Here is a 144,179-nt window from a genome sequence, read left to right as displayed (position 1 = left end):
AACCTGGGAGAGTGCCCTCATGAGCAGATTGGAGGAGGAAAAGGAGCAATGGTCAGAGGGGTACAGTACCCTGGAGGATGTGGCAAGGAGGCGCTTCTAGGAGGGTGGGGCCAGGAGTGTTCAATGCCATGGAGTCACTGCAGTGGACAAAGTTACATGGAAGTGCCTAGACTCGGGAAGTTTTAGAGTAGTTGTAACCAGCAGAGTGGTAGCGGTTGAGGACAGCCCACAGAGGATTAAAGCTGAGTGAACAGAGCATGGGTGGATGCAGAGGTGTGGTGAACAATGGACAGAGAGGACAGGGGCGGAATTTCTGGTTGAAGAAAACAAATTCGGGGAGGAGGATACTAAGTGATTCTGAGTGATTGATGGGAAGGAGGTAGCAGAACAGAAACGAGACTGAAGGTTAAAGCAAGTCAGTGAGTAGGGGTGGTGCCCAGGGGAGCTGAGAGGAGAGCAGGGCTGGGAGCAGAGTTGGAGAGCCTGGCTTTGGGCAGGAGGAAGCGTGTGGTGCAATGGACACAACACAGGTTTCAGAGTATCACAGACTCAGTTCTTGGTTCTACTCTTTACTAACTTATGACCCTGTTCAAGCCACTTAATGTCTGTCAGCTGCAGTCCCCATACCTGGCAAGTGGGGGTAATGTTCATACCTATTTCTTGGAGTTGTTGTGGGAATTCAATGAGATAGTGGACAGAAAGCACCCAGTGTAGGGTGCGGCACCCAGTAGGTGTTCAATAAAGGGATGAAAAAGGAAAATGAAGAGATATTGGGGGAATGAAATTAACACATATGAACTGGGCTCATAATTCAAAAGATTGTCAAAGGAATATAGTTCCTTGCCTCACTTGGGTCCAGTAGTGTACCATGGTGGAAAGTGTTAGTGCTGCTCAACAATGTTGCTGGTATTTTTCCTGATGAGCACAGAGTATGACTACACTTCTTTCTTCTCTTTAAGTTGGATGTGGCCAAGTGACTTGTTTAGGCAAGTGAAATATGAAAATTGCTTCTAGGTGGAGGCATTTAATTGTTGGTCCTCAAATCTCCAGTGCTCTGTTCCTTTGCCTTGTCAAATGGGGAAACACTCATTGATAATGGAGGTGCAATGCTGAGCCATCAAATAGGGGACAGCTGTCTTAGACAGTCACCCAGACTTGCAGTAGACTATGTGGGAAAGGAAGAAACCCATGCTGATTTTACCCACTGAGATCTTGAAATTGTTTGGTATTGCAGTATAACCTGGCTGATCTTGATTTATATGCCCCCAAAGGTGACAGCAGAGTGTCCCTTAATTTAATACTTAGTGGTGTCTTTGAAAGCACAGTATGAAAAGCGAGCATAAAGTTAATGTGACTTATTTTTAACAACTTGCCAGAATTTATAATCCCTCAAATTAATGTTCTTGTCTTCAAAGTAGTCACTGTGGAATTATATAATAATTTAAGTGATATACAAAACGCTTATGAAATTTCTTTTACAACCCAGCCTCAAAATTGATTAATTTAGTCATTTGCTATGTGCCAGGCACTGGGGATACAGAGATGAAAAGCCATGTTCTCTCCCCTTCAGGATCTCACAGTATTGTAGTAGGAAATGTGTAAGCTATTTAAAGTGTCCCAATGTATGGCACAGCCATCAACGTAGTGTTGGGAAGGAGTCAGTTCTACCACAAAGATTCAGTAAAGGCCTATAGAGAAGAGGTGACTAGGTGTTCACTAGACAGATAGATTGTGGTGGAAGCGAGGCTATTTCCAGGCAGAGGGGCCAACAGGAGCAAAGGCATGGAGGGTTGAAGTAGCCTGGCACATTTGGATAAGTGCAAATGCTTCTGTATGTCCACAGCCTGGTGTGAGACATGAAACTGGAAAGGCAGGGAGGGGCAGATCATGGAAGGCCTGCTATGCCACACTGAGAAGTTTATACTTTATTCTGTAAGAGAGGGAGAACCAATGATGGATTTTAAGCAGGCGGGCCACGTGATTTTTTATTTTGGACAGCAACAGGAAAGTACAATTAATATTGTGACAGGAAACATTGTTAGGTATGATCTCACTACCTTCTAAGAACTGTTAATTCCAATCATCCAAGAGTCCTGGATGTAGTGAGTGTGGTTGATGAAAATTTGGAGCTGTCTGAAGAGAATCAAGTGCTCTGCATAAAAGTGAGAAAGAAATTACTTCGTGGGTGAGGAAAGGAAAGAAGCAAAGAAAAGGGAGAGGGATGATTGAGAACTCAAGACAAAAAACGTCTAATGGGATTTCATGTTAAAGCATTTGCTGTTTTCTGTGCTGTATAAACCCTCTTTTCTCTACGGAATTGCCAGCAAAATCAGCATTGCTCACTTGTACTTTGTGGAGGGAATTCAGTATTTAGAGACGCAGAGAAGTGCTGATTGTTACTTCAAGGTCGGCATGGGGCAAAAAACAGGGACTGCACCTAGAGGCAACCAACCTCTAGGCTATATATTTTAGACTCTGGCTTACTGTCGTGACTTGTTTTAGCCAATGAGACAATAGCAAACTTTATGCCAGCAGAGGCCTGGGAGAGCACTTGCTTACACCTGTCCACTTTCCCTCTTGTTTCCTTGCCTTCGCTGTGAGAATATGCTTAGGCTAGACTTTTGAATAATAAGAAACATGTGGCCCAGTCACTTTGGTTGCCTCAGCTGACAGCCAGCCAACTGGTAGGTATGTGATGTGAGCTCAGCTGAGACCAGAACTGTTCATCCAGGCCCAGCCAAGATCAGAACTGTCCAGTTGACGTGGAGACTCATAATAACAAATGAATAGTTATTGTTTTTTTTTTTTTTTTTTACCACTGCGTTTGGGGATGATTTGACATACAGAATTGTTGTGTGCAGTTGATACATGTCATAAACATAACCTACCTAAAGGGCTGCTGCCTCTGTCACGATCAGAATAGTGGGGAATCAGGAAGCTGCCATTTCAACCATTGGCTCCAGGTTCCAGTTTCTAGATTCATAGGTATTGAAGCAGAACACCGGCCATACATCATGTTCACAAGGATTGTACCATAGGTCCTGGGCCGGTGATTCAAAATCCTTTTCTATGGCCAGGCGCGGTGGCTCACGCCTGTAATCCTAGCACTCTGGGAGGCCGAGGCGGGTGGATCGCTCGAGGTCAGGAGTTCGAGACCAGCCTGAGCAAGAGTGAGACCCCGTCTCTATTAAAAATAGAAAGAAATTATATGGACAACTAAAATATATATATACAAAAAATTAGCCGGGCATGGTGGCGCATGCCTGTAGTCCCAGCTACTCGGGAGGCTGAGGCAGTAGGATCGCTTAAGCCCAGGAGTTTGAGGTTGCTGTGAGCTAGACTGACGCCACGGCACTCACTCTAGCCCGGGCAACAGAGTGAGACTCTGTCTCAAAAAAAAAAAAAAAAAAAAAAATCCTTTTCTACAGAAGAAAAATAGATAGTGGCACCTTTGTTTGTTTAGCTGGATAGTAACAATGGCTTTCAAGTACATTAAAGTTTCCTACTTTTCTGAAAAATGTTAGCTCGTTCTTTGTCTCCTGTGGTTTCTGATAAGTATGAATCTTTCTGCTTTCTTAATGGCTTTTGTTCTGGTTTCATGTTTTTGTTCTATTTTTGCATTATGTTTAAGCTTAAAACTCATTTCACATTACTTGGGAAATAGATATGAATCCCAAATCAGAATGTCACAGAAACATTGAACTGTAGAGCTGGAAGAGACTTTGCATATCACTAAGGACATGAGTAGAGCCCACTCTTACAGGTAAGACTTGGTCCTTGGGTCTTCCCGAATATTCTCTCAAGCTTAACTTTCCTATGCTTTATGTGTATGAGGGGATGAGGTGAGGACAGGCTTAAAAAGCCACTTAAAATGTCATGTTGTCATGTCAGACTCGGATTCTAGGAATCCAGTTCTCAACTACAGTGTGTGGACGAATGCTGAAATTCAATTTCAGTTCAGTCCTTCTAGTTTTGCCTAGATGCTTGTTTTCCTCCCTTTTGTATTTTACAGAATTTATTCAGAGTCCCTTTCTTGTACTATACTTAAATATGGACAAAATGTTCTTGAAATTTCAGGCAGAATAGTAATTTCCATGAAAGTGTCCTTATTCTTAGGAAATGCACACTAAAGAATTTAGGGGTAAACTGTCATGCTTCCTGCAACTCACTTTTAACTGGTTCAGCAAAAATAAAATATGTACATCTACTATTTATCTATGTAAAGCAAATATGGCAAAATGTTAGCAATTGTTGGATATAGGTAGAAAGTATATGGGTGTGCATTATATGATTCGTTAAACATTTTTGTTTGAAAAATTAAAAAAAAAATTGTTTTACAAAGAAACTTCTGACCTAGATGGCTCCACTGAAGTTTTACCACATAGTCAAAGAACCTAAGTGTATATGTATAATAGAAGTAAATAATTTTTCATGTAACTTTGAACATGGTACTCTCATTGTAAATACTTAATGAGGTAAATTCTAAGGACAAAGAACCACAAAGACATAACTTTCCTCATTATATTTATTGCTAATAGTATTTTAATTTTGAAACAATTTTATGTATATCATGGGATAAAGCAAATAAGTGCATTAGTGTTATTAGGAACTGAGATTTTACTATAAGAGAAAAGAGTCAGGAAATGTTATGTTGATGGAAGATACTCAGAGGTTCCTGAGACTCAGTGGTTTCCAGGTGAGCACTTATGAATCACCTGTTTACGTACTACAGGCTGAGAACTCTGGCAGCAGCTTCTTTGACCTTTGCTTCCCAAGCTCTTCCAAGAGACATGTAGGTCTCTGTTTCTTTGTATTAAACCCTTTATACTTGGAATACATAGAGTGCCTTCTGTTTTCCTGACCAAACTCTGGCTAATAGAAGGAGCCCGTTTTAGTTGTGGTTCATCCACATCCTTAGAACCCTTCAGAGTCTCGGCTTCATGTGGGTTGAGTTTCTGGTAAGACTCCTTACCTTAAGTGGGACCTGAGCCTTGACTTCTCTGCATTTTTCCCCTTGAGGCTGTGGAACTGATGCTCAAAGTATGCAATACCAGCATATAAGTCATGCCTCAGTCAATTTGGGCTGCTATAACAAAGAACCACAGACTGAGTTCCTTCAATAACAGAAATTTATTTTTCACAGTTGTGGAGCCTGGAAGTCTGAGATCAAGGTGACCGCATGGTTGGGTTCTGGTGAGGGCCCTCTTTTGATTTATAAACTACTGTCTTCTTGTATCCTCATCTGGAGATGAGCAGAGAGAGCTCTTTAGGGTCCCTTTTATAAGGGGACTAATCTCATTCATGAGGACTTAGCCCTTATAACCTAATCACTTCCCAAAGCCTCACCTTCTAATACCATCACATTTGGGGCTAGGATTTCAACATATGAATTTGGGGGAGGAGATACACAAATATACGGTAAATATCAAGCAGCTTTGGTATACTGATATTCGGCTTATTTTTCTGGGATCAGGCTTTCTATGGAAAATTTAACAAGGCAATTCCCACGTTATCTTTTAATCATGTTTTTAAGGGAATGTTTTTGTATTTTATCTAGCATTTTTTTGTTATTTTGGGAAGGAGGGTTCATCTGAATAACCTAGCCTGTCACTAAAGGAAATGGAAGTCTCTGGAAGCTTTTGAACCTAATCAAAGGAGGCCTTACAGGGCTATGATAATGGAAAGAATTTTGTGCACCCTGGTAAACCAGTGAAGGGGATCTATTTAAGGAAAGAGGCCTTTTCAGAGTCTCTCTATTTAAACCATTTATGCAGCTCTCTCATCCATGATGTGGCCCTCCTCCTTATAATGGCTTTAAAAATTCAGTACAGTAAGGTTTCAGTTCTTTGCCCTTATAAATTATACTCATGATAGATGTAAAGCTGCATCTCTTAAATCAGTGCATGATTTTGGGTCATGGTGTCCTTTGGAAATCTGATGAAAGCACATTCATATCAAACTTAGCATACAATTTCAGTAGTTCATAGACCCCCCTGAAGCTCATCAATGGGTCCCAGGTTAAGAAATTGTTACTTAAAAAGTATCTAGACCACTCAACTTTGGAAACCAGAAATGGAAGGAGAACTGAAAGTGGGCTGGCGTGTTTTATACACCCATTAGACCACTAGGGGTGCTGCACGACAGCAAGCAGAAATGCTCACGTTCATACTGTTTCAGATAGAGCAAAGTTGCCTTCTTCCTTGCTCCATCTACACTTGAGAAACACAAAGTAAATTGGCGGGGCACTAGCCTAAAATAACTGTTTCCTGTTGGATTTACTTTCTCGGATCTTGAAGATGAGAAGAACAGAGTGTGAAATTGAGCTTGTTCACATGAGCAGTTCCTGAAGTTCCAAGCTGGTGAAAGTTAATTCTTCAGCTGGAAAACTCTTCCTATCTTCCCTACCTTTTTAAACAAAGGAATAAGTAGACATTCAGAAATTTTATTGCCAAAACAAAGACTCCCCCTTTAAATTTTCTTGCTACTGCATCTTGGATCCCCATGGATTATAATATTCAAAAATCAGGGGCTCCAAATATAACCTGGTTGTTCCTCCAGCTAATATTGTATCAAAACAAAAGAAGTTCAGGAGAGACAATGAGATTTTATTGATGAGGATCCATGTGAGTATCTTCAAAGGATGATGTGGGTGAGGATAAAAAAAATGAGATGAGGTGGTTTTTCTAGGCTGAAGGAATACTATTTTTAAAATCACTTTTCATCTATCTAAATTCCACCATTTAGTCTTTTCACAAAAGACATGCTCATTGGAGAAAAATTAGAAAATACTGTCAAATAAAAAGAAATAGGAGACATGTGGTTAACAGCAACCACTTACCATGTGCCAGACACTGAGGTAAATCTTTATATGCTATCTAATTTAATCCTCAAAACAGTCTAATTACTTAAGTGATCTTATTATTTCCATTTTACAAATGTAGAGACTGGGGTCCATGGTCACACTGTTAAGAAGTAGTACAGTTGAGATATGAATACAGGCAGTCTGAGTCTAGAGACCAATCTCTTAACCACTGTGCCTTTATATTTTTATTCCAAGTGCTTGCTGTTACTTAGAGAAACAACTGAATACAGAGGAATCAGAGTCAAGGACCTGGATTTTTAGCTCTGGCTCAGCCATTAATTAGCCATTAGAGCCTAGGCACCTTGTTTAATCTCCTCCTACCATACTTTCAAAGTTTCTCAATTGCCTTTGGCATAAAATCACAGTTTCTTAATTTGGCATTCAAGGCCCCTATTCAATTCTGGTTTGTTTACTATTGTTGGGTATGAAATCCCCTGAACTTTCCCTGCTTTTACTCTACTAATGTTTGAGGTCAATTTGCTTATATCCTGACTCATCCCTAACCAAGCTATGCCCTTCGTCCATGCCTTAGCTCTGATTAGGCTCATTCACTATTCATGAAAAGTAAAAAACATTGCATGCCTAGCATGTTCCAGATACTGGGCAAGATACTAGGACTGTAACAGTAAGTAAGACAGCCAGCCTCCCAGGTCTCAAAGACTTTACAGTCCAGAGAGAGAAATAGAGGCTAAATGAATTAAACAAAACAAAACAATTAGGACTGCAAATTATGTTTAAGTGCCATGAAGGAAAAAAATAACAGAGGAACCTACTTTAGATGAAGTGATTGGGAAAGGTCTTTCAGAGTAAGTGACATTTAAGCAGAGAAATAAAGAATGAGAAGGAGCCAGCATTTTTACAATTCAGGAGGAGAGCATTCTAGAAACTGCAAATGCAAAGCCCTGAGGCAGGCACAAGCTTGGTTCCATGTTGTGGGCCAGACAGAAGACCACTGTGGCTAGAGCAGAGAGTGATCCAGGGGGAGAGTGAAAAACATGAGGCTGGAGAGTTAGGAATGATTAGTTCATGCATGGTATTATAAGCTAAGGCAAGTAGTTCTTGTTTCTGTTTATTAATTAAATTAAAAGCCATTGAAAGGTTTCAAATAGAGGAATGGCATAATCTGTTTTGTTTTTCAGAACAACAATTCCTTCAGCTCACATGTGGAAGGTGGTTTGGGGAGAGCTGGAGTGGAGGAAGTGAGACATCTTAGCAAAACTGACTCAAGAAGGAACAGAAAACCTGAATTTTTAAAAATAAGCATTAAATGTGTTGAATCTATCATTAAAATTTTGCCTATACAGAAAAACTCTGGGTCCAGATGGCTTCACCATTGAGTTCCACCAAATATTCAGGAATGAAATAATTCCAAACTTATCCAGGGAATAGGAAAAGGGGACATTTCCCAACTAATTTTATGAAAATGGCTTAATCTTGATAACAAAACCCAACAAGGAAACTATGAAAAAATTACAGGGCAATCTCATTCATGAACATTGGTGCAAAAATTCTAAACACAGTATTAGACAATTGAAACTAGCAATGTTTAAAAATATAATAACCAAGTTGAGTTCATCCTAGGAAGGCAAAGTTGCTTTAACACAAGAAAATAAATTGATATAATTCTTCCACCTTGACATACTCAAGGAGAAAAATCTGATGTAATCTCAATATATGGAAGATGGCAATTCTCTCTCAAGTCAATCTACAGTTAAAGTATAATCAAAACTTACTATAAAACTGTAATAATTAAGACAGGGTGGTATTTTCATAGGGAGAGACAAATAACCTAATGGAACAGAATAGAGCCCAGAGATAGGGAAAATATTGATAAATTCAAAGACATTAAAATTAAGTTCTGCTTATCAAGAGACATCATAAGAGAATGAAAAGACTGGCGACAAAAAGAGAGAAAAATTTTGTAACACCTATAAACCAATAAATGACACGTGCCCAGAATATGTAAAGAACTCCTCAAAATCAATAAGGAAAAGACAACACAATAGAAAAATTAGCAAAAGACTTAAACAGGCACTTGATAAAAGAGGAAATTCAAATGGCCAATAAATGTGAAAAGGTGCTCAACTTGATTAGTAATCAGGAAAATGCAAATGAAAACCACAATGAGAAACCATTACATACCCCTATTTGACAGGCAAAAATTAAAAAGTCTGTCAGGAGTGGGCGTTCTGGTTATGGCTGATTGAGGAGACAGGCAAATCCAACCCCCCAAAAGCAACTATAAAGCTGGATAAAATAATAAAAAGAAACATTTTTTGCACTCTAGAAATTAATCAAAGACATACAAAAATCTGAGAAGCAGTTATCCTTGAAAAACTGCTTCACTTTCGGTAAGAACAGTGGGAACCTGGCATTTTGGTCTAGGGTTGCTCCTATCTCACCTTAGCTCCTTTAGTGTGGAGATTCTATCAGATCTTGACTTGGTAGCTTCTCTGCCAAGATCACGGGGCAGGACTCATTCTATTTTGAGAAAAGGGAAATTCCCATGCTTAGCATCACTATCAGTGGACTTGACTTCTAGGAGGTTGGCCAGTGAGAGAAGGCCAATGGCTTGGTTCTATTAGCTTGAAATCATAGTTATGGTTGGGGCAAACATATTTCTAGCTGAGGATGCGTATATGCACAGCAGAGATGTTGGGAGGCCCCAAGCTAGTCACCTACTATTGGCCAACTCTGAGGCTATGTATATGCTTATAGGCAAAAGGGCCTGACAGAAAGTAAAACCAGAGGCAGATGTGACAAAACAGTCTGACTTTGAATGCAATCTCATACCAAAGCACAGATCCACAGATGATACCAGCTCAAAGTGTTTGAGCATCTCTGACCATCCAGCTTTACAAATATAGAGATGACCCCTAGGAAGCCAGAGCTTAAAAAAAATAAGAATATTGAAAAATAACTGAGCAGACACATTAGTGGCTATGTACTTGCACAATGCAAGGGTGACAAATTTAACAAATTTAGCCCAGGGAAGTTACTAAACAAAGACATAAAGAAACAAATAAGAAAAACAACAACAAAAACATTCAGAAAAAAACTATCAGAATACAGAGTGTCTACAAAAATCAATCTAAAATGTCCAATTTTCAAGAAAAAAATTATAAGACATGTAAATAAACGGCAAAGTGTGACCCATACCCAGGAAAATATACATCAATGGAAACTGTATCTGATTGTTCCTAGAAGTTAGATTTAGAGGAAAAAGAATTCAAAGCATCTATTATATAAATATATACAATGAACTAAAGGAAGTTATGTTGGAAAAAATAAGTGCAAGTATGACAATGAAGAATCAACAAAAAGAGAGTCTCAATAAGGACACAGAGATGATAATAAAGAACCAAAAGGTAATTTTGAAGTTGAAATGTATAATAACTGGAATGAAAAATTTACTACAAGGGCTCAAGAGCATATTCTGGATGGCAGAAGAAACAATCAGTGGACTTGAAGATGGGTAATTTCAATAGAAATTATGCAATATAAACAACAGAGGTAAAGAGATTGAACAAAAATTAACAGAGCCTCAGAGACCGGTGGTGGTCTACAGGCAAACATACAGAGAGGGTAGAAAGAAATGGGGCAGAAAAAGAGTAGAAAGGGAAAGGGGGAAAATTTGAAGAAATAATGTCCAAAAACTTCCCAGAGTTGATGAAAAACAACAATATACAGATCCAAGAACCTCAACAAACCCCAAGTAGGATAAATACAAAGAGATCCATACCTAGACACATCATACTCAAACTGTTCAAAAGCAAAGTACAAATTGTGAAGGCAGCAAGAGAAATAAACTCTTTATGTCCAAGGGAGCATCAATACAATTATTAATGTCAACTTTCTCATCAGTAGTAATGGAGGCCAGGAGCCAGGGGGATGATAAGTTCAAAATGTAGAAGGGAAAAAAAATGTCCAGTACGAATTTTATTTCTTATCAAAGTATCCTTTGAAAATGAAGGTGAAATGGAGACATTTCTAGAGAAAGACTAAGATAATTTGTTGTCAGCCTATCTGACTTACAACAAATCCTTAAGGACTTAAGGAAGTCCTTCAGGTTGAAAGGAAGTGACAACAGGTGGTAACTTGAATCCATAGGGAGAAATAAAATGCACCACAGATGGTAAACATGTGGGGTAATATAAAAGACTCTATAAATATATTTTTCTCATTTTTCCTCTTTTTAAGGGTCTTAAGATTGTATAAAGCAATAATTATAATATTGTATTGCTGGGCTTAAAATATACAGAGATATACTGTATATGACAATAACAACACAAAGGAAGGAGAAGTGAATGGAACTATATTGGAGCACAGTTTTTGTAGTTTACCAGAATTAAGTTAGTATTAATTTGAAGTACATTATGATAAATTAGGACTCATATTATAATCCCTAGAGCAACCACTAACAAAATAATAAAATACAGAATAATAAAAATCAACAGAAAAATTAAAATGGTACACTAAATATGTTTAATACAAAAGAATGCAGGCAATGAGGAACAAAAAAGACAGGAGTCCTATAAAAAACAAATTGAGAATGACAAATGTAATTAAAATATAACAAGAATCAAATTGAAGTGGAATCTAAATACCCTAAACAAAAGGCAAAGATTGTCAGATAAGAAAAGAAAAAGAAGATCCAACTATATGCTTTTTACAAGAGACATACTTTAGATTCAAAGACACACACAGGTTGAAAGTAAAGGGATGGAAAAAAATATACCCTGCAAACAGTAACTATAAGAGAGTTGGAGTGGCTATATTAATATCAGACAAAATAGAGTTTAAGACAAGAAATATTATTAGAGAAAAAACATTTCATAAGGAAAAAAGAGTTAATACATAAGGAATATTTAACAATTATAAACATATATACACCTAAAAATAATTATTCAGGAAAAATACACAATTTGACAATTATTGGAGGTTTCAATACTTTTAATAATTGATAAAACAGCTAAACAGAAAATTAACAATGACATAGAAGACTTGAACAACACTGTCTACCAACTTTACTTAACTGACATTTATAGAATACTGCACCTGACAATTGCAGAATAAATATTCTTTTCAAGCACACATAGAACATTCTCTAAGATAGATTATATGTTAGGCTATAAAACAAGTCCCAGTACATTGGAAAGAATTGAAATCATACAAATTACCTTCTCTGATTATAACATAATTAAATAAGAAATCAACAAAAAAGAAGTCTTGGAAATCTCCAAACATTTGGAAATTAAACAACACACTTCTAAATCGTCCATGGGTAAAAGGAGAAATCATAAGGAAACTTGGAAAGTATTTTGAATTGAATGGAAATGAAAACACAATATTCCAAAACTTATGGGATGTAGCTAAAGCAGTGCTTTGTGGGAAAATTATTACTTTAAATGCTTATATCAGAAAATAAGTCATAAAATAGAGTCAAATCAATAATCTAAATTTCTGTGATAATAATCTAGAAAAAGAGGACCAAACTAAGTCCAAGACAAGCAGAAGAAAATGATTAGAGTGGAAACCAATGACAGAGGAAATAGTAAAGTAATAGAGAAAAATCAATAAAACCAAAAGTTGATCTTTGAAAAGACCAAAAAGTTAACAACCCTTGAGCTAGACTGACTAACAAAAATAAATAAATAAAATAAAAAAGAGGGAATAAAAAAGTTACTAAAGTCAGGAATAAAAAAGAATACCACTACTACGGAAATTAAAAGGACTATAAAGGGGGTATGTTAGTTTCTAAAGGCTGCTATAACATGTTACCAAAAACTAAATAGCTTAAAACAACAGAAATTTATTCTCTCACTGTTCAGGAGGCTAGAAGTCCAAAATCAAGGTGTTGGCAGAGCCACATGCTCTCCAAAGTTTCTAGGAAGGAATCTTTTCTTGCCTTTTCCAGCTTCTGGTGGTTGTTCCCAATCCTTGGTATTCCTGGTTTATGGCAGCATAATTACAATCTCTGTCTTCATGTGGCATTCTCTACTGTGTGTGTGTTCACATGGCCTTTTTATAAGGACAACAGTCATTGGCTTTAGTATGACCTCATTTTAACTAATTACAGCTGCAAAGACCCTATCTTCATATAAGATCACATTCTGAGGTTCTAGGTAGACACGAATATTCAATCCAGTACAGGAGGTATTATAAACAACTTTGTGTCAACAAATTAGACAACTAAGGTGAAATGGACAAATTTCTATAAAAGCAAATTAATGAAACAGATTCAGGAAGAAATAGAATATCTGAATAGACCTATAACAAGTAAAGAACATGAAATAGTGATTAAAATTTTTCAAAAAGAAAAGTCCATATACAAATGGCTTCACTGGTGAATTCTATCAAATGTTTAAAAAAGAAATAATGCCAATTATTCACAAACACTTTTAAAGAAAGAGGGATCACTTCCCAACTTATTCTATGAGGCCAGTATTACCTGATACCAAAGTCAGAAAAAGATATCCTAATGAAAGAAAAGTACAAACCATTATCCCTCATGAAAATAGATGAAAACATCCTTAACAAAATATTAGCATGTTAGGCAGAATTCTAACATGACCCCCCTCCTCAAGATTTCTGGCCCTTGGTGTCCACACACCTTTTATCAGTTATTTAATGAAACACTAATCTAGGTATTGCTGTGAAGGGATTTTTGCAGATGTAATTAAGGTTCTAAATCAGTTGACAGGGAAATTATCCAAGTGGGCCTGACTTAATAACATGAGCCCTTTAAAAGCAGAGAGATTTCTCTGGCTGGTCTCAGAAGGTGAAGTCAGAGATTTGAAGCATGACAAGGATTTGATATGATATTGCTGCTTGAAAATGGAGAAAGCAGAGAATATTAGCAGTCTCTAGGAGCTGAGAGAAGCCCCCAAATGTTAACCAGCAAAGACACAAGGGCCTTAGTCCAACAATAACAAGGAAGTCAATTCTCCCAACAGGAGATTGGAAGCAGATTTTTCCCCAGAGTCTCCAGGTGAGACACAGTCTAGCTGGCACCTTGATACCCTGAGCAGAGAACCCAGTTATGACGTGCTTGAATTCTGACTTACAGAGCTGTAAGCTAATAAGTGGATGTTGTTTTAAGCTGATGAGTTTGTCGTAATTTGTTACGCAGCACTAGAAAGCTAATAGAATTAGCAAACCAAATCCAGCAACATATAAAAAGGATTATGTACCATGAAACAAATGAGATTTATTCTAGTGATGCTAGATTGATTTAACATCTGAAAATCAATTACTATGATATAGTATATTAGTAGTATGAAGGACAGAAAAACACATGATCACCTCAAGAAGCAGAAACAGAATTTGACAAAAGCCAACACACATTCATGATGCAACAAACCGAGAATTCAAGGGAACTTCCTTAACCTAATAAAGGGTATCTACAAAAAATCCAGTTAACATCACACTTAATGGTGAAAATTGAATGTTCTCCCCTAAGTTCAGAAATAAGGTGCAATGGAAAATCTTGTACATTGGCAATAAGAATGTAAATTGGTACAAACACTTTGGAAATAGTTCGTCATTATCTAACAGAAGATAGAAGACACTCCTGGCTACCAGGTGTGTACCATAGAATATCTCTTATGTGTATATATATGTGCATAGCTACATTGTAATAGCCCAAAACTAGAAAAAATGCAAATGTCCATCAAGAGTAGTATGAATAAATCAATTATGGTATCTTTCTACAATGGAATACAATATAGCAATGGAAGTGAATGCACAATTTGCACATGCCAACACAGATGAGCCTCAAAAATACATTGAGTAAAATAAGTAAGTAAATAAGTAACCAAAGAATATATAAGCATGATTACATTTCTGTGATCTTTAACCATAACTAAACTATATTGTTTAAGGATAACTACATAGGTAGTAAAGTTATGAAGAAATGCATGGGATTTATTATATAAGATTTAGGATAGTGATTACCTCCAGGAAGAGAGGAATAATGTGACGAGGGGGTAACTTAGTGTGAAGGCACTTCTAAAGGTCTGGTAATGCTTATCTGGTTGGTGGTTAATGGGTGCTCACTCTGGAATTATTCTTTAAATTGTGCATGTTTTATATAATTTTCTCCATGTATGATATCCATCACTATTGAAAGTTCACAAAATAATTGAGAAAAGATATAATTAGGTGGTAGAATGAAATGAACTTGCTGATGATTTGTGCAGGGTATTAGGAAAAGAGAAGAATCTGGGATGATTTTCAGGCTTTTGGCGTAAAGTTGTGGCAGTGAAGATGGAAAGAAGTGACTGGATTTCAGTGATGTTTAGTAGATAAAAATGGCAGGATTTGGTGATTTGATATGGAGAGTTAATCCATAGGGAAGAATCAAGGACAATATCTAGGATTCTGATTTGGAAAATAGGATGGGTGGAGATGTCATTAAGTGAAGTGAGGAGCAGGAAGAGAATAGGTGAGGGGATCTCGAGTAAAGTGATTGAAGGTGCCCGTGAGACATCTGAAATGGCAAAACAAACTAGGTTATTGGTTACATAAGCCCAGGAGTCAGTGGAGAAGCCAAAATTACTTTTTGACACAATTGGAAAGTATAGCTAACATTTATTGAATGCCTACCATGTACCACCCATTTCACAGATGACATCTCTTTAATCTTTTTGATAATTCTGTGAGGTCACTACTATTATCTTTCTTTTATAAATGAGGTTAGAGAGGTTAAGTAATTTTTTATGAAGTCACACAGTTGGAAAGAGTAGAGCTGGAACTAACCCCCACAAATTTGACTCTTGAGCCCATGGTCTTTTGAAACCCTGATCCAAGGAAGTTCAGTCACAGAATGCTGATGAGAGCATAGAGGGCTAATAACACATGACTTCAGTGGCCCCCAGTGCATGGGTCTCCTTTGACAAGGAAATGTTCCTCATAGTTCCTTTTGGAAATTTAATACCAGTCAACCGCATTAGGTTTTTCATCTTTGCTCTTTTTTGGCATCTCCCCAAATGCTGACCTCTCTGGTCATCCCATCTTAAGTTTCAAAGGTCATTCTCAAACCACCTTGTGCTTCCTCCACACCACCCCAACTCTGGATTCACTCATCTACCTCCTTCTCTACCAATACTTTCCACGATGCCTCTGGACCCCTCAGACTGAGTCCTGGCTCTCTTCCATGGTAAGGGCTCTCTGTGACCCCCTGAGTACTTGCTGCACATTCTTCTATGGCCCTGAACTGGAGGACTGGGAGTCAGGTCAGAATTACATTTGATTTCAAGTTCCACTTCCAAATGACTTTTCCCCTTTAAGCCTCATGTCATTTAATACACTACCTTCTATTCTCTTTTACTGCTTTCATTTTGTAACCCCTTGAATACTCACTTTTATTTGGTGAAGAATTTGTCACTCAGATTACAATCTTCATATTCATGCAAATGTCATCATTTTGGATGATCTATTCAACCTCCAAGTCTTTCCCTTCTTTACCCTTATTTAACCCCACCTTCATTCCACCTCAGCCATTCACCTTAGAACTTGTCATACTCTACCTCTGATATCTAATCCTCTGATATCTACCTCTGATATCTAACTCTGATCTAATCCTGTGTCCACAATTTTTTATTCCTTCAAGTCTCTCGCTCTCATGTTCTTACCATATCCATTCCCTGATGTAACTGGAACCACTTCCTTTTCCTCCTAATTCACTGTTTTACCTCTGGGGCACAGAGCCCATGGCTCATCACATCAGCCCTCGAGTCTTGCCTTTATTTTTCCACCTGCCTGTCCACCATGGGAAATCCAAACTCCAAGCCAATCCAAACTTCCACCTCTCATGTTCCTCTTCCTAGGCTGCTGAGCACTGCTGGAGAAAAATCACACAATTTTTCAGATTGGGGTCATTGCCAATTCATAGTTTCTAACCTTAGTGGGACACTTGGTTCTAGTGCTAAGTGCTAATGGGCTGTCATGCTCTTCTTCCTTCATCAGCACCTTTCCTATTCTCCTCAGGGGCTATTTTCAAATCTTTCACTTTTTTCAAACCCTTTATCTTACCACCTCCCTCCTTAGTCTCAAAAGAAAACCTTGATTCCTACTGTGCATAGCAAATAGAAGCCATCAAACAGGAACTCCCTCAATTCCTTGCTACTAAACCTACCAATATATTCGCATCTACACACTTCAAGCTTGCTTCCCTCCTATTATCAGAGAAGAGTTGTCTATTCTCCTAAAGCCAGTCCCTCTGACTTTGCTTTGGATCCCATCAGAGCCATTGCTTTATCCTTTCCATTGGCAGTTTTAGGAATCTCACCCCATGTATTATCATTTCTAACTCCTGTGCATTAAATCATCCCCTCTCCATTGCATGCTTATTTAACAAGTTCAGAGATATCCCATCTTAAACAAAAAGCAACCAAAACCAAAATGAAATAAAATTTCCTTAACTGTGGATATCTCTCTTTACCTCCCCCTATGTATATTCTTTACTTTTCATCCCAACTTCTCCAGGGAATGGCCTACATTCATCATATTCACTTTCTCACCTCTTACTTCCTCTTTATTCCACGATCACTAGTCTTCTGCTCTCCCCACGCCCACTTCCATTACTTCTCTGAGTTCAGGTCAACGGCTCTGATGAGTTCCTTTTTGTCAAACCCAATGAACTCTGCATTCCCATTTGACACAGTCACTTTTCACATTTGTTAATGATAACCATTCCTTTCTTGAAATTATCTTTACATTTCATTTCTATAATGGCATTCTTTCTTGTTTTTCTGCCTACATCTCTGATTATTCCTCAATATTCTTGGCAAGCTCTTTTTTAAGCTCACTCCTTAAACATTCTTCTTCCCTAGGATTTCCTTTACTTTTTAAACTTTCAACTCCCTGTAAGTTCATTAAAACCCTTGGCTTCAATTACCATCTGGTAGTTAAAGATGCCCAAATCCGCATCTCTAGCCCCAACTTTTTTCCTGAGCTCTAGACTTGCATATTCAGTCCCCAAAAATAATGTGTCCAAAACCAAAATCATCACTGCCACCACTCCAATATACTTCTGTTTTCCATTCATAAAATGGATGATATTTTATCATATCAACTCACCCAACTCAGAAACCTGGATCTCATTCTACTTTTTCTCTCTCCTTTACTACCCACATTTAATATGTAACCAAGTTCAGTAGATCCTACCTGCTTGTCACCTCTCATATCAGTCTGACTTTTCCATCCCTACTGTCACTGCCTTAGTTCAGTTCTTGTTCTCTCTCACCTGGACTACTACAGTAGCCTCTGCCCTGGCCTTCCTGCTTCCATTCTTGAATCCCTCAAATCCATCACATCCACAGTAGACAGATAATCTCATCATAGCCCTTCCCTGCTTACAACCCTTTAGGATAAAGTCTGAACAATTTAGTATGACCTGAAAGAACTTTCATGATACGGTGTCTGTCTAATTCATTAGCTTCACTTCTTGCCGCCTACCTCCTTCTCTAGAACCCTAGCCTCCAGTCCTATCAACTTACTGGCAGTTCCTTGAACACACTATGCTCTATCAATCTTCCATACCTTTGTGCACATTTCTTCTGCCTGATCACCCTGCCTTCTGCCCTCACAGAGTCCACTTAGATGTCACCTCCTCTTTGTTGCCTTCCTAGTTTCCCAAAGCAGTCACAGGTATGTCTTCCCTTTTGCTCCCATTACACATTATATGGACCTCCACTATAACAATTAGCATATTTTCTCCCAATTGATTTTTCACATTAGAAGTCAACAAACTTGTGGCTTTCAGGCCACATCCTGCCCTCAGGAGTTTTGTTTGGCTTGCACAGTGGGGTTTATTATGTGAGGGGCATAAGGACTAAGCTCATATTTCCTCTTGGTAACAGTCAGCTGCAGTTAAGTAGTAGTTGCCTCCTTTAGACTGCACTTGTGCTCCGCAACTCACCTTAGTCCTGCCCCTCATTTCAACTCATTTGCTTCATAAATCTGGATCCTTTGGGTACTTTGGTTTGTTGCTTCTAGTTTACAGGTCCATCTTAAACCTGCTGTTTTGGGATCACTGACTACTGTGATCTGCACAAAAACAGTAATATAACCTGTTTCCTGTTGTATCCTGGTTCTCAGAATCACCTGGTACAGAGTAGACAGTGTTTGTTGATTGAATGAATGTTCTCTCTATCTGGAATACTGTGTTAGATTGGATGATTGGTTCTAATACTCCACTTATCCCTGTGTCTTTCCCTTTGCCATGAGGCTCTGTAGTTCTTCCCACTCTTTGAATTTGGCCTTGACCACTTGACTTGCTTTGACCAATGAGACATTAGTACAATATGATGTAAGCAAAGGCTTATGTGATCATGCTGGCCCTTGTGTGCTTCTGGTATCCTCTGAGAAGAACCTGCCCTGGGTAGCCTGCTGGTCTGAGAATGAGAGAAATGTAAAAAAGACCTGAATCTAAATCTGCCATTTGGAGTAAAACCCATCTGAGGTCAGCTGATCCCCAGCTGACACTCAGACATGTGAGGATAAGTGTTTGTTTTGTTAAGCCACAAGTTATAAAATGTTTTTTTCTGCAGCAAAGCTTATACATATGCCCTATCTTCTCTTCTCTAGCTTTCAAAATACTGCCCATCTTCAGTTCATCTCTAGAACTGCTCTTCTAATATACAGTTATTTCATTATCCTCAAAAATTTTATAGAACTTTATTTTTAAAAGCAAAATTATTAAGATATAATTTCCACCCAATTCACCCATTTAAGGTATACAATTTAATGGCTTTTAGTGTATTCACAGAGATGTGCATCTATCACCACAATTGATTTTAGAACATTTTCATTCCTCCCTCTCCCCTAAAAAACCTAACACCTCTTAGCCATCACTCCCCAACCTCCATCCCCACTCCCAGCAATAGGCATCCACGTATTTGTCATTGCAGATTTGCCTATTCTGGACATTCTATATGAATGGAATCATACAATACATGGCCTTTTACTATGGCTTCTATCACAAGATCCATACGTGCTGTACCATGTATCAGTAACTCAGTTATTTTTATTGCCAAATAATATTCCATTATATGAGTATGCCACATTTTATTTATCTATTCATCAGTTTATGAACATTTGGGTTGTTTCCACTTTTTGTTATTATGAATAATGCTGATATAAATACTTGTGTACAAGTTTTTTTTGCATGAATATATGTTTCAGTACTCTTGGGTAGATACCTAGGAGTGAAATTGCTGGGTCATATGATAACTCTATATTTCACTTTTTGAGGAACTGCCAGACTATTTTCCACAGTGGCTGCATCATTTTATATTCCCATCAACAGTGTATGATGGTTCCAATTTCTCCACATTCTCACAACACTTGTTATTATCTATCCATCCTATTGGATGTGGTATATTGTAGCTTTGATTTGCGTTTCCTTAATGAGTAATGATGTTGAGCATCTTTTCATTGGATTATTGGCCATTTTCATATCTTCTTTGGAGAAATGTCTATTCAGACCTTTTGCTCATTTTAAAATATGATTATTTGTCTTTAACTGAGTAGCACTTTTTTCTTTACCACTCATGTGGCACTTAATGTTTACTGCCTGGTGTTGGTGATATTTTTTTTCCATGTGTGGATAACTTATTTCCTTTGCTAGAGAAGGAACTCTTTGAGAGCAGGGACTGTCTCATACCTATTGTTTTCCCCACTGTGACTAGTGATAAAAACATCACCACTACTCAGAGCTACCATTTATTGAACCCTTGATATATGCTAGGTGCAGTGCCAAAGACTTTATACATATTATCTCCTCATTTTATACACACAACAACTCTATGAGGTTGTTATGATCTCCATTCTACAGATCAGGTGATTGAGTCAGAGAAAGGGTGAGCCATCTGCTCAAGGTCACATAGTCAGTAAGTGACAGAGAGGGGACTCAAAGCCAGGTAAGCCTAACTCCTGAACTCATTCTCTAACCCACTAAAGCCATCGCTTCTTTATGTTCTGTACAGTAGTATGGTTGTGTTTCCTATGCTTATAGTGGGTTTATAATAGACATTTTTGATTCATTAGCCTGTAAAATGCAGATAAGTTTTGCTTTTATCTGATAAAGTAAGCCCTGTGAAAGTGCTTGGAAAAATCCCCAATGTTCTATAAATATGAAATATTTTTGTAATATTTGCTTAAGGGTTGTGCAAATGAGTGAATGTGTATGTTGGTAATGCTGACATCCTCAAGTCGACTGTTGCATAATGATATCTTCAAGTATGATACTGGAAAAGTTCCAATCTTTCCTAAGGAGTACAGTGTCCCTGGGACATTAAAATCTGGAGTTGAAAAATTCTCTAGAAGTTAACCTCAATATAGACCTTCACGGCACCTTGATGAAAAGAGCATAAGATTCTTCTACAACAAATTCTCAGTGGCTTCCTTCCACCCCACTCCTCCTTATAAACCTTCTATTGACAATATCCCTCTCATTTCCATTTCTCTCCCTTTCTGTGGATGCAGTTCAGCCTACCTGACATCTAACAATGCTAATAGCCTCTCAGTTGCTATGGGGGTTTCTTTGGAATAAGTCAAGCTGTTGGAAGCTTTGTCTGGGCAAGGTGTGTAGCTGACATCTAAAGGAGGTATTCCCTGAGGTTGGGCACTCATCCCAACAGAAAAGGAAGAGCTGCCAAACCTGGAGGCAGTGTGTAGCCGACATGTTTTCAAAGCTTGCTGAATTTTGAATAGCAAATCTGACCATGCATACAAAGAAAGGCGATTTAATATTCTGACTACTTTTCCCCCTCCCCTAATGTCATCTGCAGCAGGACATGGTAGCCCTCCTTCATTTTTATTAAAACCAAGATTATTGTCTCACTAAAGGATCCTTATGTCTGGTCCCAGAATTCTGTGTGTTCCATACCCAAGGCAAGCGAATGGCAAGAATGGAAGCAAGGTACAGACACTTAGCAAGCACGTTTATATTCAGGAAAGCGTGCAGAGACAGAAAAAGGCTGTAAGTGAATCTGCTAGGGGTAGATAAGAGCTGCAGGTCACCAACACCACATGTCACCTGCTTGTGATATAAGCCATGTGCTTTATGCCATAATTCTTGTTTAACAAGGCAATAAAGCAGGGGTGGGGGGAGACAAAAAGTGCTTCTCAGTGAGAGTGTATTTTGGTCACGTCTTCTGCCCTTTTCTTTTCTCTTCATAAATCCGGCATGACTGGTTTGGTTGATTGGAAGTTTTGTGTATTGTTTGGCTTATGTATGCACAGTGTCTAGGCTCTGTCTCATTATGCTTGTGTTAGCACAAATTACTGCATGTGAGGCTCTGTCACCTGGAAAGGGACACAGGAAAAGCAAAATGTCACAGAAAAGGGAAAATGAAGCAAGGTGTCTATCCCTGCTCTTCATCTCATTAAAATAGTGTAAACTTTAATGACTGTCTCAACATTACATTAAAATTTTTTTAAAAAGATGTTTCTTGTGTTTAAGAGCACAGCGTCTTGAGTCAGCTAATCTTAACTTTGTGTTTCAGCTTTGCTACTTACTAGCTGTTTGGGCTTGGGCAAGCTATTTAACTTCTATGAGCTTTGGTTTCCTTATCTGTAAAATGGCGATCTGACTCCCAAAACTACGCTTTTAACTACTAATCATATTGCTTCATTATGCACTATGCGATGGAGTACTGGATTTTGTGGTTAGCATTAAATAAGATACGGTATAAAAAACATGTTGGTACAGTGCTTGGCATATAGTAAATATTTTAAAATACCTAAATAAATATTTTCTGGGGTTACCAACACCTGGAGAGAGCATATGGACTGTATTGAGTAAGTATAGGAAAAGGCATTCTGAATGGAGGGGGAAATTATTATTTTTTGTTTTGTAGAGACAGGATCTCACTTGTTGCCCAGGCTGGTCTCGAACTCCTGACCTCAAGTAATCCTCCCACCTTGGCCTCCCAAAGTGCTGGGATTGTAGGAGGGAACACCACACCTGGGGAAGAGGTGGGGAGCAATCTACTCTAGTGGTAAATACCAAGAACACTGACACCTTTACCTGTTACCAGCTGTGTGACCTTGGGCCAGTCATTACCTCAGTTTTGAGCCTCAGTTTCCTTATAAGTAAAATGGAGCTAATAGTAACACAAATTTCAAAGGGTTTTCATTAGGATTAAATGACATATAAAATATATAAAACACTGAGCACTGTTCTTGACATAGAGGAAATGCTTAATAAATATTATCGATTGTTACGTGATGTCATTTTTACTTTTGAAATTTGACACTCCTGGTCAAGAGCACAGCAGCTAGGTGGATGCCAAGATATTGAGTTGGAAAGCATAGTGCATACACTGTTCTGTTAGGGCTCTGCAGAGTTCTATGAGCCTGGAGAGGAAGAGGTCAAACTGTAAGACTCATCTTCCCCAAGCTCATCAGTATCCACATTCCACATGCTATGTAGAACATAAAAATAACTTTTGATGAGTCCTGGATCCATGACCCATGCATGCCATTTTGGATAACATTTGGCAAGTCTTAGCCTATTTACAGCAACTGTTTATTCATGAATTCTAGCCACTTGGAAAGCCTCCTGAATCACATGGGATAAAACCCCAGGTCTTTGTATAAAGGGGCAGGAGCTTAACCATTTTTATTGATCTACTGGACCAGCCATTTTGCTAAGAGTTCTAAATACCTTGGAGAATCTGATGAAGGCTAGGGCCTCCTTCCCAAAAGAATGCACATAAGCCCTAACCCCCCACCCCCACACACAATTTAGTACATAATTTTGGAGAGTTCAAAGTCTTCGTTAAGTCTGCTATGGATCCTTTAGAGGTTCTTGGACACCAGGATAAGAATCCCTGGCTTAATAGAAGAAGCCTCTTATTATTATTATTATGAGATTTTGAACATAGAGCCCTTCACTCCTGGATTCAGGGCACACGAACAGTAAATTTATGGATTCAAATATTTCAATTTAATTATGGTTTGCCTTCCTTTTCCAGAAAGAAACATGTGAAAATGCATCAAAGGGGCTTGATTTCACGAGTCAAAATAAAATGGCTCATTTACACAAAGTGGGTTGGGGGATACTTTTCCTAATTCTTTTCATTTTGTTTTGTCTGTGGCAAGCTGGCATGAAACTTCCCAAGAGAGACTTAATCAAACTCTGGGAGACTGACTTATAGAAATATATATATGTAATATTTACTTAAATGTATGGGGGTGACCCATACATTTAAGTAACATATAAAGAAGGAGGTATATGTGTTTAAGTAACTAAACATATGCACCTCCTTCTCCCCTAAAGAAAATCAAAATCCCAAGGTAATGTAATGTGTTGCAGATGTTCCAACAGTTCTAGTAATCGGGCACATAAATGGATTTGTGAAGAACATATTTCTTTCTTTCTTTGTTATTAAATCAGAATTTCAATGTGCCCTACTTGCTGCTGCTGAAGGGTGCATTTGCCATACAGATGTTGATGCATAATAAATGAACTCTTTTAAAATGCCAATGTTCCCTATAGCAGAATCATCATTCATTGAGTAGGGACAGGGGGCAGAGCTGAGCCAAGAGAAATTGATCTAGGGTTGGAAAACCAAGCTGATTCTCTGGGGTCCACTGTCCACTGGCCTTCAGAGTTTGGGAAAACTTGTCAGGGATCCCCTTCTGTAAAAGGTCAGCAGAACATGGACCATAACTAAAAAGATATTATACCAGTCTCATGTTTTGCTAGCCTCTGTATGTTTCTTCACATGATCAGCTTGTATATCCCTTAAAATGAGCTTGTAAAGCACTTAAATGTGGGTGGTCATCTCTGGAACCCTCAAAAGCAGGGAAGCTAGGGAAGCTGTGGCTTATTCCATAAGCACAACTAAAGGAGAGAAGAGGTGATAGCTACTATGGAAGGAGATGAGAGGAAGCCAAGGGTTTGTAGCCTGTAGTAAAGAAAGGAGCTTGCCACCAAAATCTCCTTTTTTCCCCCTTTGGCACAATTTCTGTTTTTTTCCCCTTTTATTTTTAGTGGACATGTAATAATGGTACATATTGTGGGATACATAGTGCTATACTTTGATATGTGTATACACTGTATAATGACCAAATGATCAAATCAGGATAATTAGCATATCCATCACCTCAAATATTTATCATTTGTTTGTGCTGTGAACATTCAGAATCCGTTGTTTTGACAATGCTCTTAGGGGTGAACTTCCCTATGTTCTCTTTTAAATAAAGTCCATCATCTCAGCAGAGCTGTGGAGCTCTCAATTCTTATGGTCTGTCTCTCCCCTTGGGCAGAAATTCTGCACCACTGCACTGGAGCTGAGGGCAGGGACAGTGGCTTGCTTCTTCCAGAGTGACATCCCTGCTTTACCCCTGAGCACTGGGGATGATGGTAGCCCCTGGTCTTCTCAGCTTGCCTGTCCCATAATATAGCTTCTATCCTATGAATGAGCTGAAGTAGAGCAAATTGGGTGACAGGCCCAGAAGACTCAGGCAGAGCCCTTGCCCTTGCCCTATGAGTGAAAGCTGAAGTGGGAAAGGAAGTTCCAGTCCTCTCAGACTTGCCTGCCAGGAATTGAACTTTTGCAACACGAGGTTCAGGAGGATGAAAGACACTAGCAGCCTGCCCCTGCCAGGGCGAAACTATAGCCTTTGTCTAGGAGTTGTGGGGAAGGGGAACACCTGTCTTTATGTCCACATCTGCCCAGATAGAGATTTTATTGCAAAGGGCTTGTGAAGTCAGGCATGGGAGCAGGCAGTGACTCAGATAGAATAGAACCTCACTATTCTTATGGAGATTTAGTAGATTTTCTTGCATAAATGTTTCTTAGTTTACTGTATGTCCTTAGGACAGTTTCCAGAGATTTTAAATTCTTTAAAAAAATAATTTTCAGTAGTTAAATGGCTGTTTCACTGTGGAAACAGTTCCTTGAACTCACACCACCATTCCAGAAGTTCTACCAGTCCATGGGCCATTTGTTGTGTGTAAGAAAGAATGATTCAGAGGAAAGAACCGAGATCTCAGAGGGTGGAGCCAAGAGCTATGAAGCATCATTCCCAGAGAGCAGGACTGGACCCTAATAAAAGAATTAATGATATATACCTGGCTGGGTTTCAGAAGTGCTATGGACTATGTGTCTCCTGTTCCCCTGCTTTGTGAATGAGAGTGTCTACTGTGGTTACCGTGTTTATGTCTCACCATTGTATGTTGAGTATGTGGGGGAATATAATTTGTGTCTTTTTTTAAGGAAAGCAGGAAAATGAAGTTTATTGAGAAGAGAAAATCAGGAATATAGAGTAAGAGCAAGATATAGGTTTACAGAGCGAGATAAATCCGCCACAGATGACGACCAGACCCACTGTCATAGCAAAAAGGAGAAAGCAAAAAAATAAAAGGGCTTGAACGTGGTCTGGGTCTTATTTTATATTGGCCACCATAATTTGTTTCTTTATTTCATAGGTTTTCACATCTAGAGGATCTGTACTCAAGGAACTTCACTTGAGGAGCCACATCCCCACCTGGACCTGATTTAGTTGATGAAACTCTGGTCCTCAAATATGAACCTTATGCCAAAATAGGCTGAGACTTCTGGGGGCCTTGGAAGGGGATGAATGCATTTTGCATGTTTGAGAAATATAAATAATCTATGCTTAGAGGGGAGAATGGGTAGGCATAAAATGGTTGCAAATTCCTTGTCTCTCCTCCCATTGAATCTGGGCTGGCTTTAGTCGCTTGGTTAATAGAATGCAATGGATGTGATGTTCTAGGATTTTAGTCACAGGATCAGAAGAAACTTTGATCTTCTGCTTGGGACTTCTTGGAATCCACCTGCCATGCAGTGAGGAAGTCCAGGTAACCACATAGAGAGCCACATGTAGAGAGAAATTGACATTCTCCAGCTAGCATCCCTAGCTGAACTTCTACCTGACACCCAACTCCAATTTGCCAGTAATGAGAATGATCCATTTTAGGAGTGCATACTCCAGTTCTAGTGGAGCCATCAGATGATGCTGTATAGAACATAAATGAGCCATCCCCACCCAAATTGCTGATTTATGAGTAAAAATACGTGATAGCTACTGCTTTAAGCCACAAAGTTTTAGGGTGGGTTGTTATGCAGTATTAATAATCACAATATTCTTCAATTTAGCAATTCCACTTCTATATGTCTACTCTAGATAAACTCCTGCACATGTGAATAAAAAAAATGTGTCTGAAGATGTTTATTGCAACACTCTATATACAAGTGAAAAAGTTGGAGCAATGTGCTATCCCTCAGTTGGGGAATGACTAAATAAACTGTGGCTTATTCACATGGTGGTTAAAATAAATGAGCTAGATCTATCTGTATTAATATATATAATCTGAAAAATATTATTAAATGATAACAGCAATTTGCAGAAGATATATGCAGTAGATTCCATTTATATACATTCAAAAATATACAAAATGATATATGCATTATTTATGGACATATATTTTTATGGTAAATGAATAAAACCAAGCAGCTGATTAATTAACATCAACTTCAGGAAAACAGTTCTCTCTAGGGAGGGGAAAGTAAGGGAGAATGAGTGGAAGTGGCACTTTACCTGTAATAGTAATGTTTAATCTCTTTTGTTATTTTGTCTTTTCTTTTTTTAGAGATCCATAAAACAAAGTGTTTACATCTGTTTTATCTTAGTGTTAGACAAAAAGGTGTCTGCTATATTACTTCCTATAATTTGTGTGCTTGAGTTATTCATATTTTACAATTTTTAATAAAAAAGGAAAACAAAGGAAAGTCATAGATTTGCACTCATTAATCACTACAACATATAGCAGGTCTTCGAATAACATCATTTCATTATAATGCTGATGAGAAAAAAAATCAGTCTTCTCCAGGGCCACGGTCTGTGTGGAGTTTGCATGTTCTCCCCAGTCTGCATGAGTTTTCTCCAGGTCCTTCTGTCTCCTCCTACATCCCAAACATGTGTATGATAAGTGAACTGGCGTGTCTACATGGTTCCAGTGTGAGTGTGCGTATGTGCATGAGTGCATCCTGTGATGGGATGGTGGCCTGTCCAGGGTCAGTTCCTGCCTGGCATCCTGAGCTGCTGGAAGAGGCTCAGGCCACCACTACCTTGAATGGGAGTAATGGGTTAAACAATTATCTTGTTTTTATTAATCTTTCTTAAATGCATGTATAGCTTACATCTATTTCAATGTTTAATATTAGAAGTGTTTGGGATCTTCGTTTAGAGTTTGGTGATGTTTCTGCGACCAGAAATAGGCTGTAGGAACTTATCTATTATTTATACCAGTCAATTAGCCTGTGGTCTCATTATACATTGTTTTGCTTAAAATCATACTCTCCAAGAACCTATCAACAATGTTAAGTGAAGACTTATAATACTACCGCCATTGTTTTTGTCATGCTCAACAAAGATTTTAAAATCAACATTACAAAAGTATTATTTACATACAATACAATGCACCATTTTAAATTGTACAGTTTGATGAATTTTGATGACTATATACACCCATGACCCCATCACCACAATCAAGATGTAGAACATTCCCATCACTACAAATGTTCCCTCATGCACCTTTGTAGTCAGTCTAACCACCCTGGCCCCAGGTAACCATGGACCTCCTTTACGTCACCATAGATTAGTTTTACCTTTTAAAGAGATTGATATAAATGAAATCATGCACTAGGTTCACTTTTGCATCTGGCTTCTTTTGTTCAGCATTAGGCTTTTGAAATTTATGCATGTTAATAAGTGTATCAGTAGTATGTCCTTTTGTATTGCTGAATAGTATTTCATTGTATGGATATAACCCTATTTGTTTATTTATCTAATGTTGGGCATTTAGATTGCTTCCTGTTTTGCCATTATGAAGAAAGCCACTATTAACATTTATATGCAAGTCTTTCTGTGGACATAGGTTTTCATTTCTTTTGGATAAATAGCCAGGGGTGGAATTTCTGAGATATATGGTAAGGGTATATTTAACTTTACAAAATACTACCAAGCTGTTTTCCAAAGTGCTTGTACCACTTTACTTTCTCACCAGCTGTATGAGAGATCCAGTTGATCTGCATGCTCACTAACACTTGGTATTAACAGTCCTGTGTCAAGTATTTGGATTGTTAATATCATTTTGAAATATTTTTTGTGTATGGTGTGAGGTAAGGGTGAAGATTAATTTTATATCATATGAAAGCCAATTGTTCCAGCACTTGGCTGAACTCTGCTTGGAATCTGCTCTATTTCAGACTTCCTATTACATGAAATAATAAAAAGTAAATATTAATTTAAGCCCCAAACTATTTTCATATATTAATTCCTATGACTACCTCCCTGTTTTCCCCTAACATTTCTACTCGGAACAGCAGGACGACAAAATTCACACCCTTTTATGATAAGAATGCTTAACAAAATAGGCATAGATGGGACCTACCTTAAAATGAGAAAAGCCATATATGACAAACCCACAGCCAACATCATACTGAATGGGGGAAAAGTTTAAAGCATTCCTGCTTAGAACTGGAACCAGACAAGGTTGCCCTCTATCACCACTTCTAGTCAACATAGTGCTGGAAGTCCTAGCCAGAGCAATCAGACAAGAGAAGGAAATCAAGGGCATCCAAATGGGGGCAGAAAACGTCAAACTATTGCTCTTTGCTGACAATATGATCTCATATAGAGAAAACCCCAAAGATTCTGCCAAGAGTCTACTGGAATTGATAAATAAGTTTAGCATAGTCTCATGTTACAAAATCAATGTACACAAATTAGTAGCATTCATATACGCCAACAACAGTCAAAGTGAGAACCAAATCAAAGACTCAATACCTTTCACAACAGCAAAGAAGAAAACAAAATACCTAGGAATGTATTTAACTAAGGAGGTGAAGGACCTCCACAGGGATAACTATGAAACACTGAAGAAGGAAATAGCAGAGAACACAAACAGATGGAAAACCAAACCATGCTCATGGATCGGCAGAATCAACACTGTTAAAATGTCTATACTACCCAAAGTGATCTACAGATACAATGCAATCCCTATTAAAATGCCAACATCATTTTTCACAGATCTAGAAAAATAATTCTACACTTCATATGGAACCAGAGAAGACCCCATATAGCCAAAGCAACCTTAAGCAAAAAGAACAAATTGGGAAGCATCAATTCACCAGACTTCAAGCTATACTACAAGACTATAGTACCCAAAACAGCATGGTACTGGCACAAGAATAGAGATATAGACCAATGAAACAGAACGGAGAACCCAAATATAAAACCATCCTCATATAGCTATCTGATTTTTGACAAAGCAGACAAAAACATACACTGGGGAAATGAATCCCTATTCAATAAATGATGCTTGGAAAATTGGATAGCCACATGCAGAAGACCAAAATAGGATCCGCACCTCTCACCTCTCACAAAAATCAACTCACAATGGATGACAGACTTAAACCTAAGGCATGAAACCATGACAATTCTAGAAGAAAATGTTGCAAAAACTCCTATAGACATCAGCCTAGGCAAAGAATTTATGACGAAGACCCCAAAAGCAATAATAGCATCAACAAAAATAAATAAATGGGACCTGATCAAATTAAAAAGCTTCTGCACAGCCAAAGAAACTATCACTAGAGCAAATAGACAACTTACAGAATGGGAGAAAATATTTGCATGCTATACATCCAACAAAGGGCTAATAACTAGAATCTATTTAGAACTCAGTAAAATCAGCAAGAAAAAAAAAATCAAACAACCCCATTAAAAATTGGGCAAAGGACATGAACAGAAACTTTTCAGAACAAGATAGACTAATGGCCAATAAACATATGAAAAAATGCTCAACATCTCTAATTATCAGGGAAATTCAAATAAAAACCACAATGAGATATTGCTTAACTCCAGTGAGAATGGTTTTTATCAAAAAGTCCCAAAACAACAAACGTTGGTGTGGATGCGAAGAGATACGAACACTCATATACTGCTGGTGGGACTGCAAACTAGTGCAACCTCTGTGGAAAGCAATATGGAGATACCTCAAAGAACTAAAAGTAGAAATACCATTTGATCTGGCAATCTCACTACTGGCTGTCTACCCAAAGGAAAAAAAGATATTTTATAATAAAGACATCTGCACTTTAATGTTTATAGCAGCACAATTCACAATTGCAAAGATGTGGAAACAACCCAAGTGCCCATCAATACATGAGTGGATTAATAAAATATGGTATATGTATACCATGGAGTACTACTCAGCCACAAAAAACAATGGTGAACTAACACCTCTTGTATTATCCTGGATGAAGCTGGAGTCCATTCTTTGAAGTGAAGTATCGCAAGAGTGGAAAAACAAGGACCACATGTACTCACCATGAAATTGGTACTAATTGCTCAACACTTATGTGCACATATGGAGGTAACATTCATTCGGTGTTGGGAAAGTGGGTGGGGGGAGAAGGGGATGGGTATATACACACCTAATAGGTGTGATGTGCCCTGTCTAGGGGATATGCATGCTTGTAGCTGTGACTCGGGCAGTGCAAAGGCAATATATGTAACCTAAAAGTTTGTATCCCTGTAATATTCTGAAATAAAAAAAAAAACAGGAGAAGGCATAGGGGAAATTACCTAAATGTGTAAGGCACCACAATTACACATACACTCCACATGTAGGAGGGGGAGCTGGGGGGGGAGAGAGAGAGAGAGAGAATTTTCTCAATCCTGTTTGCCCAAGAGTGGTGATATGACATCATCATCATAGTACACAGCAACCAGTGGCAAAATTAGTTTAAATCCAAATTGTCTAACCTTTCTCCCTTTTAGCTTTGGCACAGTTTACCCTGATAACTCCAATTCCTTTTCCAATTCTATAATTTAAGCCTTCATTGTCTCCTGCTGGGTGCACTATGACCACTTTCCTGCCTGTTTCTCTCCTAAATCCATCCTGGCAGACTACTTTTTTTTTTCAATGCTCTTCCCCGAATTGTTCCTAAGCTCAGACCTTCACCATGTCCTTTTCTCTAGCCCCATCAGGTCCAGACTCCTCTGTCTGGTTCTCAAGGCCCCACTGCTTCTACCTAACTTCCTTCTCAATAGGCTGGTGTCCTCACTTTTCCATAGACATCCTGTGTTCATTCCTGCTCCTGCGCTTTTCATTCATGCAGTCTTCCTGGTCTTTTCTCACATGCCACCTCCTCTGCAAAGCCTTCAGTGAGGTCTCTAGCCTCGTCACTGTCCTTTTATTATGAATTCCTGTCACATGCTCCAGCCAGCCTCTGTATTTTCTTATACTGTTTGCTATTATTGAATGTGTACATCTTGTCTTTGCAGCTGGGATAGTGGCTGTGTGAGTATAAGTACTATATCTCATATTCTTCCCTCTTCTGCAATGCTAAGCACATAAATGCTTTTCTGGATTATTTTAGCATTTTTCACTGCCTGATTAAAGTGACTGTCAATTTGAAGTAAAACAGTTACTTTTTACTTTTAGAGTTGTCTTTCCATGTCCCCTGTTGGTTTTGGTAACTTTGCTCTCTTGAAAGGAGGATTTCTATGGGAGGAACATTATGGCAACTTCACTCTCAACTTCTTGATTCTCTCCATAGGTTTGGAGGTGGATGGGAAGCCAATATTCTCTAATTCCAGGCCAGAAGTGGACTGGAAAGCAAGAGACAGATGGCTGGAGAGTGAGTATTCTCTCTCCCAGACATTGGGAAAAGACAAGCAACTGGCCCCTTATTTAACCCTTGGTTGCCCTGGCAAAGATAAGGACCACTCTCTCCAAAGGAGCTGCAGTGGCTGCTATTTCCTAGCTTTAACTGGGAAAATATCCTAGCTTTAACTGGGAAAATATTTTTCTAAATTATCATTCTTAAAGTGCATATAGGAAATATTCGAGGAGAAGAATACACAAGGAAATGTACTCTTACTTTCCTTTCTCTATACACATTGTCAATGAAAGAGGCTTTGGAACTCTCTCAGCTCACAATGGAGCTGTGAAAAACAGCACTCTCCAGGTGGATCCCAGTGTGTCCCAATGGAGCTGGGGAAAGAATGGTGTTTATTTCTTCACACTTGGCCCCATACACATACACACACAATCAATCTCCTTGGCCCTGTCTTTCCCTGTCCTTCATAAAAATTCCAGTTTGATGTCATCAGTGATTTAATCTGCTCCATCCATCTTCCGGAAGGATGGACCCTTGGGATCCATTCTTGCTGGTGAGGAATTTTAGCTGTTTGATGGCATAGCAGGCATGCCTGGGGACCATGAATCACCTGTGGTTTTCAGTAATCATTGCAACAAACTTTCAATGACATTAAATTCAGTTTTTACATATGTGGAGTCTCACCCTGTGAGGAAAAAAGGCTATAAATATAATACAATGCTTTCAAATGAAAGTAGTGATTAGTATTTGACTGTCATCCACTTTGTTTTGCTCCGAGGATTACTTCAGCTAGAATTTCTGGTGCCATAGAAAACCAGTTGAGAAAATAGCAATCCTTTATGAGCAATTTCAGATTTTCTAACCCCTTTGCAATCTTCTGCTTTAATTTGTTTTCCATTAGTCCATGCTCAGGTGTAGTGAAAAAAAGAGCACTGAGCTGGGAGTAAGAGATTAAGCATGTTTCAGCTCTGCCATTTTCTTAGTCTGTGACCATGGGCAGGTCATTTTTCCCTCTTTGTGCCTCAATTTCCTCATCTGTAAAAGAAGAGGCTTAAACTGGATGGTCTTGAAGGGCCCCTCCAGCTTTGATGTTTTACCATTGCAATCAAATATGCCATTTTGACAGATTTTTTTTTTTTTTACCAAATAAAAGGGAATTTTTAAGATTGGCATTTTAACACTAGCCAATTTCCCCCCACTTTCTTTTCTCTCAATAATAAGCCTCAGAGGTGGGATTTCAAAATTAGAATTTCCTACAGGCTGCAGCTATAATGATAGAACCATCACAGGAGTACTATTAGAGTTAATATTCTTATCTGTGTATCTAAAAAAGCAAATAACGTTTGAAGATCTTTTTGCTGTTTCTCTCTGGGTTCTTTATCCCAGAGGTGTTTATATAACTAATGTGTTTTAGTGGTAAGAAAAGTGGAAATGTAATGAGTGAAAGAAAATAAAGCCCCCTCCTTTTATCTTGGTCTCATCCTGTCTTTGTGATTGTTTCTCAGTTAAACCACCTGTGTTTTACTGCCCAGGTAGATCAGCATACGTTTGAGCACTCATTCACTGCTAACAGGGACTGCTAATAGCAGTCCATCTCCTGTCAGGGAGTTTATTTATTTATTTATTTATTTTTACATATCTGTGAGTTTCTTCAGGTTTAACAGTTGAAAATTAAGCTGATTAAGAAGCTATTTTCCAAGGCCAACCTTGGGCACAGAATCTGGTGAAAGGGAATCTAGATATGGATCAAATAAGAACCAGGGACTTATTCCTAGAAGTTTGAGAGGAGGAAGGGAGTTAAACAGTAAATAGGATGCCCTAAATAATGGGTTGTGTGTTTTGTTGATGACCCCATGTACTCCTCCAAAGTCCACACAGCTACTTAATGTACTGGCATATGCATAAAAACAGCTGAAGAATGGTGAAAGGTTTCAATTTTAAGCCATTCATTTGCTCATTCATTTTTGTAGATAACACTCTGGGCTCTGCTGCTCCTCATGCAGACTGGGCAAATGCAGCCCCTAATATAATTTTCTCCATACATTTCTGTCTGTTCTGTCTTAGTCTCTTTTGCAATTTCCTACTGAACTCTCCAATTTGTTAACATCAGGGTGCTGCAAGGCTTAGTCCTTGAACTTCTTTTCTTCTCTAGCTATACCCACTCCCTTTGTGATTTCATCCAGTATTATGTCATTAGATATCATCTGTATGCTAACAACTCTCAAATTTATATCTCTAGCATGGACCTCTCCTCTGAATTCCAGACTCATATATCTAACTGCATACTTGACATCTGTGCTTTGGATGTGTAGTCAGTGTCTCAAATTTAATACATAAAAAACTGAATTCCCTCTCAGATCTGTTCATCCTCAAATCTTCTCCATCTCAGATCATGGCTCTCTGTCCTTTCAGGTGCTCAGGCTGAAAACCTTGACATCATTAATTCTTGACTCTTCTCTTTCTCTTACTCCTCACAACCAATCCATCAGGAAATCCTGTTGGCTCCACCTTTAAAATATACCCTGCATTTGACAAATTTTGGCCTCTACTGCTATTGTCCTGAAGCTACCCTCATCTCTCTTTTGGAATATTGTAATAGTTTCCTCACTGGTGTTCCTGTTTCCCCCTCTCCTGCTACCCCCACCTCAACAGTGTATTCTCTTTTTTTTTTATTTCAGCATATTATGAGGGTACAAAAGTTTAGGTTACATATATTGCCCTTCCCCCCCCCAAGTCAGAGCTTCAAGCGTGTCCACCCCCTAGATGGTGCGCATCGCACTCATTATGTAGGTATACACGCATTCCCTCCCCTCCCCCACATCTGCCCGACACCCAATTAATGTTATTCCTAAATGTGCTCTTAGGTGATGATCAGTGAAACCTATTTGATGGTGAGTACATGTGGTGCTTATTTTTCTATTCTTGGGATACTTCACTTAGTAGAATGGGTTCCAACTGTATCCAGGAAAATACAAGAGGTGCTATATCCCCATTATTTCTTATGGCTGAGTAGTACTCCATGGTATACATATATCACATTTTATTAATCCACTCATGTATTGATGGGCATCTGGGTTGTTTCCACATCTTTGCAATTGTGAATTGTGTTGCTATAAACATTTGGGTGCAGATGTCTTTGTTATAGAATGTCTTTTGTTTTTTTGGGTAGATGCCCAATAATGGGATTGCTGGATCAAATGGTAGGTCTACTTGAATCTGTTTAAGGTATCTCCATATTGCTTTCCACAGAGGTTGCACTAGTTTGCAGTCCTACCAGCAGTATATGAGTGTTCCTGTCTCTCCGCATCCACGCCAACATTTATTGGTATGGGACTTTTTGATGAAGGCCATTCTCACTGGAGTTAAGTGATATCTCATTGTGGTTTTGATTTGCATTTCCCTGATGATTAGAGATGTTGAGAATTTTTTCATATGTTTGTTGGCCATTCTTCTGTCTTCTTTTGAAAAATTTCTATTCATGTCCTTTGCCCACTTTTTGATAGGGTTGTTTGATTTTTTTCTTGCTGATTTATTTTCCTGAGTTCTAAATAGATTCTAGTTATCAGTCCTTTATCAGATGTGTAGCATGCTAAAATTCTGTAGGTTGTCTGTTTGCTCTTGTGACAGTTTCTTTGGCTGTGCAGAAGCTTTTTAATTTAATCAGGTCCCATTTGTTTATTTTTGTTGTTTCTGTGATTGCCTTAGGGGTCTTCTTCATAAATTCTTTGCCTAGGCCAATGTCTATAAGAGTTTTTCCCACATTTTCGTCTAGAATTCTAATGGTTTCACACCTTAGGTTTAAGTCTGTTATCCACTGTAATTTTATTTTTGTGAGAGGTGAAAGGTATAGGTCCTGTTTCAGTCTTCTACATGTGGCTATCCAGTTTTCCCAGCAGTGTATTCTCAATTCAGCTTTCAGAGTAATTGTTGTAATTGGTAGGCCAGATCACATTATCCCTTCTCAACCCCCACCCTCACCCCTACACTCCTCATTTAACTTCAAGTGTAAGCCAAAGTTCTTCAGGGTTTATAAGGCCCAACATTATCTACCTCCTTCCCTCCAGTGGACTCTCTGACCTCATCTGTCTCTCAATAATGTCCCCCTCACTCACTCTGCTCCAGTGGCTTTAGCCTCCTTTATGTTCCTCAAACACACTAGACACATTCCTGTCTCAGAGCCTTTGTATTTGCTGTTCCCTCTGCAGGAATGACCTTCCCCTATTAGTATGCTATTCTCTCTTCTTCTTTAGGTCAGTCTCTGCTTTAGTTTTTACATAACACTTAGCAATCTAATGGTATATATACATATATATTACTACATAATATAATATACATTGCTGTGGTTTAAATGTATGTGTCCTTCCAAAATTCATATATTAGAACCTAAGAGCCAGTGTGATAGTATTAAGAGGTGGGACCTTTAGGAGGTGATTGAGTCATGAGGGCTCCACCCTCATGAGTGGATTAGTGCCCTCATAAAGGGCTCCTGGGAATTATCTGGGCCCTTTACCCTTCCTCCTTCTGCTATGTGAGGACACAGCATTCATCCCCTTTGGAAGATGCAGCAACAAGGTGCATCTTGGAAGTGGAGACCAGGCCCTCAGCAGACACTGAAACTGTTGGAGCCTTGATCTTGGACTTCTAGCCTCCAGAACTGTGAGAAATAAATTTTTGTTTTTTATAAATTACCAGTGTCAGATATTTTGTTATAGCAGTAGGAATGGACTGAGACACATATATACATATATATGCATATATATACATATGCACACATACATGTGTTTATTTATTGTTTGTCTCCCTCCACTAGACTGCTAAATACATAAGAAAAGTAGAAGTAGAAAAGTGATTTTTGTCTGTTTTGTTCACTGCTGTATTCCCAGAACCATGGTAGGAACATAGTAGGTGCTCAATTTGTTGAATGAATAAATGAATGAAAGCATTATCCAAGTCTGAGTGACCAGGACTCAATGAGACAATATAAAGAGGAAAGGTCATTGGGACTTGCAGTAATGTAGGATCAGGGGCCCACCCACCCTAGTGGCTATATGGTTCCTAGTATCTGCTTAGATCAAATAATGGAATTATAAAAATAATGTTTTTGTTAGCCAACTTATAACAAATATTAATAAATATAAAACTTTTAATGATGGAGTAACTTGAAGTATAAACACTCAGTGTCAATCTGGTTGAGTTGCTTTATACTAAGAAGGTGTGGAAAGATTGTTTGTTATGATGGTTTATTTATGTATCAACTTTGCTGGGCCACATGGTGCCCAGATATTTGGTTAAACATTATTTCCGAATGTGTCTGTGAGGGTGTTCCTTGATGAGATTAGCATTTAAATGGTAGACTGAGTATAGCCGATGGCCCTTCCCAACGTGAGTGAGCATCATCCAATCTGTCAAGGGCCTCAATAGAACAAAAATTTGGAAGAAGGATGTGTTAACTCTCTCTCTGCCTGACTGCTTGAGATGGGACATTGGTCTTCTCCTATCCTCAGTCTAGAACTAACCCCATTGGGTCTCTTGGATCAGCTTTCTTGAGTCTCTAGCTTACCAACTGCAGATCATAGGACTTCTCAGCCTCCATAATCACGTGAACCAATTCCTTATTCTCTCTCTCTATAAAATCTTCTATTGATTCTGTTGCTCTGAAGGAATCTGAGTAATATACTTTATATTTGTCTTTGTAATGGCTGTGTCATCACTTATTCTCTCCATCCTCCCCACCCTTATTCTTTCATAAGCAATGAGAGAAGTTATGGAAGAAATTACAAAGTGAGGGAGTCTAGGTCTGCAACTCATGGTAGTTTTTTTTTTTTATAATTATGTATTTTCTCTCCTGTTTATCTGAGAATAATGTCACAGCAATCAGTGGAAAACACTTTCAATTTACGTTGTCTAATATTTCTCCTTTTTTTCAGCTCCATTGCACTTTATATTGGTAGTCACCTTCTCATATTTTAAACATTCTCTTACCCTTTTCTTTTAAGATGCTAAGTTATACTGGCTTAGTATAACTGAATTATGCTTCTGAGACCACTTCTCCATTTACATTTTTTGTAGAATGGTTCTCAAATCTGTCTCTTCCTCGCCACTCCTATTTCCATGACTCTGGTCCAAGATCTGATCATCTTATGCCTGGCAAACATTAGTAACCTTCTTCTTGACTCCCTGGCTTCCAGCCGCTTTTTCTCTGTGATGTATCTTCGTATTGTAATTATTGTGCATCTTGGCAAGTGTCTTAGTCGGTTCAAAATACCATAGACCGGGTGGCTTATAAACAATGGAAATTTATTTTTCACAGTTATGGAGGCTGGGAAATCCAAAATCAAGGTACTAGCAGATTTGATGTCTGGCAAGGGCCCAATTTCTGGTTCATAGATGGTGCCTTCCAGTTGTGTCCTCACATCAGAAAGGGGCAAGGTGGCTCTCTAGGGCCATTCTTCATAGCACCTTTTAGCTGTGTCCTCACATGGTGGAAGGGGCTAGCTAGCTCTTTGTGGTCTCTTTTATAGAGGCACTAATCATGAGGGCTTCACCCTTATGATCTAATCACCCCTAAAGGCCTCACCTTCTAATACCATCATCTTGGGGGTTATGATTTCACCATATGAATTTTGAAGGGGGCACAGACATTCAGACCATAGCAGGAAGACCATGGTTTTAGAACTTGGGGGCTTAGGCAAGCAACTTAAGCAAGAGACTGATTAAGGTGGGAGATCAGGAAAGAAGGATAGAACACTCATCAGCCTTCAGATTCAACTAGTCTAGAGACAACCACCAGCCCTCAGGAAGGCAGTCATGTTGAGATGTTCTTGGGCAGGGGTAGAGGTGGGAGCCTAGTACCCAGATTGTGACTTACCAAGGGCTGGGACCAGAGAAAGCAAGGAGACCAGCGTGCAGGCCTCCTAAGGGCCACCTATAATTAGGAGATGCATTGTTCCTAACACTGGGGTACAATTTTTATCAAGTGTCTGGACCAGAGAGAAGCCTCTGCTTACTAGCAGAATCTTTATGGAGAATCCTTACCCTTGCCCTGTGCTCACCTTTCTTTGATGGTGGCACTAGGAAGATTATGGAGAGAGGAGGGTGTGGCAATTTTTGTTTTGGTTGACTGGCACTTCCCTTCTCAATCTTCTTCTGCCTCTCCTCCCCGACCCCTGCCCAGGCACCTTGGTTTCTCCCAGGTGCTGCTCTGCATCGCAATCTGCTTATACGGTTCCCTCAGGGTATACGTTTTCTTACATTTCACTACCCCTGTGGACAGCTGGTCTGGGCACTTGAAACAAGTTTATCAATGAGTTTCTTTCTCAGAGTTTCTATATTTGAGATCAGAGTGTAGTTCAGTTATCCCTCTCTGTATAGTTGGCTTTGTTAAAATGTGACGCTCTGGAATTATTAGTGATAGTAGTGAGAGATAAGAATGAAGTCATAATTTAGGTCGGAATTGTGACAAGAGGCATGCAGAGGCTTGGCTCATTCTGTGGCTCCAGTGTAGTTGCTTCTGGGGCCCAGGGAGATCCTGGCTTTTGATTCCCTGACATAGTAAGGATGATAGCTCACATTTATATCATGCTCCAAGAACTTTAAATAACATAAATCTCATAGCAACCCTATAGGGAAGATAATGTCATCACCCCCATTTTACAGGTGGAGAATCTGAGGCTCAACAAGAGTGAGTAACTTCCCCAAGGCCACAGAGTCAGGCCTTGTACTTGCATTCAGGTTCCATGCTCTTTTATACTGCCAATCTTTGTAGCCATTCTCTAAATCCCCCTTGACTAAGTCAGTTCAAGGGTCCTACCACCACCCTTAGGCAAGAAAAAGGGTCCTCATGGACAGGACTACCTTTTGTATTTCCACCTTTAGAAGTTTAGAATTCTTTAGAGGAATTCTCTCTGGCTTTCTCCCTTGCTGCCTCCTTTCTTCTCCATTTCACTTGCCCTTACTGTCTTCTTTTATTTCTTCCTTCTCTCTAGCTCACTCCCTCCCTTTTTGAAATTTATTGGTTGACTATTCTCTCTATTATCTTGATTATTCTCAACAGCATGCAGTAGTATTGTCATTTTTTCCATAAGAAAAAATGCTCTCTCAACTGTTTTCCCTTTCAGCTTCAGCCGCATTTCTCTGTTCCTGTGTACAATCAAACTCTTCAAAGGGGTTATGCGCATTCAGTTTCCAATTCTTCTCCTTTCATACTCTCCTAAACCTACTCATCGGGCTTGCACTCCCTATGACTCGACTGAAATTGCAAGAGATTGGACATTGGTGACCTCCACTTGGTTAAATCCAGAGGTTGTTTCTCAGTTCTCACATTAATTGCCCTTTTGTAGCATTTGAAATATTCACTCTTTCCTCACTCAAACACTTTCTTCACTCAGCTTCTAGAACACTACACTTTCCTGGTTCTCCATGACTGCTCTTCTTTAGTGTTGCTGCTGTTTTTCTTATATCCTTGATCTTTTAATCTTGGAGTTCTCTGGGCTCAGTCCTTGACCTTGGTTATCTCCTTGATGACATCATTTAGTTCCATGATTTTAAATATCATCTAAAAGCTGATGATTTCCAATTGTATATTTACAACTTGGACCTCTTTTCTGACCTTCAGAGTCCTTTACCCAACTGCCGACTTGATATTTCCACCTGAAAGAGAGATTAGGCATTTCAAACTTACCATATCCAAATGTGATCTTCCTTCTCAAATCTGCTCCATCTGTAGTCTTCTCCACCTTAGTAAATACCAAGAAGCTCATTGTTCATTCCACTTTCTCTTATATCCTATATTCAATTTATTCATATCTTCAAAATACAACTAGAATCTTACCATTTCTCGTTACTTTCAATACTACCACTATGGTTCAAAGTCACCTTTATTTCTCACCTGGATTACTGTAATAGCCTCCAACTGGTTTTCCTACTTCCTTCCTTACCATTTACAATCCACTTCCCACTCAGCAGCCAAAGCAATCCCTTGAAAATAATAGTTATATCATGTTCCTTCTCTGCTCAAAACCCTACAATGGCTCCACTTTTCACTCAGAATAAACTCTAAAGTCCTTACAGTGGCCTACGTGATCCTACATGATCTAAGCCCCTGCTACCTTTCTGCCCTCCTCTTCTGCTACCTCTTTTCTCCCTGTCCTCCAGGTATACTGTGCTCCTTGCTCTTCCTCATATACGTTAGGTAAGCTCCTGCTTCAGGGCCTTTTGTACTTGCATTTCCCTCTGCATAAAACACTTCCCTTCCAGATATATACACAGCCCGTTATCTTACCTTTTAAAAATCTTTGCTTAAATGGATGTTTTCTCAGGTGCTGAAATATCACGCTATTTAAAATTTAATGCTGCCACCAATATTCCCTATCCTACTTCCCTTCCTTGTCTTTTCCTTAGTACTTAGCACCTTTTCATATATTATATAATTTACTTTGTTTATTATTAATCTACGTGTGCTATGGACTGAATTGTGTCCCCCATAATTCATATGTTGTTGGATCCCTAATCCCCAATGTGATGGTATTTGGAGATGGGGCCTTTGAGAGGTAAATAGGGTGAGAAAAAGTCATGAAGGTGGGGCTCTTATAAGAGTTAGTGCTCTTACAAGAAAAGGTAACAGAGAACTCTGTCTCTCTCTCTCTCTCTCTCCCCCCCTCCCATCCCCCCATGTGAAGACACAGTGAAAAAGTGGCCATCAGCAAGCCAAGAAGAGAGCTCTCACCAGGGAACCAAACAGCCAGCAATTTGATCTTGGACTTCTCAGTCTCCAGAACCGTGAGAAATAAATTTCTGTTGTTTGAGCCACCTAGTCTATTGTATTTTGTTATGGCAGCCCAGCTGACTAAAACTACTCCCCTTACCAGAGCATAAGCTCAAGGACAAGGAGTTTTGTCTGATTGTTTACTATTATATCATCAGTGCCTAGAATTGCATTGATTATGTAGCATGTAGTGGATGCTCTGTAAATACTTGCTAAGTGAATGCGTGAGTGAATGAATCAGATACGGTCCTTGCAGAGATGATGACATATACATGAGCAAACTCTAAGGTAGACCGTAGTTAAGTGCTACAGTGATGATACAGATAAAGAGTTCTGGGGGGCTCAGAGAATGCAGTGTCCATTCAAATATGGGGAGGGAGGGGGATCCAGGAGGGCTTTAATGGAGGTAGCGTTTGAGCTGGACCTTGAAGGTTGGGTAGGACTTAGACTTGTGGACATATGGAGAGGCACAGGAAGTTCAGTCAGGCTGAATCAGGGTATTTGAAGGGTATCAGATATGGGGAACATGATTAGAATTAAGTCTGGGGCAAATTGTCAAGGGCACTGAATGTCAGGTTAAGGAGCTTTCACTTTAGGTGTGGTCTGAAATAGAGTGGATATGAACGTTATAGAAATGGTGGTAAAAATTTAAGTCATCAATCAATGACTTTCTCTGATTTAACTTTTGGTTTTTTTTTACCCAAATAATTTTCCCTTACTTAACTAAGTTCATTAGGGGCTCGATGATATGGTTTCTAAGCTACCACAGATGATAAGAAGCAAACAAGAAGAGGGATGAGAGATTGAATATGAAAACAGATAAAGCTCCAGGTAAGGAAGAGGTAGATGACTGCTTGGCCTAAAGGAAGAAAACGAAACCCTGAACTACAGGCTTAGCACCTCTGTGACTGTGCAATCTAAGAACTAAGGTTCTCAGTGGCAGCAGAGAGTCATCTCAGAGAGGTCAGGACAGGTCTGGAACCTTCTGTTTAACAACACAGGAGAGGAGGAAAGGATGCAAAGCATCTTAGAAATGTTTTCATTTAAAATGATTTTAATAAAAGATCAGTACTAGAAAGGGGCATGTTTCAGTTATCTGGTAAACTCACTTATATTTAAAACCCAAAATAAACAAGGCATGATTATAATACTGGCTTTACCAAGTGCTGCATGCACTGCTCTCTCTCTCACTCTTTATCTCTCTCTCTCTCTCTCTCTTTCTCTCGTGTGTGTGTGTGTGTGTGTGTGTGAGAGAGAGAGAGAGAGAGCACACTGTATTATGTCAGAAACATTGAATTCAGCATTCCAAGTTTTTCTCTCCTGAATTGATTTGTAGGAGATGTTTCATTAATGTATTAAAAGTCGCTCACACCTTTGATTCTTTGAGCTCCTCTTCATACTCCTCAAGGATAAGTACCATATTGGATTCATCTTTGCATCCCCTATTGGCTGGCAGGATGTCTTGGACAGAGTAAGCACTTGAATAACATATGAATTGAAATTTTGAATTTCATGTCTTGTGGCCCAGGCACATGAAACACATTGTTTCGCTGGTGTGGGCAAAAAACTTATTTTTTTAAAGGGGATGAGATAATGCCTTATGTTTTTTTTTTTAAACTCTGTTAAGAATTTGTTGCCTTTTTATGATTACAACCACACATTGGGCAAATGTCTTCAGGGATTTCTCTCCAACAACTCCCAGATCCCTTGCATGTGCCAGAACTGGTGGCTTGGAGACTAACCATCTTATGAACAGCATTTGGCTTATTTTCTCCTAAATGCACTATGTTATACTTGCTCACTTTGAAGCTCATCTGTTACTTCTTCACATGGAAACACAGACATGAGGGAACCTCCTGCCATTGTATGCATTGACTTAGAATTTTAAAATGTGCGAAGATTTAGTATCTCAATCATTTATAAATTTTATTGTTCAAAATAGACTTTATTTAATAAACAGTTATGTAGAGCTTATCATGTGATGGGGCTATTCTAAGTAATTTATAAATACTAACACATTTAATCAAATTAATCCTGATCCCACTTTGGGAACTCTCACTCTACGTTTCATCAGCCTCTCCTATCAGTAGTTCTTCACCTAGAGACTGGGTAGAATTTAGTTAGTGTGTGAATTTGGATTGAAAAGTTAAATTTAAATTTTCACTAACCTCTAACTGAAATTTAGCATTTTCTTCCATTATAAATGTAGGCAACAAACTACAGAGGTATTAGTAGTGCTTGTGACTTTTTCACCAGTATCATAGATATTATTATATCACATGATATTGCAGATTTCTTAAAATATTTATGCTCATCACTACTTCAAAATTGGAGTAGTTATTAGACCTGTCATTACATATTGCTATTTCAAGTGTTAAAGGAGTGTATATGTTACTATACCACAAACGTGTTTTTAAAATATTTTGGTAAGTGTATTACTTCAATGTAAGATGGTCTCTGACTTACAATGGCTTGACTTATGATTTTTCAATTTTACAATGGTGCAAAAGAAATATTCATTCAGTAGAAACTGTATTTGAGTACCCATACAGCCATTCTCTTTTACAGTTTCAGTACAGCATTCAGTAAATTACATGAGATATTCAACACTTTATTATAAAATATGCTTCATGTTAAATGATTTTGCCCAACTGTGAGCTAATGTTCTGAGCACGTTTAAGTATGTTTGATGGTCAATAGGTTAGGTGTATTAAATTCATTTTTTACTTAAGATGTTTTCAACTTATTATACAATGGCTTTATTGGGATGTAACCCCATAGTAAGTCGAGCAGCATCTGTAGTTGGTTTCCTTTGAAATCTTTTGTATTTTGTTTCATGCATTTAAAAACAGTATGCTGATATGGGGTTCATGTGCTTTACCAGACTTCCCAAGGGTCTATACTTTGTATTCTCAGTCATACTTGCCAGAGGCTGGAGCTGAAGTGGGGTAGAGATTGGAAGGACTCAGGAATTCTGCATTCTGATCCCAGCTCCATCATCCACTTAGCTGTGCAACCTAGGGTATGGGTCTTCATCCTTTTGAGACTTGTTTTCCTTAGCTGCAATAATGATGAGGGAGCCATCTGCCCCTGTTAGTTCACAGGGTGTTGTAAAGATCAAATGACATAATGCCTTTGCACAGAGCTACTTTGAAAACACTTTAAAGTGCCATATAAGGTATTTATTGAGAAATAGTAATGAGTTAAAGTTTGAGAGGTCTGATGACACAGAGGTCTATTAAACTTAGGATAGTCTAATATTCAAACAGAGTTGGAATGAATGCAGTTGGGCAGAACACTCTTTAATATGTCCTGCATACCATTTCCTACCCAAGATCTGATATCATCTCCAAAAGACTCTATAGCCTTGAATGCTCATACCTGTGTGTAATCAATTCTGTTTCCTTCCTGCTGTTGCTCCAATAATTAATGGCTTAAGTATGTCTTTGAGATTTTCCTCTCAGATAAAAAATTTAGACAAGTTGAAATCTTCAAAGCTTATAGTCAAACTGAAAGATTGGGATGATGTTATAGATATTGGGATATGGGAGGGACAATAAGGCCCCTTTGACCTATGTTAATGGGATATGGTCTCTCTGTGATGGGAGTAGGTGGATTTGGAAGGATACTGAGATTACGAGAAGATAGCAGAATGAAATTTCCTCCCTGTGTCTGGCTTGGGCCAGGCATTACCTGCCTTTGATAGAACATTGCTCAGTAAAACCTCCTGAATTTCTCTGAGTCAGCAGTTCTCATTCTTTTACGGGGTTCCCATTACTGTAAAGGCAGCTCTGGTGTCATTAAAGCATTGTTAATATGACTATTAGTTGGATAAGAATTATAGCTATTTATTGAGCATTTACTTTGCCAGGCATAGAACTGGGCCCTTTACATTGAACAAAATGTCATTAAACGAACCTTCTAAGAAAATATATGTAGATTTCCACTCTATAGATTAATAAAAAGGCTCAGAGAAGTGCCAGTGTTAGAAAGTGACCTGGGGTACCATGACTGTGTCATTTAGCAGGCTCCCCAATGACAGTGTAAGCTCTTGAGGGAAGGAGTCATGTTGTGTTCACCTTTTAATTTCTAGGACCAAGACTTGCACTTATCAGGTGCCCTATAATGCCACATGAATGAATGATGTGGAGTTTATAATAATATCACTTAGGTTGATATAAAGGTTAAATAAAATACTGAAGCAGTAGAAAGGTTTGAGCTTACAGTTGGAGAGACCAAGATTCAAATCTCATCTCTCTCTTAGAAATGTAAGGAAGTTACTTTACATCTCCAATGCTTAGCTGAAATAGAGGCTAATCCCATCTACTTTTCACATTGTAGCAAAAAATTAATGTGTACATATATATGTGTGTGTGTGTGTCATCTCCTAAGTGTGAATCACTAATCAATGCTAACTTTTATCATTATTATTATTAGTGCACACAAATGTAGTTTAGAATGCTACACAAATATTCACGTAACAAACCTTTACTGAGCACCTACAATGCACCAGGTTCTAGGAATGTGGCAGTAAACAAGACAAATGAGGACCACAATCTCATGGAACTCACGGAACTTTCCCCTTGGAGGTGGAGTGCAGGTACAGATAGTGATAGTTCAGGTCTCAAGAGCAAGACATCATTACCACCTTATCCACACCAGTCATGGTTGGTCAGCACTGAATGTTTTCACACTGAGCTTCTTTGGTTTTGGCCAAAGGGGGAAAGACTTCGGTTCAGGCTTGTGTTCCTGCTGCCCTTCAAGCTCCTTGAAGGCAAAGGCCAGCCATGCTCTTTTTGTGTCCCACAGTGTCTGGCAGAGTGTCTGGGATTGAGTAAATGTTTGAACTGCTGAATTTCCTATCTTGAGGTCCAGCAGCAACATGATGTAGCCTACAATTCCAGGTATGAACACAAAAACGTTTTTAAAAAATGTGGGCAAGGTCATGAACTTTGGCTGAATCGTAATCATAAATCATAATTCTTTATTGGGAACTCACTATGGGCCAGGCACTGGTCGGGCAACTTGCAGATATTATCATCTTGTTGAATGTCTCCTACCACTTTGTGAAGTAGGTACTATTTCTCCTTAATTTTGCCTATAAGAAAATTGAAACTCTCTTTGTGTCCATGAGACACACAGACAGGAAGTGACTTTGGGCAGCATGACTACATAATAGGTGCTCAGCAGATGGTAGCAATTGTGGTGAATAATGAAGCCAAATCTATTTGATGGACTGTCCAACACAGTTGAGAATCCAAAGTTCTACTGGGTGAGTCAAAAGTTCTTGCACATCTATGCTTCCTTTTCAAATAATACAGTTTGTTCTGCATTATATGAAAATCATACATTTTGGGCCCAATTAAAAAAAACACTATATAACTTGAATGCAGATATGAGTTTAGTTTTCTCTGACAAATACCCTTTCATTTCTATTGAAGACATTTAACAAGCAATTTGGTAATATTAAAAAATAAGAATTAGAGGACCAGGGAGGGAGATGAGACAAGCATTTGTAAAATAAAAGAAAGCTTCTATTCATTGTTATCTGGAGAAATCTAACTACTGTATCTCATAAACATAACAAAACAGCAATATTTCAAAATTCTGTAAGAACAACAGAACCCCATAAATAGCACTGAGAAATTGTAAGAAAAAATAGCTTCATTAATAGATTTCTGTGGTGATTAGAAAGGCTTGTGAGAGATGGTATGTGCCACAGTTTGTGTAAGATAATGCATATTCACATATATATATATATATATATATATATATATATGAGAGACAGAAAGACAGAGAGATTTATTTTAAGAAATTGGCTCATGTAATTGTGGGGGCTGGCAATTTTCATGTTTGTAGGGCTGGTCGGCAGGCTATAAATTCTGGCAAGAGTTGATGCTGCAGTTTTGAGTCCAAAGGCAGTCTGGAGGCAGAATTCCTCCCTCAGGGGGACCTGGATCTCTTCTCTTAAGGCCTTCAACTTATCAGAAAAGGCCCACCCACATTATGATGGGTAATCTGCTTTACTCAAAATCTACTGATTTGAATGTTAATCACATCAAAAAAATATCTTCACAGTAACATCTGGCCTGGTGTTTGACCAAGCAACTGGGCACTACAGCCTTGTTAAGTTTACACATAAAATTAACCATCACAACACATGAAGCAGGCTGGGGGGAGTACACCTATTCTAAACTTGTAAAAGTAATGGAGACACTCACACTTGTAATCCTAGCACTCTGGGAGGCTGAGGCGGGAAGATCACTGGAGGTCGGGAGTTCGAGACCAGCCTGAGCAAGAACGAGACCCCGTCTCTACTAAAAATAGAAAGAAATTAGCTGGACAACTAAAAAGATATAGAAAAAATTAGCCGGGCATGGTGGTGCATGCCTGTAGTCCCAGCTACTCAGGAGGCTGAGGCAGTAGGATTGCTTAAGCCCAGGAGTTTGAGGTTGCTGTGAGCTAGGCTGACGCCATGGCATTCTAGCCCGGGCAACAGAGTGAGACTCTGTCTCCAAAAACCAAACAAACAAAAAAAGTAATAGAGACAATTTAGAATACAAATAGATAAAGTGAAGGAGAGCAAGGTGTTTAGATGTGGCAGCTGTTTCTTTAAAATTTGATTTAATTTTAGCTTATTTAAATAAGAAATATTAATAACTGATAAGTGGAAAGTTTCCCTTGATTTCATGGATATTATTAAAATAAAGTATTCCAGGAGCCCCTGAGACTGATGAATCAAAGCTTTCTGTAGCATTGATGACAGAGATGCTTCAGTGAGGAAGCTAGTGTGAAAATAGCCCTAGCTTCCTGCTGGTGCCACAGCAGGGTGCTTGAGGGGGAAGCCAATTTTCAGCATGAATGCATTGCTGTGGAACCCTATTTCTAGCTGTCAAGGCAGGTTTAGCATCTTCTTCCAACATCCTGATAACCCAGAGGAAGAAATTGCAATGATCTACTAAAGGATCACTTAGAGAGCAAGTTATTAAAAACAGAACACAAACTGAGGTATAAAAAAGGAATATTTATCTTTTAAAAATACAACTTTGAACACCACTGACAACTCATTTACAAAGTATTTTTGTGAAATACTCTTCATTGGCTTTGCTTACTCAATACATTCTCTTATTCTCAATCGAGACTCAAGAGAGGGCATAATTGTGTCATAAGCACCACTGCCACCACCACCACCACCACCAGAAAAAGATCATCTTTGCCTCAGGATGTTAGTCCCCAACCCCCATCCTTTCCTTTTCTTTTTCCTTTTCAGGAAATAAAGCAGAGCTAGCTGAATGGTCCACTCATACTCTGCCATTGCAATCTGCTGATGGGCACCACTGCTGAAGTGTCCCCAGCAATCAGCACTCCAGGTGGAGCTGACCTATTTGCAGGAAGCCTCACACACTCTGGTTCATTATTTATTCATTACTATTAATACTGATATCAACTCTTTGCAAACATTCAGCATGAAGTAAACATAGCATTTACAGTAGTACACGGTTTGTAATTCAACACACTGACAGCAGAAGAAAAGGGGCCAACAGACTGTAAGAAGGCCAGAGGGGAAAGAATATTAAAATCAATCCCTCTGGTAATGTGTGTGTATGTGTGTGTGCACGCCCACGCATGAGTGTGTTTTAATTCATAGAAAACTAAACATGCCCTCCTTTAAAAGCAGACTATTTACAAGTGATTCTGAATAGCACGAACACATGCCAGTCATACTGGTTACTTTGCTTTCTGCGAATACATCTAGACCTATTCTTTAACATTTTGAAATAGACCTTTCATCTGATATATTAGACAAAATAACTTTGGAACACTTGTCAACTTTTGGTTTATAGTAATTTTGCAAAAAGCCACAATCCATGCTTTGTCATTTGAAAGGTGAACCTGGTCAAGCACCTTCTAGAAGACACTGATGTGTTATTCATTTACAGGTTTACTGGGGACTGGAAAGACAATGGCAGTTACACAGGGTACCAAGCACTGCTGCTCTCATTCTTTTTACCAGTAACAACATTAATGTAAAGAGAAGTTTGAAAACACAAGTCACATACAAATCATTGAAACATTTCAGTTAACAGTGTTTAAAAATAGCAAAGTCTACAACAGTAGTACAGACACCAAAAACACTGCAAATACTTTTTAGTCTCAGGACTTTTTCAATACTTAAAGACAACCAATTAACAGAAAGGGGAGGAAGTTACAGCACTTGAGGTTTCAGGCAATTTCTTTTTAGGGCCTGTAGCTCGAGGTGCTGTTCTAGGATCCTTATTTTAACTCAAAACATATTCAAGGAACGAATTGACAAATTTAAAGCAATTTCTACTTGAAAATCATTGAAAATAAAAATCACTTTCTAAGCTTGTCCAACACACATTTATTTTCAGGATCCCAGGTTGTTAGGCAAAGAGATTTAGGTCAATTTCAAGCCCTCAAAGCCACAGAATTTCCATCTCTTCTCCAGGCTGGCTCCAACTCCAGTCATCTCCTGCTTGAAGGTGTGCTGGAGTCTACTCATGAGACATTCTACATCGCTGGTGCAGATCTGCAGGACAGAGAGAGCATCCCCATTCAAAACCAGTTCCACTTTCCTAATCTTTCTCAGTGTTGCCTACTTTACAATGCTGATGTGCATGTGTGTGTGTTTCGGGGGAGATAACCTCCTCCCTGTCCTTGTGCATTTGTGTGTTGGTAAAGTGGCTTTCAGACAACAGTGTTCCTCTGTTGTGACCACCAGACAGGCTCCACTGAGCTTGCTATTGGAAAGAGCTGGGGTCAGTCGCATGGAGAGGCTTGGGTTTGTAGCCAGCTGAATGACGGCTGCTCAGTGCTGGTGATGCTATGTGCAGACCCACTGAAGCTGCCAAGTCTTTTGGGAGGGGAGGGAGGCAGAAATGGCTGCAACCAGAGCAGAATTCTTCACATGCTTTTGTTAGTTCACACAGGAAAAGTAAGAGAAATTAGGAGTGCTCTGTGTTCTTACTTCTGTGCATTGTCTCGTCCCACTTCTCTCTCTCTCTCTCTCTCTCTCTTTCACGCGCACACACAGATACACACACTTAAATACAAAAACAAATCTGTGGACTCCTTTAGGGCTTGTTTTTAGGTGATCATCTCTGCATTAGTAATGTTAGTAAAGTACCTTTCCTAACTGTGAACCTGGGTACCAGGGCTTAGCTGAAGGACACCAAGGGATCCTTAAAGAAGCCCAGAGTTGCTGCCACACTGAATGTGCCTGAAGCTGCAGGAATGGAGCCCAAATTCTGTTGGTATCACTGAGGCTCTCCTCGGGAGGCCCTGACACTACTGTGGCAGGAAGCTGGTAAGAAGGAACTGGGCCTCGAGTGAAGTGATGCCTTCTTCCCAGTGCTGGTAGTAGACTGTAACCAGTTACATGAAAGAAGTACATTGCAGGGTATCATATAGAGTGGAATCCACATTTCAAAAAACATAGATAATGTTTATAAATATATACATATAATATAGGTACAGCGTATATATAGAAAAGGGTCTGTAATATATGCCAAACTAACAGTAGTTATCATTGAAGAGTGGGATTGTGGGTAATTTTACTTTCCCTTTACCATATTTCTATAATGCTTACATTTTAAAGATAATGTGCATGTCTTATTTTTGTAAATTAAAAAAGAAGCAGATAGTTTTTACTGATGTATAGTTCGTATAGTTCATTTTCATACCACTGCATGGTCCTGGTACTCACATTCCATTATCCCCTCCACTGCCAAATGGGCTATTTAATTGCAGAATAGCAGCACTTCCCACAGGGGAATGAGGGTGAGTGCTAGTCAGAACTAAAGCAAATGCCATTGAGGAGGATGTATATAGCTAGAGTATAGTGAGAGCAATAAGATTCCCAAGTGGGCCAGTGCCTTTGTTATGAGCATATATGCTTAAATGGCTTATAAGTTTGGACATCCACATGTCAAGAATCTGCATTCAATGGCACATCTCAAAAGGCCCAGATCCTGTGAAATAAGGAATATATTCCATGAGGAGGTTTAACTGAATGCTGCTTCTGAAAAAATGTGTCATGAGTCGATTCATTCTGAGGAATCAAGAGTCCCCTCTTGCCTCTAAGAGGCATCCTTGACTTCCTAGAGAATTAGCACTTACCCCTGCTCCAGGTGCCCTGGGAGTTCCCCCAAAGGAGAGCATTCAGGGAAAGAATAGCCCACGAGATCAGCTGTGAGCAAATATTCAGTCTGTGCTATGGAGGCCCTTGGCTTATTGCTCCATCTCTCTCTTTTTTGTTGTTGTTGTTGGCCCTGTCTTGATTGTTTTGTAATAGATAATGGCAGCGGTGATGGTGGGAGAGGTGGATGGGGTAAGACTTCCAATTCTGAAAATTAACATTTGCTAATGGATAAAAATCCAGGACATGGCAGGCAGGAGGGGGGAGGAGGGGATGGGTATATACACACCTAATGGGTGTGGTGCGCACCATCTAGGGGATGGACATGCTTGAAGCTCTGACTCGGGTGGGGCAAAGGCAATATATGTAACCTAAGCATTTGTACTCCCATAATATGCTGAAATAAAAATAAATAAATAAATACATAAATAAATTTAAAAAAGAAAAATTCAGGACAAAAGTTTAATGGGTGAGAAAGCTGATATTGGTTAATTTGCAGCTTATATGTAAATTAAGAGAAGGGAGGAAAATTCCTCTAAGATGTATTTTGGAAGTAGGATGGCCAACTTGTTCAAGTTTGCCTGAGACTTCCCTGGTTATAGCATCGACAGTATCAAGTCACAGGAGACCCTTCAGTACTGGACAAACTGGGACAGATGGTCACCCTATTTGCAAAGGGGAAGCTCTATATTGAATCATAGTGGGAGCAGGTGAGGGAAACTTCCTTAGAGCAATAATTAATGGTCTATTTATGCTTAAGTCAAGTCACCTGTTCACAAAGAACACTGCATCCCTGCCCTCACATACCTTATTATCAAGACGGTGCAGGTAGGAACAGATGTATTCAATGCTTGCTCCAAATGGGTGAACATGAAGGAATGTAGAGATAATCCCTATAGAGACAATATCATAGAGGTTACACTTGAGCTTTGTAGTCTTTGAGATTCCACGTGATAGTGAATAGTAAGGGCAACTCATATGTACAACATAAGCATACTGGACACTATTCTAAGTTTACATATATTTTACTCATTTAATCTAACAACCCCGTGAGGTCAGTATTGCCATCCCCATTTCACTGAGGCACAGAAAGTTTAAGTAACTTGCCCAAGGTCACACAGCTGGTAAGTGGCAGAGCTGGTATTTGAACCCAGACAGTCACTCTTGACCACAGACTGCCTCTCACTGTACTATATCACACGTAGAAAGGCTGGCATTTGAACAGTCACTTCCATTATTTGTGATGGCTAAACACCATTTGAATTCTAGAATTTTACAATGAATTTAGGCTATGCTGGGTTTTTGCTGCTCCTTCACATGGCCTTTAAATTAGACTTTAGCCTCTTAGGTGTTAATAATGCTTTGCTGTTGTACTTTGCCTGATTAACACAGTGCCTCTCACAAGACAATCTATTGATTGTATTTGGGTTTTATTTTGTGAGTAGCTCTGTAAAGAAAAGCCAAACATTTAATTCATGGCTGACTCAAGTGGTCACTAGAATTTTGTGCATAGAGCCCCAAATCTCTTTGTGTAACAGAATTATTATAGCAGTTTACAGCTTTCAGGAATGCATGTGATTTCTACTCAGTGTGACTCTGGGGTGATTGTCAGCTTCACATACTGCCTTGATTGTTCTGGCCAGTAGGTTAATTGTTCTAATACTTCTTTCTCTGGCAACAGGTGGAAAATAAATGGCTCAAAAGTGTACTATTTTTTTCTTTAATTTTTTTTGAGTTCACCTCCTTTCATAAGATCTTAGGTACATCAAATAGACCCAGAATTGAGTTTGCTGAAAACTGCCAGGCAATAAATGCGAAATTTGATTTGGTTTATAAACTACAACTCCTCTGTCCCTTTAAGAGACTGACAAAGACTAGCACAAATTTAAATTTTAGCTTGAAGTTCAATCAGTTCTTTGCGAAAAGCTTCCAAATATTAGATGGCAAGGGGATAAATTGGGGGGGGCCTCAAAAATCTGTTCAAAAGGGATGCTATTACTTATAACACTACTTTATTCTTAAATGACTAGGTAAGTCAAATTTCTAAACACTGATTCTAGCTGCAAAACTTAAATTCTGAAGAAGAAAGTCCACATTCAAAGAAATTCTAGATGTTCTGGCCAAAAAAGGCTATATAATGCCAGGAAATAAGTCCATAGTTTTAAAAACACTAAGCAGTTTTTGTGGGTTCAAACCCATAGAACTGATTTAAAAAACAGATTTTCCTTCCTCTCTGCCAACCCAAGACTACCTTTTTTAAAAACAAGAGAATACACACTTATTTTAAGAATCTTTTTTTCCTAAGACTATCCATTTACAGAGGCTTCCTTCTACCCTCAGTACTTCTCTGACAGGTCTCCCTGTTGCCATGCCAATTTGTTAAGAATTTTGAGTTGGAAGACGTTAATAAGTTGTCACTTTCTTGAAGACTCAATGGCAGATCCCCCTGTGCATCTTTATTTAACATATCAAAGTGTTATATCTGAGGATAATATCTATTACCAAAGGAGGCAGATATATCTTAAAAATATGCAGAAACCAGTCTGTGTGGAGGACTGTTAAGACTGGGGTGGGGCCACTGTCGGCTGAGCTTCCTAGAAGGCAGCTCTAAATATTTTAGAATCTCAATCTGCCACTGTTGTCCAAATGGAATATGAAGTCAACAATCATTTGCGAATAGTGCTCCAAGGGTAAAGTTGTTTCCATTTATGAGGGCTTTCTATAGCCCAGTCACTGTGCTAAGTGATTTAGATGAGTTATTTTTTTAATACTCACAGCTGCCCTTTGAGGTAGGCAATATCATTATGCCCATTTTGCAGATGGAGGAACTGAAGCTCAGAAAACAAATGGTGGGGTAAAGATGGGAAGCCATGTCTGTCTGATTCTTTAACCATTTGTGCTATCTTGCCTCTCAAAATGAATTTTTATAAATAGAGAGAGCAATTCTGCATTGATCTCATCAGAGCCCACCTGTGTCCAACATACCACTGTCTCCTGAGTCATCTGCCAATGTGATATAATACAAAAAATAAATATTTGGTCTTCGTCCCTGGTTCCTAAAGCCCTTGGAATTTCTGGAGTGATAAGAGTGTCTTTTTGTATGCTGATGAGATGACTGGTGGCTGGAGGCCCCTCCTTAGCTTTAGAGCAGAGCCTGCCAGCAGAAAGACCTAGGCATGATTAGAGGGTTGGAATTTTCAGCCTCCCCCTCAACATCAGGGAGGGAAGAGGGACTGGAAAGTGAGCTAATCACTAATGCCAATGATTCAATCAATCGTGCCTATGTAATGAAGCCTCCATAGAAATCCCTAAATGATAAGGTCCAGAGAGCTCCCCCAAGCTGGTGAACATATCAAGAAGTTGGGAGAGTGGCACACCCAGAAAGGATATAGAAGCTCTGCATACCCCATCCCAGTACCTTGCCCTTTCCATCTCTTCCATTGTATCCTTTACAGTAAACTGGTAATAGTCAGTAAAGCACTTTCCTGAGTTCTGTGAGTTGTTCTAGCAAATTATCAAACCTGATGTGGGGGGTCATGGGAACTCTTGACTTTGTAGCCAAATTGGACAGAAGTGTGGGTAACTTGGGAACCTGATATTTGAGACTGGTGTCTAAAGTGAAGGCAGTCTTGTGGGACTGAGCTCTTAAACCTGTGGAGTGTAATGGTAAGTTCAGGTAGTGAGTGTCAGAATTGAATTAAATTACATTGTAGGATGCCCAGTTAGTATTGAAGAGTTGGAGATGTGGTATTAGAAAAGACCACACGTATTTGGTGTTAGGAAGTAAAAAAAAAAAAAAAAAAGAAAAACAAACCCTCTCATTTGGTGTCCGAAATGTTGTGAATAAAAATAGCTTAGTCAGTAACCTGGAAAAACTCGAGAGGCATATGCTTATTCCAGAGGCTCATCTGGAAAAGCTCTTTGCCAAACAGGGTCTGCACTATCTCCCTGAGTGGGTATGAGAGGGCTTAGTTATCCTTGCATAAAGATTTTTTAAAATCTCCAATATGTTTCTCAGCTGACCCGTCTTGGCATTGTGCTGGTACTGACACACTTCATGCAGCAGTGGCTACAAGGAGCTTGAAGAGGGCTGGGAGCTACTGTTACAATTTTTATGGACATTTGTACTTGTTCTTATACCCTCATCTTCAGGACTCTGAGTTCTTGCACTGTCATGCTTCATAAATGCTTGGTGTATGCTTATTAATCTTAGGTAAACCCTTCCCGTCCTCTGCTGTACCCTATGCATTGCATATGTTTGTTAGCTTCTTACCCACTAGCAGTGCTTCACGTTCAGATTTGATAGGACAGCTGTTCATGGTCTTCTCAAGAGGGTACTCACTATCCTGGCTTGATGCACACAGTCTGGAAGCACAGTTTTCCTGTGGGAATAACATGCCTCCTGGGTCAGTTCACCTTATTTGTCAATAGAGTTGGTTTCAATTAACTACACAACAGGTACTTTTTTAACACAGGACCATAAAAGCAATTTGGATTATTATTCAATTTGGATTATTGAATGGGAGGGAAAACAGCATAAATTAAAAAAAGCATCACAGGTATTCCAAAGCTTCTTTACATGGCTTCAAAACACAGAACAATTTAAACATTTATCTTCTCCAGTTTTATTTTCTGCCTTTATCATTCTTGACTCTGTACAAGTAATCTGGGGAACCAGACCCAATGTTTATTGCCTACTACCTAGATGCCAGGCATTATTAGATATGTATTATCTCCATTCTACAGATGAGGAAAGTGAGGCTAAGATAAATTAGAAAAATTGGCTAAGATGACATTGCCAGGAAGTGGTGGAGTCAGGATTTCATCCCAGGTCATCTACTGTTAAAAGACCATTCTTTTTTGATTTTAGGTACATACTCTGTTAATGGTAGGTTCCATTTCTGAATGAAGAATCTACAGTGTAGCCAATCCACTGACAGATAATCAACTGTTGGCTTTTAAACTAAAAACTAGAGCCTTTATCTATTGACTAGCAACTCTCTCTTCCTGTAATGACATTATCAGTTAGAATATTTGTGGTTTTACAGCAAGAAATGACCATGACCAAAAATATCATTAGTCAATGGCCTTCTTTGTTGTTGAAAGGTTTTCTCTTTCTGAGTGTAGCAGGCAGGTGTCATAAGGGAAACTCAGGTGAAATCCATGAGCAGCAATTAAACTGAAAAATACCTCCAGACCTTTCATGGATCTTTCTTTCTTTGGGTGCCGAGAACATCTTTTCTGTATTATAAATGTGAAGGAAGAACCTTCAGAAGAAGAAATAAAAGAAATCACTGCTTCAGTCTCTTACTGTTGTAAAAGAAAATTCTGGTAAAATGCTCCTTGGGGCGTAGATATCATGGCTGACTCATGCTTTGTTACTTCTTCCCTTCCACAAACCCTTGGCAGGGAAAGGATTCCTTCTGTTTTCTTTAAAGATGTCGTCAAAGCTTCCAGGATGATGTCTCTGAATGAAATGAATGGTCTGGGCTGCAAGACATGTTGTTTTGAGGATTTACAGGCTTCCTGACTATAGTCAGAAGGGAACCCTTTCTTGATGATCTACTCAATCTTTGGCCCTTAGAATCCAATCCAGGCAGTAACCATTATGCCATGTTTGATTTATACTACTGGCTCACTTCTAAGCCATGGGCTTCACATCTGCTTCTAACCCCTTTAAAACATTAAATGATCCAGTAAGCCATTTCTCAAGTATGAAAGTTTAACAGATTGGGGTTGATTCAAGATGTGAAGATATTCTGAGAAGTTTTAGCCATCCTGAATAGAACTGCAGCCTTACTGAAACCCGACTTCAGTTTTATTATAGCTGGCATTTAAAAAATTAGATGGTATATTGAAGGGATGCTTATCACCTTGAATTTTACTAGCTGATTCAAAGAGCTAGTTCTTTCAGCAGTAAGACAGACATAAGTCACATTGTTATATTGCAAAACACTGACGATAACTCACACTGTAGCTTACTGTCAAGAAACCCAAACAAAAACAAACAAAAAAGGATCCCTCCTCACCAAAACTTATTGCTTTCCTTTCAACTTGAAGTTATTTTTGCAGTCTAATGTTATGGTACTTTGCTTCCTAACCTAATTGTGTCAGGTTGAAATATTTGGTCACAAATCAGCTTCCCAGAGAAGATCAGTTTATAATGAACTGTCATGAATTTCTCTAAAAGAAGATTTGCTTAAATAACAGGGAAAACATAACATATTTTGACTGACTTTTTTTGGATTATCAGCTGGATCTCTTTCCCTGTTTTCTTTAGCTGCCATTTCATGGTCTATTCAGTTTTCAAATAAGAAACACTTATCATTAAGCACAGGATGGCACGTTTCTCCTATGTCATTTGGCCACTTGCTTCTTTAAATGAAATACTTTACAAAGCAGAAAGCTGTTTACATGAAAAATGTCCTTAAGTCAATTTGTGATGTCAATCCTGAAGAGTGATCTTAAACATAATGTCATGAGCATAACCCCAGGTCTACATAGTCTTCTGGCTACATACTCAGCTTTATGCACAAAGTAAAACAGAGCTATGTGGCAGCTCTGGGACATTTAGAAGCTCTGATAGCATGACAGAAGTCCTGATTAGGAGGGCAGCTTTGGCACATTTCAATTAAATGCTTGATAAATGCATTTCTCTGGGATTGTGCTCGTTTCTTTAATAGTATCCACAAAAACTGGAAAGTGAGTTGGTTTTATGAGGTGGAAGAATTAAAAACATACTGCAAATGGCCTCTAGAAGAAATCACTTTCAATCATATGTTTCAACTACACCAAGATTGCCAGTTCTTAATGACACTCTGGGGGAAGGCACTGCACTGGTAAACACACCCAGGACCTGTGTGCATTGCATCTTCCTGAGCTGAGCACAGAAGATAAAGAGCATGAGCTCTTGAGGAAGTATATCATTGTTGATTTCTGACTCTTGGTCCAAGCTTCTAATATTCTCTTCCTTCAGAGACATTAAAATCAGGCAGTTCTGGTCAATGGGCCTTTCTTTCCAGAGGATAACTTCAGCTGAATGTCCATGCATCAGCTTGAAGAGGTATGACAGGGAGACCGCCATCAGTAGACTCTATACACCTTGAACAGACCAGGCACCTGATTCATGGTTGTGATACACTAATCCATCCAGATGTTAGTAGATGCTCTCAGAGGTCCTCACTGGTAGCTCTTATTACTGAGGGCTTTCACTTGATAAAATTCTATCTTGACTTCCCTGTTGCTAGTATCTAGCTTTAGAATACTGTGTCTCCTTGTTTCTATCCAAGGGTTCCCTCCTTTTGGTGTTGGCTACTATTCTCACTTGCAGCTGCTCACTATTATACTAGATGGAGTGTCTGCAATGAAATGTCAACATTCTAGGGTGCACTTGTGTTTCTTTAACGAAATTCTCAAAGTTATCTTCGATCACACAAATTTTCTGTATTGCTATTTGCTTGACAACATGAAGCAGGGAAGAGGTGTACACTTGGTCTTCTCCAAGGGGGAAGAATAAGGAATTTTAGGGATGGACTGATATCTTATTCATCAAAAGGTATACTCTCTAGAACCCTTATAAATGCCAAGGACTCATACCTAAAAGCAGATCCCTTAATACAAGTTACCATGGAGAAGGGCTTTTAATCCCTAATCAGCCAAACATTCCACATTGATTCCTATCACAGTAACTTCCAGAGAATTTTAATTGTCACTAAAAGTGGGTAAAAGGGTCAAGGGAAAAGGTTCACTTAGGGCACATGTACCTTTTCTTTAAGATTTTCCAACATTTTTTCCGCCTGCAACTTATCATCTTTTATTTTTTCAAGTTCAGCTTCTTTCCGTTTGTATTCCTCTTGGACTTTGAGTAGATGCTATAAGAAAGACAAAAGATAATCAAGTCACTAAGGATCTGCACTTCACTTAAAATCCATGGCTGAGGTTAGATTAGGTGAGCCTGTTTCACTTTTCCCCAGCACACACAATCATTTTTCCATGCAGAGATTAGGAAAATCAAAATATTTCTCACTTTAAGTTATTTTATCTGGCTCTCATGAACTTCCTTTGAACTTGTTCATGTTTTAGAAAGTGCCTGAAAACTAATTGATCCAATCACTTACCTTCTTCCCTATTCTAGCCAGGAGTAAGTGGAGGGTGCAGTTAATACTGTGTGGGCAATGTCTTAATGGCTGCATAGAAGTGAACTTAATGTTGTAAAGCATTCTCACAAATAGCCATTTGCCAAGCCAAGTTCAATTTCTGTTAGGAAAGTAGTAAAGAATACAAATTTTACATACGTTAGTTTCCCTATCAGTAGGCAGGGAGCTGGATTTATCATTATTAATAATTTCAACAGTAATATTCCTTGAGTGCCTCATATGTACTAAGCATTGTGCTAAGGGTTTTATATGCATAATCTCATCTAAGGCTCCCAATAAACCTACGGCACTATTATCCCTGAGGCTTAACGAGGTTAAGTGGCTTCCCTAAGGCTATTCAGATAGTAAGTGGCAGAGATGGGATTTAAAACCAGATCAGGGCCGGGTGCAGTGGCTCACACCTGTAATCCTAGCACTCTGGGAGGCCGAGGTGAGAGGATCGCTCCAGATCAGGAGTTCGAGACCAGCCTGAGCAAGAGTGAGACCCTCGTCTCTACTAAAAATAGAAAGAAATGATTTGGACAGCTAAAAATATATATAGAAAAAAAAATTAGCCGGGCATGGTGGCGCATGCCTGTAGACCCAGCTACTCAGGAGGCTGAGGCAGAAAGATTGCTTAAGCCCAGGAGTTTGAGGTTGCTGTGAGCTAGGCTGATGCCACGGCACTCTAGCCCAGGCAACAGAGAGAGACTCTGTCTCAAAATAAATAAATAAATAAATAAAATGAATAAAACCAGATCAGGTTAACCTCAGAGTCCATATTCTTAACTACCATTTTATACTACACATCTTTGGGGATAAGATGGAAGAAATTTTATCATTGTTTACAAGGCTATTTTTCCAATAAAAAATAATCAAAATGAGTGAAATTAATTTTGGGGGAGGTAGAAACCTAATTCTCACTGAGGTCTTTGAAGTGATGAAATGAAAAAAAGTTCACCATTTTTAAATTGCATTTGAGTAGCAGAACTATCCTCATGTGAAATGGTTACAAAATCAAGGTAAGAGGGGAAAAACAACAACAATAAAAATGTTTCCACAGTCTTGCTTGTCAGAGGCTTGCAAAAGACCACTGAAATGGATAAAAATGGGACAATATATTAATATATTGTTAAAGTTCTTTGACGTTTAGCTGAGGAGATGCATTTTCTGGTAGAAAGATCTCTGATATAATTTACATATTCTAATTAAACTCCATGGTGACAGTAAAAGGAAGGTAAGCATTACTTCACACATTTTGCTAATAGGAAAGGTGAAATATTAATGTGATATTACTTGTCGTACAGGAAGACAATGGTGGCGGAAATAATAACATGGAGCTCCTAGTGCCAGAAGAAGCTCCCTATTCATAATTTGTAATTTCCCACCAGCAATTAGCTTTGCCCTTGCTGATTCCAAGACATATAGTTAAAAATTTATTGCACAATTTAAGTCATAAGGAAAATGGCTGGTAGTCTAGTAAGACAGAAGATAGTACTCTTACTCAGAAGCACTAATCCTTTACTGTAGTGAAAGCAGATGTTGATATCTTTTAAATTGTAGGCTCACTGTGGTGATGGTGACATAAAACTTGATGATGATACAACACAATGTTGTATCTGAGTACAATTACAGTTAGAAACACTTATTTACTTTACTACTTTTACAATTTTATTTCAGAATATTATGGGGGTACAAATGTTTTGGTTATATGAATTGCTTTTGTACAGTTTGAGTCAAAGTTACCCAGATAGTGTGCATTGTACCTGTTAGTTGTGAATTTACCCATCCCCTCCTCGCCCTCCCAACTACTTGATTTCTGTTGAGTTTTATGTCCATATGTGCACATAAGTGTTGATCAATTAATTCCAGTTTAGTTTTGAGTACATGTGGTGTTTGTTTTTCCATTATTGTGATACTTCACTTAAAAGGATGGTCTCAAGTTCCATCCGGGTTGTTACAAAAGGTATTAGTTCACCATTTTTTATGGCTGAGTAATGCTCCATGGTATACATATATCACATTTTATTAATTCATTCATGTATTGATGGGCACTTGGGTTGTTTACACATATTTGCAATTATGAATTGTGCTCCTATAAACATTTGAGTGCAAGTGTCTTTTTTATAAAATGTCTTTTATTCCTTTAGGTAAATACATAGTGGGACTGCTGGATCAAATGGTAGGTCTACTTTTAGTTCTTTGAGGTATCTGCATGCTACTTTCCAGAGAGGTTGCACTAGTTTGCAGTCCCACCAACAGCATATAAGTGTTTCTTTCTCTCTGCATCCACGCCAACATCTGTTGTTTTGGGAATTTTTGCTTAAAAGCCATTCCCACTAGAGTTAGGTGATATCTCATTGTGGTTTTGATTTACATTTCCCTGATGATTAGAGACATTGAGCATTTTTCATATATTTATTGGCCATTAGTCTATCTTGTTTTGAAAAGCTTCTGTTCATTTCTTTTGCCCAAATTTTAATAGGGTTGTTTGATATTTTCTTGCTGATTCACTTGAGTTCTTCATAGATTCTGGTGATCAGCCTTTTATCTGATGTATAGCATGCAAATATTTTCTTCCATTCTGTAGGTTGTCTATTTGCTCTATTGATTGTTTCCTTGGCTGTGCAGAAGCTTTTTAATTTAATTAGGTCCCATTTATTTATTTTTGTTGTTGCTATGATTGCCTTTGGGGTCTTCTTCATAAATTTTTTGCCTAGCCTGATATCTATAAGAGTTTTTGCAACCTCTTCTAGAATTCTTATAGTTTCATGCCTTAGGTTTAAGTCTGTTATCTATCGTGAACTAATTTTTGTGAGTGATATGAGGTACAGATCCTGTTTTAGTCTTCTATATGTAGTTACCCAATTTTCCAAGCAGCATTTATTCAATATGGATTTATTTCCCCAGTGTATATTTTTGCCTGCTTTCTCAAATATCAGATAGCAATATGAAGATGGTTTTATATCTAGGTTCTCTGTTCTGATCCATTGGTCTAGGTCTCTTTTCTTGTGCCAGTACCATCTTGTTTTGGTTACTATTGCCTTGTGGCATATCTTGAAGTCTGTTAAATTGTCTGTTCTTTTTGCTTAACGTTGCTTTTGCTATTCAGGGTCTTTTCTGGTTCCATATGAAGTGTAGAATTATTTTTCCTAGATCTACAAAAAAAAAAAATGATGCTGATATTTTAATGGGGATTGCAATGAATTTGTAAATCACTTTGGGTAGTATGGATATTCTAACAATGTTGATTCTGCTGATCCACAAGCGTGATTTGTTTTTCCATTTGTTTATATCCTCAGTGATTTCCTTCCTCAGTGTTTTGTAGTTTTCCCTATAGAGGTCTTTCACTTCCTTGGTTAAATATATTCCTAGGCATTTTATTTTCTTTGTTGATATTGTGAAAGTTATTGAGTCTTTGATTTGATTCTCAGCTTGACTGTTGTTGGTGTATAGGAATGCTATTGATTTGTGTACATTGATTTTGTAACCTGACATTGCAGAATTTATTTATCAATTCCAGTAGTCTCTTGGCAGATTCTTTGGGTTTTTCTAGATATAAGATCATATCATCAGCAAAGAGTGATAGTTTTGACCTAATTTTTCCCCATTTTGATACCCTTGATTTCCTTCTCTTGCCTGATTGTTCTGGCTAGGACTTCCAATACTATGTTGAACAGAAGTGGTGACAGTGGGAAACCTTGTCTGGTTCTAATTCTGGAATGGGAATGCTTTCAGTTTTTCCCCATTCAGCATGATGTTGGCTGTGGGCTTGTCATATATGGCTTTTATAATATTGAGGTATGTTCCATCTATGCCTATTTTGTTAAGAGTTCTTATAATAAATGGGTGCTGAATTTTTTCAAATGCTTTTTCTGTGTCTATGGAGAGGATCATATGGTCTTTGTTTTTGATTCTATTTATGTGGTGAATCGCATTTATAGATTTGCATATGTTGAATCATGCTTGCATCTCTAAAACAAAGCCCACTTGATCATGGTGGATTGATTATTTTTTTCATAAGCACCTGAATTCAGCTTGTTAGGTTTTATTGAGAATTTTTCATCCATATTCATAGGGGATATTGGTCTGTAGTTTTCTTTTCTTGTTGTGTCCTTTCCTGTCTTTGGTATCAAGGTGATATTGGCTTTTTAGAACGAGTTGTGGAGGATTCCTTCCTTCTCTGTGTTATGAAATAATTTCTGCAGTATAGTCCCCAGTTCTTCTTTGTAGGTCTGATAAAATTCGGCTGTGAAACCATCTGGTCTGGGACTTATTTTGTTGGGAGATATTTTATTATTGCTTCAACTTCATTACTTGATATTGGTTGATTCAGGAATTCTATTTCTTCCTGATTGAGCCCAGGAAGGTTGTGTGTTTCCAAGAATTTGTCTGTTTCTTCAACATTTTCTAGTTTACATGCATAGAGATTTTTCTAGTATTCAAAGATGATATTTTATATTTCCGTAGTATCAGTTGTAATATCTCCTTAGTCATTTCTGATTGACCTCATTGGGGTCCTTTCTTTTCTGTTTCTGGTAAATATAGCAAGAGGCCTGTTGATTATTTTTATCTTTTCAAAGAACCAATTTTTTTTCATTAATCTTCTGTATAATTCTTTTGTTATAAATTTCATTTAGTTCTGCTCTGACCTTAGTTATTTCTTTTCTTCTGATGGGTTTGGGATTGGTTTGCTCTTCCTTTTCCAATTCCTTGAGATGATTCATTGGACTGTTGATTTCTGATCTTTCTGTCTTTTGGATATAGGCATTTATGTCTATGAATTTTCTTCTTATGACGTTTTCTGCTGAATCCCACAAATATTGATAATTTGTGTCCCCTTTGTCATCCAGTTTGAAGAATCTTTTGATTTACATCTTAATTTTCTCCTTGACCAATAGTGATTCAGCCATAGGTTGTTTAATTTCCATGACTTTGTGTAGAGTTGAGTGTTTATGTTGGAATTGATTTCTAATTTTATTCTACTGTGGTCTGAAAAGATACATGGTATAATTTCCATTTTTTAAATTCTGGTGAGATATGTTTTGTGGCCTAGGATATGATCAATCTTAGAGAATGTTCCATGAGCTGATGAAAAGAACATATATTAAGTGGTTTTTGGGTAGAATGTTCTGTACATGTTTGTTAGGCCCATTTATTCTAGAGTCCCTTAACTCCAATGTTTATTTATTTATTTTCTGCCTGGGTGATCTGTCCAGATCTGTCAGTGGGATATTGAAGTCCCCGGCAACTATGATGCTGCTGTGTATCTCTTTGCTTAGATCTAGTAGGGTTTGCTTTATGAATCTGGGTGCCCCTGTGCATAAATATTTAGGATTGTTATGTCTTCCTGTTGAATTGTTCTTTTCACCATTATATAATGACCATCTTTATCTTTCTTTACTTTTGCTGATTTGAAGTCTATGTTATGTGATAGGAGAATGGCTACATCAGCTTTCTTTTGCTTTCCATTTGCATGGAATATTATTTTCCATCCTTTCACCTTGAGTATGAATGAGTCCTTGTGGGTTATATGCATTCCCTGGAGATAGAAGATACTTGGCTTGTTTTTTTTTATTCATTCTGCCAGCCCATGTCTCTTTAGTGGGGAGTTCAAGCCATTCACATTTATTGAAAGAATTGATAAGTGAGGTGGACTTCTGTTCATCCTGTTAAGTAGAACTTTATTGCTTTGTTTTACCACTTGAATCATTGCAGTATATGGGCTCTGAGCTTTAGCTTTTGGATGTTTTACACCAGTGGGTGACTATTGTGTTGATCCTTGTATAATGCTTTTCTGAGTACTTCCTGCAGGGCAGGTCTGGTCTTGACTAATTCCTTTAGCATTTGTTTGTCTGAGAAAGTCTTTATTTCTCCCTCATATAAGAAACTTAGTTTTGTAGTATTCAAAATTCTAGGCTGGCCATTATTCTGTTTGAGAAGACTGAGAATGGGGGTCACAACTGAGTAAGGTCTCAGTTGAGAAGTCTGCAGTTAGTCTGATGGGTTTTCCTTTCTAAGGTACCTGTTGCTTTCACCTTACAGCTCATAGGAGAGCCTTTTTCGTGTTTACTTTGGCCAGTCCGATAACTATGTGTTGTGGTGATTGCCTTTTTGCAATGAATCTTCCAGGTGTCCTTTGAGCCTCTTGTACCTGGATATCTGTATTTCTAGCAAGGGCAGGGAAATTTTCCTCAATTATTACCTCAAACAGATTTTCCAACCCTTGTGTATTTTCTTCTTTGCTCTCAGGGATGCCTATGATTCTTGTGTTAAGCCTCTTTACATAATCCCATATTTCTTGTAGGTTTTTTTCATTCCTCTTATTTGTAAGTTCTCTCTCTTTGACTGACTTGTTTAACTTATAGATGCTGTCTTCCAGCTCTGAGATTCTTTATTCTGCCTGATGTAGCCTATTCTTAAGGCTTTCCACTGTGTTTTGTATTTTCTTGAATTAATTTCTCATTTCTGGAAGCTCTGTTTTGTTTTTTTTTAAGAAGTTGATTTCCTCAGTAATTTTTTCATTCATTTCTTGCATTGTTTTTGTGGTTTCTTTGTGTTAGGTTTCTATTTTTTCTTATATTTCATTGACTTTCCTTACACTCCATATTCAAAATTCTTCATCTGCCATTTCAATCCTTTCAATTTTGGTTGGTATCCATTGGTAAGGAGTTATTATTTTCTTTTGGGGCATCTTTTTCCTCTGATTTTTGATGTTTCTGGAGTTCTTTTGCTAATTCCTTCTCATCAGGCTTCTCAGTTGAGACCTGGGAGTGCTAGGCCTGGCTTATGGGTCTGTCTCCAGGTCCCCAAAGATCAATCCCTGAGTATGCCAGGAGAGGAATCCTGATCCTGAGTTGTCTATGGGGTGTTCTAGTAGGTTTGGTGTACTTCTCAGGTTACTTCTGACCGGCTGGCTTCACCTCTTCCCAACAGTGTGTAGTGAATTAGGTCCCCCAGCTTAATCTCAGTGATGGTGGGTGGTACTTATGAGTATGAATCAGCTGCTCCCTGTTTGCTTGAGTTGGGAGGTAGTATGCTCAGCTATGGGGTTGTTCCCCCATCATTGATTGATGTTTGCATGGAAGAGTCAGCTGCTGAGATGGTTTCTTGTGCCTGTGATAAGCTCTGGTCCCTCAGATGGGGCATATGAATGCCCCAAGCTTTAAGAGGGACCATGTAGCTACCAGGGGTTTGCTTGATCCCTATTTCCACTGAGGTCTGGGGAGGAGCAAGACAAATTGTGGCTGGATTGCGGGACTCTGAAAGGCTTTGCAAAGCCTGGGCGGGACTCAGAAGTTGATTTTCTGGCAACTAGGGGGAGCCTCTAGTAGGGGGGTCAGGAGAACCTTTCCAAACGGGGAGTGCTGTTCATGGAGGAGGGTCCTAAATGCTTGTATTCTAAGGCCCTGGGCTGGGTTCTTTCCATCTTTTTCTAGTAGTGGTTTTTCTGTGGGGAAGGGTAGGCATTCCCCAAAATGGCCACTCCTTGGACCCCCCATACCTTGTAAAAATGAGTCAGTAAATGCTGTAAAGGGCATGCAAATTGACATCCTGTCAGTAGGTGGTGCTTGCTGGAAGAACAAGCTGCAATGTTGCTTTTGGGTCCTGTGTATGGCTCTAGTCCCTTAGGAGAAGCACTCGTATGCCCCAGGTGCTGGATGAGGCCCTGAAATTTCCAGGTGAGTCCTTATTCTCTGCTTCAGCAGAGGTGGCTGCTACTTTACTTTTTATACTTGAAATTATATGCATGTAAACCCATTCACATAAATGGCTGTTAATACAAAACAAAACAAAATAAAAAAATTGGTAATAGGTGCCCAAACCATTGATACTTAGAAACCCATAATGTCCCTACTTACAGCCAAATCAAGGGTAGGATTCCTTCCATTCCTTCTAAAAGGCTGTACTATTTGGAATTCTATCAACTAGATACTGATTTATCAGCACTTCTTCATTTCTATTAATAAATAATTAAGGTTCTTCATAAAGACCCTGAGATCCTGCTTAGATCCTGAAGTATCTTCTGAAGCTTGAAGAAAAAAATCACATTATGTTCAGTGTAGTTTTGATGTTAAGTATTTTTCATTGAAAGCTCATTCTTTGAAAATTGGTGATCCATTGCTATCTCTGTATTAACCAGAATAGTTCATTTACTATAACACATAATTCCTTCCTCAGCCATGCCAGAGAATATGGCATCAAGAAAAATAACAGTTTTGATACTTTATTTGCTTGTAGGGGACCCTTCTACAGATCAGGAGATGATGCTATCCTTCCAAGAAGCTCAGAAAACCCAAATGCCTTTACCTGCTGCATTCCTTGCAGGGCTTGTTGCAGGAGCTTCAGCTGCTGTTCTTTGTTTGGGTCATCTTCTCTGTGGGCTTTACCTTGTTCTTGCTTGAGCAGTTCTACCTCATTCCGGTAAGCATCAAGCTGCCAGCGGAGGCTGTCATTTTCTTCCTTCAGAGCTTCTGCCTGTGACACTAAGGCTAAACAATCAATGTAAAATATTAAACCATATTTCCAGATTCCTTTGTGGTTCATCTAAGTACCACGAAAAGTTGATATTTTAAATTAACATGTATAAAAAGCCTCTTGAGGAACTTTAGGTCTGAGTTGTCCATGGCAATAAGAGATGGACACAAAAGCACACAGGCCCATTTTTCTAAATAGATGAACCAGGATTCCAATACACAAAATTTCTCATCATAGTTCATATTCTCTACCCCAAATATAACTGAGATATCTCCAGGTAGCATTGAATTCTTTTATTTGAAATATAGCAAATGGTAATAGCCCTGTAATAATAAAATATAGGACTAATTGCTCACACTGACAACTGACTACATAATAATTTTGTTAACAGATATTTTTAAAGAATGTAGCATTGACTAGTTCTATAGAGGAAAGGTAAATGTAAAAATTAAGACACAAGATTTTCAGTTTCTGTTCCAGCATGTCAGGACCTTAATAGTTGCCACTCTGTCTTACAGCAAGGAAAAAGCTGAACAAACTGAAAAATCAACAACTATTCTTTTATCTGTCTGAGAATTAATGTCACAGGGCAAACTGCTGCCCTGCCCCCTCTTTGGAGACACAAACAGGCAATTATAGAGAATCACAATGTACTAGACTGGAAACCAATGAGCAGAAACCTCTGTGGGAACTAGTGCCTGAGTAGGAAAACTTAAACTATAATTGATGAATTGTTGGAGGCTCAGTGTGGACAAGTCTACCAGTTAAAAACTCCAGGGGGACCCAGTCACAGGAAGCCCCCACACTTTTTTTCAGTTTTATCTCCAGAAGATCTATCAGGTCCTCACAGTGAATGTCAGAGAAAAATCTCCTCATGCTTCTGGCATGGGGAGGGGTAAAGGAACCATTTTGATATTTGAAATGGCAGAGTGTTTTGTTCCTTTTAATAAGGGCTGCCCTCTGGATAAACTATTTTATCAGAGCCTAACCTGTTGGGATTTTAGAAGAGCCTCATAGACCTGGGGGAAGGGAGGGAAATATTCAACTCTAGCCTCTTCCAGCCATCCTGTCCCAGTTAAGGTAGGGAGGGAGACAAAACTGAGAAGCACTGGTGAAGTTCACAGTCCAGGGCCTCAGGTTCATGAAGACTGAGACCTATCGTAGAACCAGAGAACACTTCCCTTCCTCCCACACCTTACTACGACATTACTAAAGGCCTATTTACTGGAGATTGTAACAAAAAATTACAAGGCATACTAAATGGCAAAAAATACAGTTTGAAGACATAAAGTAAACATCAGAACCAGATATGGCAGGGATATTAGAATTACCAGATTGGTAATTAAAAAAAACTATGATTAATATGAAAAGTGCTTTAATAGGGAAATTATACAACATGCATGAAAAGATGAATAATATAAGCAGAGAGATAGAAATTCTAATAAAGAATCAGAAAGAAATACCAGAGATCAAAATCACTAACAGAAATGAAGAATACTTTTGATGGGCTCACTCATTAGTAGACTGGACATGGCTGAGGAAAGAATGTCTGAGTTGAGGATATGACAACAGAAACTTCCAAAACTGAAAACCTGTATTAGTTCATTTGGGCTTCTATAACAAAATAACATAAACTGGGTAGCTTATAAACAACAGAAATTGTCAAAATCTGTGGGATGCAGTGAAAGCAGTTCTTAGAGGGAAATGTATAGCATTGAATGTATATATTAGAAATAAAGAAAGTTCTAAGATCAATAATTTAAGATTTTACCTTAGGAAACTAGAAGTAGAAGAACAAATTAAACAAATTAAATCCAAAGTAAGCAGACAGTTTGGCAGTTTTCTGCAAACCAAACACACTATTATCATATGATTCAGCAATCATGCTCCTTGGCATTTACCCAAATGAATTAAAGACTTATGTCCACGCAAAAACCTGCTCACAGATGTTTATAGTAGCTTGATTTATAACTGCCAAAACTTGGAAGCAACCAAGATGTCCATAAGTAGATAAATGAATACATAAACTATATATCCAAGATAATGGAATATTATTCATTACTAAAAAGAAATGAGTTATCAAACCATGAAAAGACATGAAGGAAACTTAAACGCATAGCACTAAGTGAAAAAAGCCAATCTGAAAGGGCTACCTACATACTATATAACATTCTGGAAAAGACAAAACTGTGGAGACAGTAAAAAAGTTAGTGGTTGCCAGTGGTTAGTGGGGAGGCAGGGATGAATAGGCAGAACACAGAGGATTTTTAGGGCAGTAAAACTATTCTGTATGATATACTACAATGGTAGATACATGTCATTATACATTTGTCAAAACCCATAAAATGTACAACACCAAGAGTGAACCCTAATGTAAACTATGGACTTTGAGTAGATAAAGATGTGTCAATACAGGTTCACCAATTGTAAGAAATGTACCATTCTGGTGGGGGATGTTGATATTGGGGGAGACTGTGCCTCTGCAGAGACAGGAATTATATGGGAACACGCTATTTTCTGTTCAATTTTGCTGTGAACTATTCTAAAAAATGAAGATTATTAATTTAAAAAAATGAAGACATATAGGGAAACCTAAGTTAAATTTATTCATGGTTTGGGGCATACTTTTCAAGGTTGAAAATCATAAAACCTATTTCAAAATATTTAATCAGAGGTTTTTCATTCATTCAACAAACATTCACTGAATACCTTCTATGTTCCAGGTTTATGACTATGGTAAAAAAAAAAAATGTGATTCTACTAATCTCTATTGTTTATATGCCAAATTAATGGAAACATTTATAGTTTATTCCTTTTTCACTAGTAATGAAACAAAAAGCCCAGAAAAAGAGACATTATCAAAATGGATCAAAATTATAAATCTATATATTAAATATATAGAAAGTTAAAAGGCAATTTGATAAAGATATGAATTTTCCCAGTTACCTATGGGAAGGAACTTCGGATGGAAGCAAGTAAAGTAATGGAAGTCAAAACATCAAAATTATTATCTATAAATAGTGGAAGAAGAGTTTTCTAAAAGGATTTAAAAGACAGGATTCATTCTCTACATAATGAACGGAATACACTTGTACATTACAAAGATGAAATACTGCTATGGTTTGGTTATGGTTTATTTATCCCTACCACAACTCATATTGAAATTTGATCCCTGATGTGGTGGTGTTGATCCTCACGGGAGGTGTTTGGGTCATGGGGCTGGATCTCTAATGAATAGATTAATGTCCTCCTTGGTGTGTGTGTGTGTGTGTGTGTGTGTGGGGGGGGGGTTAGTTCTCACTCTGTTAGTTCCTGTAAGAGCCGGTTGTTAAAAAGAGTCTGACACTTTTCCCTTGTCTCTCTTGCTTCCTCTCTCACCACGTGATCTCTGCACATGCTAGCTCCCCTTTGCCTTCTGCCATGAGTGGAAGCAGCCTAAGGTTGTCACCAGATGCAGCTACCTGATCTTGAACTTTTCAGCCTTCAGAATTCTGAGTCAAATAAACCTTTTTTCTTTATAAATTATCCAGCCTCAGGTATTCCTTTATAACAACACAAAACAGACTAAGACAAATATATAAAAGAAAACCATATTCTGATGGTGAAAACATTACCTATTTCTGAAAGGAATCTGCCTTTAGGGAGGTTCTGGGTTTAATTCAAATGCCTTGAACATTAGGGTTTTCCTAAAACTATTAGATACTATTCAAGGCTACTATGATCAGATTGTCTACTGAAAGTAGAGAGTGGCAATACCATAGGAAGGGTTCTGATTAGAAATATCTGCTGATAATATTGAGATGTTCTCTGTGGTCCACATTTGTTTTCTGTGGATGGCCATGCAATGATCCTGATATGGCAGTTTTAAATCTTGCGTTTTAGTTTTAAAAACTCATAAAAGACCTTTGGAACAACACATTCATTTTATGTTTGGTTTTATTACTGATTTTAATTCTTACTGTAATCACACATATGTTATGTCTTTGAAGAGAAAGCCATTACACAGAGACTTGGATTCCCAGCACTCCAAATAATATCTATCCTTGTCATCTCTTCCAGTGGCTGGGATATTTTTCATCAGACAGGCAGTGTTCCTAACAAGCACAACACCAAAAGGAGATGCTACGAGTGAAGATAATTGTATATATGAAACTGTATAGAAAAAGGGACATTAACTATCTGCCAAACAGAGGAAAAAATATTTGGTTTGCTTGCTGGGTCAGTACCAAAGACAGCATCTTGAGCTGGAATTTGGCGGAATGGCACACAGGTTACTCTGTAAATTAAGTGACTCCTCTACAGATGGACAGTTATTTATTACTGCTTTGGTTTGCATGTTTTTTTCCTCTGGCAGTACACATAATGATATTTCATTTTCTTTGTTTCTTCTTATACTGCAGGCTAGTAATTATGCTCGTGCTCTACATGTCATGTGGAGCTACATGGAAGAGAAAAGGGCAGAGATCTAGGAAAATGATTAGAGGCATATTCTCCAGTTTAAATGTGAAAATATTTTCCCTCTGAGAAAATGAGAAGGAGAGAGACTGCTTCTGTCCTGGGGTAAAGGGCATGCTGATGAGCAGCAATGGATACCTGCAGCCAAGTGGAACAGATAATAATCTTCTCAGTTTGGACCTGTCACCAAGCAAAAGAAAATGTGATCGTCTGTAATGCTACTGAGGGGACCTTACCTACAAAATGTATTTCCCACTCTCTGAAATGAGGGTTTTTGTCATTTTAATGAGGACACCAAGTCTTTCCTTTCACAGACTTAATATTAATTGGGTCCATTTCTGAAGTTAGAATTCTTTGTACATTGCCAGAACATTGAAAAGTTCAATATTACCTTTTAATAGTATGTTTGAGTAGGTGAATCCATCAGTCCTGATACTAAAGAGCATAGTACAGTGAATGTATTCATATCCTGCCATCATTAGTTCTCAGCTTCTCTGTTTTGACTATTTCCTATGTGGGAAAAATATTTCTATTTATGGGGATTGCTCCTCAGATCTAAAAGCTGCCAGTTCATCATGACAATATGAAAGTATGAAGGCAGCTGTGAACTCTTCCTTTTAGAGGAGTCGCTAAGAGCAAAATCCCAGACACATTTCTGTACAAGAAAAGATCAAAAAGGATTTTGTGCCATTAAAAAAATTAATGCCTAGGTCTGTTCAATAGTACAAAGAAAACAAAAAAAAATTAATAGAAGTAAATTCAGGAAGTCAGCCACCCACTTAAAGGTCCATTACAGGAGATACTAAAAATGTTACAAAATTGTAGAAAGAAGAATGTACAACATTCCTTTCAAGGCTCATGAAGAAAGTTTGAGCTGGGGTGATTCATAAAGGGAAAAATCCAAAAAGAAAAAAGAGTGGGAAGTATGAGAGGGAGATGATATAAATACGACCCATTAGGGTGGATGCAGGCCAGTTCAGGCAAAATCTCAAATGGGTTCCTTGACCTCACAATACCTTGCTTTCCTTGCCTCTTATGGGTCATTATCTCCATTCCAGTTGGGTTTCTGTCAGCATGGATTCACCTGGGACCTCATTGTTTGCCCACTGAGATCTCTAAATTTCCCTCTCAAACACAGAATCTTTATCTGACAGTTTTCTCACTGCCCCTTATCACCCCAAGACTGCTCTCTTTCCTTGAGGAGACCTTTCATCTTATGGAGTGGCCAACTTCACCCAGTCCATTAATTGCTTTCTAGCTAAATAGATTCCACTGCAAACTCCTCAGTACCACATATTCCTTCAGCTTCCTGAAAACTTGTTGGCTAGGCTTATCGTGCCAATCCCCAACTCATAATCAGTTGACTCAACTTGCTCTGTTCCTTATCCTGGGCCACAGAGAACTCTTATAGGGAGTTGAATAGCTATGTAGATACATCAGTACAGACTCATGTTGGCCCTTGCTGATAGGTCTCTCACCTTGCACTAAGTTCTTCCTTCCATACTGCCCATAATATTCATTCCAGATCTGTTCATCTCTCCTCATAGTCTCATTTCCTAATCATTTATGGACTCAGTGGGTGTGCAATCTCTTACTATGTGGAGAAGTCTGGGCCATATATATTTTGTACTTTCAGCTTCTCCTCCCTTATCTCAGAGAAAGAGGGTTCTCTCCTTTCTAAAAGGAACTCCACCTGAATTTGGATCACTTCCCATTCTTCTTTTCCAGGATTCTACTTCATAATTACTACTCTTTCATTCTCTAGTATCTTCAATCTCACACTCTGAATGGCCTCCTTCCTTTTTGCTGAACAATGAAAAACAACTTTACTTTAACTCTGTTACCAATTCTAGTTGCCATTTATAACACCTGTGTTTCCTTTTGCTTAGTACCCAAACTTCTTGATCTGTGGTCTTTGTCTACTTTCTCTCTTACTAACGTCATATATTCTGGCCCGTACCTCTATCACTCTACTAAAAAAGCTCTTGCCCAATACTGTTTTTTTCAATTCTTATCTTCTTTGTGACATCTGATAATGTTGATTACTCCCTACTCCCATAGAAGCTTTTCTTGGTTTCCACAACCCAATTCTTTTATAGTTTTCTTCCATTCTCTCAGAACTGCTCTTTTTCAAACTTCTCTGCAAGCTCCTCTTTCTTTCCTTCTCCCTTACTGTGGATAGCCCCCCACCACCCCAAAGTTCTGTATTCAGTCCTTTGCCCTTCTTTGGTTCACTTGTCTTTCATACCCATTTATTAATATTCTCAGCACTTCAGACAACAGCTCTACACTAACATTTTCTATTCCTTCTACTTTCTTCAACTATGACTTCAATACAAACCCTATCTATTTCCTAACTACCTACTCCCTGAAGCTGATCTCATCATGTTCTGTAAATCAGTCCCATTCATCAATCTATTTCTGTAAGTTCTACTGTTATGGCTATGTGTCCCCCTACAAAAGATATGTTGAAGCTCTAAGAATATGACCTTATTTAGAAACAGGGTCTTTACAGATCTTGTTACAATGAGGTCATTAGGATGGGGCCTAACCCAATATGATTGGTGTCCTTATAGGAAGGGGAAATTTGGACACAGAGACAGACATGCACAGAGGGAAAATATCAGGTGAACATGAAGGCAGAGATTGGGATGATACATCTGCAAGCCAAGGAACCCCAAAGATTGCTGGCAAACAACCAGAAACTAGGAGAGAGTAAAGGAACAAATTCTTCTTCAAAGCCCTCAGAAGGAACCAATCCTACTGACATCTTATCTCAGACTTCTAGCTTCCAGAACTGTGAGACAATAAATTTCTGTTGTTTAAGCCACCCAGTCTGGGGTACTTTGTTACGGCAGCCCTAGTGAACTATACATCCACCAATCCTCCAATCTCCCAGACTAGAAAAGCTACACTCATTTTGGGCTCTTTCCTTTTCTTCATCTATATCCAATCTGCAGCTAAAGACTTTAGTTTGTTCCTCTAAAATGACTCCTAACATCTTTAATCTCATATACTCCATTGCCTCTTTTGCTTCCACCATTTTTATCTTAGTTCCTGTTGCCTTCACTCTAGCCCTACCCTTCATCATTTCATATCTCAATTCCTATAAAAGTCTCTGGCTGGTATCTCTTTATCCAAAATTATCTCCTAAAACATATAATTTATTTTGCTTTCATCATATTAGTGCTATGGTCAAGATTTGCTCATAGTGCCATATTGCCTACTATGCTAAATCTAAGTTTGGCATTCATGGTCCCCCATAATTTGGACCCATCTCACCCATTCAATCTTCTATCCCCCTATAGACATCATGCTTATTTCCCTCTTTGAGCCCTGCTTCTTCTGCTCTTCCCCCCATCAAGATACTTTCTTACCTTCTTTCCTTTCATCCAAACCTGTTCATCTTTCAAGGCCATTATAAATTTTCACTGACTGTGACTACTTTGGCCCATACTGATATCTCTTGCCCTTGCTGAATTCTAATCAGTACCTTCCATGTTACCACCAAGTGGCATTTCTTATATTTTATGGGGATTTACAAATATTTACATCTTTATTTCCATCAGCTTATAGGGCATAGCACTTGTTAATTAGTTGATCAAACTTTTAAAGTGGGAATAATGGGAGGTGGAGGGGAGAAGAGGAATAAGGAGAATGGATACAAAAGGAAGAGAAATTTTTGGCCAGAAAAATGAAGGAGCATTATTCGTTTAAGTAAGTTTCCCAAATGTGCTCCCTGGACCACCAGTATCTTAATCATTTAAGATGCCTGATAAAATGCAGATTATTAAACCTCATTACAGACCTATTGGATCAGACTCTGCAGCCCAGAAATCTGAATTTTTAAAGGTAATTAAAATGATTCTTACGTATACGAAGTCTGACAACCACTAGTCTAAGTGAAGAGGGCAGAAGATAGATGCTGAAAAGGGAACAGCTAGCTGTTCTTATGTTTACTGGGTACACGTACCTTCCATCATATCTAACAATAGAATGAAATAATTTCACATGATCATGATTTGCTTTGATGTGATTCTCCCTCTTCAATACATTTCTTTGAACACAGCAGTCCTTTCTTCCATGGCAAGGTATTTCAAGTAATGCATCACAAATATGGGCTGACTAATATAGAGTCTCTCGAAGAACAGAAATTTTGTAGCACTCTAAGGAAAGGTAACTGAGACTGCTAGGCTGGTTTTACTTTCTTTGGGAAGTAAAATTTAACCAGAAGCATGCCATAGCTTCCTGAAATTCAAGTTTGGTAGCATGGAAGGAGAAAAAAACAACAAGTCTGAGATCTAGTTGCTTAAGCTTTTAATTGGAACCATGTGATAGCTAAAACATGTAGTTGATTTAGATAAAAACCGAGGACCCTTTCTCACTGGCTCACACTGAGCAGGATTTCTGCAGTTGAGTACTACAGAAGTGAGATAACAGAATTAGATACGATCGAGGGGAAGAAAAATGCACAAAAGTCCTTGAATTAAAATGAATTGAAACCTTCTGGGAGAAAAGCTATTTGGTAAGTTCCATTAAGTCTATTGTAGATAGCTTTATTTGACAAAGCAGCATCCTGGCATGTGGAACAGGAAAGAAAATAGCTATAAGATGATCTGTCAGGGAGTTTCCAGTCTCTAAACGAATAAGATTCTGTGCAGTAGCCAATATAGCTTTTAACTCAAAAGAGATACAGAAGCAAAATGCAATTATATAATCCTAGTAAGTGCATTCAATCTGAATCTTCCATACACCCCTTTCCTGCCTCAATAACTTTTCAAACTCAGCAATTTATCAAGTGGATGCTGAAACTTATGGTTGCATTTATTTCATGGCAACACTGGATAAATGCTGTATACAATACTGTAGATACTAAGGTGGAGACAATCATATAAGTCAAAGATTAATCAGCTATAAAACACCCTGGCTAAGCACTTAAATAATCTGAATAATGCAATTCTTATTAAATTCTTTTGTTTATTTTGGCTATCAGTTTATAGTATTTATTTGCAGTAATTAATTCACTATTCTGAAAATGCTAACTACTGATTAAAAAGGGTTTATTCAACATAGATAGCAGTTTGTATGTTTAAAGATCTAACATATGGCAAACACAGAGGAAATTCAGATGTGACAGCTAATGAATGTCTTTCAAAAAGTCTGAGTTGGTGGTTTTCTTTCTGTGAGAGTTTCTGTTTATTACATGGAGATTCTAAGACCACTGAAGTGGCTACAGAGCTGCTGACTTCAATATATAAGTACTGGAACCAGGAAATTCAGATTCAAATTATAACATCTCTCTTTCTTTCTCTCTATCTCTCTCCCTCCTTCCCTCCCCTCCCTCCCTCTTTCTTTCTCTCTCTCTCTCTCATACACACACATGCACACACACACACAGCAGGGATATTGTACCACTATATTTCGAATGTCTAGCACAGTGCTTGACATGTAATAGTTATTAAATGAATGGATGAACTCACTTAACCATCACAAAATCCCTATTAGATGGTTTTTATAATGTACTTTTTACAAGTGTGGAAGCTGAGGCTCAGAGGGGAAAAAGTTCCTCTAGGTCAAGAAGGACAGAGCTGGGTTTAGAACTCAGGTATTTCAACTTTAGATCCACTGCTTTTTCTACTGTACCTTCCCACAATCTAACTCCTATGATTGTCTGGAATGGTTTGCCTGAAAGGACTAGTCTTCTGGCTGATATTTTATTCTTCCCCATGGTAATCTCCCATCCAAGATAGTTTATTATGAAATTGTAGGGTAGGTTGTTGTCCTACTGTTCAAAAAGTTTGCCCTATGGGTCCCGCTGGGGACCTACATCATGCCCTCTGTCTCATAGTGAGGTCCAGACTATATGAGAGCAAAAAGAGCAAAAGCCTTTACCAGACAAGTGTTTGTGGACTCCTGTTTGATTCCCAGTATATGCCCAAGTAACCACAATGGAAGGCAGAAGATAGGTAGACTGTTATATGTTGCAATATTTCCCCTTGGTTTGTAAATTCTCTTTTAACTTTGTGAATTTTTTTACAGAAATATTTAACTTTTATGTAGATACATTTGTGAAAAATCTTTTATGAGTTCTATCTTTGGAGAACTTCACCCCAAATTACATAACCATCTTCTATACTTTCCATATTTTCCTTTGCTATATAGATTTTGTTAATATTTAAATCCACCTGTTGTTAATTTTGGTGTAAGGTATAAGTGATGTAGAGATCTTTCCTATCTTTCCTGAAAGGTTGGCTAGTTGCCTATTTATGCATATGCTGTCTTATGGTTTCCACTGAAGAACATATTATTATTTTATTTTTTATTTTTTTTATTTTTTATTTTTTTTAATATGGGAAATATTCATGATAAATTATTAAGTGAACAGTGCAAGTTAAAAACAATAGTTTCATATTTTTTCCCCACCCCCCCTTTCCCGAGTCAGCACCTTCAAGTGTTACCACTCCCCAAACGGTGCGCAATGCACTCATTGTGTAGGCATACCCCCATCCCCTCCCCCACCCCCCACCTCAGTCTGATGTCCAATTGGTGTCGTTCCCAGATTTGTATTTAGGTGATGATCAGGGAAACCAATTTTCTGGTGAGTACATGTGATGCTTGTTTTTCCATTCTTGGGATACTTCACTTAATATAATGGGTTCCAACTCTCTCCAGGAGAACCATAGAGATGTCGTATTGAAGAACATATTATTAATAAATCCAAACCAAATACAGAACAATGCTGCCTAAATGCTCAGCACTTCTTGGAAAAGAAAGTCCACTTTTAATTAGGCATCTCAATGGAATATGGAGATAAATGAAGACAGAAAATCCTGTAGCCACAGGGTTGATATTCAGCCAGTGTACACTTAGATGGCCTCACCAATTATTTCTAGCTGGTGTCTAGGCTAATGGGTTGATAGTCAGACCTTACCCTCACTGGGTATGAAAGGTTTGAAAATATCATCCTTGCAAACATATGTTTGTTAAATAAAACAAAACAGAATTATCTTTACCTGATTCCTCAGTTTCTTTTGTTTCTGTTGTTTCTTCTATTTCATCATCAGACATTTCCATTTCTTCTTCTCGCCTAATTCCCATCAATTCATCATTATGAATGTTGCGAATTTCCTAAGGTTAAAAGATATGCTTTTTAGGTGGGAAAGCCTTGAGAATGCTGAGGGCATGATCAGAGGTAAGGATAAGATAAAGCAGCTTTTTTTTTTTTTTTTTTAACATATTAGGAGAAAAACCTCAGAGTACTCTCAAGGCAAAGGCAGACACATAGTGAAACTGTGATGTAGTTTGGATATTTGTTCCCTCTAAATCTCATGTTGAAATTTGACCTCCAATGTTGGAGGTGGAGCCTAGTGGGAGGTGTTTGGATCACAAGGGCCAATCCATATGAATGGCTTGGTGCTGTCTACATGGTAATGGTAATCAGTGAGTTCTCAGTTCCTGTGAGAACTGCTTGTTGAAAAGAGCCTGACACCTCCCTCTCTCTCTCTTGCTTCCTTCCTCTCACCATGGGATGCCTGCTCCCCTTTGCCATATGCCATAAGTGGAGGCTTCCTGAGGCCCTCACCAGGAGCAGATGCTGGCGTCATGCTTCTTGTACAGCTTGCAGAACGTTGAGCCAAATAAACCTCTTTTCCTTCTAAATTACCCAGCCTCAGGTATAGCAACACAAATGGACTGAGACAGACTGTTTCCATCTCACAAGACAAAACAGACTTGGTTAAACTATGTCTTGCTTTCTTTCCAGACCCAGAGTCCTAGCAGTCTATGATTCTTATATCCTTCTCATATTGGATAGCACTTTTGGCTATGAATGACCCTTTATCTCTTACTCATGTGGATTTCTGGACTGTCCCTTAAGGGTTCTGCCATTTTTACCTTCCCATGTTGGACCCTTTAATTTTGCTGCTTGCCATCCTCTTCCCTCTCCTCTTATAGTTTTACTCAGCAGAACTCTTTATTGATTTTTTCCAGTTTTAGAAGTTATAGCAAAAATGAGCTGTCAGGAGTAAACTTCTACTAGGCTAACCCTCCCATGGGTAATAACTATCGTCTTTGGACAACACAAAACAAAACCCATAACTACATGATGACACCGGAGAGTGAAGAAAAGCAGGCATGTTCTGAAAAGGAGCTGACACCTGGCAAAAGGGAACAGCATAGGGTGAGTCTCTCAGTTTTTAAAGGGCCTTTTAGTCTGAGGGAAGATCAGAGTTAGGACATCACAGGGAGGCTAAATTTCTGATAGAAAATCCCTAGTCTTTATCGATGAAAGAACTTCAGGAGAGAATTCAGGGCAACTACAGCTACTGGAAAGTGAGGCGGGGATCCCAGAAAGGAGACAACCAGAAAGAGAGAGAGAGAGAGAGAGAGAGAGAGAGACGAGAGCAAGAGAGAGCACTTCAAATTCTGTATATAAGAACTGTTCGAATTTCCACATGACCTCTGACCCACAAAACACAAGGAAGAGCCCAAATAGTACAGCTAAGGCTAATAGAACTGAACTGAGATTTGAGATGCCATTCAAGAGACAGAATTTCCAGCTTGTATATAACCAAGTAAATTGACCATTAAAATAAAACAAAGTCAACATCCTTTGGAGGAACAAAACAGAATCCAGGAGGAGCAGTGATAGTGGAGTGGTGCTGACCACCTGGATTCGTGCTCCCGGAGAGGAAGGCATGGATCTGGACCTACCACAATGCTAGAGGACCACTCCCCCAAAAGAACAGCGGTGTGAATCCACAGAGAATCAAGTGGGACACACAGAGCAAGAAAAGCCTGAGGTGAACGGGAAATATGTCCGTGAAATTCTGGAGAGTCCCGGACGGACAATAGACAGCGGAGTGCGGGACGGCTACACCCGCCTCACCATCGAGTGGGGCGGGGGCAGCCTCTTAGGAAAGTGGCTTGTTCTCCCCACTGACCTCCACACCCACTTAACTAGAGACCTACCTGAAGCCAGTGCAGAATCACCGAGGGAGACGTGGGGCTTTGTGGACAGGAGGCATTTTCGGGAAAAAAGCTTAGACCCTAGGGGGATCTCAGCTGAGACTGCGCTTGGTGAGGAGGGACGGAGCTGCGCCAAGGCGGAAAGCTGCAAAGGGTCCCCGAACAACAGATTTCTTTGTATTTCCTTGCTTTTTTTTCGGCGGTTCTCCAGCCGGGGACCCCCGGTGAGCGTCTTTGCTCACCAGGCCCCCGGCTCTGGTGTTTGCCGAACCCGGAACGTTAATTCCCACCAGTGCCGACGTTCTGCAGGTGTGCGGGCACCATCTTGAAATCCACAGCGTAGCCGCTGTGGAGCCATAGGATGCCCAGCAGCTCCTTCACTAGTCCCTGAACCCACGCCAAGAGTGCGGGCTTTACATAAACATGGTGGACAGGAGACATTACCGGGAAAACAGCTTGGACCCAGGGGGATCTCAGCCAGGGCCGCGCTCGGCGAGGAGGGACGGAGCTGTGCTAAGGCGTAAAAAAGCATAGGGTCACCAAACTATAGATTTTATTTTTTTGTATTTTTCTGCTTTTTTTTGGCGGTTCCCTAGCCAGACAGCCCCGGTGGGCTTGCTCGCCAGGCCCTTGGCTCTGGTGTTTGCTGAACCCGGAACGTTAACTCCCCCCAATGCCGGCATTCTGGGGGTGTGCAGGCGCCATCTTGAAATCCACAGCATAGCCGCTGTGGAGCCATAGGGTGCCGAGCAGCTCCCTGGGCAGCTCGCTCCACTAGTCCGTGAACCCACGCCAAGAGCACGGGTTTTGCATAAACACAGTGGACAGGAGACACTATTGGGAAAACAGCTTGGTCCCTGGGGGATCTCAGCCGGGGCCGGGCTTGGTGAGGAGGGACAGAACTGCACTAAGGTGTAAAGAAGTATAGAAGCGCCGAACTACAGATTTGATTTTTTAAAATTTTTTATTTTTTTTCTTCTTTTCTTTTTTCTTTTTTTGCTTTGCATTGCTTTGCTTTGCTTTGCTTTTTTTTTTTTTTTTTTTTTTGCCTTCTAGCTGGGGAGCCACAGTGGGCTTCGGAACTCTCCAGGCCCCTGGCTCTGGTGCCTGCCGGACCATGAGCAGTCACCCCCAGTGTCGGCTATCTGAGGGCACATGGTCGCCATCTTGGGGCCCACAGCCTAGCCGCTGCAGAGCCATAGGGTGCCAAGAGGCTCCCTGGGCGGCTCCCTCCCCTGGTCCGTGGACCCTCTATAGTGGCCCCACCCTTGTGTAAACACTGAGTACTTCTCCAGATGCGAGAGTGTGGAGCCTGGTCCCTGGGGACATTGGGCCAGGGCAGACTTTTGCCCATGGGAGCTGCAGCAGCTGGGGTGCTGAGTGAGCGAGGGCACCGTCCACTCCCCGTAGCTAGTATCTTTCCTGCAGAAAGAGACAGAAACCACCCCTATAGAGGAAGAACCAAAGGGGGGAAAAAAAACCCAGAGAGAATTTCTGCCTGCAACTAGTGTGGACCCTGCCTGCTTACTGAAAGACCACAACACAGTGACTTAACTCGCCAATGCGGTCTTGGGTCACTCCAATCCTCTAGGGCTGGACCCACCAGAAGCAGCCCCCCAACTGAGGCAGAAAAACTCTAAACAATACACAACAGTCTCCCCCTCTTGAAAAAGGAAGCAACATACCTAGACTGCTTCACAGTCTAAGAACAGAGTACAAAGTGTGCTGTTAACCAGACTAAAACTGTAAGAAAAGATCTAACGATAGATCTAGCTGGGAAGGGTCCAGCGAAAAAACACAGGGAGCACAAAGAATCAAATGGAAATCTCACCCCCAAAGAGAAATACCGGCTCTCAACCCATTGACACAAACCAGACTCAAAATACCAACATGTTACAGGAGGAATTTCAATTATGGATTATAAACAAGCTGAATAATATACAAGAAACAATGGATAACCAACACAAAGAAACCACAAAAAAAAAATTACAGGATTTGGAAGAAAAATTCACTAAAGAAATTGAAATATTGAAGAAAAACCAAACTAAACTCCTAGAAATGAAGAATTTACTCAGAGAGCTACAGAACACTGTGGAAAGTCTCAAGAGCAGGGTAGATCAAACAGAGGAAAGAATCTCAGAGATTGAAGATAACTCTTTCCAACTAAATAAGTCAGTCACAGAGATAGAACAAAGAAATAAGAGAAATGATCAGAGTCTTCAAGAAATGTAGGATTATGTGAAGAAACCTAACGTGAGAGTTATTGGCATTCCTGAGGGTGAAGAAGATAATAAGCAAGGGTTGGACAAGCTATTTGAAGACATAATTGAGGAAAATTTTCCAGGCCTTGCTAAAACTCTAGACATACAGGTTCAAGAAGCTCAAAGGACCCCTGGGAGATTCATAGCAAATAGGAAAACACCACGCCACATAGTCATCAGGCTGACCAAAATATCCACTAAAGAGTCCCTTCTCCAAGCTATAGGGAGAAAGAAACAAGTAACATACAAAGGAAAGCCCATCAGAATTACGCCAGATTTCTCAACTGAAACCTTACAAGCAAGAAGAGGTTGGGGCCCCATTCTCACTCTTCTGAAACAGAATAATGCCCAGTCTAGAATCTTGTACCCAGGTAAGCTAAGTTTTCTATATGAAGGAGAAATTAAGACATTCTCAGATAAACAAGGACTGAGGGAATTCACCAAGACAAGACCAGCCCTCCAAGAAGTACTCAAAAGAGAGTTACACACGGATCAGCACAAGAAAGACCCACGAATGTAAAACTACTCAAGAGCTAAAGATCAAATTCCAGCTACCACAATGGCTCAAGAGAGAAAACATAGCAATGAAGTTCTACCCAACAAGCTGAACAGAAATCTGTCCCACTTATCAGTTCTCTCAATAAATGTGAATGGCTTGAATTCCCCACTCAAGAGACATAGACTGGCCCAATGGATAAAAAAACACAAACCAAGTTTCTGCTGTCTTCAGGAAACTCACCTAACATGCAAAGATGCATTTAGACTGAAAATAAAAGGATGGAAATTGATATTTCAAGCAAATAGTAGCCAAAAGAAAGTTGGTGTTGCAGTCTTAATTTCCAATAACTTAGTTTTCAAACCAACAAAAGTAATAAAAGACAAAGATGGTTACTATATACTGGTTAAAGGCACAATTCAACAAGAAGACATGACTATACTTAATATATATGCACCCAACTTAGGTGCACCCAGATTCATAAAGCAAACCCTACTTGATCTAAACCAAATGATAGATAACAATACTGTAATAGCTGGAGAATTTAACACCCCACTGACAGTACAGGACAGATCCTCCAAACAGAAAGCATAATCTCTTCTTAGAAACATAAAAAGTTCAATCAACTACGTGATATGGCTTACCTAGTAGTCTTTCACATCTTCAAAAATCCCTAGAAATACAATAGACCTATGGATAAATTTTACCTAAATGCCTTAAAATACTATAGGAACAATAATTACCAGTTGATTTAGCTGATAATGAAATGAGGGTAAGAAAAACTAAGGCGATGTTTCCCTTAAGTCGCTCAGTCAGTCAGGCAAACCCATAGCCCTCCACCTACTAGACAATCCTTCTTAATTACAAAGAAACTCAGGCTCTTATCATTAGTCATCAATAAATACCCAATACTATATCACATGAATTGGATAAAAGGCAAAAAGAACATCAGAGGTTATGGGGTACCATACTGATGTAACTTGTGGGGAGCATTTAGTAAATGACAGTATCCCCTCAAAAAGAGAAAGAGATTTTAATACTTTGAAAACCTTCAGCCTTCTCTTACTACCCTTTTCAATTGTATTAGCCAGAGCCTCACACACACATAAATCAGGGAAGGTAAGCAATGAAAAAGACTCATTAGCAAACTAATCTGTCTGACATATGCTACCAAAGCTAGCACTTAAGCTCCCCAAAGGTCAGGACTTTTTCTTCTTACTCCATACCCTCTCTCTCAGCAGACTAAGACAGTGTTGGCTGCTGATAGAAGGATGAAAATGAGACAAGAAACAGGTACTTTGTGACTTGAGGAGGTCACTGGCTGACTTGTTCCCAGAGGCACCAGGTAAAAAGGTTAAATGTTAGAAACTTCCACCCTGATGAAACCCTTGACTTATGAGTCATAGCTTTGATGCCTAGGTCAAGAAAGAACCAGTCTAGTTGATTAAGTTTTTGAGGTGCTTTGATTTTCAGTGGGGTGCTACGAGGTAGCCACAATTTAAGAGGACAGTTTCTTCACTTCCCACAGGATACCTCCTTTCATTCCTCAGAGCTGTCTGCTATCAAGTGACAGTTTGCAGAGGTAAAAAACAAGAACGAAAATAAAAACAAAAATAAACAAAGCATGACTTAGAGAGACACCAATATAAGGTTCTTTTAGGTTTATGGAATGCAAAGCCAGAGGAAGGTCATGAGCTATGTCCCACTCTCAGTTGAAAGTACTTTATAAATATAAACGTCTTATAAATGCTATTTATTTTTTTCCCTTTTAAAAGTTCATTTTAATTGCATTGTAAGCAGTACCATATAAATGCTTATTTCTTTTTGTTTTTATTTCAGCTTATTATGGGGTACAAAAGTTCAGATTACATACGTTGCCCATGTACCGCCTATCCCCCCGAGTCAGAGCTCCAGGCGAGTCCATTCCCCAGACAGTGTGCATTGCGCTCATCATGTAGGTATACACCCATCCCCTCCTCGCATCCCCCCATCTCCCCGAGTCAGCACCTTCAAGCATGACCATTCCCCAGACGGTGCGCAACGCACTCATCATGTAGGCATACACCCATCCCCTCCCCCCACCCCCCACCTCAGTCTGATATCTGATTGGTATCATTCCCAAATGTGCATTTAGGTGATGATCAGGGAAACCAATTTTCTGGTGAGTACATGTGATGCTTGTTTTTCCATTCTTGGGATACTTCACTTATAAATGCTATTTAAAAGTTAAGGAATATGACAACTTGCATTGATAGATATAATGGGAGTGCTACTAGACTGGCAAAGAGGACTCAGAAATGTAGTTGAAAAAGTTCCTACATATATAGATTGAAAATATTAGGGCTGGGTAAGGAAGCTGCCCATAGGAACAGAAGAACTTGAGGCACATGTAGTAACACCATTTCCAGTGGCAGATCAGTGAAACCTCCCATTTTGGTTTGTAATCTCTGATTCATAATAGCAACCTAATCACATCACATAAATGTCACTTGAGTACAAGCAGAAAGGTGTGTCAACCTTAACCTGAAATCAGAGTCTTCTGTTACCTGTAAAGCTGCCACTTATAAAGATGACTAAATGGGTTAGATAAAAGAAGCTCAGAAATTTCAAAGCTCCAATGTAACACCAGGCAGCTTCTAGCCTCAACTGTCAAGACACTCTAATAAATGTAAGACAGCCCTAATATTACTAACACTAGAAGCACAGGTCAGTAATTATTGTTGTACCCAAGACTAGCGAGCTTAGAGAAGTAAACTTATAATTATCCCAGCTACATTTCCACTACTAAGGTTTCCATCCAGCAGAATGCATTCAAGACTCTACACATGCACATTTTTTACCCTTTTGACAGCAGGTGGTCTGGACACAGTGACAGGCTATAGAACACATCTTAGTGTTTCATTAGGGCCTTGTTGTGACCATGGGAGCTTGGCACTATTTAATTCTGGCTAAACTCCAAATCAATAACTTGTTAAAGAAAAACTGTCCCCTTGAGGGGCTACCAGAGTAAAAAGTTACCAACCTCAGCTTGTTTGCACCAAACGCTGATGTTTTTACGCTGGGCTTTTGTGAAGTGGTCCCATGCCTTCTGTTTGGAGGCGGAATGGTACACAGCCACTATCTGCTCAACTGCAGCATTGAATCAACAGGTGTATCAGGCCAGGATATCATTCAGGGATGGCAAAAGAGAGGAGAAAAGAAATAAAATAAAAGAGAAGCATAAGGCTTGTTGTATCTTCTTGTTATGACACTATACTAGGCTGTGGTTGTACTTAGCAAAAGCTACATGTGTGGGGGTACTGTGATTTTACTGGGGACTCAAAGAGATGTCAATATACAGAAAGAAAAAAGGAAACTCCAGAAGGTTTGGGGTAAAATGATGACTAAAGTTTTAACACAGGCAGTGTGTATTCACACAGTCAGGAGATGCAAGAGTCGTAGTAAATGTGTAAATTTTTAGTAGTAAATTTTAGTTTAGTACTTGTGTTTAGTTTAGTACTACTGACCCCACACAGCATGGAAGCAAATGGCAAACTGTACCAACAACTTTCTACTACTGGCTTCTTTCATAAACAAGCCTTATGAAATAAAGTTGGATGCTTCATTTCAACAGAATTCATCCTTTTACTATTCTGAGGTATGTTTAACCAGAAGCATCTATCAAAACCTAAGATGGATTGAATCTCTTTTAAGTCTACCTAGATATGCTTGTTGACTGGAGAAATATATGTTTTATGGAAGAATACTGTGTAAGTATAGTACTAAAGAGTATTTTCCAGAGTCACTTAAAATGTCAAATGGGGAAATGTATAAAAATATTCTGGGGCATTATCCTAATCAGTTCAAGAGAGGGGAAGCTTAGACATGACTCTTTTGGGAAAAGAAAAGCAGGACAGGAGCCCCTGCCTGGTGGGGTGTTCCAGGCCGAAAATCCAGAGGTGTTATTTTTCTCTTTATGGCCCTGTTTATACCCTGTCCTCTAGTAATTTAAGGATTTATATTCCCATGATGCTTGCTGCTCTCTTTTTCTACTTATTCTGAAATCCTGAAGACATGTGCTTTCACCTCCTAGATTTTATGCCCATGTATGCTTTCAAAATACAAATGGCAAATGGAACAACTCCTCCTTAATACCAATTATGTATGAGTCAAATATGAGAAGTATGGCAAGAGTACACCATAATTGTTTAAAAGCAAAATCATAAAATTGTACCCTTATTCTTAAGATAAATGGAATTACTTACTGAAAAGACATGAGTGGATAATTTTATAATATGGTGAACAAAAAACATTACTTGGGACTTTATTTGACCTGTCTCACTTAAGAGACCTGGATAGATTTGGAGTGGTACTTCTTTTTGAAAATGGCCATTTCAGTGGCTTCTCATCCCATCAAAGTATCTATGACCTCCATCAAAGGTAGTGGAAGAAAGAAAACTAAGTACAAAATATAGAAGTAGCAAATTTGTTTTGTATTCAGTCACCTTGGGAAATAAAATTACATATTTACCACTAAAATAGAGTTTATAGAAAACATATTACATGATGATAATAATACAAACCTGAAGAAAAGCAGCTTTATATTGCTAATGCTACATCCTAACTTCAGGAATAAAATATCCAACCCTCCACTGAGGCCTGGGGCTGTACAATTATAGGATGTGGCCTAAGTATAATATCTGTGTTTCTAAGGAGCTGAAGTAGATATATCAGAATAAATGAAAATAGGAGGTTCCCACATGTATCCTGTGAAACTGGAGCTTGCTTGGACATTTGGCAATATAAGGAGAGCAGAGGGTAATGAAGAAGGGAGCCTTGGCCCTTGACACAGGATGGTTCTATGGTTCTGGGCTCCTGTGTAGAGCAAGTGGTGACTTAAGTGAAATGTCCTCTCACACTTCCAGAAGAACTCTAAATTCCACTCACATTGAATCAGAATTCCAGAAAGGGCCTGCTTGAACTTCTCCTTTGCTTCTTCCATGTCTTTCTCGTGGGCCGCTTTCTCATTCACCAGGCGGCGGACATGGCTGTTGGCCGACTGGATCATGGAATAGAAGTTATTGGCACTGCGACGGTTTACCTCTCCTCGCTCTATCCAAGTGAGCAAAGTCTGCACAGCTTCTGAGAATTTGGAATCATCTGAAAAAAAGCAAATCATCAAAGGTAACCAAAATCTATTTTCCCAACATGCTGGCAAGGAGGACACCATGGCTTTTTGGCAGTGGTGGTAAATGAATTGCTGAGGATAAGGAGCCACATACACGTATGTGCACACACAGGCAGCAGACGGGCAGACAGACAGGAAGAATGAAAGGCTCAAAAGTAATCGAATTGTTTGTGGTCTATGAAGAGTTCTAAAAAAGAAATGTTTCTTCTTTCCTTTAAAAAAACCTTTTCTATACTGATATTATAGTTCTCACAAATCACAAATTTCTTAACCTCTGTGTGTGTGTGTGTGAGTGTGTGTGTGAGAGAGAGAGAGAGAGAGAGAGATGAATTAGTGAGGAAACTTTAGAATTCTATAATCCTGTGTTTTAATGTGGAAAAGCAAACTTGAGTCCTGAGTTTAACTTGAATTTGACAGTAACTTTACCCTGGACCCATGGAATTAGAGTGTTAGACGGGCCTTAGGAAAGAGGTAAGTGAGTAATTCTTTAGGTATAAACAGTTACATCTCTGACCTTCCACAGTATCACTCCTGCATCCAATCCACAGCCCCAGGATTTCCACTCAGTCCCAGTCATAATCTATTTTGATGCAATTCATTTCATTTCTATATTTCTACACGTCCTTATTCTCTTGCCTGAGGAATCGTCCACCAAGTAGATTTCTGCAGCTAGTTAGGAGTTATTCTCTGATTACTTAAGATAGTAGCACAGCTCTTCCAAAGCTGCTAGTCTAGCTCCCCAAGATAGTCAATTATTCTGCTGTTAAAGACTCCTGAGACGGACAGTCCATTAGCATCCTACTGCAGCCCCATTCTAGGGGTATCCCTCTCTGGCCAGAAACCCTTACATCAAGTGGAAATTTCTCTCACAACAATTTGAACTTCTTGCCTCTTGTCTTTTTTTTTTGTGCAGACATATAACAAGAGGTTAGCCTCCCCTTCATAGCAATTTTTCATTTCATTACTTAGACACTTATGTTCATGCTTAGTTTTTGCTTCTCTTGAGGGACATATACTACAACCAGCAAATTCATTTTTTGTTGTTTTTTATTTTTGTTTTTAACTTAAAATGATTTGTTTGTTGTTGTGTGAATAGGAAGAATTTTGGACCTGGCATTTTACCAATGCTTTCAGCCTTTTGAGTTTTTCAAAATGTACCATTATTTCTGTCTTTATTCCGGACTCTATGTTTATCGCTTTTCCCTTGCAGGAAGTCAAAATCGATCAGAAGAGATTTCTTAACATTTCTTAAATGTGTGAATCCCTTAGGCTATGTGGTGTAAACAAGTGTGGTGAATGAGATGAATGAGACCTATTTGGAAAGTAGAATTAGCAGTATCTTGCTGAGCTGAGAGCACAAGAAACAGGGGAAATTCATACCATTACAGCAGGGTTGGTGTCATCAATAAGATCAATGGGACACCAGTACTCATTCAATAAAATCAACCATACTCAGAAAATGAGAAAGACTAGATTTGAGCTACTAAGACAGGAGATCAGGCAGGGCAATTAATGTTAAATTAGCAAAATGGCTCTGGGAATCAAACAAGGGGAACAGGAATCAAAACAGATGGGAAAGCAGTCTGATTTAGCCACGTCTAAAAGTTTCCATAGTCGCTGTTAGAAATAAATTGGCCTTGTTAAGTGATGAAAAAGTCTTTTTGTAGTTGGTAGTAGCTAAGTCGTTGAGTAATCTAAGAAGAATGTACACTGTGAGTACTTTCTCGACCTCCATTTTCTCATCTTTAAAGAGGGGATTTTACCAGAGTTTTTCCGAGTCACATCAAGTTCTAGCATCCTGAGTCACTCATTTGACTTAGAATTCAAAACTAACTTGCGTCTACTATGAAAGGGGATGCTTACAGGTCCCAAGTCATAGATCGCACCTAAAATTCTCTGATGTGGAAAAGTGGGAAAAACCTGTTTTTTTCCTAGTCACCTGATGTATGGAGAGAAAAAATGCTATCCCTTGAGACAATGAAGGAGCAGAGACACAGGTGACAGGGACAAATTTCCTGGTTCTTTAGTTACTAGGTATACCTCTCTATCTGCAAGGCTCCAAGACAAGAAATTCTTAGAATCCATTAGTGGAAAATTCAAAGGGTAACTGCCAACAACACAATTGTGTTTATTAAACTCCCCTAAAGAAAAGCATTCTTTTAATCATGAAGCTTGCATTACACACCTTTTAGTTTTTCAGCAACAATGCTGCATTCGTGATCTGAATAGTGGACCACTGGGGGTGGGGATGGTGGACGCAATCTTTCTTCTTCCATCCTTCTACGGTGGCGCTCCTCTCTGGCTAGCATACGCTGTTTACACTCCCACTCATACAGGTCATCTCGAGCCTGTGCAAAATCAACGTGGAGCCGGCCTGTGTCCTTCTTGTCAGTACTAGAGCCCAGGCGAACGCGGTAACCTAAGTTCACAAAAGGAAGAGAGAAGAGTGCGTGGACAACTGTAAATACCTTTCCATGTTCAGTATTTCAGAAGTAACTGTAGCAGTTCCAAATGACCACATAACCCCAAAATCTCTCCCCATTCTTAGCAAGGTGAATCATCAAAAGACTTGAATTACAGTCTCATCCCTTATAATGGTTTACTATTCTATAGGTTGGATCAGTCTTGTTCTTAAGAGCTTCATTCCTCCATCTACCACCTTACCTCTGGCTAAGGATGGCTCTGTGGGTAATGGTATCAAGAATGAGTCTTATATGGCACACCAAGGATTGGGAGGAATGGAAAAGGTATCCCCAAACTATGGGGTCTTTGAAGAACTTCAAGAGTGTCAGTCATATTGTCACACAGATTTTGGTAAAACTTAAATACATGAACTTGGTATTTCAATCCCTAAAATTGCTTCCTAGAAATATTTGGCAACTCCAAACCATATTTTCTGGAAAAAAATTAAATATGATGGGCAGTGATGTGTAACTCAGATTACATATTATTTAGGATCTTTAAAAAAAAAGAGGTAGTGTGATTATAATACGGTGATACAGTACTAGGATTCAGAAAAACCAGGATTCAACTCCCTACCTCCACTTTTTTTGTGCCTGCTATACTGCCCAAGTTATGTCTCTTAACAAAAAATGGGAAAAAATTTAAGTGCTTTTTAAGTTTCAGGAGCTATTAGGTATTTCCACATGCATTTATATCATTTCATTCTCAGCACAAGCTTGCAGGGTAAACATTTTACCAAAGAGAAAACCGAGCATCAAAGATGTTAGAGAGGTTAAGTGGCTTGCCCTAGGTCAAACAACTAGCAAATGATAGAGCTGGGGCTTGAATCCAGGATGTTAGACTCCAAATCCTTTGTGCTTTCTGCTATTCCAACTTGCCTCTCAAGAATAATACCCACCATAGACTTCTGCTTCTGGCTAAGGTAGAGTAACAGGGGTTAGATTCAACCTTCTTCCATAAACAACTAAAAATATAGACAAAATATATTAAATAATGGTTTTTAAGACACTGGACATTAGACAATGGAGACAGTGATCATTGAGAGACAAGAACCAAATGAAGTGATCCCTACAATTGTCCCAGCTTATTGCCTAGAGAGAGTTTCCAGGCTTTAGCACAGGGAGGGGAACTCAGGCAAAGCATAGTGGTCTCCCCACATTGAGGAGATTGAACTGGGAGTCAAGGGAGACTATGGCAAATTGAGTTCATAAGGCAGAGTATCAGAAAGAAGAAAGCTGCATAGAAAAAGAACTTCAGAGGATCCGCTACTATTATTTGGCTGCATATTAATGTCTACATATATGTGGAAACTACCTGGACATTAGAGGTAACAAACCCTGTGGCTCCCATAGGGGTGGGAATAGTTCTTTTTCCCACCAGCCAGAGTAGAAAAACTCATACTTCATAGAGTATTGGGTAATCAGGAGGGTTTTTCCTTAATAGTGGAGAAAAATTAACCCTAGACTAAACAGCTATGATCCTGTTTCCCAAGTTATGTAACTGCATTCCAGAACAAAGCTAAAGAATATTTATAGAAATAAAAATATCTTTCATCCCATAAGGTAAAATTTATGATGTCTTGTATCCAATAAAAAATTACCTGGGAAGAGAGAATCAAGATGGCAGACGAGAAAAACCGCCAGCCAGAGTGTCTCTGCAAGAAAGACAGATTTTAGAAGAATGTGAAAAAAATAGTCAGGCAGACGAACATACATCAGAGGAGAGTTGAAAGGGAGAGTGCCTGAAACTACAGGAGACTCCAAACGAAGAAGCTACGGAGAACTGGAAGGAGAAAGGGCCCCCGAGAGGCTTGGAGACCAGCAACAAGGGTAGGTGGAGCAGCTACATTTCCCCTCCCTTGTGTTTTGGACTGCGGGTGGGCTCCTGAGCAGAGATACCTGCCCACACCAGCCCAGAGACAGCCACCGCCAGTGAGCAATGAGCCTCTTGCGGACAGGGCACCAGGCTCCCATCTCCCTCGGGGCACCTCCCGGTCTGCAGACCCCAGCCAATCTGCAGGCACCATATTGCTTCATTCTCCCTACCCCTTTGCCCACTGCTGAGACAGACAATTTAGCCACCACCAGGAGGCATCTGCAGGGAACGGGTCCTTTCCTTTTAGGAACCTATAGCAGACTGAGGGGTACTCAGATTGTGAGCTCCCTACCCACCTGCCCTCCCAGGTGCTGCTTGCCTGGTGACGCCAGGAGAGCGAGGCAAATCCTGAGGTGGAGAGACACCGATCCAGCTTGGGCACCCCATGGGTGACTTGAGACCAGCACTCCTCTCCCTGGAAGGGAAAAGGATTGATCTCCAGGGCTCAGGGGACAGGCCTGCAGACCAGATCCCGTACACCCAGGCCTCAATTGCATTGCCCTGGGGCACAGAAGGGTTATTTGTGAACGACCCTACTGAGTGTGTGTGCCTTCAGGGGCAGATCAGCATGCTTGAGGGGCAACCCTCCTCTCACAGGAAGGCCCTGTGCCCAGCCCAGTCTGCGATCCTGGACAAGGACCCTCCTGGCCTGCATGACAGCCAGGGTAGATCCACTGGCTTGAGGTCTTGCCTGCTGACAAAGGCCCTGGAGAAACTGTGGAATAGGGGAGGGTGGAAAGGAGCAAGGCCTGCTCTAGACTGTAGATCTCAGGCAGCCCCATCCCCCACACACAGACTTTCCTGCTGAGAGGGGCCATTCCAGCCCCTCCCTGGCACCTTTGCCCCAGAGGCAAAGAACAGACCTTTGACCCCTGCTAACAGCATTTGTGGAGCTTGAAGGCAGGCTCACCCAACCCAGCTCTGCCCAGACTCATTCCCTGACCTGCCCCCACTGAGGTGCAGAATAAGGACATACCTGGAAGTCCCAGGGCCCCAACCACCACGTAAGGCACTAGAGTGTCTCTCCAGAGGAAGCAGAGTGGGTTACAGGACCCAAAACAACACTGCAGCCTGCCCCTGCCAGCAAGCGCCACCTACTGATAGGGAGGTCATTCTGCACTTCCTTTTACTGTATCTACTGACTCATCCTATAGGTGTGGACAAATCTCACGGACAAACACCACCTAGTGGCTCAGAGACTAACCAGGGTTTGTCATCGTCCAAAAGAAAATCTAAAAGCAAGAAGCAGCAGCTGATCCAGATGGGAAGGAATCAGCGAAAGAACTCCAGAAGTATGAAGAATCAAACGGAAAGCACACTCCCAAAGAGAAACACCTGCTCTCTAGCAATGGACATTAACCAAACTCAGAACACCAAAATGACAGAAGAAGAATTTCAAACATGGATCATCAGAAAACTGAATGATATGCAAGAAAAAAATGGATAACCAACACAAAAGAACCACCAAAAAAAAAAAAAAAAATCCAGGACTTGGAAGAAAAATTCACTAAAGAAATTGAAATATTAAAGAAAAATCAAACAGGACTCCTGGAAATGATGAATTTATTTAGGGAACTACAAAACACAGTGGAAAGCCTCCAGAGCAGGGTAGATCAAACAGAAGAAAGAATCTCAGAGATAGAACATAACACCTTCCAATTAAATAAGTCAGTCACAGAGATAGAGTGAAGAAATAAGGGAAAAGACCAGAGTCTGCAAGAAATGTGGAATTATGTGAAGAAGCCTAACGTGAGAGTTATGGGCATTCCTGAGGGTGAAGAAGAAAATACGCAAGTGTTGGATAAGCTATTTGAAGACATAATTGAGGAAAATTTCCCAGGCCTTGCTAAAAATCTAGATATACAGGTACAAGAAGCCCAAAGGATCCCTGGGAGATTCATTGCAAATAGGAAGACACCATGTCATGCAGTCATCAGACTGACCAAAATATCCACTAAAGAGGTGCTACTTCGAGCTGTAAGGTGAAAGAAACAAGTAACATACAAAGAAAAGCTCATCTGAATAATACCAGATTTCTCAACTGAAACTTTACAAGCAAAAAGAGACTGGGGACCCATCCTCACTCTTCTGAAACAGAATAATGCCCAGCCTAGAATCTTGTACCCAGCAAAGCTAAGGTTTGTATATGAAGGAGAAATTAATACATTCTCAGATACCCAAAGACTGAGGGAATTCACCAAGACAAGACCAGCCCTCCAAGAAGTACTCAAAAGAGAGTTTCACATGGACAAGAACAAGAAACACTCATGAATGTAAAACTACTCAACAGCTAAAGACCAAAGGCCAAATACCACAATGGCTCAAGAGAGAAAACATAGCAATGAAGTTATACCCAACAGGATGAACAGAAATCTGCCCCACCTATCAGTTCTCTCAATAAATGTGATTGGGTTGAACTCTCCACTCAAGAAACATAGGCTGAAAGAAAATAAAAAATAATAATGACAAGAGACATAGGCTGGCCCAATGGATAAAAAAATATAAGCCAAGTATCTGATGTCTCCAGGAAACTCATCTAACTTGCAAAGATGCATCTAGACTGAAAATAAAGGGATGGAAATCGATATTTCAAGCAAATAGAAGCCAAAAGAAGACTGGTGTGGCAGTTTTAATTTCAGATAATTTAGTTTTTAAATCAACAAAAGTAATGAAAGACAAAGATGGTCACTATATAATGTTGAAGGGTACGGTTCAACAAGAAGACATAACTATACTTAATATGTATGCGCCCAACTTAGGTGCACCCAGATTCATAAAGCAAACCCTACTTGAACTAAACCAAATGATAAACAGCAACACCATGATAGCCAGAGACTTTAACACCCTGCTGACAGCACAGGACAGATCCTCCAAACAGAAAATAAACAAAGAAATAATGGACTTAAACAGAACACTAGAACAAATGGGCCTGACTGACATTTACAGGACATTCTATCTAAACTCCACTGAGTATACATTCTTCTCATCAGCTCATGGGACATTCTCTAAGATTGACCATATCCTAGGACACAAAGCATGTCTTAAAAAATTTAAAAAAATAAAAGTTATACCATGCATCTTCTCAGATCACAGTGGAATAAAAGTAGAAATCAACTCTAACAGAAATTCTCATTTGTACTCAAAGTCGTGGAAGCTAAACAACGTTCTCCTGAATGATCATTTCATAAATAAGGAAATCAAGACAGAAATCAAAAGATTCTTTGAACTAAATGACAAAGGAGACACAAGTTATCAAAATCTGTGGGACACAGCTAAAGCAGTACTGAGAGGAAAGTTTATTTCCATAAATGCCTATATCAAAAAGACAGAAAATTTAAAAATAGACAACCTAATAAATAGACTCAAAGAGCTGGAGAAATAAGAATAGACAGACCTCAAAGCCAGCAGAAGGAGTGAAATTAATAAGATCAAGTCAGAACTAAATGAAGTGGACAATAGGAAAACTATACGGGAGATGAATAAAACAAAAAGTTGGTTCTTTGAAAAGATAAACAAAATCGACATGCCTTTGGCCAGACTAACTAAGACCAGAAAATAAAAATTTCTAATAACATCCATCAGGAACCTGAAAGGAGAAATTACAACTGATGCCACAGAGATACAAGATATCATCTATGAATTCTACAAAAACCTTTATGCACACAAATTGGAAAATGTGGAGGAAATGGACAAATTTTCAGAAACACCCAACCTCTGTAGGCTCAACCAGGAAGAAATAGAATCCCTGAGCAGACCAATATCAAGAACTGAAATCGAAAGAGCAATAAAAAACCTCCCCAAAAAGAAAAGCCCAGGACCACATGGCTTCACAACCGAATTTTACCACACCTCCAAAGAAGAACTGATGCCTATCCTACAAAAGTTATTCCACAACATTGAGAAAGACAGAATCCTTCCCAACACATTTTATGAAGCCAACATAACTCTAATACCAAAACCAGGAAAGGATGCAAGAAAAATAGAAAATTACAGACCAATATCCCTCATGAATATAGATGCAAAAATTCTCAATAAAATCCTAGCAAACCGAATACAGGTACTTATCAAGAAAATAATCCATCACGACGAAGTGGGCTTCATCCCAGGGATGCAGGGATCATTCAACATATGCAAATCTATAAATGTAATACACCACATAAATAGAAGGAAAAGCAAAGACCATACGATCCTCTCAAAAGATGCAGAAAAAGCATTTGACAAAATTCAACACCCTTTTATGACAAGAACACTTAACAAAATAGGCATGGATGGGGCCTACCTAAAAATGATACATGCCATATATGACAAACCCACAGCCAATATCATACTGAATGGGGAAAAATTGAAAACCTTCCCACTTAGAACTGGAACCAGACAAGGTTGACCACTGTCCCCACTGCTATTCAACATAGTGCTGGAAGTCCTTGCGAGAGCAATCAGGCAAGAGAGCACAATCAAGGGTGTCCAAATGGGGACAGAAGTGATCAAACTCTCACTCATTGTGGATGATATGATATTTTATCTAGAAAACCCCAAGGATTCAACCAAGAGACTCCTGGAACTGATTAACGAACACAGTAAAGTTTCAAGTTACAAAATCAATACACACAAATCAGAGGCATTCATATATGCCAATAACAGTCAAACTGAGAACCAAATCAAAGGCTCATTACCCTTCACAATAGCAACAAAGAAAATAAAGTACCTAGGAATACATTTAACTAAGGAGGTAAAAGACCTCTACAGGTAGAATTATGAAACACTGAGGAAGGAAATCACAGAGCACGTAAACAGGTGGAAAACCATACCATGCTCATGGATTGGAAGAATCAACATTGTTAAAACGTCAAAAAAAAAAAAAAGTCTATACTACCCAAAGTGATCTACAAATTCAATGCAATCCCTATTAAATTACCAACATCATTTTTTACAGATATAGAAAAAATAATTTTACGCTTTGTATGGAACCAGAGAAGACCCTATTTAGCAAAAGGAATCTTAAGCAATAAGAACAAAATGGGAGGTATTAATTTACCAGATTTCAAACTATACTACTAGGCTGTGGTTACTAAAAGAGCTTGGTATTGGCACAAGAACAGGGACACAGACGAGTGGAACAGAACTGAGAATCCAGATATAAAAGCTTCCTCATATAGCCATCTAATCTTTGACAAAGCAGACAAAAACATACTCTGGCTAAAAGAATCCTTATTCAATAAATGGTGCTGGGAAAACTGGATAGCTACATGTAGAAGACTGAAACAGGACCCACACCTTTCACCTCTCACAAAAATCAAATCACGGTGGATAACAGACTTAAACCTTAGGAGTGAAACTATTAGAATTCTAGAAGAAAATGAGGGAAAGACTCTTATAGACATTGGCCTAGCAAAGAATTTATAAACAAGACCCCAAAGGCAATCACAGCGACAATAAAAAGAAATAAATGGGACCTGATTAAATTTAAAAGCTTCTGCACAGCCAAAGAAACTGTCACGAGAGCAAACAGACAACCTACAGAACGGGAAAAAATTTTAGCATGCTACACATCCGATAAAGAACTGATAACTAGAATCTATTTAGAACTCAGGAAAATCAGCAAGAATAAATCAAACAACCCTATCAAAAAGTGGGCAAAGGACATGAACAGAAATTTTTCAAAAGAAGACTTAAGAATTGCCAACAAACATATGAAAAAATGTTCAACATCTCTAATCATCAGGGAAATGCAAATCAAAACCACAATGAGATATCACTTAACTCCAGTGAGAATGGCCTTTATCATAAAGTCCCATAACAACAAATGTTGGCGTGGATGTGGAGAGACAGGAACACTCATACACTGCTAGTGCGACTGCAAACTAGTGCAACCTCTGTGGAAAGCAATATGGAGATACCTTAAACAGATACAAGTAGACCTACCATTTGATCCAGCAATCCCATTATTGGGCATCTACCCAAAAGAACAAAAGACATTCTATAACAAAGATACCTGCACCCGAATGTTTATAGCAGCACAGTTCACAATTGCGAAGATGTGGAAACAACCCAAATGCCCATCAATGCATGAGTGGATTAATAAAATGTGGTATATGTATACCATGGAGTATTACTCAGCTATAAGAAATAATGGAGATATAAAATGTCTTATGTTCTCCTGGTTAGAGTTGGAACCCATTATATTAAGTGAAGTATCCCAAGAATGGAAAAATAAGCATCACATGTACTCACCATCAAATTGGTTTCACTGATCATCACCTAAAAGCACATTTAGGAATAACATTAATAGGGTGTCGGGCAGATGTGGGGGAGGAGGGGATGGGTGTATACATACATAATGAGTGCGATGCACACTGTCTAGGGGATGGACATGTTTCAAGCTCTGACTAGGGGAGCGGGAGGGCAAGTGCAATGTATGTAACCTAAACTTTTGTACCCCCATAATATGCTGAAATAAGAATAAAAAAAAGGAAAAAAATTACCTGGCATGCAAAGAAGCAGGAAAATATGACTCATAATAATGATTTAAAATCAGTCAATCCAAAGAGACCCAGAAGTTATACAGATAATATAATAGGTAGGGACATAAAAACAACTATTAAAATTGAATTTCATATGCTCAAGCTAGAGAAAAGATAGAACATATTAAGTAGAAACACAAAGGATATAAAAATAGTTGAAAGCAAACTTCTAGAGATTTAAACTACAATATTTAAGTTGAAAAAAATCAGTGGATAGAACTGATGGCAAATTAGACATTGCATAAGAAAGATTAATAAACTTGAAGACATAGCAATAGAAACTATCCATAATGAAATACGGGAATAAAAAGACTGGAAAAAAAAATGAACAGAGTACCAGTGAGCTGTGAGACAACTTCAAGGGGCCTAATATATGCCTAATTGGAGCCATGAAAGAGAGGGGAGAGTGGAGGAAACAGAAATATATTTGAAGAAATAAGGGGAGAAAATTTCCCAAATTTGATGAAAACTCACAGATCCAACAAGTTCAATGAACCCCAAGCATGAGAAACATGAAGGAAATTACACCAAGACACATCATAATCTAATTGCTCAATAGTATCAATAAAGAGAATATCTTAAAGGTATTCATAGACAAAAGACACATTATGTACAGAGAAACAAGGATAGCATCATATTTCTTATTGGATACAACGCAAGCAAGAAGGTATTGGAAAAACATCTGAGGGGGAGGGGAAAACAACTGTAAGCCTAGAATTCTGTACCCAGAAAATTATCTTTAAAAAATAAAGGTGAGATAAATTCTTTTTCAAACATATAAGTGCTGAAAGAATTCATCAGGAGCTGATGTGTGCTCAAAAAAAGGTTAAAGGAAATTCAAGCATAGGGAAAATAATACCAAATGGAAATCTGGATCTATACAAAGGAAGAAAGAGCATACATAATGTATGACTCTATTTATATAAAGTTCTAGAAAATGCACACTAATCTGACAAAGAACAGATAAATGGCTACCTGAGGAGGCAGTGGGGAGGGGTAGGAGGACAGGATTTCAAAAGGATGTGAAGGAAGCTTTTGGGGTGGTGGACATATTCATATTTTGATTGTTACTGATGGTTTCATGGCTGTATATACATATAATGTTAAATAATTAAATTTTTGAAATATTTAAAGTTCATTGTATGTCAATTATTATACCTCGATAAAGCTGTTATTAAAAAAATAATACCCAGTAACACTAAAACTTCCACACATTCTTTTTTGAAAGAAGAAACATAAATACATTTCATAAGCCAACTTTTCTAGCACCCTTTACAGTTCACAATATACTTGTACATCCATTCATCTTATTTGGTCATCGGAGCCATCAGAAAAATAGGGCTACTAATGATTGCCTTGCCTATTCTCCAAGAATTGTAGAGAAGATCAAAGGAGGACAATATGAAAGCTCTAAATAAACCCCATTAATGATGCTGTGACGGTACGGAGTGGGTATGCTGTGCACCGTGCCAGCTCCCAAAGGTGCTCCCACTCCCACAGGAAAAAAAATGATGTCCACATTTTCTAGCCCTCTTTTTAAGGGATTTTTGTTTAACTGCTTTCTTTTACAATGGGAGATAATAGCCACCTCACTGAGGAGATTTCTTGCACTTGTGAATTTTCAGGGAGCAGGTTCAAATTTAAAGAGCAAAATTTAGTTGTTTTCACATCATTGGTCAAGATCCCTTTTCCTTTTTCAGCCATAAGAATGTTTCTAGGAGGTGGCTATTAACAGAGAGCTGATTTTAGTGATGTTTAGATGAATGCTTCCTGAGCAGTATGTCATCTTTTATGTATAACTATGCAGAGCTTTTTGAGATCTTTATGTTCTTATTAAAATAGTCTATTGTGGAATGCTCTATTATTGTCACTAAGTGCTGTCGAATCTTTGGTAGTTACATTCTACAGCACTTAGCAACTGCAATAAGTGTATTCTACATCTACCTCCTCCTTTTCTTGCCCATGTTACTAATCTACTTTTTCAAACCCTCCTTACCTTTTCCCTGGCCTATTGCAACAGGCTTCTAACTTACCTCCTCTCCTCTTTTCTCTTTTCTCCTCTAATGCAGTTTTACATAGAGCTGTGAAATTAATCTTTCAGAAACAATTATTTTCCTTGTTCAAAAATTTCTTCAACAATTCCCTATTACCTGAGGAATAAAGACCCAACTGTTAAGCCTTTCACAGTGTGCTAACAACTGATGTTTTTCCTCCTCCTCTCATGTCTACTTAATACACAAACCACTGCTCACTGTTTCCTGAATGTTTGCCAAAGCTTACCACCTTTGTACCTTTGCTCATGCTGTTTCTATTCCCCGTTGTCCACAATCAAACGTTTTCTCTTAGTCAAAGACTTTATCCAAATGCTACCTTTCTTGATACCCCAGCACAATTCACAGATGCAAAGATGTGGAAACAACCCAAATGCCCATCAATTCATGAATGGATTAGCAAAATGTGGTATATGTATACCATGGAATATTACTCAGCTATTAGAAATAATGGTGATATGGCATCTCTTTGGTTCTCCTGGAGAGAGTTGGAACCCATTCTATTAAGTGAAGTATCCCAAGAATGGAAAAATAAGCACCACATGTACTCACCAGCAAACTGGTTTCCCTGATTATCACCTAAGTTCACATTTGGGAATAACACCAATTGGGTATCGGACAGAGGTGGGGGCTGATGGGAAGGGATGGGTGTATACCTACTAGATGAGTGCGATGCGCACTGCCTGGAGAATGGACACGCTTGAAGTTCTGACTGGGGGGGATGGAGGTGGGGGGAGGAGATGGGTGCATACCTACATGATGAGTGTGATGTGCACTGTCTAGGGAATAGACATGCTTGAAGCTCAGACTCGGGGGGATGGCGGGGCATGGGCAATATATATAACCTGAACTTTTGTACCCCCATAATGAGCCGAAATAAAAAAAAAAAAAGAAATATCCTCATTCTCCCACCCCTCCCGCTGCCTCCACTTCTATGGCACTTACAGCTTTCAAACTCTTTTTCTTATTATCAGTGAGTGTGTCATTATCAGTGTCTTGAGTAATCCCTGGCACTAAATACATTTTTCTTTAATAAATGAATGTATGACTGCATACTAACCTTAAGTTCCTTAAGGGGAAAAGCTAGGCTTTATTCATTTTCTAGTCTGCATAATATCTAGCACAATAGCTTACACAAACGAGATGTCCAATATGTGCCTGTTGTAAGAATGAAGATGCTCCCATCATAAAACATCTAGTACTTAGACCCAATTCTTCCAAACCATTACTCTTAAACAAGGAAGTAGTTAATTGTTCTATACTCTTTCCAATTATCCTGTCTTCTTCCTTGTGGCTTATTTGTCTACTGCCCCACAAAGAACAATATCAATTCAAACTAAGCAAAAGATCAGCCATGAAACATTATCTTGAGACCAATCCACAAAGCAAGAAGCTGCTTAATTTTTTAATAGTCATCAGAAATCATTCCAATTCCAATTCCTTGTTCCAGTTGCTCTGCTACAGCTTGAATATTTGTCACCTCTAAAACTTAGGTTGAAATTAATCCCCAATGTAGTATTGAGAGGTGGGGCCTTTAAGAGGTGGTTGGGTCATGAAGGGCTGCCCTTATGAATGGATTAATTCATTCATGTATAATGGGTTATCATGGGAGTAGGAATAGTGGCTTTGTAAGAAGAGGAAGAGAGATCCGAGCTAGCACTCTCACCCCCCTCACCATGTGATGCCCTGCACCACCTGAGAACTCTGCTGAGAGTCCCCACCAGCAAGAAGGCTCTCACCAGATGCATACACTTGACCTTGGACTTCCCTATCCCAATAACTATAAGATATAAATTCATTTTCTTTATAAATTACCCAGTTTCAGATATTCTAACTAACAGAAAACAGACTAAAACACACCTCAAATCTACTATCATGAAGAACAGTAGATTTTATGCAAAGTAGTTCTTACTATCCCCTCTCCAACTACTGTACTATATAAGGCAGTATCATTTCTGGATTAGACTAATGTTACAGTTGGTTAATTTAGCCCCCAGTCACCTCCCTTGCCCATATCCCTCTGTCCATCTTCTACTGAGAAGTAACATTTCTAAAATGCAAATCAGATAATGTTACTCTATTCCTTAAAATCCTCCAGTAGCTTCTAGAATAAAACTCACTACCAGAGTTTACAGGGTCCAATATGATTTGGTATTGCCTACCTTCAAACTTCATTTCCCTCTACTCTCTCTCCTGTTTACTGTGCTGGAGCATGTTAACCTATCCTCCACTTTAACATGCCAAATCCACTTTTCTCTCAGGGCCTTTGGCTTGCTATTCCTTATTTTGGAATGCTCTTCCCCAAGATGTTCACATGGCAACCTCCCTTCACATCATTCAAGTCTCAGTTCAAATGTCAGAGAAGACTTCCTTTCCTAACAAGCCTGGGTACATTAGCCATTTTAATCTTCTTCAGAGTACTTATCCATACTGATAATTAACTTATTTATTTGTTTATACATATTATATTTTTCCAACCCCAGAATGTAATATCTTTGATGTCAGGAAGTCAGGATGTCAGGAAGACCATGATGTCATGGTCTTTGCTGTATCCCCAGCAACCTAGTATTCTGCCTAGCAGTCAATAAATATTTGGTAGCTAACTGATTTCCATACCTATTTTTAAGTAACTACTTTTGTGCCAGGTTATGTGCTAGGTGCTGGGGGATTCAACATTAAGTAAGATACAGTCCCTGCCCTTAAGGAATTCACACTCTGGTTGGGGAGATGGATGTGAAAATAAGTCCTAGCATGGTGCAATAGGTGTCATGTTGGGTGGAAGCACCAGGTGCTATGGAAGCATTAAGGAAGGGGTGCCTAAAGCAGCCTGGGGGAAGAGTGGGGATATAAGTCAGAGAAAGCTTTCCAGGGGAGGTTTTGCTTGAGCTAGAGCTTTAGAGTGTGAAGGATGTGAAAATGTGTGTGTGTGGTAGATAGGGGTGGACAAGGCGATTCTAATCAGAGGAAAAGGCATAAAACACCATGGTACACTATGGGAACCAAAATTCATTTATTGTGGTTGGGATATGGCATGTGAGGGAAGGATTGGGAGATGACGCTGAGAGGTAAAGCACACAATCAAGGCCTTTCGATCCCACAAGTAAGGAGTTTGGTGTTATCCCATAGACAATTGGGAGCTACTGAAGAGCTTTAAAGGAACAGGTTGGGTGGGAACACACGTTTTCCATATCTGAAGGCAAAAGAGGGTAACATTAAGCCCAAACTTTAGCTGAAACAGATGCAAATACTCCAATCCCCAATAGCTGCATTGTGCCTCGGGGCGGGTGGTGGTGGGGACAATCCCAACATCCAAATACCTACCAGACAGATAAAGGGCTTTGTCCACCATGTACTCCTCAGCAAAGCGAATGTGACAGAAGTTCTTTTTGCTCTTCCGAATGGCAATGATCTCTCCACACTGTTCAAACACTTCCACGATGATTTGCTCTGTTCCATTTTCAGGCAGGCCACCCACAAATACTGTTTTGCATCCTGGTGGTCTTTCTCGGGTTGCAGGAGGTGGAAGATCTAAGTGTAAGGGCAAAAGCATTTGAAATTAGAATGTTTGCTTGGGACAGATATCTTTGAAACCTAACATTTCCCAGAGATAACCCTACCATCCCCACCAAACTTTTGCCTAAGAGTGAAGTATGTGGCCTCCAAGGTGCTCATCTCCACTTCACAGAAATTGATTGCAAAAACCTAAAGATCATTTTACTCAATGATTTGGTGACCATGACATCTAGAGGCTAAAGAGACGCAGGCCCATCTGTATGCCCCATCCAGAGTTCTTTAGTTTTGTTCCTTACTTTTGTGACAATCTGGCTATGCCAAATCTTCAGTCATTTATATTAAAAAGACAGTTAGTGGAAGAAAATCCCACTCAGTTTAAAGTCTTATTTATTTTCAGGAGTTTTAGAACCAGGGTCCCTGAAAGAGGGTTTGTTTAATTCAGATTGTAGTTACGATATTTTCTCTGTTCATGTTTACTGAAAGAACTGTTTCAGGATTAATTTGACAATGATGGGGTGAATATTTACAAAAATGTTTACAGCTGTTAGAATGATTTTGTTTAACAAAGTCAGTCAGAGTATAAGCCATCCCTTTTATGTTTTTTTGTTTTTTAATACTAGCGAGTCCTTCCTCAAATTCCTTACAGGAGAGGTGAGGTCTAGAGCCAACCTTGCAGCACTTAGAGGGAAGTATGGAGGATAGCAGAGAAGGTAAGCTGATCTGGGAAATCATTAACTAAAGTGAGATAAATTTGGCCATAGAGAGTCATTAAAAATCTACTTAATGAGATGATTCTCCCTTTGCTTCAAAAAATATGCACTCATCTTATACTAATATATAAAGTCTCTCCTATCTTCCAGCTCTTTATTTCTATTTATATGTATCAGAGCATTTTCCAAGCAAACTCTTACAGTTCATAGCCCAACAAAACAAAGCATGATGGTCATGGGTTTTCTAGTGTTGGTTTTGTATCTGCAAGGATTTATTTTGTGTAATCCATTCTTTCCATTCAGCTCTTAACAACAATTCTCCCAGCTCAAGATTTGGAGAGCTCAACAACCAGTGATTACAGCTCACATGCAAAATAAATGAGTCTTGCTCATAGATTAGGCCAAGGCCCCCAATTTGAGTCTTACCCAAATTGGCAAGCAGTTGATTTGGGAGCTTTCTCAGACATTAGCATTTCTAATGTCCTCACTTTGCTACCACTCTGTCTTATTGGTGTTGCTAAGAATCATCAGTTTCTCATGATGCTCTCTTTTCCTCTATTTAGTCAATAAAAGGAGTACAGGGATTCAAGGAACTTACAAACTTTCTGTTAATTTTTTAAAGTCTGTAATTGCAAGAGCTCATTGTATTGTTTTTTTTGTTCCATAGGAGAGGTTTAGACGGGAAGAGAAAATAACCTAGGGAGCAGGAATCTGATATGTCTTAGTCATGGCCACTGAAGAGATTGTAGTTCTAGCGAAAAACGGGAAGATGAGGTCCAAAGTTGCTTGAGACTTATGATTTTGAGTTTTTTTTTAAGAACTGAAAAGATTCTAGCCACCACATTTGCAGTGATTCTTAACTTGGGTGGCACATTAGAGTCAATTTGGGAATTAAACAAACAATGCCTAGGCCCCACCCCAATGAGTCTGATTTAATTAGTCTGGGGTGCAGCCTGTGCGTTAGTTTTCTTTTTGTTGTTGTTGTTGTGTTTTAAGCTCCTTGAGCAGTTCTAATATCTTGCTAGAGTTGAAAACCACTTAATCTAAATCTCTGATATTACAGAGGAAAATTAGCTGAGTGAGGTTAAATGTCTCATTCAAGGTTATCACATTAGATAGAAAAAGAAGAAACATGAACTTGGAGCAGGTAAACCTGGATTTAAATCTTAACTTAATTACTATCTGTATGATTTGGGGACAATTATATAACCTATGAAAATCTCTTTTTTTTTTCATTTTTAAAATAGGGATACTATTCTCTACCTTACAAGGGTTATTGCAGTGTAATTGATAATATACTATCTATATTCCATGTGACACAATGTCTAGCACTTGATAGGTTCCCAATAAATAGTATTCAATATAGTGTTATTATTATTTACTATTATAGAATCTGTGTTTCCTATTTCCCATTCTGGGGCTTTCTAAAATCTTACCAGAAGTCTGAAGTGAAGTGGCAGCTAGGACCTGAACTTCTAAACTCCCAGCTCCCTTGCTTTACCCAGATCTTTAGACAAGCCTGGGTTTGAGAAAGAATCACTTACACATAGAGGAATCTGCAGCTCTGAAGACACATATGGTGTTGACCCTGGAACACAACCCAGCCACTGACTACACAGGTAAAGAATTTTAAAGAGCATTTGTATAGTTAGAGCTATGTTTTAAAATCAAAGGCTTTAGAATAAAATACTGTTTTAGAATAAAAAGCTTATGAAGTTTACTATTTAGGGGAATTATTAGATGGTAAAGAATCCTTTTGTGAGCCAAATAGTCACTTTTTTATATCATTTGAGTTTACTGAGGTTTACCTTTAGGTCCATTGAGAAACTCTAAGGAGTGTCTGGTTACTGCTGCAGTTACATGTAACACTGAAAACGCAAAGGCTCCTTCCCCTGGCTACATTTGTGGGATTTAAAAATTCTGTGATGAAGTCATCCCCCTATTTAGATGATGTGATTTTTCTGTGTTGACTATCTGCTAATTAAAAGGGCCTAAAAGCCACTAAGAGTAATGTCAAGAATTCTGAAGATTTATTTATTTTCCTTGGGTAAAAGTAGAAAGCCTCTTTGATAGCATTTGCTGAGATTTAGGTGCATGCCACCAAGCAAGGCAATGGGTTGTACTATCTTCCTTAATGGATAGTACCCATCCCCAAAGTACAGCTCGAAGTACTTTGTTGTCTGGGCCTGATTTTCTAATCCCACTCAAATACAGTGACCAGGATACAGCAATGATAACCCCGTAGGAGAGCAAATTAAAAGCCCACCTATTAATCAGGTAATGTGCTAAACTCTGTAGCACCCAAATCACTACTCAGGATGGAGACAAAGAAAACTCTCATGTAAAAAGATTCATGATAACTGGGAATATAAAGAACTCTAATCTCTAGTAATGGAAAAGGAGGGGCTTCTAGCAATTCTAATTACATCCAAGCATCCACTCTGGGGAGCTATGTTGGGGCAATCAGCATTAGGATCAGAGTCATTGCTGATCTTTGAGAAGTAAGGCAGGGAGCAACATAGAGGACCTATAATCCACTTGCATCTTGCTTTTCAAAGAATCATCATAGATCACTCAGCTGGTTCACCAGAATTTATATACTGCAAAGTCTCTGATTTGATTTTATTAGACAGCTCAAGATTGAAGGCCCCTTGGATAATCAGCAGGGTTCAAATGTATTTTAATGTAATCCCAACAGATTAGAAAGAATAAGAAGGCTGGTGAATCTTTATTAATGCTCAATTTACCCACTTTCTCTAATTCTCTGTATAGAATCCAGCCCTGAGAGCCAAAATGGGCTCTGTCTGTTTTGATATGGTAAAATGAAAAAATTGCCCTTGCTCTTTTTTTGGCTCCTGATTTCCCATGTGCCTGGACAAAGACAGCAGATGATATTCCACCATTTATTCCCTGTTCACTGTTATTTCCCAGTAGACTCAAAATGTAACCTCTCCATACAGAAGTTCTAGCAGCTGAAGTGAGAAATCTTGGCAAAATCTACTTCTCTGAAGAGATGGTGCTGCCCTCTTTTCTCACCACCGAGAATTGCTAATTCAGAATTCAGTAAAACTCTGATAGCCACTCTGTGGAAAAAAAAAAAAGTAAGTGTGTTCCACAGAGCTTTATTTGCCCTATCTCCAACTCCTGGGAATCAAAGGATGTTGCTTCTCGAACAATGGGGTACTCACTTACCATTTATCTTTAGTAGACTGGTGCTTGGTCTGCTCCAGTATAATTTGATCCATTGAATTTTTAGACCAGGTCTGATTTTGCCTAGTCTACATCAGAGAGGTTAAGTTACTTACCAGTGATCTAATGGCTATATAGTGGTGGAGAGCTGGGATATGAAACAAGGCCTGTGTCTCTTTAGAGCTTGAACACTTAACCATTATCCAGTGAAGGCACAAAGCTGTATGTGCTACCTACCAATTGGTTCTTGTTTTTCCTAATACATTTTCAGGGGCTTTTGCCTATGCAAATAATTATTGTGGTAGCTACATTTTTAATGTAGAGAATCATAATTTTAGAGTTGGATGAAATCTTAGAGGTATGTACACTAATTTAACCTAACATTCTTGCTTTACAGACAAGAAAATGGAGACCCAAGGAGGTTATATGACTAGACCAAGATCCTACAAGTAGTTAGTGAGAGACCTGGGAGTAGAACATGCTGATAGTCTGTCCACTATACCATAATATCATTTGTTTGTACATTTGATGTAGATTCACCTATAAAAGTCTAGTAGGCAGTTGGTTATATGTGTCTGATGCTCAGAAAAGAGATATAGAATAAAAATATAGATTTGAAGTCATCAGCATGTGGTAGCAATTACCCCATACTCTCTTGGTTTGCTTTCTAGACCTCTGACTTCTCCTCCTGTGACAATCCATCTATACATTACTCACTTCCTCCATCATTCAACAAATGTTTATTGAATACCTACCATGTGTCAGATACTTTTCTATATTCTGGAAATACATTGCTGAACAAAACAGACAAAAATCTCCTCCTTTGTAGTGTTTATATTCTATAAATTACATAGTTTGGTAAAAGGTAATAAGTGTATATAAAAAATAACGAAGGTAAGTAGAATTAGGAGTGTGGCAGGGAGAGCTTCACTTTTAAATAGGTTATCAGGGTCACTGAGAAAGTGACATTTGAGCAAAGACTTGAAAGAGGTGAGAGTGTTAGCCATGGAGATATTTAGGGGAACAGTATTCAAGACAGAGGGAAGGACCAGTGCAAAAGCCCTGCGATGAGAGAGTGCCTGGAGTGTTCACGGAACAGCATGGTCAGTGTGACTAGAACAGAGTGAGTGATGGGGAGGAGAGTAGGAAATAACATCAAAGAGACAATATTGGGAGGATCATATAAGACCTTCTGTACCATTGAAAGGGCTTTTGCCTTTATTGCAAGTGAAGTGGTGAAATGGGGAGACATTAAAGGGTTTTAAGTAGAGTAGTGACATGATCTGACTTAGGTTTTAAAAGGATTATTCTGCCTGTTCTGTTGAGAATAGACTGTAGGGATCAGGGTAAAGAAGGAAGACTAATTAGAAGGCTATTGCAATAGTTCAGAAAATGAATCATGGCAGATACAAACTCAATCACAGTAGTGGTTATTGTGAGAGTAGGAAGATTCTAGATATATATTTTAAGGTAGACCAACATAATTTTCTAACATTAAATGTGGTATGTGAGGAAAAGAAAATAGCCAAGAATGACCCCTAAGTTTTGGCCTGAGCAACTGAAAGGATGCTGTTGCCACTACCTGAGATGGGGAAGGATACTGGTGGAGCAGTTTAGGGGATGAATATTAGGAGTTTAATTTTGAACATGTTAAGTTTGAGGATGTCTGTTTGACTTTTTAGTGGAGATATCAAGTAGGTAGTTGGATATGAGTTTGGGGTTCAGAGGCTACATCTGAGCAAGAAATATAAATTTGGGTATCATTGGCATACATGGTAGATAGCTTTTAAACCATGAGATTGGATAAGATCATCAAAGGTATGAGTGTAGATACAGAAGAGGTCCAAGATCTGCGCCATGGGGCTCTCCAATGATAAGAAGTCAGGGGAACAGAAGGTTATCAGCAAAGGAGACTTAGAAGGAGCAACCAGTGGAATGGGAGGAAAACCAATAGTATGGTGTCCTGGAACCCAAAATTAGGAATAGAGTTGAGCATTGATCACTGGATTTAGCGCTGGATTTAAGGTCATCAGTGTTCTTAAGTAAGGGCCATTTTGATAGAGAGGTATGGACAAAAGCATGAATGAAGGGGATTTAAGAGAGAAGAGAGGAAGTAGAAACAGCTAGTATAGACTTTCTTTGGAGGACTTTTGTTGCTAAGAAGTATACAGAAATGAAAACTCCCCTAGCTCTTTTAAATTTTGAAATGTGGAATTCCTCAGGGTATTGTATGTGGTCTTCTTTTAGCCATTTATACAATCTCTCTGGTGATCTCAGTCATTCTTACACTTTTAAATGACCTAAGGTTTCAGAAGGATGAAGGAGTCAATAGTACTAAATATAGTAGGGATATATAGTAAATTTAAGAACTAAAAAGTATCCATTGGATTTGTCACCCAGTATTTAATGGAAATGCATTAGAGTGATTCACCATGGTTTTAATTCCATGTACTTTCCATGTGGACACGTTCTAGGAGAGGGTACACTTGAAACTGGGCTGGGGGAGAATGTGAGAGGTGTGAGATCAGGAATCAGTTGAACCTGACTAAAGTGTGGGTATGTGGCAAGTAGAAATGATGGATTGAAGACAGTCACATGAAGCAGATCAGTGAAAAGTTTTTGAGGTCAGGGGTTGGACTATGAAATCTGGGGACAATGGGAGCCCCAGGACAATTTTATAGTTCTGTATATGTGACAAGCACTTGGATTTAGTGTCAGGTGGGACAGAGGGGAAGTAATTAATGGTAAAGACATTTTTTAATAAAGTATCAAGATTAGGAAAGCAGACTAGATCGTAAGACTAGACTGTAAGAGTCCCTGAATCATAGGACCTTGCTGGGAGGAATTTCAGAGGTCACTGAGTGCAAGAGAATATACTAGAGGCAGGCAGGAGTAAGGAGTGGGGTTTATAATCAAGGCCTTATCAGGCAGGGTTCGTGGGCTGTGGAGAACATAAGGAGTTTGGTCACACCAAATCCCTGTTCTTCCTTTCTTACCCTGTTCTTCCTAACTCACCCTTACAAATTGAAGTCTTAGAGCTGTTAACAAAAATGACACTTTTGCCATGATTTCAGTAGAGAACTAAGGGAAGTATCTTTGTTAGTGTTTTCCCCACCCAAGTACTCCAAGCCCCATTTTAACAAAGTTCAAGTTCTAAAAAGCAAACAGAACACCAGTTTACTTTAAGCTGTGTCAGAAATATTATGTCTTAATTCAATCCCAAGGCCAAGTTCCTTCCCAGAAGCCACCACTTTACTGGCACTAATTGCCCTGTCAGCATTATTAATACAAGGATGAAGAACTAAAAGACTGAGGTGTGAAGATGAAATGTTACCCACTCACTTTGTGGCCCTTCCAATTCAGAACTGAGAAGGCATGGCTACAGGTGGGGAAAGATAAAAAAATGTATTTGAGAGATGTCTGTCTGTTTCTTTTACTAGAGGCTATCAAAAGTTAGAGCCTCTTTAAGCCATATATTCCTAAATTCATTTAAAGACTGTGCAACAATGTGATCTATGTGTCATAAACAAGGCATCTATGCTGTTTGGAAATTTAAAAACTGAACATCGTATAAAGTCAACTATTGCACTCAACCTGGACATTACAGGTTATGAGCTATGCTGTTAGCTTAGACTTGATCAAGACCTTGTGCAATTAATTATGTGACAAACGAATGATTAAATCAGCATAATTCTACCTTTTCATAAGCAGGAAGTTTTAACACAGGCAATGCCTAAACTTATGGCTTTTGACATAAAAAATATACTAACAGGGATGCATAGCTTTCTATAATCCAAAAGGAAAACACTGAAAGAAAGGTAAAAAACGCCATTGCCTATTTGTAGGGACAGTGGAACTAAGAGTAAGAGACAAAGATAACAGTTTTGCTCATTCACCTAGGCTCCAAACATAAATCCAGGAATGGCCATTTGAGCTGGCAAGTAAGGCCTACAAAGGACATCTTATTCTCCATTCCCTAATTCTTGTGACATGCTAGCTCATCTCCCAATACAGTCTTATGAGATGCTGCCCTCCTAGATTTCTTATTGGTCTGGAAGGATGTCCTCTGTTGACAACGAAGTTCAAAAATCAGAAGAAGGCGTTAAGACCATTTTTCACTAGCAAAAGGGGTCAAGATGATCTGTCCAACTAACCCTGACTAATTCTAAAATCCTCTCAGCTCTCAGCAGACCATACTAAGTAGAATCTGGGTCCCTGCCAGGGCCTCATTCCATGATTAACTGATTCCTATTTAAGGTAAGAAATGAAATATTTGTCTGAAGTCATGTGTCAAAAGTTCATATTTATCTTGATAAGGCAAGGTCATTTGATCTATGACCTAAACCCCTCAGTTTATCCCTTAACAAACAGCTCTAATCTTTGCACTACAACAATGGCTCTGTTAGTATGCCACCCAGCACCACTAGAACTATGGAAAAATCATTAATGAGACTTAGGTTACATGCAGAAGTAGCTTCTGCTCTTTTAAAGTATTTAAAACCCCAAACAAATCTGGAAAAAAAGCTTGAGTCAATTATTATTGTTGTCACATTTCAACTGAAATATGGCTATCATATCTTTACAGATGTTTTGAAGCAAATCTAAGGAGAAGCATATTTATCACTGACAATTCAAATTCCTAGATCATTTCCACATGAACTGCATTGAACTAGATTGCTACAAGTAGTTTGACTTAGTCTCAATATTCCTCTTTGCCCTTCCAATAAATTGAACCACACGTCACTTGCATGTTGCAGCCCATTTGTTGAAGAGCAGTAGTTTGAGTGATGTGTGACTAGGTGGTAGTGATGGAAGAGAAGATTTTCAGCACCAAATGTATATTCTCATGTGTGTCAAGTAGGTTCAGACAACACTCTCTCTGCTATCACCGGCACATGCACCAGTTATGAAAAGGAAAGACTGCAAATGATGGTGTTGAGCAATTTGTGTCGGGTGCTTCCTTCTGTATGAACACACTTGAATTCTTCACCAGACAGCTTAGAAACATGTTGCATCATTTGTACTGCAACCAGCACACAAAAATCTACTGTTCTGTGTATAAAATTCAGCCTTGCCTAGTAAGAGAAAATTTTCTTGCCTTCTGTTTTTTAGGTGAAGCTTCTGTATATGCATCTATGAAACCCTTGGGTATAGTTTTGGAAAAGAAGAAAGCTTTCTTATACACTAAAACATTGTGACTTGTGTGGGGAAAAAACAAAATATTACTTGGATTTGGAGGGAAGAGTGTGCAGCTTTTACAGTGTATGATCTCCTTTACTACTGGCATATCTGGAGGAATTGGTGGAGGTACTATTCCCAAACCAGGCATCATTGGAGTTATTGGTGGAATTCCAGTCATCATTCCAAGAGCAGGATCAAAGTCTAGAAAAGGAGAGGGAAGAAAGAACATTAAATGATACCAGGCAAGGTTAAGTAGAGGCACGATGTTACCTTATAAGATCAAATCAAAGGTCTTTCTATAAGACAGAGGCAAAATATTTTAAAAACATGGTACTTAGTATTCCCAGGTCTTAAATATTATATTATGTTGTACATTTTCCTTTTGGGATGGGGCTGTTTGCTTTGTTTGACCAGGGCCTATTTAAGTCTCTCCATCTCATTTCGACATACAAGGTCTTTTTTTTTTTTTTTTTTGAGACAGAGTCTTGCTCTGTTGTCCGGGCTAGAGTGAGTGCCATGGCGTCAGCCTAGCTCACAGCAACCTCAAACTCCTGGGCTCAAGCAATCCTTCTGCCTCAGCCTCCCGAGTAGCTGGGACTACAGGCATGCGCCACCATGCCCGGCTCATTTTTTCTATATATATTTTTAGTTGTCCATATAATTTCTTTCTATTTTTAGTAGAAACGGGGTCTCGCTCTTGCTCAGGCTAGTCTCGAACTCCTGACCTCCAGCGATCCACCCGCCTCGGCCTCCCAGAATGCTAGGATTACAGGCGTGAGCCACCACGCCCGGCCGACATACAAGGTCTTATATAGCATGACTGTGCCTTGTCTATTGATCTTGCCTCTACTAGTTTCAAACACACACCCTCTGTTCCATTCCAGTAAGGTTTCTTGCTGTCCTTTGTACACACTTCCTGTCTTTTTACAGTACAGCATGGTGTTAAAAGCCCACGGTTTGGGGGACCAGGCAGACCTGGAAGCTAGTTCTACTATTTGCTTAGCAGGACGAACTTCCACTTCCTCATCTGCAAAATAGGGTTAATACCACCTATCTTACAGGGAGCTGTGAGAAGTAAACAAAATGATGAATCTAATGGGCTTAACACAGCACATAGCACAAAAAGTTGCAATAAATAACTATTCTCTCTCTGTGCCTTTGTTCATGTTGTTTTCTCTGCCTGGAATCATTTGAGCCTCCCAAATAATCCCCATGCTTTAAGTCTGGCTTAATTGTCACCCTTCTTGAAGAGCCCTTTCCAGATAATTCTGGTTCATTCTTACTCTGTATTCAGAAACTTTTAGTTCTACACTCATTGCTACAGAATTTTATTTCGCATCATCCTTTGTTTTATTCAGGCATGCTTCTAGATTGTGTGAGGGCACCCACACAAATATTTTTTGTGGGGCCCATCTATGTACACAATTTGATTCATTCCAAATCAGTGTCGATAGCATTTTGGTGGCACAATCTCATGTGATATCATGAAAGAAATACCACACCAGCCAGCTGGAGTGGTTTACTTGCCAGACCAGTCTCCTGGAACCAAGACTCTGGGGAGGATTCCACAGGCATGAGTCCTGACGCTTCTTGGGGCATCTAGTTGACTGCACATGTGGGATAGAGGATTAGAGAGCACCCCAAGGGGGAGAAATTCAGACTGGGACCCACATGGGTCCAGTTCAAGATTGGGGCTTCTTACTCAGATGACATTACCTGCTCTGGTCAGTCCTACACAGTATAGAGGAACTTAGAAAATTTCAGGAAATGTGCTTCTTATGACCAGAACACAGGCAGGACCTGCTCTGGACTCAGAGCATCTTCCCTGATGGCACTGCCTGCCTGGCCAGTGTTTGGAATTGGAGAGGGACTTAGAAAATAGGGAGGTAGGCATCCAAAGCATAGGGCCCCCTGAGGGGTGGGCCCAGGACAGAAGCCCCACTTGCTTTTGTCTAAGGGTGGTACTGATTTCACTGTTTAAATCTTATCTCTATATCAAAATGCCTTTTCTTTGACAGAAGGGAATATACTCTATTTCTTTGTTTCCCCACCTCTGCATTTACTATAGAACCATGCACAATGGACTATAAACAAAGTATTGCATAATGAGTTCTGGTAATACAGTTGTGGTTACAGTAGTAGGCCCTACTCCCAAAGACTTCACCATGCTCACCACACAGGTCAGAGTGGCAATGCCTGTAAGCATGTCCTCAAGGTGGCCCAGAAGTCCCCTGGCTAGCTCTCTAAGATGTTGGAAGAGGTGGACCTAAATAGCATAAAGAACCTGTGATTCCCACAGAAGCAGAACTTCAGGTCCAACAAGCCCAGTAAGAGGGAGTCCTATGACTGGGCACATGGGCATCCTTTATTGCAAAACCAGCTAACCATGCTAGGGCATTCCCCATCCTCTCACATGCCTGCCATTCTGAGATATCAGGGCTTTGGAAATTTTGGGAAGAAAAAACTTTCTCCCAAGAGGAATTTTTATTCTTATGAAAATATTTACTTTTAGCCCTGTTATGTCAACTCACCCAACATGCATGTGTGTATGCATGCAAACACACAAACCTTCCTTCCCTCCCTCTCTCCTGTGGTTCTCATATCTCTAGTCTCCTCCACATAGTAGTTATATGACCTTGAGAGAAGTTAAGTTTCTTAATATCTGTGTGCCTCCATCTAGTTTTCAGTAAAAGTGGGGACAAATAATGACATTTAGCTTAAAGGATGAAAGGACAGAGAAGATATGAAGACCTCTGGCATGACAGGTAGTCCTGATAGGTAAGTTTCCTTCCTTCCGTTCAAAATGTGCAAACCCACACTGATAAATGTATTGATTCAGGCATTCATTTCCACATTCCACAAACATTCGTGATAGGCTTCCTATATGTCAGGCTCTATGCAGTTGTGTGGGGGGTGGTGTCTAGGTTTCCCTTTTGATCTTGGAGAACTTAAGGCCCCTGATACCCTGTCGTCTTATGCTATAGAATAAAGGCACTGTGGTTAAGAATGCCATTTATGTCTTTGGAAAATTTGATTTCTCACACAGAAGATTTTAAAGAAATTGTTAACATTATCTTACCTATTTACAAACTGTTAATTTTCTTTAGGAAAAGATCAGATTAGATTGTGTGCCAACTAAACAATCCCATCTATTTTCTCTCTCCTACCGAAATGTTTGTCTTCCTTTTATTGTTCTGCCTGTCTCCTCATTGTTATTCATATAGCTCTTGTCACTCACGACTCCACAGTTACCACAGATTACAGAAACATCAGTTCATTAAACAAGTTCTGCCACTTTGACTGAGAAGGAAATACCTGTCTCCATGTACTGTCTACTAATAAATAGAGACAAACAAAAAACAAGTACACAGGATAAATATAACTCCTGACTGATGTATTCACTACTCTGTTGTTTGGTATGATTACATTAATATTTTATAAATTCATTTAAAACAAATGTATTCATGACATATGGCTAAAGCCAGAGTAAATAAACTCCTCTTCTTCTTTTGGTTCAATATGCCATGAGTTCCATAGGTTATACCGCCCAGAAGGGCTTGCTAGAGGGCAGGCTAAACATGACATTTCAAAGGCTCCTATCACATTGATTATTTTTTTGTTTGTTTATTTTTAACCATCAAGCACCAAAGTGGATGTGGATTTCCAATGTCAACAAAGAAAAACATTTGAAATCATGGGCCTTATACATGTATTGCAGAACCTAAAAAATCAAAGAATTCTAACAATTTTAAACACATTGAGAATAAAACACCAGAGAAATGTTCTCCCTTTTCTAGGCCCCTGCCCTGGCTTGAGGAGTACTACCAACAAGTACACACTACTGCCACTTAGGTTGGGAATTCAAACTACTGAAGATTTGAAGTCATATAAAAGGGTTATAGAAAAGGCCAAGATATTCCTCCAAAGTCCTTTTCACAATAAATACTCTGTTCTGTTTTGCTTTTACCATCTCTTCTAGTACCCTTTTCCCACTGTCTTCTTGACTCTTGGCATGACTATTGCTGGAAGAGCCATAAGGTATTGATTTGTACTCCCTCTTCTGATTCATGCACTTCCCAAGCCCCAGATCATTGTTCATCCTGTAAATGTGGTGTGTTAGTTGGGCCAGCTTGCTCCTCAGTGTTGCAGCTCTACCACATGATTTCAAGCAATGTTTCCATGTAGACTTCCTACTACCTAGCAACTTACACTTAACATGGCAATACTATTATCCTCCATTCTCTGTATACATGTGAGCCAGGGAGATACAATGGAGGCAAATGTCATTTCTATGCTGCTATCAGTCATCCATATGTCCATCCATTCAATATTCTGTGCCAGGTATTGAGGTTGAAGGAATGAGTAAGACAAAGTTCTTGCCATATACCCTACTTTGGAAACAGCTACACAAATGGTTATAATGCTGTACCATCAATGATTATCATCACCATAATTGTTTATTGAGTGATTACAATGTGCTACACTCTGTGTTAAGCATTTTATATAATCTCATTCTAATAGACCTGTGAGTTAGGTACCATTATCCTTCATTTTATAGATAAAGAAGCTGAGGCTTAGAGGGGTTTACTTACTTGTTCAAGTTTACATAGCCCATAAGAGGCAGACCTAGGATTCAAATTCAGCTTGGTTTAATTCTAATGCTCTTAACCAGTACAGTGCCTCTCAATGTAGTATGACAATTGTGCACATACAGTAGTAACATTAATTGGGTGTTGGGCAGGTGGGGGCGGGGAAGAGGGGATGGGTATATTCACACCTAATGGGTGCAGTATGCACCGTCTGGGGGATGGACATGCTTGAAGCCTCTGCCTCAGTTGGGGCAAGGACAATATGAGTAACCTAAACATTTGTACCCCTATAATATGCTGAAATAAAAAAATTGTTTTAATGAATCAATTTAATTGCAGGTATAAAGTGAAACAGGTATGTTGAAAAACATGGCATATGAGCAACCAAATGGATCCTGGTTCTGGCTGGCTGGAAGCCCCTTCACACCCTCAGAAAGTCTCTGCCTGCACTTAATGACTTCTCTCCATCCAAATCCTCATGGCATCATAAAGGCATTTCTAATCTTTTAGATATTCCAGAGACCCTTGAGCCTCAGGAGGTGGTTTGTACACACAGCAAAACTGCTGAAATGCAACCATAGATTATTTCAAAATAAGTGTTTCAAATAGGATCTAATTATATGTGCATAATTAAGCTATTTTATAGAAAATTATGATTTCAATTCAGCTATATATTTCTGGGGCATTATTGTTATTTCTTTAGAGTTCCTACAAAATTCATTGGAGAATTAAAAATTATGCCTGGGTATTGAGAAATTTTAACCCACTACAGTCCTTACTCACACCTCTTCTCTACACAGATCCTTTAAAAGACAGCCAACTTGAATAACGAACACAGATTTCTAAAGTCAGCCTGGCTGAGCTGTGAGATAATCTCGGACTTATCACCAGCCCTTTTGGAAGTACAAATTCCCAAAGTTTTGTACAATGACTCTCAAGTTCTACCAACATTTGTCCTGCTTCCCCAGAAGATCATCAGAACACTTGTTTCAGCCCAGTTGGAAAGTTGAGGCAGAGCCTGGCTCATGTACAATGGTAAACAAGCTAGCAAACTGGGCTTGGGTGGGTTATGTGGCACAATTTCGGTTCAGAAAGGTTCTCCCCAATGTATCTCAATTTTGATCCCAAATTTCTACTAATTCCTTTAATGCAAAGTTCTGCAAAATCTCCCTTTCTAGCACATCTTCCCCTATCCTTCCTATTCATTACACTGTGTTCTTGCCATTTAACAGCTTTAGAGTCATGCCCTTGACTCTCATCCAAGGATGCTGCGAACACCTTTGGAGGGGCATTTCCCACTATATCTGTGGGATGTCCAGATTTCTAGATTTTGGAATTGAATAAAATAAAATTTTGTGCATACATATATTTAAGGTTGCTAGCCTTTTAATTTGCTAAGAAAAGATGTGGGGAAAAAATAACAGAGAAACTAACCAACGTACCATTCATGTGGTTCATAAAAGACAGAACATTTTAAAACTGAAAATTCAGGAAGTCTATAATCTCAGAATAAAGGGCAGTCCTTTCCATCGAGCAAATTTAGATTCATGACAAATTCACTATATTTTTAGTTTTTACATTTTGCAGCAGACTATGGAAAGTAATATTGATTGGTCCTGGACTATAAACCAGTATTTGGGCTTTTGAGATCACTCAATTGTTTCACTTAGTGTGTTCCCCTGTACATGAAACTCCCTGTGAAAAATTTCTTTCAGAACTAGAATGTCACACACATACATTATTAAGGGCCATGAAAGTTTCACTTTCCCTGAGGAATGGTATATTTTCTTGTCATGAAAAATGTAAATTATATAACTGGCCAGGTTTCCCCCTTTTTATTTTATTTTATTTTTTTGCCTACCTGATCACAGGTGCAGCTCAACTTTAGAAACTGGATGGGATCCCATAATCCTCACATATGAATTTTACTTAACTTCCCTACCTGGTATTCACCTTTTATTCTCATTTGTATTTTCCTAGATGCAGATTTATTTTATTTGTAATTTTTTCATATATTGTAATCTTTCTTATAAGCTGCCTAAAAGTTTTTGTGGAATGAGTTGATGTAATTCAACTCAATATTTAACCATTTTCTCCATACTATATACTCTTGCATGCCTTCCAGTCGCTAATGCACTGTTTCCTCTGCCTACATTGTTCTTAGTTCTTTCTTTTCCCTCTGACACACTCCTATATATTCCTGGACACCTAGCTCAAATGTTATCTCTTCAGTGAACCTTCCCTGACCCCCATCATCTACCTAACAGTCCCCCTCAACACACCCTGGCTGAAACAATACTTCTGTACATGTTTCTACTATGACACTTGCTACACTGTAGTGTAGTGCTATTTACTTTGTTGCCTCTGCCACTGGACTCTGAGCTTGAAGGCAAGGATTGTGCCATGCCAATTTTGGATCCTCTTGATCTAGCTCAATTTATTTTTAATGAATAGATGGATGAATAAAGGAACAAATGAACAAATTGAAAGGGAAGCCTTTGAGCTGTTGCCAGTCAAGAGGCAGTTCATACCTGAGGGCAGGTTTTATTAGGAAGAGAATATGGGTGTTCTAAAAGTCCTGGAGTCATTATGAGGGCAGGAATCTTTGTCTTTTTTGTTCGTTGCTTTCTTTCCAGGGCTTCATGCAGTACCTTGCATACAGGAGGCCTCACTCAGCCCCTTCCTAATAGATTTCATGGTGAGTCATTTTTTAAATGATTGTTCTATCGCTGTGTATTTGTTTATTTCAGTTAGTTAAGGCCATGAAATCTTTATCTCAAAGATTTTCTAGCTCTTGAGCTTCATGTACTTTTCCAAAGGCTTTAAATAGTTTAAAATATTTCCACATGAAAACAGCCCCACAGCATTTATCTACACATACTGTGAAGATTAGTGCCTCAGTATCTGTATTTTGTGGGAGACAAGACTAGGCCTCAGCCTTTATGGGCACCTCAATCCACAGTCTCTATTATGTCGACCATCTCCTATTTGTCCTCCATGGGCCAGTTAATCCTGTCATTGTTGCCACTACCCAAGTCAATAGTGATGTGCTTGTTTCTGAAGAAATACATGACAGTACATGGATCGTGCATTTTGTTGAAGTCAGGTACTTCTGTAATGTCCACAAGATAAATAACTGCAAGATTTTTAATCTTTCCAGCTATACTGTATAGAATCTCATCCATATTCATACAAATAGTGTCCCAATCACGCCCAAACCAAATGATGACAGCTTGATCTTTCTTTGAAAGGATGACCTAATCTACCTGCCAGCTATTTGAGTAGGTGTGGGAGCATGTACGACATCTTGGAGGCTTAACTGGATATCTTTAGGCATGGACGTGCTCCATGAGGAGTCTTGAGAGTACTATCACTGGGTAGGATTCAAGCTTGTTTTGGAGAGACAATTCTATTTGGTATAATCTTTACATATTATTGGCTCTTGGTCTACAATGATGATGAATAATGTTCTCCTTTCTCAGAATCTCAACTTATTTGTCACTGAAAGAATACTCTATTTGTAGACGATATTAAAAATATTATTGGCCCAGTGCAGTGGCTCATGGCTGTAATCCTAGCACTCTGGGAGGCCAAGGTGGGTGGATCGTTTGAGCTCAGGAGTTCGAGCCCAGCCTGAGCAAAAGTGAGAGCCCATCTCCACTAAAAATACAAAGAAATTAGCTGGACAACTAAAAATATATAGAAAAAATTAGCCAGGCATGGTGGCGCATGCCTGTAGCCCCAGCTACTCAGCAGGCTGAGGCAGAAGGATTGCTTGAGCCCAGGAGTTTTAGGTTGCTGTGAGCTAAGCTGATGCCATGGCACTCTAGCCCAGGCAACAGAGTGAGACCCTGTCTCAAAAAAAAAAATAATAATAATAATACAAACTCAAGTCCAGGCATCCTTAGGAGTTTACGGAGCAATGGTGTGTCATTTGTCATATAACCTCATTCTTTCTTTCTATTCCCATCAGAATTGATCTGTTGTGTCCAGTGAGAACTGTCTCCTGAAGAATAGGCAAGGTTTTGCCCTGGGAATAAGGCCCATAAGTCCATTTTCCTATATCTTTCATTATGGAGTATGCATAGTGAATACAGCGGAGATAGCATAATGAGGGACTCTTCCTTTTGGATTTTGCAGGCTCTACACTTGGCTGCTAAGGATATTTTAATTTAGGGGAAAATAAGGAAGCAGAAAGCAATATTCAGCAAGTATTCCTTAATGGGTCCATTTTTGGATTCATCTGGGATGACTGGGGCAGAACAATGCTCTTTAACCAGAAGGCCTGACTATTGCAGGTGACCTTCTTCATGTGAAAACTAACATTAGTCTTATTTGACCAGCTTGGCAGAGCAAATACTCTTGTAGGAAACATAGCTGTCAGCCAGAGGGGTCCTCCTGATCTTCTACCATTGTGGATTAACTTTGTTGAACAGCAGCTGTACAAAACATCATGGTAGTTGAAAGGGAGCTCCACACCAAACCCCAGAGATGTCCTGTCCCTACTCCCCACTCAATGAATATAATAATTATGCCAGACATTGCCTTCATGACAAGTATGTGTCCAAGAGACTCGACATCCATGACAGTAAAGATTTGAACTCTCTGGGGGAAGTCAAGGAGGCTGATGTATCATTTGTTTTTCATCAGTTCCAAAAGCCTTTTCTCTTGTCGCAGACAGGTCAAATGAGACAGGACAAAAAAAGGTCTGCTGTCTCAGTAGGAAGCTTCCTGGGGGACAGAAAAGTAGCAGAATTACAGAGACATCAATGGGTGACCTCAGGGATCAGCTCCATGAGGCTTATTTTCTGCCTTTTCTATTTTAAGGAATCCTGGCGGTGGGATGAAGAGAGGATTAGGGAGATGTTTTAACCCATTTAGTTAAAATTTAACATCGTTAAAGATAGCAGGCACCCTGTCCTCCAGACCTTGGTAAGAAGCATAGGCAGCATTGGAGTGTGGTGCCAACCTTCCATTCTGGTGGAAATCCCCACCAGATTTGCAATGAGCAGGTGTTAACACGTCAGACACATACTGTTACCACCTGCCACTGTCTGGTGTTTCAGCAGGAAAAAATTTCACCCCTGCATTCACTGTCCTTCACTATTGTTAAGCATAAAGATAATTCTATTATTTGTGAGCCGTATATCATATGTGAACTTGAAACAATAATAATAGCTGAGTTAATGGAGGGATTACTGTGAGTCAGACATCATTCTAAGACTTTACATGTATTACCTTGTTAATCCACATAACTCTATAACATAGGTGCTATTATCTCCATTTTACAGATGAAGAAACTGAGGCATTGAGAGGTTAAGTAATTTGCCAAAGGTCACACAGCTAGTTAATTGCAGACAGGGATTTGAATTTAGGCAATCTGGATCCAGAACTCATGTTCTAATCTCATGGTAAACTGCCTTCCTAAAATAATGCAGAGGAGAAAAACCAGTTCACACATAACTCAAGTGATTTTATACATAGTTTTAGAAAGTATGCCTCAGCCCAATGTTACTGCCCCATGTGCTTTAAGACAAGAAGGGAACTATTGAACTAATTATCAGCATTTTTTTTGAGACAGTGTTTCGCTCTATTGCCCAGGCTAGAGTGCTGTGGCGTCAGCCTAGCTCGCAGCAACCTCAAATTCCTGAGCCCAAGAAATCCTTCTGCCTCAGCCTCCTGAGTAGCTGGGACTACAGGCATGCGCCACCATGCCTGGCTAATTTACATACATATATATATATATATATATATATATATATATTTAGTTGTCCAGCTAATTTCTTTCTATTTTTAGTAGAGACAGGGGTCTCGCTCTTGCTCAGGTTGGTCTCGAACTCCTGACCTTGAGCGATCCTCCCGCCTTGGCCTCCCAGAGTGCTAGGATTACAGGTATGAGCCACTACGCCCAGCCTATCAGCATTTCTAAGACCAGGTTTTCAAAGAGTAACTTTCCCTGGAGCATAGCAACAGGTAAGATCACTGAATCTCCAGTTGAAGGGGACGCTAAAGAAGCCATTTCTTTACAGTCCTTAAGATCATAAGATATAAGGAAAGGGGGCTAGAGGTAGAAATTAAAACCACTATTGAGGTTTAAAATGTTTGAGTTGGAACTGGATGGGCAGAACACTCATCAGAGTTGACCGTGGCTGCATAGCACCCAAATACTTTCAATTTAAGTGGGAGCTTAGCAATCATTTGAAGGAAGTATGCTAGTACTTTCTTTATGTCAAAGAGCATATAGTATTACTAATAGTAATAATAACAACAGTTAACTTTTACTGAGTGCCTATTATATGCCAAGCATTGTGCTAAGTATATTATTTAATCTTCACAGCAATCCTATGAGGTAGATACTATAATTATCCCCATTTTACAGATGAGGAAACTGAGGAACAGAGAGGTCAAGTAACTTGCTCAAGGTCACGTAGTTAGCAAGAGGCAGAGCAAGGACTCAAACCCAAGCAGTCTGACTTCAAGGTATGTGTTGTTAAGCACTAAGCAAGATACTATCTCTGTAGAAGCAGCCCTGTGAGCCACTGTTAAGAAAACCCATCCCTATTTTCTAGCTCTGTTATTGACCCCAGCTCAAACTTTGGGCCTGTAATGATTGCTCAGAAGCATTTTTGTTTTAAATGCTAGGCCTTTTCTGCTCCTTGTTATAGATGGGTGGCCAAGTACTGAAGATTACTTTGTGAGTGTAGATTTATGCTTACATGTAGTAATTTATATATAATATGTTATCAGTTAACATTTAGTTCCCTTGGCCTCAGAGCAAATGTGGCCTCAAGATTTTTCTGGGGACATCTACCCATATGGTCAAGACTGCCAAAAACTGGGAATATTTAAGCTAAATCAGATTGTCTTATCACCTTAGACTAGAAGCAATTGTGACTCAGGACCACTCCACACGGAGCTATAAAATAATATAATGAATTCTATTATAATGAAATAATAAACACTAAATACAAAGTCATTACTTCCATTAGAAATGTCTATGAGAAGTATATTAATTATTTTTAAAGTATCTTAATAGCTAACATTTTTGAGTACCTACTATGTTCCAGGCATTGTGCTAAGCATGATTTAATTCTCATAACAACCCTAGCAGTTAGGTATTATTATTGTGACTTTGTGGATGAAGAAATTGAGTCTCAGAAGATGTTATAACTGCCTGAGATCAAATAGTGAAAGAAACTGGCTTAGAAGCCAGGCAGATGGAATCCAGAGTCTGATAGCTTAACCACTCTGCAATACTGGCTCCTATAGTAATATTGATTGATCCCAGACTGGCCCAACTCGTCATTTAAAATCTAAGGAGATCCATGGCCCAATCATCCTAGCCCTCAAAGGATCCCTGGTTGTTCATTTCAATCATGGTTAGTCTAATGGAGAAGAATGTAGTGTAGCCAACTAGCCCATGCTATGGATTATACTTTGGTGAAACAGTTCTTTGCCTCTGCCATATATACAATTAGGGCTCCTTTTTCCCCACCAATTTCTTGTTCACATACCTTTTTTTTCTTCATGTTTGCCCACTTTTATGCTTGTTTCCTGGCTTTCAATGTAATGAAATTTCTTAATTTATTATTAGTATTGTTGTTGCCTAACCTACTTTACCCTCATTATAACCTATAAGGATTTAAAATCTAGGCTGGGATTGTGAAATTATTTTTTGGTGGGGAGGGAATGGCTAACTATATAAACAAATGGAATAGAAAAGTGGCATCACTCTAGATCTGCTTCTCAGCTTTCAACGTGCCTGTGAATCACCTGGGGTTTTTGCTAAAATGCAGCTTCTGATTCAGTAAGTTTGGTCTGGGGCCTGCGGTTCTGGGATTCTAAATAGTTCCCAGGTTATGCAGAGTACACTTTGAGTAGCGAGGTTCTAGACTGGCATGGTCCTATTGTGCTTTTAAGTAGGATCACAATTAAATGAATCTGGGCAGATTAATGTTTAGGCTATTTAAAAAGCCACCTCAGGCTCCCTGAGACGGCAATTCCCTAATGTCTTCACAAACTCACTGTAATGGTTAAACAGCTCTGACTGTCCAAGAAACATTTCTGTGCCTAAACTAAACTCTTCAGATTCTGTGATGTTTTTCTTCTGATTTTATCTTTAGTGTAGATGGAGTTAGTCCACCAGGTCCATTCTCTTATGGGTCACTCTGTTTTAATATATATGTATGTATATATGTTTGTGTGTGTATGTAAATACATACTTATACATATTTACACACAGTTATTCAATGTTAAAAATAGTCTTTGGGCTATCCCCCACCATCTCCTTTATGAATCTAAGATTTTAGGGATGTCTAAGTCAGTTCTCTTTCCATCTCCATGTTTATTTGCCTCCTCTGTGAAATCTATAAAATTAGACAAACTTTGTAGTTCCTTGCCAAAATTCTACTTCAATGAGATGTTTAAATGTTCAATGACCCTATCTTGCATCAGGTATACCCCAAGCTTGTCCAAAATGCAATAGGGAGTATACTAGTAACTACTAGCCACCCAGGCTATAAAGCTCATATTACAAAAATGCACACTCTAGGCAGAGTCTGGTAAATGTCAACTTCAAAATAAGTTGTGTCATACTGTTATATTTATTACCACATGGTCAATAAAAGAAGCACTTGTGAGGTGATTAAAAATAACACACCAGGTAAAATTGGTTGTCCAGCAATTCCCAGCGGTGCCATTCCAAGATTATTCATTGCTGTGGCCCATGCAGTTGGATCAGACATAGGTAGTGTCATTGCAGTGGAATCCACATTCAGAGTTCTATTACTATCAGCTGAAAAGAAATGACAAACAAAATAATTTTTCTTGTGTTAAGGTTCTAGTATCTAGTTTAGTTGTCAACATAAATTCTGGCAAGCTCTTTACAAAAATGGCCTGATAGACAAGTGGTAGATAAGACCTCAATGCTAGCTTTCTTACAAGGGTTAAAATAATACAGCTTGAACTGGAAGTAAGTCATGGACTTTGAAAGCAATTTACCAGATGGCATTTTAGTGTAAGTGTTTCTCTCTCTCTCTTTCTCTCTCTCTCCTCCCTCCCTCCTTCCCTTCCTTCCTTCTCTCCTTTTTATTTTCCAAGTATATGCACCACAGGAGCTTGGAATGATTAAGAAGTTTCCTATTCTTCTCATAGTCTACCAGTATATGATTACTTTAGCAGCTTCCATCCAAACTACTCATGCATGCAAACCAAAGGAAAACATCCTAGGCCTTCCGTAGTTGGCAATAAAATGTGAAAATTATACTCCTGATGTAATTTCATATCTTTGAGGCAGTACTATTGAATAGACCTGGACACACAATCATAGACATCAAGCTAGCCAAATGAGTGTTTTGGGGGTTAATACCAGAGAAAAAGCAGACAGGAGTTATGGCCCCTGTCCTCAAAGGTTGTACGATCTAGTTGAAGAGTTTGATGATGATGGTGATGATTATTACCATTATCACTACTTTTACCACCTCCACCCACCACTACCATTAATTGTTGAACACTTACCATATGCCAGGTCATATCCAGTTGGCAAAGATTTATTCTCATTGAACTTTCAGAACAACCCTATGAGGTAGGGACTATTTACTTATACGTCTATTTAATAAGTGAGAAGTTTTTAAAGGTCACATATATTGTCCAAGGACGTTTTTGGCCACTATGCTTTACTATCTCCAATTAAATAATTAGGAAACAATGAAAGACTTGAAGGGTAGAGACCAGAAATGTCACTAAATTTTAAGCAATGAAGTGCTACTGTGGCCTGAGTAGGTAGGAAATACTTTATGGAGAAGATAGGGCTTGAAAGAATGGACCAGATTTCTACAGAGCAGATCTTGAGTGATGGGTAGTTATTAGATAGGTAGAGAAAAGGGGAGAAGGAAGACATCCCAGGAGCAGGAATGACAAGCAAAGACACTGAAGTGGGTTATTTATGCATATGCATGTACATACTATTGGGAGAGATATAAGTCACCTTAGCACAGAAGACTTTTATTTTGGGAAATTTTCCTCTGACTACTGATAGCTACAGAAAAACTTTCCATGGCTTTTCTCCTACCTCCCAGTATACATTTCTACCAGTTATACCCCTAAAGGCAACTCTGTTCTAATAGAGTTTGCTAAAGTCCAAGGCAACATCAGGGATGATCTTGGCCAGGTTATTTATACATGTGCTATTTTGGTCACTGATTGGTCAGAACAAGCAAATGCAAGTGTCCAAAAACATTATTTCTGAAATATTAGTTTTTGTCATTCATCTGTGAGGTCTCTACCCCCTCCCTCATGAACCGCCCCCCCCACACACACACACAGAGCGATTGGTGGTGCTAAGTATTCATTTACTGCAGTCAGAAGTCACATTTCAGAACTGGTGACTTCTCCATCTGTAGGAAAACTCTAGTCCTTATATCCAGCTTTCAGTGCTCTCTCACAAAGGTATACCCAAAGACTAGAAATAACTTTCTTGTAAATATTATCAAGAAAACAAAAATGGGGCACCAAATATCCTTTGGGTTGAGAGTGATAATAAGATCCACGTGGACTCCCAAACTCCCTAGGTAGGAGAGACAAAACTTTTGGGAATGTTATAGCTGGAAGGGGCCTTTAGAAATTATGGAATCTGCACCTTGATTTTCTCTGGTGACTGGAGAATGACTCCCAGAATGACAAGTAGTTTTAAAAGGACTGGGCCCCAATGCCAAACATAATTTCTTGCAACCGTTTGGCTACTCATTGGCTCTGCAGTCTTGGGAAATATAAGAAAACCAGGAACCCCTATCCACAAAGGATCCTGAGGTCAAAGAATGAGTATTTACAATGTACCAACCTAGCCAAACTCTGAACTAATTTGGGGAGGCAGTAGGGGCATGGGGGGAGACAATGCTCGAAATTATCAGGTTTTTTTTTTTTTGAAAGGACAACACAGTATTACTATTTTCCAAAATATATTGTAGTTCAAAGTGCCTATTAAAATGTTAGCAAGTAGAGTATCGGCTAGGCTTGTCTATATGAACAGATAAGGAACATGTATAATTAACAGCATTATTTTGCCTCAATGAATGCAGTTCTTAAATTCTTAAGACATTCTGCCTTAAATTTCCTTTTCATTTCCTCCTCCACTCCCCCAACACTCATCACCACCTGTCAAATCCTACTCATTTTTCAAGGGTCATCTCAAATGCCACCTTATCTGTGAAACCACCTCACTGGAATTAATTACTCCTTCCTATGTGTTCTCATAACATTTTATCTAGAATTTTATGTTCATATGTTTGCTTATGATCTCACTCCTTTCCCCCAAACTAAACTTTTTTGGGTCTTACTACATGCTTGGTTGTGTGCTAGTAACTGGGAATACAGAGATGAATAAAACCCATTTACTTCTCTGGAAGAACTTGAAATATAGTGAGAGGCACAGACATATAAACAACTAAATATATACTATTGTAATAAGTACTGTAATAAAACTATGAGTAAAGTGCTATGGGAACACAGAGGAGTAATTAAAGCTGCTGGAATGAGTTTGGGTGTATATGTTTGAGGTTGGGGGTGGAGGAGATAAGGAATGTCAGAGAAGCCTTCACCGGGAAAGAATCATTTGAAATGAGTCATTAAAGAGGGACAGGAATTTCTTCCAGGTAGTAAATGGAGGATTAGGGTAGAAGAATATCCCAGGAAGCAAGAACAACTGAGCATGTACTATTAACTGCCTTGAATTATAGTTATTGGGTACATATGTCTCTTCTGCTAGCCTGCATGCCTCTTTTCGGTAAGGAGCTGGGTTTGAGGCATCTTTGTCTCCCCATTTCTTAGTTTAGTGTCTGGTAAAAAGTAGGTATTCAACAAATATTTGAATTAATAAATAAAGAAAATTAACTTACATTTATTTAGGGCACAATAAACAATCCATTCAATGGCACTCATTGATTATTTGTACACTTTTTCAGAATGATAAATTGTCTTAAAACAGATGGCATTGTTGCTAAGCTGATTCTTTCTCTAGGACAACTGAATACTTGTAGAAATTTGCTTAGAGTTCTTAATACAACCAGGGATAGATATATCCAATAATAATTCAGTTTTATCTCATTAGCTATAATCTTTTTCCCATACAGGCATAATGATACATATAAGCAAAACTTGTAAAATTTTACTTTCAAAGAGAAACCCCAGATGATCATCTCTGGCAGCAATCTGGATTTAAGGTCCACACTAACAAAGCATGCTGTGCTAAACATCTGTTTGGAATCATCACTTAGTGGCAGAAAAGTTGAGTCCTAGTCTGATTCACTTTCCAGACTAGAAATGGGCATATAACAATTTATTTAAGTGTTTTATCAAAGTAGTCCCACATCCCTAAAGGAGGACATTGCTCATTTTCCCATGAATCCTACAGCCACTGGCAGTGGCCAAGAATATTCAGAAGGCAAGTGCTAGTAGTTTTCAAATGGGTTTCAAAATGCCTACCCCAACTCTGAAAAACATGCCCTGCCATGCTGGTTCTCCTAGTCTACTATGTGACAATTCCTCAAGAAGTCAGATATTGCAGAATATTTGTGAATAAGTGCCTTCTAAGTAATATGACTGAAGATATGGCACTTTGGAATATGAGTTCATTAGCACCAAAAGAATAAAAGATTTAGAAGTGATCACCTACTTTAACTTGGTATCACTCCATAACTATCAAATCATTACCATCTGTTTATTTTTGTATTGTTTATGCATCACTGATTAACTTGTCAATTACTGTCAAAGCTATTTGATATTGAAGACTACACACACACATATTCTGTGATATACCCATCCAGTAGTACAGTTATTTCAAAGATTTCCTTTATTTCCTCTAAAACAAGAACAGTATGTAGTGTCATCTCTTCAACTATATTGTTTTATTAAGACAAAAACTCTTCCTTCTCTGACAATTTACCCTTTCATAATTCTCTTTATTATGTCCAGGTGTATATACATGGGTTTTTATGCTTACTATAATTTTGTATGCAGTATTATGCAAAGTTGAGGAGAGGATTTTGTCAACAAACATCTATTGAAATCCTGTTAAGAATAGGAAGCAATCCTGCCTAGGGATCAAAAGCATTGATTTGGGAGTCAGACGGCTCTGGACTAGAGTCTGGCTGTACTACTCAGTAACTGTAACATACTCATTCTCTTTTTTTGTTTTCTCTTCTTACCTGCCTGCCTTCCAGTCTTCCTTTCATATTTACTATATACTCATTGAACATTTTCTATGCATCAGGCAGCATTTTAGATGTTCGGGAGATTATGGTGAGTTAAACAGACCTCATTCTTGGTCCTATGGAACTTACACTCTAGAGCAGGAAACAGACATTAAAATACAAACTACTAGTTATAAAATAATTACACATTGTAAAAAGTGTTATGAGTAAAGAACTGGGTTTGATAAGAAAAGTGGCAAGCTACAAAATTAGGAAAATGATAGTATCTACCTTAAAGGTTTGTTGAATATTAAATTGGATAGTGTGGCTAAAGAATTTAGCATGGCTTCTGGCTCTAAGCATTTGGTAAATGGTAATAAAAACATGGTAACAGTTATGATAATGACAATGAAGTGGTCCCAGCCCTTGAGGAGCTCAAAGTCTACTGAGAGAACCAAGCATATACATGAATTTTTAGAATACATTATATGGATAATGAAACTGAGGCAAAGAGAATTTAAGTAATCAGCTTAATATGACACAGCTAATAAGTAAGTGGCAGCCTAAGGATATAAACCCAGGCAGCTCTGATTCCAGTGCTCACAGTCTTACTCATCACACTAAAGTCCCTTCCAAAGAGTCCTTTTTAATTTCTGTATTCTCCTAGCTCACTAAACACACTGCTATCATAGACCTTACCATATTATATTTTTCTCACCTTTTTCTATGTCTGTCTCTCTCCCTAGACTCTGAAATTTTACTCCTCCTTGTTATTCTTAGTGCCTAGATACCAAGTATGACATAGAAGAGATGTTCAATGAACTATATTAAACAAATGAATGAGAAAATATATGAGTGTATATAAGAGAGTCCTGCACAGACATTCTTTATAGAAGCAGGTGTCAATCTATTCAGGATTGGATAACATTCTTTTGTTGTATTAAGATAAAATCACTTTTGGGGGGTTTCTTTTGAGGGCTGAATATCAAACAAAAATTTTAAATGGAGAAAGAAGGGAAGATAAAATGGTGATAATTTGAAGTATTATAATCCTTACATGCTGATAACATAAGAAAGTCACAATTTCAGAAATATAAACTTCAAAGAGATAACTCTGGGGATGGGGAGATAATTTTTATCACAGAACAATTCTTCATGGGTAAGAAAGGTATGACTGAAATTTCTTTGAGAATTTAAGGTAATTAAATTTACTAAACTACACATACATGTAGCAACCATATTTGTTATTTCCTTGAGGGCAGGGGACATAAACCTCATCTACTTTTGTATCTTCTACTGTGCCTAGGTCAAAGTAGGTGCTAATAAGTATGCTTTTAAATAAGAGAACTCTGCAAGAATGCAGCAAGTGTACAAAGTGGTGCTTACCTTCATTGCCTATTTAGTAGACCCATAGCCATCTAATATCTCTTTGCATTGTGGGTCCTGAACTGTGGGCTTAGCTGTCTAGTTATTTCTGCTGAAGGAAGACAGTAGTCCAAAGCTGGGTGAAACAGTGGACCTCTGTAACATACTAGGACTTAGATAAATGATGAATAGTGTTACTGATAGTAATTATAGTAAGACTAATAAGGGTTAACACTTACATAATGCTTACCTGCACCAGGCACTTTATATACATTAATTTAAAACTCACAACAATCCTATGAAGTAGGTTCTCTCATTATCCCTATTTTACCGATGAGGTAACAGGAACAGAGAACAAGCTATTCACAGTCATACATAATATCTTATAGTGGAGCTGGGATTCAAACCCAGGCATTCTGGCTCCACAATTCATGTACTTACCCATTATGCTATATTAAATCAGGGGAGTCATAAAGTTATAGAATATTTGAGCTTGGAGGGCTATAGAGCTCATCATTATACAGATGGGTGCTCTCCATTTCCTCTATTGCAGTGGTTCTTAACTGGGCCTAAGTCTGCCCTTCTGGGAACATTTGGCAATATCTGGAGACATTTTTGGTTGTCACACCTGGGGCAGGGAGAAGCTACTGACAACATCTAGTGGGTGGAGGCCAGAGATGCTGCTAAACATCGTACAATGTACAGGACAGCCCTCTACAACAAACAATTATCTGGCCCAAAATGTCAGTAGTACAGAGGTTGAGAAACCCTGCTCTACTTGCAACAATTTTTGTGTGTTCTTACTGAAGAGTATGTCCTATCCCTGGTTTCTTCACAACCCTTTCCCATCCACCACATGTATAGCCAATCACAACTTCCATAGTTTATGTTCTACTCTTTTATGCCACTATGCTACTAAGACTAATCTGATCAACCCCCTCCACCTCAAGAATCCATTAACATTTTTAGCATGGTTACTTTTATGTTTCACACCAAAGAAATGATCCCTGTGGTGGGGAGTCTAGGTATCATGGAATGCTGATGGGGTGCTGTTTAAAGTGGTCCTGGAAACAGCACTAGGTATATCATGACAAAGGAAAGAGAGAGGAAGTTTAGAAAATGCTTATGCAGAATACAGAAGAAAATCTCATCTCTGGTATATCACACAGGATCTTGTGTACAGTAGGTACTCAAGAAGTATTTGTTGTGAAAGATTATGACACAAGGGCAGGGTTGGGTATCCTACCACTCAATACCACTGTGCTCTCTGTTCTCTGGCTAAGGAAAGGAAACAGCAGAATAAAACACATTTTAGGTCTGCATTAAGCCAAAGGCTCAAGGCTTTATCTTTTACTTGGTATTTATTGCTCAGGAAGCAATATACTATACAGGGCAGGTGTTATTTTGAATCCCCCTTTATTTTCCTTGAAAATTAACAATCCATTATTGTTTGTGAACAATGCATTGAAGCCCCAGGCATACCCCACTCTCGGTGCTATTGCAGACATCACCAGCAGTGATGCCACAGCTTGCATCATGGTTATGTAGGGTGAGAGGACTGACAGCGGTTCTTATAAAACAAGGATGCCTGATGGCTTGAGAGAGAGGACGCTATCGGACAAGCAAGGATGAATCAAAGAACCACTCAAGAGAATCAGGATGTCACAACATGCTCTTCCTTGAGAAGGGAAGGGAAGGCAAAGGAAGGATATTTCTGCTAGCCTATACAGTAGGTAGTCATTCTTACATGGGTAATGAGTGTGGCAGAGTTGGGGTAAGGGATAGTAGCTTGATCCTTAAGGTATGCTGATAAAAAGGTATTTTCATAAACTAAACCCCATCCTGTAAGATTCATGGTTATAGTCTATAAGCTGGAAGGTCCTGGAGATGACCACCTCTGTATTGGAACAGTTTTACAGGTGTTCAATGTTTTTAATTAGATTAATAAAAAGCCAGGGAGACAAGCCAGCCCTCCAGATGGCAGTTGCAGTTGGGTAGGGGGGTGTGGCATAGTGAGGAATAAGAAGGCCACATGTTTTGGCATGTGCCTCTCCACGAACTCAAAGCACATACCCTATATTGATGAAGGCAACAAGGTATAGTGGAAGGAATACAGACTTTGGAGCCAGATAGATCTAAAATCAAATATTGGCTCCACTACTCACTAGCTATGTGACTTTAGACAAGTTCCACAAACTTTTTAACCTGCTTATTCACTTGTAGCTAGGGATAATGATAACTATCTTTCATGTACTAAGACAATGATAATGATGTTGATTCCCAATATTAATTAAATGCTTATTATATGCTAAACACTTTTAAGGCTTTGCATGTATTATATAATCTAATCCTCACAACAACCCTATGAGACAGGTGATATTTATCATTATACCCATTTCACAGACAAGGAAAATGAAACACAAAGATGTTCAGAAGTCACCCAAGAATATACTTAACCAAAGAGGTGAAAGATCTCTACAAAGAGAACTATGAGACATTGAGGAAAGAAATCACTGATGATACAAACAAATGGCAAAACATATCATGCTCATGGATTGGTAGAATTAACATTGTTAAAATGTCCATACTTACCAAAATGATTTACAGATTCAATGCAATACCCATCAAAATACTAACATCAAATTTCACAGATCTAGAAAAAAAATAATTCTATGCTTCATTTGGAACCAGAAAAGAGTCTGAATAACCAAAGCAATCGTAAGCAAAAAGAACAAATCTGGAGGAATCACATTACCAGACTTCAAATTATACTATACAAGGCTACAGTAACCAAAACAGCATGGAACTGGCACAAAAATATAAACATAGACCAATGGAACACAACAGAAAACCCAGATATAAAACCATCCACATACAGCCAACTGATCTTTGACAAAGCAGACAACAATATACACGGGGAAAAGAAGCCCTGTTCAGTAAATGGTGCTGGGACAACTGGATAGCCACATGCAGAAGAATAAAACAGGATCCATATTCCTCACTACTCATAAAAATTAATTCAATGTGAATAAAAGACTAAAGACACCTGCACTTGAATGTTTATAGTAGCATAATTCACAATTGCAAAGATGTGGAAACAACCCAAATGCCCACTAATATATAAGTAGATTAATAAAATATGACATATGTATACCATGGAGTACTACACAGCCATAAAAAATGGTGAACTAATACCTCTTGTATTAACCTAGATGGAACTAGAGACCATTCTTCTAAGTGAAGTATCACAAGAATGGAAAAACAAACACCACATGTACTCACCATTAAATCGGAACTAATCGATCAATGCCTATGTGCACATATAAAAATAACATTCATCGGAAATCAAGCAGGTGGGCACAGGGAGGAGGGGATGGGTAAAATCACATCTAATGGGTACAATGCATACTATTTGGGGGATGGGAATGGTATAAAAGCAATATATGCAACAAAATCGTTTGTACCCCCATGATATTCTGAAATAAATTTTTAAAAATTCTGTGATAAAAATATTATATGAATTTAAAAAAAATGTAAGGCATGAAACCATAAGAACTCTAGAAGAAAATGTTGGAAAAATTCTTCTAGATATCAGCCTTGGAAAATAATTTATGAAGAAGATCCCAATGGCAATCACAGCAACAACAAATAAATGGGACTTCATTAAATTTAAAAGCTTCTGCACAGCCCAGGAAATAATCAATAGAGCAAATAGACAACTTACAGAATGGGAGAAAATAGTCATAAGCTATACATTTGATAAAGGGCTAATAACCAGAATCTACAAAGAACTCAAGAAAATCATCAAGAAAAAATCAAACCACCCCATTAAAAAGTAGGCAATAGACATGAACAGAAGCCTTTCAAAAGAAGATAGACAAAAGGCCAATAAATATATGAAAAAAATGCTAAATGTCACTAGTTATCAGGGAAATGAAAATTAAAACCACAATGAGATGTCACCTTACCCCAATTAGAAAGGCTTTTATTAAAAAATAAAAAAACAAAAGACACCTCTACCCAAATGTTTATAGCAGCACAATTCACAATTGCAAAGATGTGGAAACAACCCAAATGCCCATCAATTCATGAATGGATTAGTAAATTGTGGTATATGTGTACCATGGAGTATTACTCAGCTATAAGAAATAATGGTGATATGGCATCTCTTTGGTTCTCCTGGAGAGAGTTGGAACCCATTCTATTAAGTGAAGTATCCCAAGAATGGAAAAACAAGCACCACATGTACTCACCAGCAAATTGGTTTCCCTGATCATCACCTAAGTGTACATTTGGGAATGACACCAATTGGGTATCAGACTGAGGTGGGGGGTGGGGGGAGGGGATGAGTGTATACCTACATGATGAGTGCGTTGCGCACCGTCTGGGGAATGGTCACGCTTGAATGTGCTGACTCGGGGAGATGGGGGGTGAGGGGAGAGGATGGGGGTATATCTACATGATGAGTGCAATGCTCACCGTCTGGGGAATGGACACGCTTGAAGCTCTGACTCGGGGGGATGGGCGGTACATGGGCAATATATATAATCTGAACTTTTGTACCCCCATAATAACCTGAAATAAAATAAATAAATAAATAAATAAACAATAGATGCTGGCGTGGATGCAGAAAGAAAGGGATGCTTATACATTGTTGGTGGGACTGAAAATTAGTACAACGTCTATGGAAAATAGTATGGAGATTCCTCAAAGAACTAAAAGTAGACTTACCATTCAATTCAGCAATCCCACTACTGAGTATTTACCCAAAGGAAAATAAGTCATTTTATCAAAAAGACACCTGCACTTTCATGTTTATTGTAGCACAATTCACAATTACAAAGATGTGGAATCAACCCAAAGCCCTTCAATTCATGAGTGGATTAAAAAAAATGTGGTATATGTATACCATGGAATACTACTCAGCCATGAAGAAGGATGACTTAATGCCTTTTGCAACAACCTGGATGGAACTGGAAACAATTATCCTAAGTCAAGTATCTAAATAATGGGATACACACAGAAGAATGAAACAGGATCCATATCTCTCACCACTCAGAAAAATTAATTCAACATGGATAAAAGACAAAGACACCTGCACTTGAATTTTTATAGTAGCATTCTGGTTATTAGTCCTTTATCAGATGTATAGCTTGTGAATATTTTCTCCCATTCTGTAGGTTGTCTATGTCCAGTTTTTTCAACAAACACCACATGTACTCACTATTAAGTTGGAACTAACCAATGAGCACACATGTGCATAGAGGGAAGTATAACTCAATGGAAATCAAACAGAGGGGATGGGGGAGGAGGGGATGGGCAAAAACCTAACTAACGGGCACAATGAACCCTATCTGGGTGACAGGTACACTTATAACCCTGAGTCAAGGATTACAAAAGTGATCTTTGTAACCAAAACATTTGTACCACTGTAATACTTTGAAATTAAAAAAACAGGTCACCAAGGTCATGGATATAGTTAATGCTGGAGGTAGAAATCAAATTTAAGAAGTATGGCTCCAGATCCCACACTTTTAACCACTGAGCTATATACCATCACTATGATGAGCCCAATATCTGACACAGAGCAAGTAAGTGATCATGATTTTAACCCCACTTCTTTTATCTTTCCCATCCTTTTTTCTGGTTAAGGAAGAAACTATTAAGCTGTTCTGTGGGGGTCTCTTCTCAAACATCTCTGAGCTGGAGGCAAGGGCCTCCTTTGTTATTTCAATGTGGGCTGGCATGGGCTGAAGAATCTCAGGGACGATACTTGTCACTTCAAGGTTATTAGGTGAATCTGACCCAGGAGAATAGTTTGAGATTGGATCCAGAGATCCTGGAACATCATCAGGCCACACTGTGGGAAACTTGGAGGGCTTCCTCATGTAGTAAGAGCAATGACTGGCTCCTCTGGAGAGGCTCCTTTGGACTTTTCTGGACTACAGTTCACGATTGCCAACTCCTGGCTTCTTAGACTTCTGAGATACCAGTGAACCAGTGTTACCTTGGCCTAGGGTGAATGATTGACTGTGGCCCTCTAGTCTTTAGGATTGCAGATTGCATCATCACACTTATTCCATATTTCCTCACCTAATATTTAGATAAAGAACAACAAAAAGCATAGATGGGCCTCAACAGTGCTACCTACCCCAGCTACTTTAACATCTGCACTAATTGCTTGTTAAGCCACACAATTCTTTCCCTGATTTTGAAACAGAGACATTAATATTACTGTCAGGGCCCCAGATTTTGTAGCTACTGGTTTCCAACTAGAAATCTTAATATCTAACAAATAAAGTAATTGAATTTCAGGTACTGAGCGTGCTCTTTAAGTTAATGGCATGTCTCATGGTGGTGGTGGGAGCGGGGCGGATGGAGAAAGAAAAACTAAAAGCATAAACTCTGTAAGTTCCCAAAGCTCTGTGGTCTATGCTTTCTTGAGGTAAGTTGTGTAAGAGGTGACTTGGCAGCCCTGCTGCTATGCTGTTGGAAGTCAGTCAAGATCTCTTGGAGAAAAAAAAAATAAACAGTCCTGGGGTTAATCCACAAGCCGTTTTGCTTTAGCCCTTGTTGAAAATCTTTCTAACATGTTTCAGTCCACTTCCTTACCATAGGAGATAGAGAATGACAAAGACAAATACAGCATGAACTAGATCTGGAATCAGGAGGGCTAGTGTGAACTCTGGCTCTACCAGTCACTGGCTATGTAGCAATCACACCTATGTTTGTAAACGTGTGTTCCAACCATGTGCATCAGAATACCCTGGGGTGATTGTAAATAGGCTGATTTCCAGGGTCCACTGCTGAGTTTTTCATCTGGGTGGCACTGAGGAATCTGCCTGTTTACAAGTACCCTAGGTAACTCTTACACCCATCACAAATTTGAGAAACACAGAGCTTCAGTTTCCTCATCTATAAATAAGAATGACACCACCCGCGTCACATGGTTGTGGCAAAAACAACACAGGTGGTCAATATGTACTAGTTGTACCTGAATCTTTGAGTGAAGTTATTTCAGTGCTTCAGGATACTATTCTGATTATTAATTTAACAAACTTGTTAAATCCATGTACTATGTGGTGGTACCCAGGTGAAAACTGTTTCCCTGCCCTTTGAGGGCCTCATAGACTAGTGAGAGTGGCAGATATGAAAACAAAAGCTACTATTTAGTTTGATGATGGTTAAACAGAGATATGAAGAGGGGGAGGCAGTTCCTTTGCTAGAATGAGAGGAGGTGGTGGAGGAGGGAAGGGAGCAAAGGGAAAGTGATGTGAAGCTGGAGGAAGTGACTTTATGTTGGGTTTAAAAAGAGAAGCCACTTATCATGGCACTTAGATATCTTAAAAGGTATAGAATAAGGCTATATTTGTGCTAAGTCTAAAAACTAGAATAGAAATTGTTCTTGTTTAGGGGGATGGGAGTGAATGTAGAATATTCTCCATATCAGTTTTCTTATCATTCCTCTCTCCTAAAAGTAGAATGTGGAACAACTGGAATCATTTTGTATTCTCCAGAACGTTGGACTCTGAAAGGATGGGGATTAGACTATATTGTTGACGTGCTGTGCAAGACACTAACTACAAGGCCATAGTCTAAGTCAGGGGGGTGGGACCCTGGCCATGACAACTATAAATAAGTCAAATGTTAAATCCTCCTGATAATGGGCCTGTTGGCTTGAGTACTAGCTGCCTCAACAGGGCCATAATGCTATATATACACATACAGCCGCGGGAGGCAGTGACTAATGGCTCTGCCTTGGGCCAGCAGCCCTGGCCCTTTTCTAGCTTCTTCAGCTCTGCAGGCAGCCTAATTGGAGTTTTCAAACTCCACCCTAATTTGACAAACAATGAGAAGACAACAGCCTTTACTGTACAGAACTTCACAGTACCCCCACCACCCTTCATGTTTCAAAATGGCTTTTTTTGAAAACCACAACACACTCCTATCCACCACTAGCATGCATTTGGCCAGACCAAGTATGATACACTTTTAACCCTTAATGCTGAATGAAGAAAAAAAATGAGGTAATAATAGCCATTAAGATCATGGTCTTTGGATTAGAGCTAAATTCAAATCCTAGCCCACAACTTATTACTTTTGTGATGCTAGGGAAGTGACTTAATGTCCCTGTGCTTCATTTTCCACATCTGAAAAATGAAGATAATAACAGTACCTGTATCATAGGGCTGTAGTAAGGATTAAAGGAAAAAATATATGAAAAAGGTCTATTGCAATGCCTAGTTCAATAAGTACTTTACAGCAATACAATTATTATTAATATATTGACAATGGTGGGCATCACCTTTGATATCTTAAGGAAAACAGAGACCATTGGTGATGAGGAGAGAGGGGAATCTTATAATTCCTTCAGGTGAAAAGGACAAGAAAATACCAGTGTAGGATCAGCCGTTAATAATAGTAAGGAATGTATTTACAACAAAAAAAGAAAAGATGGCTTCTCTTTAATAAATTCCTTACCATGAACACTGCCAGAAAGAACAGCAGGACTAATTTGTATTCCTCTCATATGATTGATGCATTTTCTAAAAGTGGTACTGCTAATAAAATCCTCAAAAGATTTTCCAGTGTTACCCTCCTCCTCCACTGTATATACCCCAAACCCATCAGACCTGCTGCCAAAACCCATTTGCTTTTTTCTCTAAAAACATGGGTAGAATTTGTATTCATGCTCTCTCTCTCTTGATTTCCCCATCTGTGGTGGAAGAAAGCCAGAATTATTTAATGTCACATCTCGATTATCCATGACAAGGTTGGGAAGTAGTGGGGTAGGCAGAAGAACTTGCTTTTCATGGCTAGTTTTCCAACAAGACAAAGAGGGGTTATGGCCATGGCTGTTACCTCTGTGACAGCTGGGCAGAAGACACCTACTGTATCAGCCTACTCCAGGGACAATCCATATGCAAGTGAATTTGGTTAGCAGTTTGTGATTCTGGAACACTATTAATAATAGTGAGTTTCCTGGAATCTATCTAACATGTGATGTATTTTGCCCCATTTAATTCAATAGCTCTTGTGAATATTTTAATATATCAACAGTAGTCCAAATAACAAACACATGTGAGTTATTGATTTTCTTTTATCCATTTCTGCTGTAACTT

General features: G+C 39.0%; 1 protein-coding gene and 1 pseudogene across 1 annotated transcript; both read right to left on the bottom strand.

Moving 5' to 3' along the window:
- Nucleotides 1-50,694: 50,694 nt before the first annotated feature.
- ENOX2 (ecto-NOX disulfide-thiol exchanger 2) lies at nt 50,695-129,285 on the bottom strand. Its single transcript, XM_069463270.1, has 12 exons — nt 129,168-129,285; nt 115,965-116,120; nt 106,648-106,854; nt 92,602-92,835; nt 90,176-90,388; nt 88,272-88,378; nt 80,539-80,653; nt 68,903-69,084; nt 60,221-60,328; nt 56,731-56,839; nt 53,265-53,350; nt 50,695-50,849 (listed from the first exon to the last, which is right to left on the bottom strand). Exons 1-12 carry the CDS (start codon nt 129,262-129,264, stop codon nt 50,718-50,720), a joined length of 1,746 nt encoding a protein of 581 aa, XP_069319371.1. The 5' UTR covers nt 129,265-129,285; the 3' UTR covers nt 50,695-50,717.
- LOC138378572 (thioredoxin-like protein 4A pseudogene) lies at nt 123,406-123,814 on the bottom strand (annotated as a pseudogene).
- Nucleotides 129,286-144,179: the final 14,894 nt, after the last annotated feature.

This window comes from Eulemur rufifrons, chromosome 30 (assembly GCF_041146395.1).
Source record: "Eulemur rufifrons isolate Redbay chromosome 30, OSU_ERuf_1, whole genome shotgun sequence".
Taxonomy (NCBI): Eukaryota; Metazoa; Chordata; class Mammalia; order Primates; family Lemuridae; genus Eulemur; species Eulemur rufifrons.
Note: the sequence above shows the minus strand (reverse complement) of the source record. Positions and strands in the feature narration are given on the sequence as shown.

Excerpts from the sequence above, each read along its gene's own strand:
- ENOX2 (XM_069463270.1), bottom strand. The coding sequence starts at position 129,264 with ATGACACTACCTATGTCTGATCCAACTGCATGGGCCACAGCAATGAAT. Across the intron at positions 92,836-106,647 it reads CAAAGCCCTTTATCTGTCTG|GTTACCGCGTTCGCCTGGGC; the intron begins GTAGGTATTTGG and ends TTGTGAACTTAG. Across the intron at positions 60,329-68,902 it reads CCCTGCAAGGAATGCAGCAG|CATCTACTCAAAGTCCAAGA; the intron begins GTAAAGGCATTT and ends TCTTTCTTATAG.